The sequence below is a fragment of the Cynocephalus volans genome, chromosome 1 (genome assembly GCF_027409185.1).
Source record: "Cynocephalus volans isolate mCynVol1 chromosome 1, mCynVol1.pri, whole genome shotgun sequence".
NCBI lineage: Eukaryota > Metazoa > Chordata > Mammalia > Dermoptera > Cynocephalidae > Cynocephalus > Cynocephalus volans.
This window is the reverse complement of record NC_084460.1, coordinates 266,287,405-266,405,894: the sequence shown is the minus strand read 5'-3', so window position 1 is coordinate 266,405,894 and position 118,490 is coordinate 266,287,405. Positions and strand designations below refer to the sequence as shown.

Below are 118,490 nucleotides of genomic sequence, written 5' to 3'. Positions count from 1 at the left end.
TCAAAAGAATAGGAAAACTTCAAATAAACAACCTAATGCTACAAGTCAAAGAACTAGAAAAACAAGAATAATTCAATCCCAAAAATAGCAGTCAGAAAGAAACAACTAAGATTTGAGCATAACTAAATGAAATAGAGACCCAAAAAACAATACAAAAGATCAATGAAACCAAAATTTGGTGTTTTTTTTTTTTTTAAATACATACATGTGGAGTACAACATTGATTTTCAATAATTGTGTAGAATGTGTGGTGGTTAGGTAAGTATAGTTAGCTTATTCATTATTACAATATGCAATCATTCTTTGTGTCTGCTGACCAATTCCTCGTTAGACCCCCTCTCTCTCCTCTCCCTTCCCCTTTTCCACCTCCAGTTTTCTAAAAGTTCAATGTATTATTGTGATTGTTGTTTCTTTCTTTCTTTCTCTGTCTCTTTTTATTGTTCATTTGTTTATTTATGGATCCAGCTCCCAGTTATGAGTGAGAATATGAGGTGTTTCTTTCTGTACCTGGGTTGTTTCACTTAGAATAATTTTCTCCAGGCTCATCCACGTTGCTGCACATGGTAGAATTTCATTCTTTTTTATAACTGAGTAGTATTATGTTGCTTTGCCCCCCATGGATTTGTAACCCCACTTCCCCTGGGTGATGGAGCCGCAAAGGATTACTCAAAGCCCATCTCTTCTGAGTAGTGAGAATCCCCAAAGTGGTTAACTTCCCTGGAACCCTCAAGCGAGAGGCATCCCTTCCTTGGGAAATTAACCACAAATTGGGGTTCTCTTCCTGCATTTATTTTCCAGACCAGGAAGTTACAGGAAGAGACATAGGTGGGGTTTTTGCTAAGTACCATTTAACAAGTTTAACAATAGAAGCTGGTAACACTCAGTAAAAACAAGTCAGATGGCATTCCCTTAGACAATTAAGTGATCCACCAACAAAGGCTTGATCTAGCAAACATTCCTTCTCCCTCCAGCAATTTTCCAGTATCTTCACATATCAATCAGTAACCGGTCTGTCCTTGAGCCAGCAACCTTGCTGTGTTAGAATTCTTTATCTTACACCAGAGACTCTATAGCCTGAAGAAAATTTTCTGTCCTTTGCAAGGTCAATATTTGAAACTGCAAGGCTTTGGAAAACCAGGCCCTGTGAAGTACATATGCTTTATAGTATACTCCACAGTATTATATTGTGTATATATACCACAATTTCCTTATCCAGTCATCCATCAATGGATATTTAGGTTGGTTCTATCACCTAGCTATTGTAAATAGAAATGCAATAAAAATGGGAGTGCAGGTATCCCTCCAACCTGATGTTTTCCAGTCCTCTGGATATATCCCCACGAGGGGGATTACTGGATCATATGGAAATTCTATCTTTAGTTGTTTAAGGAACCTCCATACTGTTCTCCATAGTGGCTATACTAATTTACAGTCCTGCCAACAGTGCAGCAGGGTTCCTCTCTCTCCACATCCTCACCAGCATTTGTTATTCTCTGCCATTTTTTACAATAGCCAGTCTGATTGGGATGAGGTGATATCTCAAAGTGCTTTTGATTTACATTTCCCTGATGATTAGTGATGTTGAGAATTTTTTCATATACCTGTTGGCCATTTGTATGTCTTCCTTTGAGAAATGCCTGTTCAGCTCCTTTGCCTATTTTTTAATTGGATTATTTGTGTTTTTGCTGTAAAGTTGTCTGAGCTCTTTGTATATTCTGGATATTAATCCCTTGCCAGATGCCTATTTTGCAAATATTTTCTCCCATTCTTAGGATGTCTTTTCACTCTATTGATTGTTTCCCTTGCTGTGCAGAAGCTTTTTAGTTTGATATAATCCCATTTGTTTATTTTTTCTTTTGTTGCCTGTGCTTTTGCTGCATTATTCATAAAGTCATTGCCCAGTCCTAAATCCTGGAGTGTTTCCCGTATGTTTTCTTCTAGGAGTTTTAAAGTTTCAGGCCTTGCGTTTAGGTCTGTAATCCATTTGGAGTTGATTTTGGTATATGGTGAGAGGTACAGATCAAGTTTCATTCTTCAACAAATGGATATCCAGTTTTCCTAGCACCACTTATTGAAGAGACAGTCTTTTCCCCAAAGAATGCTCTTGGTGCCTTTGTCAAAGATCAGTTGGCTGTAAATATGTGGGTTGATTTCTGAGTTCTCCATTCTGTTCCATTGGTTCAAATGTCTGTTTTTATGCCAGCACCATACTATTTTTTGTTACTGCTGATTTGTAATATAGTTTTAAGTCAGGAAGTGTGATGCTTCTGGCTTTACTTTTTTTGCTCAGGATGGCTTTGGCTATTTGGGGTATTCTGTTGTTCTCTATGAATGCTAGGATTATTTTTTCTATTTCTGTGAAGAATGTCATTGGTATTTTGATGGGAATCACATTGAATCTACAGATGGCTTTGGATAGTATGGACATTTTTACTACATTGATTCTTCCAATCCATGAACAAGGAATGTCTTTCCATCTCTTAATGTCTTTTTCCCCCCCTATATAAAGATGACTGGTAAGGAGAGCTCAACCCTTGACTTGGTGTTGTCAGCACCATGCTCAGCCAGTGAGCTAACTGGAAATCCCTATATAGGGATCTGAACCCATGGCCTTGGTGTTATCAGCACCACACTCTCCTGAGTGAGCCACAGGCCAGCCCCTATTAATGTCTTTCTTTTTTTTTTTTTTTTAGCTTCTTTCAGAAGTGATTTGTAGTTCTCATCATAGAGATCTTTCACCTCTTTGGTTAGATTTATTCCCAGGTATTTTATTTTTTTCGTGACTATCATAAATGGGCTTACTTTCTTAATCTCTTTTTCTTCTAGTTTGCTATTGGAGTATAAAAATGCTACTGATTTTTGTATGTTGATTTTGTATCCTGCAACCTTATTGAATTCATTTATCAGCTCTAAGAGTTTTTTTGTAGAGTCTCCTGGGTTTTCCATATGTAGAATCATGTCATCTGTGAACAGGGACAATTTGATTTCCTTTTACCTATTTGGATGCCCTTTATTTCTTTCTCTTGTCTAATTGCTCTGGCAAGTACTTCCAATACTATGTTAAATAGGAATGGAGAGAGCAGACATCCTTGTCTTGTTCCTGATGTTAAGGAGAAAGCATTCAGCTTTTCCCCGTTCAGGATGATATTGGCAGTTGGTTTATCATATATGGCTTTAATTATGTTGAGATACCTTCCCTCTAAATCTAATTTGTTGAGAGTCTTTATCATAAAGAATGGTTGAATTTTGTCAAATGCTTTTTCTGCATCTGTTGAGATGATCATGATTTTTGTTCTTGACTTTGTTGATGTGGTGTATCACATTTCCTGACTTGCATATGTTGAACCATCCTTGCATTCCTGGGATGAATCACACTTGATCATGATGTATGATCTTTTTGATATTTTGCTAATATTTTGTTGAGGATTTTAGCATCTAAATTCATCAAGGATATTGGCCTGTAGTTTTCTTTCTTTTTTTTTTTTTTAAGATGACCAGTAAGGGGATCTTAACCCTTGGCTTGGTGTTGGCAGCACCACGCTCAGCCAGTGAGTGAACTGGCCATCCCTATATGGGATCTGAACCCATGGCCTTGGTGTTATCAACACCACACTCTCCTGAGTGAGCCACAGGCTGGCCCTGGCCTGTAGTTTTCTTTTTGTTGTTTTATCTTTGTCTGGTTTTGGTATCGGGCTTATGCTGGCTTCATAGAATGAGTTTGGGAGAATGGTTTCTGTTTCAATTTTTTGGAGCAGTTTGGAAAGAACTGGTATTAATTTCTCTTTAAAAGTTTGGTAGAATTCAGCAGTGAAACCATCTCGTCCTGGGCTTTGCATTTTTGGAAGAGTTCTGATTACTGCTTCAATCTTATTGCGTGTTATTGGTCTGTTCAGTTTTTCTATGTCTTCTTGGTTCAATCTTGGTAGTTTGTATGTGTGTAGAAATTTATCCATTTCCTCCAGATTTCCAAATTTGTTGGCGTATAGTTGTTCATAGTAATCTCTAATGATTCTTTGTATTTCTGCAGTATCAGTTGTGATTTCCCTTTTTCATTTCTGATTTTTATTATTTGGGTCTTCTTTCTTCTTTTTTTAGTAAGTCTGGCTAGTGGTTTGTCTATTTTGATTATCTGCTCAAAAAGCCAACTTTTTGTTACATTGATCTTTTGTATTGTATTTTTGGTCTCTATTTCTTTTAGTTCTGCTCTGATTTTAATTATTTCTTTCTACCTACTAATTTTGGATTGGATTGTTCTTGTTTTTCTAGTTCCTTGAGGTGTAAAGTTAGGTTGTTTATTTGAAATCTTTCTATCCTCTTGATGTAAGCATTTACTGCAATAAACTTTCCTCTTAGTACTGCTTTTGCAGTATCCCATACTTTTTGGTATGATGAGTTGGTGTTATCATTAGATTTGAGAAATTTTTTGATTTCCTGTTTGATTTCTTCTTTTACCCATGTTGTTTAATTTCCAAGTATTTGTGTGATGTCCAAAGTTCTGTTTGCTATTAATTTCTAGTTTTGATCCATTGTGGTCTGAGAAGATGCATGAAATGATTTCAACTTTTTAAAATTTGTTGGTACTTGATTTGTGACCTAATATGTGATCTACCTTGGAGAACATTCCATGTGCTGATGAGAGGAATGTATATTCTCTGGTTGTTGGGTGAAATGTTCTATATATATCCACCAAGTCCAATTGGTCTAGAGTGCAATTTAAATCCTGTGTTTCCCTATTGATTTGCTGCCTAGATGGTCTGTCCAGTGTTGAGAAGGTGATGTTCAGGTCCCCAACTACTACAGCATTGAGGTCTATCTCTCTCTTTAGGTGTAGTAATGTTTGCTTTATAAATCTGGGTGCACAAATTGGGAGCATATATATTTATGATTGTTATGTCTTCTTGGTGGACAGACCCCTTTATCATTATATAATGGCCTTGTCTCTTTTTATAGTTTTTGGTTTAAGGTCTATTTTATAAGAATAGCTACTCCTACTTGATTTTGGTTTTTATTTGCATGGTATATTGCCACCTCTCCCCCAGGATACTCAAAGCCCATTTCTTCTGAGCAGTGAGAAGCCCCGAAGGGGTCAATTTCCAGGAACCCTCAAGAGAGAGGCATTCCTCTTTGGAAAATTAACCCCAAACTCCAGTCTTCTCTCTGTATTTATTCTTTTGGCAGGCAAGTTACAGAAAAGGAACATAGGTGGTTACAAAAGAACAGTAAGATAATTGTCATGGCAACAGTCATTAGGTTTAGCTGCACCAAGGAAACCTGCCCTTGGAGCCAGCAATTTTGCTGTGTTACAATTCTTTATCTACAACAGAGACTTTAGCCTGGGGAAAGTTCCTGTCTTTTGCAAGCTTAACATTTTATGTGTAATTTTTAAAAGTTAGGTTATACCTGAAACTACAGGGCCTTGGAAGCTAGGCCCTGTGAAATACATTTGCTTTATAAATGTTAGTATTCTCCACAGTATCTTTTCCATCCTTTCACTTTTAGTCTGTGAGAGTCTTTACAGGGGAGGTGGGTTTCTTGTAGGCCGCATATAGTTGGGTCTAGTTTTTTAGTCCATCCAGCCAGTTGATGTCTTTTGAGTGGGGAGTTCAATCCATTAACATTTAGCATAGCTATTGAAAGATATTGTCTGATTCCTGTCATTTAATTGCTTTTGCGTGGTTGTTTTAAGTGTCCTTTTGTTCTGTTCTTTCCCTGCTGTTCTATGACTTCACAGTTTGTTGGGTTTTTGAAGTGGAATGGTACAGTTTTGTTTTGTTTTTTCCTTCTTTCTTACTTGCCTATGTCTTTTATTAGTGGGATTTACTTTTCCTAGTGTGTTCATGGTGGGGATTATTTTGGGGGAGGTTCAAGGTGTAGGACTCCCTTGAGGGTGTCTTGTAGTGCTGGTCATGTGGTGAAGAATTCCCATAGTTTTTGTTTATCTGGGAAATACACTATATCTCTTTCGTATCTGAAGGATAGCCTTGCTGGGTACAGTACTCTTGGTTGGCAATTTTTTCTTTTAGTTCCTTAAATACACCATCCCATGCTCTTCTGGTCTGCAGGGTTTCTGCTGAGAAGTCTGCTGTTAGTCTGATGGGGACTCCCCTTTAGGTGACTTGATGTTTTTCTCTTGCACTTTTAGGATTCCCTTTGTCTGTAACTTTTGCCAGTTTAACTACAACGTGTCTCAGAGAGGACCTTTTTGGATTGAACTTGTTTGGGGGTCTTTGTGCTTCTTGTATCTGGAAATCCATTTTTCTACCAATACCGGGGGAGTTTTCTGCTATTATCTCATTGAATAGGTTCTCAATGCCTTTTTCTTTTTCTTCCCCTTCTGGAACACCCATAATTCAGATGTTTGTATTCTTGAGGCTGTCTGATAGTTTTCAGAGATTTCCTTCATTTTTTATAATTCTCTTTTCTTTTCTTTTTGTCTGCTTGGGTTATTTCAAAAACAGTGTCTTCAGGGTCAGAAATTCTTTCTTCTGCTTGCTCTAGTCTGCTGCTAAAACTCTCAAATGTTGTTTTTATTTCATTGAACAAGTCTTTCAGTTCCAAGAGTTCTGCTACATCCTTTTTTATGGTATCAATCTCTTTGTAGATTTCCTTCTTCATATCTTGGATTATTTTTCTCATTTCATTGTATTGCCCATGTGTCTCTTCTTGTATCTCACTGAGTTTCCTTATGATTATTGCTCAGAATTCTTTTTCAGACAATTTAAGGGCTTCTTGTAGATTGGGATCTTGTGTTTGAGTGTTATTACATTCCTTTGGGGCTGTCCTAGTTTCTTGTTTTTTTCATATTTGTTGTATCTCTACATTTATGTTTGGTCATCTGATGGAGCAGTTGCTTCTTCAGTTACCTGAGTGCCTTTTGAAGAGAAAGAATCTCTCCTGAAGCTTTGTTCTATGTTTTCTGTTGGGTAGGATGTTTCAGTTTTGATTCTACATAGACTGCAGTTGGGAGGAGACTTCTGGGTCTGCTGCCCAGTGATTCACGCCTCCAGGAGTGACAGTTCCAAGAGGTGAGGCACTCAGGGCTGGTGCTAAGCCTCTGAGTCCTCTCACTGGAAAAGCTGTGAGGGGAGGGCTTCCAAAAGCCGGTGTAGGACCGTTCAGGCCTCTCCTAGTGAATGCTGTGAGGAGTGAAGCTCTCAGGGCTGGTGACGGGCTGCTGAGACCTCTTCCAGCTCAAGCCACAGGAGGCAGGACTCCCAGGGCTCGTGTACAGGTGCTCAGGTCACTCCCGGTGAAAGCCACGAGGGCAGGGCTCCTGGGGCCGGAGCCAGACTGCTGGGGGCCCTCCCGGCAAAAGTTTTGCAGAGTGGGACTCCAGGTGCTATTGCCGGGATGCTGAGGCCTCTCCCTGCAAGAGCTGTGGGGAGTGGGGGTGACAGGGGTGGCCTAGAGTTGCTCAAGACTTTACTGGCAAGAGCTGCGGAGGGAGGGCCTTCTTGGTTGCTGTAGAATCTCTCGTCTCTCCCAGTGAGAGCAGTGGGCGGTGGTGCTGTTGGCTCAGTGCAGAACCCCTGGGGCCTCTCCCAGAGAAAACCGTGAGGGGCGGAGCTCCCAGTGCTATTGCCTGGGTGCTGAGTCCTCTGCTTGCCAGAGTCGTGGGATGTGGGGCTTCTGGGGCCCGCGTGAAAGAGCTCGTCACTCCCGCAGAAACGAGAAGGGCGGGGCTCACAGAGCCGGCATGAAGGAGCTCAGGTCACTCCCGGCGGGAGACGTGATCAGGGGGCTTTTAGGTCGGCTGCAAAGCTGCTGCAGCCCTTCCCTGTGGGAGCCGCAGGAGCAGGGCACTCACAACTGATGCCAAACTGCTCTGATCTCTTCTCTGTAAAAGCCTGAAGGGAAGGGGCTCCAACCAGGGTAGGGGTTGTGCAGTGGCTGTGGCTGGATTTGCCTGGCCCACAGTTCCAGTGGTTGGGGCTGTGGCTTTTAGATGGCGTGAGCCACGCAGTGGTGATCGCAGGTGGCTGCTGCAGGGAGCGAGAGGGACTCCCATAGAGGAAGATGGATGCCTGTGGGGGGCCAATGGCGCTGGCAACCTCCGCGGTGGTAATAGTGAGCTCAGGCGGGAGTCACCAGGGGTTACTACTAAGAAGCGCTCCAGATGAGCGGACTCTTAGCATCTCAAGGGAGAATTTCTCCTGCTCCAATTTCTGACGTCCACCCTCTGTTCTGGAACTCTTCTGCGGGAAAACTGCACGTGGGGCACCTCTAGTCCACCATCTTGCCCCCCAGACCAAAAAGTTGTTTTTTTGAGAAGGTAAACAAAACAGACAAGCCATGAGCTAGGTTAACAAGAGGAAGTGGGGGGGGGGGAGAACCTCAAAAATAACAAAAATTTGAATGAAAAAGCAGGCATTACAACTGATACCACAGAAATATGAAGAATCATTAAAGACTATTATAAACAACTATACACAGACTAATTTGAAAATCTGGAGAAAACTGATACATTTCTGGCCACATAAAGACTACCAAGACTGAACCAAAAAGAAATAGAAAACCTAAACAGACCAATAACAAGAAATAAGATTGAAGCAATAATCATCAGTCTCCCAACTGGAAAAGCCCAGGACTGGATGGCTTCATTGCTGAATTCTACCAAACCTATAAAGAAAAATTAATACCAGTTCTCTTTAAACTATTCCAAAAAATTGAAACAGAGGCCATTCTCCCAAACTCATTATATGAGGCCATCATCACCCTGATACCAAAATCAGACAAAGATACAACAAAAATAGAAAACTATATAGGCCAATATCTCTGATGAATATAGACACAAAAATCCTCAACAAAATATTAGCAATCAGAATACAGCAATACATCAAAAAAATTATACACCATAGTCAAGTGGAATTCCTCCCAGGGATGCATGGATAGTTCAACGTATGCAAGTTGGTGTATGTGATATACCACATCAACAAAATCAGGGAGAAAAACGATATGATTATCTCAATAGATGCAGAAAAAATATTTGACCAAATTCAGCATCTCTTCTTGATAAAGACTCTCAACAAATTAGGTATAGGAGAAAAGTATCTCAACAGAATAAAAGCTATATATATGACAAACCCACCACCAATATCATCCTGAAGCTTTTTTCAGAACAGGAACAAAACAAAGATGCCCACTCTCACCACTCTTATTTAACTCGGTATTGGAAGTACTAGTACTAGACAGTACTGAGCAATCAGGCAAGAGAAAGAAATAAGGGGCATCCAGATTGGAAAAGATGAAGCCAAACTGGCCCTGTTTGCAGATGACATGATCTTATATCCAGAAAAAGCTAAACACTCTACCAAAAAGCTCTTAGAGCTAATAAATGATTTCAGTAAAGCTGCAGTGATACAAAATCAACACTCAAAAATCAGTAGCTTTTTTATACTACAGCAACAAACTAGCAGAAAAAGAAATCAAGAAAGCAAACCCATTTACAATAGCCACCAAAAAAAAAAAAAAAAAAAAAAAAAAACCCTAGGAATCAATTTAACCAAGGACATGAAAGATCTCTGCAATGAGAATTACAAATTACTGAGAACTACAAATCACTGCTGAAAGAAATAAAAGAGGACACAAAAAGATGGAAAAAATAATAATAAAGTTGATTTTAAAGCAAACAGGCAAATAAAAGATAGGAAGCTGTGAGCCTCTAAGTGGTTCTGATTTCCTCTGAGAATCTCAGTGGATGATATGGCTAAGCTCTTTTTAGGGGGAATCTCTAGTATTGATATTTTCAGTTTTCCTTTTAAAATGATCAGATTAAGCAGAGATGACTCTTCCAATCTCCTGCCTGCAGAGGAAAGGCCTGGCTGTCAAGGCTCCCAATGTGGAGTGGGAAAAGATTGATTGGTTTTCATAATCCAGTAGGCATACCTTATCTTAGTCAAACAGTCTTGACTTCTCCTTTCCTTATTGATACCCTCTCTTCCTTTGCTTCTAGGACCCCATTCTCTCTAGATTTACTTCTTGCCTCTGTGATCATTTCTTCTCAGTCTCTTTGTAGACCTAAATTCCTTTGTCTGCCCTTTAAATATTGGTTGTGTCCTTGATTGTCTGTCCTCTTTTTGTCAATCAGATTTTAATTATGTTTTGCTTTACTGACCATACATCCCTCGGCTGTGTTTCTCTAGTTTCTGTGTCCATTCATTCTCTGCCATCACCTGTTAGAGTTCTGCCTAGAGTTCTGTTGTCTTCCTTTATGAAGCACTAAAGAAATGTGTTGAGTGCAGAGTCAGACAGAGAGAAGTAGTCAAGGTTAAAGGAGTGAAAAATCATCAGAGCCTGAAGGCCATCAGCTGGTTCAGCAGTGTCCTGGACTTGGCGGGAGATGCTGACATAGATATAGGCCATGCCTAAGTACAGATGTGGCATCTTTGTATCGTACTGCTACAGCTCCTTACTTGTGATGATCTGCTTCCATTCTGTTGTTCCACAATAGAGGAGGCCTTTCCCAACTCAAAGTAAATGCCTGGACACTATAGTTTTCCTTCTCTTATTATTGAACATTTTTATAACAAAATGTTTGGGGAGAAAATATTGTGCTAAATGAAAAAATGTCGGCACTATATACTGCTTCAGTGCCTAACACTGAAGTTAAAGATAAGGCTATTTCCCCATGGCTCAGGGCACAGGCTCCATGAGAGAGTTTGTTATGCACACATCCCCTTTTGGGGCCTATAGAGCTAATATTACTAGGAAAGGTACCATTTGAAAGTACATATGCAGTAAAAGGTAGCTATTATTCTATCTAGGACATATTCACATGTACTTTATACACAGTCATCTCATGCAATTTTCTGGTAGGGACCATTATCCCCATTTGCTAATGGGAAAACTGAGGCTCAGAAAGGCTAAACAATTAAATAACCCAGAATTTAAAGTCATACAGGCAATAACTGGCAGAGTTTGGATTTAAAACCAGCATGTCCACCAGCACTTCGGGGCCCACCTGGGTCCTGAGGTATGAATCTGGGGACTGGACCCCCCCCAACAACCAGGCACACCGCTAGTGCCAAGGAGCATGCCAAAAACATCACCTCCATGTGGGTGGCCCACCACAGCTACCACAATAACCATGGCTGCCATAAATGTGGCTAGATGCCACAACCACCTCACAGATGGTCCACAAGCCACTGGAGTGCATTGACACAAGAAGAATCACCAGCAGAGACAAAGAAAAGAAGAGGATATCTCTCTCCACAAAGCCCATTCCAGAGTGACAGAAGAAGCATCTGCTCTACAATAATATTGGGGGACCGGAACACAACTCTCAGCATTGGACAGATCATCTAGGCAACAAATCAACAGAGTAACCATTACTCTTTCAGAAGGAGAGAAGATACCTAGGGTTATAAAAGGTGGGAGGGGGGAAAGAAGGGGAGTAGGGAAAGATAGGACAAGGGGCGTAAAGAATAAGTATGATTTGTAACAATATATATGTTAGTAATATTGATTTGATCAACATAAGTCAATGCTAAACCCCCAAAATATGTATAATCAATTATGATTCAATAAAAATTAAATAAAAAAAGAAAACAGGGTGTCTAACTCTAGAGCCCATGCTCTAGGAGAAGCTTGTTGTCTGTTGTTAACCAAAGTGGTGGTCATATAAGAAATATAGATATCACCAACTCTCACCTCATGCAGATATACTGTACACTGGCTGCATCTGGATAATCAGGCCCAACAACCTCCAGTCTGAATTCCTCTGTTTCCTGTAGCAGAGATTCCTAAACTTATGGATTTTTTGGAACAGGAGCCCATGGTTGCCAAGTTTTGGGCAAAGCAAGAATGTAAAAAATAAACAACTCCAAAATGAACATATGAGGAGTCTTCACAAAGTTCATGGAAAATGCGTATTATAAAAAACCGTGTGGAGGCCTGGCTGGTTACCTCACTCAGAGCATGGTGCTGATAACACCAAGGTCAAGGGCTAGCTGCCAAAACAGAAAATAAAACAAATTGTGCATGGATTGCAAATTTTTTTTTACATCAAAATAATCTCATACTGCTCTCTGCTCCTGCCATATCTGCCATGTGACACCCTGCATTGCTGTGTAGAGTCACCCCCAAGAACAAGGCTCTCACCAGATGTGTTCCTTGGACTTTGGACTTCCCAGCCTCCAAAATTACCCAGCATTGCTGTAAAGCGACCACCAAAGAAGACCCTCACCAGATGTGTTCCATGGACTTTGGACTTCCCAGCCTCTGAAACTAGCAGGTTTCTTCGACTTCTGGTCGAGATGGCGGAATAGACGGTTGCCAGCCTCACTCTCTCCCACAAATCAACCAATTTACAACTATAAAAACATAACATCAAGTATGTACGGAATGGGGAGACGTCCAGCAGGGGGAGGCAGAAGCTCCACAGAGACCACATGACCTGCGGCGCCGCTGTCACACAATCCAGCAGATAGGCTTCACCGCCACCACCCAGCTCCACTCCCAGCCCAGCCCAGTGCGCACAGAGTAGGGTGACGTCTGGCAGGGGAGGTGGGAGCTCCGCAGAGACCTCACTGCCACCATGCAATCCAGCAGCCCGGCCCAGTGCATACGGAGCAGGGAGACGTCCAGCAGGGGAAGGGGAAGCTCCGCAGAGACCACACAATCTGCAGTGCCTCCGTGTATCCCAGCAGCCCAGCCCAGTGCACGCAGACAGGAAGACGTCCAGCAGGGGAGGTGGAAGCTCAGCAGAGACCACACACCCTGCGGTGCCACCCCATGACCCAGCAGCCCGGCTGAGTCCAAGCTGACCAGAGAGGTGGCTCCCCGGAGAGGCCCAAGACCCGAGGCAACCACACACGCAAGGCACTAATGGCCAACTGAGCAGTCACTGAGGTAGCCATACCAAATTGGCAACCCTAGCAACATCTTAGTCAGACAATAGTGTCAAACCTGTGGACTGTGAAACCCCCTGCCACAATGAATAAACATCAAAGAAAAGATACCCGAAATACAAAAGATCAAGAAAGTACACCTCCAAAGAGTAATAACTCTCAAGCTATAGATCCTATAGAACAAGAGGCCATTGAAATGTTTGACAAGGAATTTTGAGTGATAATTCTAAGGAAACTGAATGAGATACAAGAAAACTCAGCTAGACAACATGATGAAATGAGGAAAAGTATACAGGACCTGAAAGAAGAAATGTACAAGGAAATCACTGCCCTGAAAAAAAATGTAGCAGAGCCTGCTGAACTGAAGAATTCATTCAGTGAAATAAAAAATGCAATGGAGAGCTTAACTAGCAGGCTTGCGGAACTTGAAGAGAGAACCTCTGAACTTGAAGATGGGCTGTTTGAAATAACACAGACAGACAAAAAAAAAGAAAAAGAAAAAAGAATCAAAGGCATTGAAGACAATCTGAGAGAGATATCAGACAACCTTAAGTGCTCAAATATCCAACTCATGGGTTTTCCAGAAGGGGAGGAAAAAGGAGATTGCATTGAAAACATATTCAACAAAATAGTGGCAGAAAACTTCCCAGGTATAGGAAAAATCACAGATCTTCAGATCCAGGAAGCTCAAAGATCCTCAAACGTATTCAACCCAAAAAGGTCTTCTCCAAGACAAGTTATAGTCAAATTGGCAAAACTCAAAGACAAAGAGAGAATCTTAAAAGCTGCAAAAGAGAAGCGTCAAGTCATCTATAAGGGAGCCCCAATCAGGCTAACATCAGACTTTTCATCACAAACCCTAAAAGCCAGAAACGAATGGGATGATATGTTCAAAATATTAAAAGACAGAGATTGCCAGCCAAAAATACTCTACCCAGCAAGGCTATCCTTCTGAAATGAAGGGCAAATAGCATATTTCTCAGACAAACAAAAATGGTGGGAATTCACCACCACATGAACACCCTTACAAGAAATCCTCAAAGGAGTACTGGGTTTGGTTCCTGAAAAATAACTACCACTGCCATAAAAACCCAAGAAAAATCAAAACCCACTAGTATAATAAAAATGGCATTCATGAAGAGAAAACAAACAAACAAAAAGGCTATCTACAACCTAAGGAGCCAACAAACACAGAAAACAAACAGTAAATCAGAAAGCAAGGAACAAAAGACACCTAAGACAACCAAACAATAATCAATAAAATGCTAGGAATAAATCAACACTATTCAATAATAACTCTTAATGTAAAAGGCTTAAATTCCCCAATCAAAAGACACAGACTGGCTGACTGGATTAAAAAGGAGGACCCAACTATATGCTGACTTCAAGAGACCCACCTCACCCATAAAGACTCACATAGACTAAGAATGAAAGGATGGAAAAAGATTTACCATGCAAACAGAAAAGAAAAACGAGCTGGAGTAGCTATTCTTATATCTGACAAAATAGACTTTAAACTAAAAACCATAAAAAGAGACAATGAGGGACACTACGTAATGATAAAAGGATTGATCCATCAAGAAGACATAACAATCATAAATATATACGTACCCAATGTTGGAGCAGCCAGATTTATAAAACAAACTCTATTAGACATAAACAAGGAAATAGACAGTAATACCATAATAGCAAGGGACCTGAACACCCCACTGTCAATATTGGACAGATCATCTAGGCAGAGAAACACAAGATCTAAACAAGACTCTAGACCAATTGGACTTGGCAGATATCTACAGAACATTCCATCCAACAACCTCAGAATATTCATTCTTCTCATCAGCACATGGATCATTCTCCAGGATAAATCACATATTAGGTCACAAATCAAGTCTCAACAAATTCAAAAAAATTGGAATTATCCCATGTATTTTCTCAGACCACAATGGATTAAAACTAGAAATCTATAACGAACGAAATTCTGGAAACTATACAAACACATGGAAATTAAGCAGCATTCTACTTAATGACATATGGGTCCAAGAAGAAATCAAGCAGGAAATCAAAAAATTTATTGAAACTAATGAAAATAATGATACATCATACCAAAACCTGTGGGATACTGCAAAAGCAGTATTAAGGGGGAAATTTATTGCATTAAATGCTCACTTCAGAAGACTGGAAAGATGGCAAGTGAACAACCTAACACTTCACCTTAAAGAACTAGAAAAACAAGAACAATCCAAACCTAAAGTTAGCAGACGGAAAGAAATCATTAAGATCAGAGCAGAACTGAATGAAATTGAAACCCAAAAAACAATACAAAAGATCGATGAATCAAAAAGTTGGTTTTTTGAAAAGATAAATAAAATTGACAAACCATTAGTATGGCTAACAAAAAAAGGAAGAGAGAAGATTCAAATAACAAAAATTAGAAATGAAAAAGGTGATATTACAACTGATTCATCTGAAATACAATGAATCATTTGAGACTACTATAAACAACTATACGCCAACAAATTTGAAAATCTGGAGGAAATGGATAAATTTCTGGACACACACAAGCTCCCAAAACTGAGCCATGAAGATGTAGAAAATCTGAACAGACCAATAACAATAAAGGAGATTGAAGCTGTTATCAGAAGGCTCTCAAGAAAGAAAAGCCCAGGACCAGATGGATTCACAGCAGAATTTTACCAAACATTCAAAGAGGAATTGACACCGATTCTTTACAAAGTATTCCAAAAGATTGAAACAGACGCATATCTCCCAAACTCATTCTATGAAGCAAACATCATCCTGATACCAAAACCAGGTAAATATATAACCAAAAAAGAAAACTACAGGCTGATATCTTTGATGAATATAGATGCAAAAATCCTCACTAAAATACTAGCAAACAGAATACAGCAACAGATACTTAAAATTATTCACCATGATCAAGTGGGATTCATCCCAGGGATGCAAGGTTGGTTCAATATATGCAAATCAATAAATGTGATACACCATATTAATAAAATCAAACACAAGGACCATATGGTCATCTCTATAGATGCTGAAAAAGCATTTGATAAAATTCAACATTCATTCATGAAAAAGACCCTCTATAAGTTAGGTATAGATGGAAAGTATCTCAACATAATTAAAGCCATATATGCCAAACCCACAGCCAATATCATCCTGAATGGGGAAAAGCTGAAAGCTTTTCCTTTAAGAACAGGAACTAGACAAGGATGTCCACTGTCACCACTCCTATTCAATATAGTGCTGGAAGTACTAGCCAGAGCAATCAGAGAAGAGAAGGAAATAAAGGGCATCCAGATTGGAAAAGATGAAGTCAAACTGTCCCTGTTTGCAGATGACATGATCCTATATATCGAACAGCCTAAAACCTCTACAAAAAAACTCTTGGAATTGATAAATGATTTCAGCAAAGTAGCAGGATACAAAATCAACACACAAAAATCAGTAGCATATCTATTCTGCAATACTGAACATGCAGAAACAGATATCAAGAAAGCTTGTCCATTTACAATAGCCACCAAAAAAATAAAATAATTAGGAATTGAGTTAACCAAGGATGTGAAAAATCTCTATAATGAGAACTACAAACCACTGCTGAGAGAAATTAAAGAGGACACAAGAAGATGGAAAGATATCCCATGCTCTTGGACTGGAAAAATCAACATAGTGAAAATGTTCATACTACCCAAAGTGATATACAAATTCAATGCATGTTGTTTCAAGAGGAAGAAAAATATTTAATGCATTTTAGAAGTATTTTTGTGCAAGATGATTCAAATATTTTAAAAGGTATAATTTTTATAGAGTTGGGTTACCCAAAAGATTCACTTAAGGCCAGCCGGTTAGGTCAACTGGTTAGAGCACAGCCTTCTTACACCAAGGTCAAGGGTTCGGTTCCCCATACCAACTAGCCACCAAAAAATAAAATAAAATAAATAAAATAAATAAAACATTCACTTAAACGATGATACCAAAGTATTAGGAAAATATTACCTTTGATTATATTTTACGCATAATAATGCTAAATTCTGCAGTAAGAACAGCTAAACAATAATATATAATAAAAATGCTGTTTATAGGTTACAGACAAGAACAAAAGGAAAACTTTGAGCTGGAGTCACTGGGTAAAGAAGATTGGAGACTAATGCTGGGTCTAAAAACTGCTTGTGCAAAGGCCTGGTTGCAAGATTGAGTAAAAAGAGATGATGGTCTGAATGAAGAAATTATTATTGTTGAAGATGTTAAAAATGCAGCAGAGTAAATCCCTGTTTGATCAGCTTCTTACTATGAAATTTTATAGCCCTTGCTGAATTAGGAAATCAGTTTGGAAAATATGCTTTGTATATTTATTTAGAGTCTTTGGGTATTTAGTCTAATTAATCTATCCACCAGACATTCATTGAGCAATTACTGTGTGTCAGGGCAGGCACTATTCTAGGTGCTGAGGGTATCTTCAAGAACAAGACCAGCTCTGCCTTCAAAGAGGTCCTAGAAGATAAGAGAAAACACTAAAATGTGTATGCTTATTAACCATCGTGTAAGTAATAAACGTATGTTTCATTTAGACAAAACAAAAGCCTTAATACCCTGTTCCTAGGAGTAATGTAACCTTGATACAGTAGACAGTGTAGTGTAGCAGAAAGAACTTAGAGATCTGAGTTCAAATTTTGACTCTGAAACTTAATAAATATCTGTGTCATCTTAGCCAAGTTAATGAATCTCTCTCAGTCTAATTTTTCTTTTATGAAAATAGAGAAAATATATATCTTCTTGTGTAAGGAGTAAATGGAATGCTAGTGACGGTGGATCAAGGTTATGGAGAACTGGGCATTCTCTGCTTTCGGAAGGGCATTGGTTTAGCTTTGGGGAGGACCCATAACTATGTGGGGGCAGGGGGTAGGAGGAAGAGTTATTTTGGAGATAAGTGAATAATAAGTAAGCTAATAAAAGTCAGTTATAGGCAAATGGAAATGTTAGTATAAACCGTATATTAAATAATATGGTGTTTCTATGTTAAAATTTGTGAATGTTGTCTTAATATATTTGGGCTGATATAACAGAATACCATAGATTAGGTGGTTTATAAACAACAAAACTTTATTTTTCACAGTTCTGGAGCTGGGAAGTCCAAGATCAGGGCACTGGCAGGTTCAGGGTCTGGTGAAGGCCTGCTTCCTAGTTCATAGATGGTTGTCTTCTCCTTGTGTCCTCACATGGCAGAAGGGGAGTGGTAGCTCTCTGGGGTCTATTTTCTAATGGCATTAATCCCTTCATGAGAGCTTCACCCTCATGACCTAATCAGCTCCCAAAGGCCCCACCTCCAAATACCATCACACTGTGGATTGTCAACATATGAATTTGGGGGGAGGGGCATAAACATTGTTTGTTACAGGTGAGAGAGTGGTATTGTGATCATGTAGGAAAATGTCCTTGTTCATAGAAGATCCACACTGAAGAATTTATGGGTAAAGTATCATGGTGCCTGCATGTTACTTACAATGATTCAGCAAAGTGTGTGTGTGTGTGTGTGTGTGTGTGTGTGTGTGTGTGTGTGTGTGTGTGTGTGTGTGTCTAGAAAAAGAGATAAAACAAATGTGGCTAAATGTTAACAATGGGTGTCTGAAGCATATACGTGTATTCTTTAAACTTTCCTGGTTTTCAGGTTTGAAGTTTCCAAATAAAAAGTTGAAAATAAATTTACATGTGATTCTGTATTCTACTAATTGTATTTGGAATGCAAGATTTTTCAAAAACATCATTTTATTTAAAAATCTTATCTTGAGGGGTTTTTTGGGGAGGTAGAAATATAAACATTTCCTGTGCAAATATTAGTAAAGGAATACCATATCAAGAGAAAACTATATTGTCTTAAGTTTGATGTTAAAAACCAAGATGCATGCTACTGGGAAGACATTAACCAAGGAGGTGTTTTGCAGTGTATGACTATATGTTTCTTTATGTCTTTCTTGACTAATCATTAAGATCCACAATGGCAGGGACCCAGACTCTTTTGTCTCTCATTGTGCATTCACCACTTAGCACAGTGAGTGGCACACAATAGTTTCCAGTATTCATTGGGTAACACTCATGGCTTTAACAAAGTAACCTCCAAATCATAGTAGGTTAACACCATAGTCTATTTTGTCATCACCTAGATGTTCAATGCAAGCGCTTGTGTCAGGCAGCTTCCCTCTGGGCAGTGATTTTAGGGATTGAGACTCCTCATACTTTGGCTTTGCCATTTCCAGAGTATTTGTTATTCTCAGTATTTGTTCAGCAGAAGGGGAAAGAGTGTGAAAAAGGCATACTTGATTCTTGAAAGCTTTGTCCCAGAACAAACGCATCTTACTTCTACTTATATACTCCATTAGTGAAAACTAGACACTTGGCCACACTGTGATGCAAGGTGTAGTGGGGCTGGAAAAATATTGTCTCTGGCTTGGCAGCCAGTTCTCAAGAACAATTCCATAATATGGAAAGGGGACAGATTTTAGTGGACAACTAGCCATCTCTGTCATAGTTCTTAAATACTTGTAGAATGAGTGGATGAATAAAGTTTCTGGGACTGCCTTATTCTTTGCAAATGTAATACCAAAGAAAAGATGGGACGTACTACATTTGTGGTTGCAATTCAGTTCCAGTAAGTAAGACAGGGAATGAAAAAAATATGGGAAAATATCCTGGAGCTTCCACCAGTTGCTAAATGTTGAGCTTTGGAACTCTCTGATGCTGCAACTAAGTCCATGTGTATCCTGGCTTAGCAAGCACATGCCTCAGTATCTCCTATAGACTAATGATATCATAGGATCCTGAGCACACAAGAGAATGTTTCCTGTTAACCTACATGGCTGGGGCAACTCCAGTCCATTGTTAACATACTCAGGTCCCCTCTTACATAGCCCAGTCTGCCATACAAACCCACTACATTTCTCAGCAAAGTCTGCATATGCAAGCCACTTTGTTGTTTTAGATTTTGTCACTTTTCAGAATTATACGTTTTGTTATACCCTTTACTACCCATAGCAAAAATAATTGACTGACCATAAGGAACAGTGGAAGGGGGAAAAGAATGATGTAATATATGAAGCAAGTATGGTAAATGCTTGTAGGTAGATAAAAAGAAAGGAGACCAATGCACAAATTGGGTGAGATTATCTAGTTTAAGATGAAGATTTTTTATTCAAAAGCAAAGAATGGTGTGCATGGAATAGAAAAGTGATATATTATAAAACTCTTTCAAAACCTGCTGGTTATGCTTTTATTTCCTCAATTACTCATTACTCCTTTCTTTATTTCTCTCTCTTTGTCTCTCTCTCTCTCTCTTTCTTTCTGTTCTTTTGTGGCTGGCCAGTACAGGGATCCAAACTGATGACCTTGGTGTTATAAGGCTGTGCTCTAACCAACTTAGCTAACTGGCCCCCCTTATTTCTTTTTTAAAGGGTTGATTATAGATGGTCAAGTAAAAGGGGAATTTGTAGCACCCATAAATATAAAGAAAAAAAAGTAACTATAATTACTTTAAACATTTTCAATTCAATTCAGCAATTATCTATTGAGGATTTCCTCTTCACAAAGCACTGTGAAAGAAAAATAGGGTAACTGTGTGTATTAGTCCACTTCTGCTGCTTATAACAAGATACCTGAAACTGAGTGATTTATAAGAAAATAAAATTTATTGCTTACAGTTTCGGAGGCTAAGTCCAAAGTCTAGGGAACACAGCTGGAGACAGCCTTCATGGTGGCGACTGTGACAGTGGGGTATCACATTGAAAAATGGCTGAACAGAGAGAGCAGAGAGCAGAGAGAGAAAGAGACAGACTCTCCCCTCCTTTTAAAGCCCTCAGAGCCATGCCCCTGACCACTATTTTTAGTCCATTCACTACTGCATGGTCCTGCAATCCAATCACCTCTTCAAGGCTTCACCTTTCAATTACCATAATAAGATTTCCCACCTTCTTAATAACAGTGGGGCTAAGTTTCTAATACATAAAACTTGGGGAACACAATTCAAGTTTCAATGAGTTTGGGGGGGACATAATTTAATCCACTATACTGTATGTAAGCAGTTTAAATGGGAATTTATACTCATTATAAGAATTATGATAAAATCTTTATTTAAAAATGGTATTAAGTCCAAATTAAGCATTTGTTAAACACTTACCATGTGCAAGGCACTGTGTGGGAGACAGAAGGATAAATAAATAAGACAAGGCAAGTATAAAAATATCTTGAGTTACAAGATAAGGCAAGACATGTTTATTAGGATGGTACAAAGTTCTGTGCAATTTATTTTATTTTATTTTTGCTGCTGGCTGGTACAGTTCTATGCGATTTATAGGAGGAAAAGATCATTAACAAGTATCAAACCTCACTGATTCAAACTACAATTTCAGATTAATATTCTAGGGGGTAAAAAGTGTTTGGTTGGTAAAATATACTGCTTGTGGACAAAATGTCTCTGGTGCCTTCCGGGTAGTGAGAAGCTCTACTATTCTTTAGCATCAGAAAAAAAGTAATAATCTTGCACTGAAATTTAAATACCAAAAGAAGAGAAATTTTGTTTTGCTCACTGATATATCCTAAGTCCCGTGAATATCACTGATACATAAGAGGTGCTCAATAAATATTTGTTAAACAAACAAATAGCATTCAAAGAGAAGGAGCCAAGAGGTCTGCCTCTGTTCTAGTTGCAATTCCATGGAGCTTCCTTGACTTGGACATGGGAGAAAAGTTGGGCAAGCGTGTCCCATTATTTGCATGCAAGTGTTCTATTCCTGGTAATTTTGACAAAACAAAATGAACAAAATGACCAATATGTTAAAGAAGAAATGTTTATTGCATACAATGGCCATGGAGTAATTGTTGCATTTAGCATAAATTGGTCCTGACCTTTGCTGGTTAGTATTTTTATCACTGACTCATCAACACGTGGGGAAAGGTTATACAGCATGTGCCAGAATGCTTAGGCCTAGCTCTGTTCTAATATCCTTGACATGAGATTGAGAAAGTGCCTTCTAATACGGGAATCTGTGCCCAAGTTGCCACTACAGGCCTTTTGTTAATGATCTCAGTTTTCTGACAGGCAATTGGAATCCATAAAGCCTCTTGGACACTGGAAAATATGAGTTTCCACAATTCTTCCTTCCCACTCGAACTTAACAGTCATAAAATGAGGTGTTAATCTGTGGCAAATCATTTCTATCACCTCACCTGTATTTTTATATCTCTAATTATGAATTCATTCATTCAACAGACTCTTCCTACACACCTATTACACAGGATCAATCTCTGTCTTCCAGGAAGCTTGGTTTAATGAGGAAGTCAAAGTAAATATATAATTAAGATACTTTGTGATAAGTACTATAGCAGAAATATGAATTGGGTTTAAGACTGCAAAATTTTTTTCTCTTTTCTTATGATTGTTTATAAATGTAGGAATTGATGTATTAGAATTATAGTTGCTGACAAATGCAGACCAAATATAAGGAAGCATTTATAGGTCATGACTTAACAAATTAATACCATGTGTTAAGCCCCTATATTGTTACATATTTGTATTGTGATATGTTTCCTTGTTGAAAATTATTTAGCATCTAAAGATATAGTTTTAGTTTCTAAATATGTTTCACTAGAAAGTCTTGTCTAAATATAAGATCTTATTTGAAGCCTTTATCTGTATTAAACCTTCATGCTATTGTAAAAGGTTATTATCACGTGGGATTCCCAGGCCCAGGTGACACCACTGCCTGCGAACCTGATTCTTCCTCAGTAAGATGATTCCATCTGTGCTGACAAAGGCACTCGTTATTTTTAGGACAGTTATTGCTATGGTTACTGTGAACCACAGAATTGGCCTTCAGTATTATGTCCCTGAACAGTTAGTATTTCCCATGGAAATTTTGAAGCAAGAGAATAAATAAAATAAATCATATATATAGCACAAGAGCTGTAATCACAAAACATTTATTTAAATGTTGAATTCATTTAAATGTATAATACAAAGATATTTTAAAATCTCTGTTATTCTATGATAAGGTAAAATTCCTGACCAATATATTAAAATATGAAAGTAATTTAAGAAAGATGTTTGATTAATTACCAAATCAGCAGGAAAATGTATGTAAAATGCGGTTATTATTTCCAAATTCAGCTTGGGAATTGAGTAAGTGAGAGTATATAGAACATCTGCAGAAAGTACTAAGTGCCTAAGGCACATTTTAACAATTATTTTGTCAGTTTTAAAACACAAAATGAAAATATGACTTTCCCAAGGGCACAAAACCTTCTGATTTACATGTTAAGTGTACCTACTGTTCCTATTTTGTAATGCGTTCCCAGAAACTTAAGTCTTCAGCAAAAACCAAAATTCTTTTCAGTTAGTTTTGTAATTTGCAGCCACATTTCAAAAAAGTTACATCATTTCGTTGCATGTGAGATTAAACAGAAAAATATACAGAACTCAAGACGATGGGATTTTGTTTTTGTTTTTTTGATTTTTTTTTTAACTGCTAAAGCCATGTTTTAAATTTTTTATATGTATCAAAGACAATTTAGTCTAATAAAGTATATGGCATTAATAATTTAATCTTTAAATGAGTTAGCTTTTGGATAGTTTATTACATGTATATTTATAATATATAAAATGTAATACTATATAATAATAAAATAGGTAATATATATTTTCATATATAACATAATATACGAAATTAAAATTTCCTCTTTGCAGTGGATCCTTTCTGATAGAATCATAGGCAAGTAAATAAAAGCAATTTCCATTGTGTGTTCTAGTCTCTGAGTTTCTGAAGCTGATTTTCAGGCCCCAAACAAAATAAACAGAAGCAAAAGCAAAAAGAAACCTCTTTTTCTCCCCAAACTGATATTGAGTAAATCAAGACTCACCTGAGGGATTCCACTCTCATTAGCCTAGCTATTTGAATTTGAGTCCTTTGCAACTCTGGAGATTCTGAGGGCCAATGACAATTACATCAAATTTTGAAACTCATGTTGCCAATTGAGTGAGAGGCCATCATGAAATAATATTTAATTTTTGTTGTTTAAACACAATAAACTACATATTTAAAGAATACTTTAAAAAATCTGATGAGTTCATTTTTTTTAATAGAGCTGATGAATCACTAATGTTTTTATCAAAATAATGTTTATAATTAGAGTTCTAAAATCAGGCTTGTGTTTTCTTTTAATTTTAAAAAATTTGTTGTGGTAAAAAATATACAACATAAGAATTGCCATTTTAAACATTTTTAAACATACAATCGCATGGAATTGATTATATTCACAATGTTGTGCAACCACTACCTCTATCTATTTCCAAAACTTCTTCGTCATCCTAACCATAAACTCTGTACCCATTAAGCAATAACTTCTCATTATTCCTTACCCAAGTTTCTGGTAATCTTTAATTTACTTCTCTCTCTGAAAAAAGGTTTTTTTAAATTTATTTTTTCTTAATTGACCCATGGTACTCGTACATATTTATGGAGTACAGTATGATATTTGGGTACATTTATACTGTTTGCAATGATCATATTAGGGTATTTAACATATCCATCACCTTGAACACGTCACTTCTTCGTACTGGGAACATTCAACATCTTCTCAGTAGGCTACTTGAAGATATACAGCAATTTGTTGTTGACTGTAGTCTCCTTATATTGCCACAGAACACTAGATCTTATTCTTCCTATCTCTTTACAACTTTGTATCCATTAACCACCCTCTCCCCATCCTTCTCTCCCCACTCTTCTTACTAGTCTGATATCTCTATTTTACTCTCTACTTCTATGAGATCAACCTGTTTAGCTTCCACATATGAGTGAGAACAGGGGGTATTTCTCTTCTGTGCTTTCAAGTTCTTTGAATGCTATTTATTCATTTATTTATTTATTTTTATTTTATTTTATTTTTTAAACTTTTTTGTGGCTGGCCACAGGGATATAACCTTGGACCTTGCTGTTATCAGCACTACACTCTAATCAACTGACCTAACCGGACTGCCCTGAATGCTTTTTTTAAAAAAAAAATACAATCAAAAATTTTTTCACTGAAACATGTTATGTATTTGTGTGACACAGTTGAATTAAAAATATGAAATGCTTCACGAATCTGTGTGTCATCCTTGCACAGGGGCCATGCTAATGTTCTCCGTTGTTCTAATTTTAGTATATATGCTGCCAAAGTAGCATTGAATGCTATTTTTTAATGACAACTGAATTATTGTGAGTAAAAATTACAGAAATTCCCAACCTATGTCTTAACATTTGATGTTATATGTAAATATTATCATTTTTGTACATTAAAAATACACGAATATAGAAACTAGAGAAAGATTAAACATTTTAAAATGTCTTGCTAATCATGATGACTACATGCTATCATTAGTTAATATATCAGATCAATTTAGGGCAAGGTTCATTGTACTGATAGTGGGTCCAAGTCCATATTTTAGTCATTTTTTTTTGGGGGGGGGTGTCTTTTCCCTTGATTAGATCATATTTACCTGACAGTGTTGCTGACAAGAGTTCATAGCTCTGCTATCTTCTACTTGTTTACTTGTTCTTGCATTATCAGTATTAGCTTCAATCAGCAGTTTCTTTGTAAAAATCTTTTAAAGCCACTTACCTACTTTATGAAAGCTGGTTTAGTTAAAACCAGTAGATAATAAATTCCACAAACTGAGCACAAACAGCCTGTAGCAATTTGCTACAAAGTCCTTTTGTTCTCTCCTTTGAAGAGTAGAACTCTCACTTTCTCCTCAGGCCTTGCTTACCATGAATTCTATGTGACCACCTTGTATTCACCATGCAAGAGAAAACCCCACTGTGAATCTGCATACTAAACACTAGTAAAATTCTATTCGTTTTCATTAAACATGAAAATAAATATGAGTTTAAATACTTTTTCCTCTCACCCCAGTGGATGGTCTTGCACATTCCCTAGTTATGTACATCCCGTTTGGGGACTACCATATTAGAAAATGAGTCCATTCTCTGATAACCAAATTTTTAAAAAGAAAAATGACAAATATAATTAGTGATAGGGAAGATAAAGACAAGAATAAAGTGTAAGACTCAGATTATTTCTCCTGAAATACTTATATCTAGCCCCCAATGAAGCCGTTCTTGCTAATCAATGTTCTCCTTCTCCAAAGTTAAGCAAGTTTACATTAATACAGATTCACTTCGTGCATTTTAAAACCCAATATCCTTTCCCCACTATCATTAAGGTGTACATTTGATTGAAGCAGCAAGTGGCTGACTATAAACACAGCCTATTGTATACTAAATTCTGCTTGTCTCTGCTACTTCCATCACACTGATGTCCTGTAACCCCTTTTCTTTTCCATTTTCTTCTAATTTGTATCTTCTACCTAATTAACCCTCTGTAAGGATAAATTCTTCTTTCTATATTTTTGTCTTTGTACCCATTTTCTATGCCACTTTGTCTCCCGATGTCCTCCAATCATGCTATTTTCAAGGACATGTGTCTGAACCTTTGTTTCTTCTTTTATTTGGTGGCTGGCTAGTGTGGGGATCCAAACCTTTGACCTTGGTGTTATCAGTACAACTCTCTAACCAAGCGAGCTAACTGGCCAGCCCCTTGAATCTTTGTTTCATTAGGTGTATCAAAACAGAGTTTCTTTCAAAGTACAGGTATACAGTAAAAATTACTGTATTATTTCCTGTTTTTCATGAAATATTACATGACATAGTTTAGATTCTTAGAATTCCAACTGTTTACTTCAAGTATAATTACAAAGTACCTCCAATATCTGAAAGGATAATTTTATGGCATATTATAGCTTTTATCACACACGACACGACAGGTAATGTAATATAGTGGTTACTATGAGCTGTGGAGTCAGACCTGGATTCAAAATCTAACTGTGGAACTTACTAGCTGTGTCATCTTAGGTTTTGTTATTTTAATTTTATGGACTTGCCTTACATACAAGATGGGGTAATAATACAGTACTTTTACATACTATCATCCACAGTGCTTTTTTATGAGGCAAGACACACATATCATTAGCATTATCTCCAATTGTACTTTGGTCAGATGTTTTAAGAATGAATATCATATTGAATTGGTTCTAGTCCAAGTAATGGCAACAACTAAGATGACAGGAGTCTGTATGCTTTGCAGCTATTAATGAATTCAGGTAGTAATTTTCAATTAACAAAATAGAAGGAAAACTTGACTTCTTGCTTCTAGCAAAAATTATGAAGGATAAAAAAAATCAATTTAAGGTAGTAGAGCAAAACTGTTATTCTGTACTCAAATATACCAGGCACTGTACTTTCCATCTTGTTTTTCTCTACCTAACCCAGCAAATAAGTTTGTGATTAACCAGAAATTCAATTTCTTTAATATATATACAGCTATTCAGATTATCTGCTTCTTGAGTGAGTTTTGGTAGTCTGTCTTTTTAAGGACATTATCAATTTCATCAAAACTGTGTTAGATTTGCAACAAAAAAACCTGCCAAGTTGATTGGCATAAAGTTGTCTGAAAAATGCCTTATTATTGTTTTAATATATCTAGGACCTGTAATGATGTCTCCTCTTCCATTACTAATATGGCTAATTTGCCTTCCCTTTTTCCTCATCAGTCTACCTATAGGTCAGTCAGCTGCATTCCACAAATTTTGATATTTGCTTTCATTTTTCTTCAGTTAAAAATATTTTCTACTTCTCCAAGACTTCTTTTTTGAGCATGGGGTATTTAGAAATGTGCTATCCAATTTCTAAATATTTGTGGATTTTCCAGATGTTAATTGTTAATCGATCCTTGTGGTCTGAGAGTATATTTTGTGTGATTTCAATCTTCTTAAATTTATTGATCCTTGCTTTATGGCTCATACTCATCCAGCCTGTTGTGATAAATGTTCCATATGCACTTAAAAAGAATGTGTAGTCTGCTTTTGTTGGGTAGAGTATTCTATAAATATTACACCAAGTTGCTTGACAGTGTTGTTCAGGTCTTCTGTAGCTTTACTAATTTTGTCTACTTGTTCTATCAATTACTGAGAAAAGAGAACTATAATTGTGTTTTGTCTATTTCTTCTTTTAGTTCTGTTTGGTTTTGCTTCAAAAATGAAAGCATTATATTCTGAAGCTCGGTGCATATACATTTAAGATTTTTAAGTCCTCTTACTGAACTAATTTACTCCTCTATTATTATGAAATGTCTTTTTTTTTTTTAAAGCAAATGTTCACAGCAACTTTATTCACAATAACCGAAACCTAGAAACATCCCAGGTAACCATCAGCAGAAAAATGAGAGATAAAAATTGTAACATATTCATACAATGGAATTCAACTTAGAAATATAAAAAGAACAGACACAGCAATATACATGATCTCAATGTAATGTCTTTCTTTATCACAAGTAATATTCTTTATTCTAAATACTTTGTCTGACATTACTAATCACTTCAACATTCTTTTCATTAGTGTTTGCATGCATATTTTTCCATTTTTTTACTCTTTATAACCTGTCTTTTAATTGGAATGTTTTAGAATTTAAACTTTAGACCATTTACATTTAGCATAATTATCAATATGATTACATTTAAATCGATCATCTTGCTGTTTCTATGTGTCTCATTGCTCTTTGTTCCTTTTTAATAAAACTCTTTCCTTGTCTTCTTTGCATTGAATATTTTTTATGACTCCATTTTACCACATTCTCTTTACCACTATCAGCTTATTAGGAATTCCACTCTCATTTAACTTATTTAGTGATTGCTCGTTTATATTTATAGACAAGAAATTTATGAAAAAAAAATCACCCTGGAATTTTAATTAGCTTCATTATTCAAGCAAAAATATTACCCCTCCTCAACAAGCTGAATTTTAAATCTTAGATTTAATTAATTAAAAATTTTAAGCTCACTGATGTGGGGAGATGTCTAGTTTTTTGTTAGAAATACAGAAAAAAATTTCAAGCCTTTCACAATATGAGAACAATAAGGACTAAGACAAGAGTAGAAAATATTACAATAATGAAAAATGAACATGATACATGAATAAGTCAACCATAACTGGGTAGCAAATATTTTATAGTATAATCTAGGTCCCTCTAAATCATGTACAAGGGCTGGCCCATGGCTCACTTGGGAGAGTGTGGTGCTGATAACATCAAGGACACAGGTTCGGATCCCTATACAGGGATGGTCGATTTGCTCACTTGGAGAGCGTGGTGCTGACAACACCAAGTAAAGGGCTAAGATCCCCTTACCGGTCATCCTTTAAAATAAATAAATAAATAAGTAAGTAAATCATATACAGATGACAGTAAAAACAGCAAGGCCAACTCCCATTTAAAAACCTGTTAGAATATAACCATTTGGTCAGTCAAATATATGTGAGCTGCCTGCTATATAGAGAATGCACTGCCACTGGTACCCAAACCCCCATCTATTCCAAACCAAATCTGATAGGGCTTGAAACACTTTTTTTTTTTCCCCAAAGAATGACAAAAACTAACTGGCATATGTTTTTCTTAATTTATTAAATCTTACTGGTACTCTTTAGGGGACAAACACAAGGAGGCTATGGTGAAGAAATCTTATTTTTCTGAGATATGTCCAGGTGCTATCTTCAGTGATGCTTCTTATCTTTATTCCGGGACTCCAAGTAATATTCAGCCCCTACAGCTACCACAAATGCAGCAAATCCCCATTTGAATCCTTTTAATAACAGACCAGGAAAGGAAACATTGTGTGCAAAGTCACCCATGTATCGCCATGCTTCATTGCTAGAGGAAAAAAAGGAAAAAATTATAATCACACACAACTTGTATATGTTCACTGAGTAAAATAAATATATTTTTCATCTTTCTAACAGACTTAAATGTAACCTTATATAAGATAATCTAAAGTGGATCACAATAGGAATCTTTCTGTGGCATAGCATAATTAAGTATAATTAAGGATATATACCTACATTTCACATATAAAATAGAAGAAAAAACACTTCATTTTATATTTCATGATATATTTTACAGAATTCTCAAATGCAAGGCTCACTTTGACTTATCTGTCACAGGTTAGCTGGGTGGCTCTGCCCACAGTAGTCATTACAACATTGTGGAAAGATGAAGTTAAAGAACAAGGTATTAATCTTTGCTCTGCTGCTTATACTAGATTCATAATCTTTTAGGCTGGGCAAGATGCTTAACCTGTTAGGGTGTGCTGGTGCTTCTATTAAATGATGATTACTATCTACCTTACAGTGTTGTAATAAAGATTAAACATGCTAATGTATGATACATTTTGGCACAAGAGCGTATAACATTTGATATTATTATTATGATTCTGGAGGATCACAACTTTTCCCTGTCATAGCAGCCTGAACTTTGTAAGACCGATTTCCTGCTCTGGCAATCATTCTTCTGAGTATCCTGAACTGAGAAGTGAACAGAAGTCAGAGAGGTCTAGGGAAAAAAATGTCTTCTCCCACAGATAATGACAGGTCAGTGAAAAAAAAAAAATTCATGTTATGAAGAACAAAAATCATTGAATTCTAAAGATCTCACTTACTGGAAAATATGAGAGCTAATCAAATCTAATTTGTATACCAAAACCAGACAAAGATGTTAGAAGAAAACTACCGAATAACATCCTTCATGAAGACAGATGTAAATATTCTTAACAAAATTTTAGAAAACTGAACTGATAAGAGTTTTAATATGTTGTCCCCCTAAAACTCATGTGGAAATCTGATCCCCAATGTGGCAGTGTTTGATAGATTAATGCTCTCCCTGGGAGATGGGGGTAGTAAGTGAGTTCCTGCTTTATTAGTTCCCGCGAGAGGTGGTTGTTTAAAAAGACCCTGGCATCTCCCCAACCCCTCTCTCTTGCTTCCTCTCACCATGTGATCTGCTTGTACCCACCGGCTGCCTGTGGCTCTCCACAGTGAATAGAAGCAGCCTGAGTCCTGCACCAGATGCAGCTGTCCCAGAATCCTAAGCCAAATAAACCTCTTTTGTTTATAAATTGCCCAGTTTCAGGTATTCTGTTATAAGCAACACAAAAAAATACATCATGATGAAGTAGGGTTCACTACTGGAATAATTGGTTTAACATATGAAAATCAATAAAAATAATTCACCATACTAACAGAATTAAAAAAAACCCAACTATGTGAGCATCTAAAAAGATAGAGAAAAAGCATTTGACAAAATTCAATATCCATTAATAATAATAGTTAAAAATGACAAAACTCAGTAACCTAGGAAGAGAAAGAAAATTCCTCATTTTGGTAAAGAGAATCTATGAGAACCCTAAAACTAACATCATACTTAGTAGTGACAGACTGAATGCTTTCCCCAGTTAGGAACAAGACAAGGATATCTGCTTATACCACTTTAATTCAACATATACTAGTGCTGTTAGCCAGAATAATAACACAAGGAAAAAAGTTTACAGATTGAAAAAAAACTTTCTTTGTAGACAAAATGATTGTCTATAAAGAAAATCCTAAGGAATTTGTAAAAAAAAATCTATTAGAACCAAAAAGTGAATTTAGCAAGGTAATAAGATATAAAGTCAATATATAAAAATCAGTTGTATTTTTATATTAGCAACGAACAATTATATGTTGAGACTTAAAAATAACATTTTCAATAGCATCAAAAATATGGAATAACTCAGGATACATTTAACAAAATATGTGCAAGACCTGTATATAAAGCAACAAAATATTGCTGATAAAATTAAAGACCACCTAAACTGCCTATGGACTGGAAGACTCAATATTGTTATGGTATCACCGCAAATTGATGTGAATTTGATTCAATGTAAATGTGGAACAGATTCAATGTGATTCCAATGAAAATCCAAGCAGACTCTGTAGAAATTGACAAGCTCACTCTAAAATTTGTATGTAAATGCAAAGGACCTAGAATAGCTAAAACACTTTTCTAAAAATTGGAGATCTTATATTACCTTTTTGAAGACAGTGTGGTATTGGCATAAGTGTAGATACATTGATCTGAGTAACAGAATAGAGTTCAGAAATAGACCAGATAGATGTGGTCAACTAAATTTGTGTATGTGCTTGGCAGTACAGGGACTGAACCCTGGACCATGGTGTTATCAGCACCACGCTCTAACTAACTGAGCTAATTGGCAATGGTCAATTAATTTTTGACAAAGATGACAAAGTAATTTAATTGGGGAAAGGTAATCTTTTAATAAATGGTGCTGGAACAACTGAATGTCCATAAGCAAAAACATTAACCTCCACTCTTAACTCATATCACACAAAAATTAATTCAAAATGGATCATATGTCTAAACATAAGAAAACTAAAAATTTCTAGAATAAGGTATAGGAGACAATCATGAATAGGATGCAAAAAGCACAAACCATAAAAGAAAAAAAATGGCTAAATTGGAAATTCATCAAAATTTAAAACTCTTTGAAAGACATTGTTAAGAAAATGAAAAGCCATGCCACATTGTGGGAAAAACATTTGCAAAACTTGTATCTGAACTTATATTCAAAATATATAAAGAACTTTTATAGCAAGAAGACAAATACCCTGCTAAATAAAACAAGCAAAATATTTGAATAGACATTTCACCAAAGAAAATATATGAGTGGCAAATAAGCACACAAAAAGATTCTCATGATCATCAGTCTTTACGGAAATGCAAATTAAAGCCACAAGAAGGTATTACTACCACATTCTAGTGGTATCACTAGAATAGCTAAAATTAAAAGACTGCTAATATCTAGTGTTGCAAGGACATTGAGCAACTGAAATTCTCATATATTGTTAGTGGGAATGGATGGTGCCACTCTGGAAAATATTTTGGCAGATTTTCATAAAAAATAACCATACACTTACCATATGATCCAGAAATCCTACTCTTAAGTATTTACCAAGAGAAATAAAAACATAAGTTCATACAGACTTGTACTTGAATAGTTATAGCAACTTTATTCATAATAGCCAAAAGATGGAAACCACCTGAATAGCCATCAAATGGTAAATGTAAACAAAATGAGGTATATCCATACAATGGTTATAAAATAAAAAGGCAATAAAAAGGAAGAAATACGGATGCAAGCAACAACATGCGTGTCAAAAGAATTATGTTAAGTGAAAGAGAACAGAACAAAAGACTGCATACTGTATGATTCCAATTACATAAAATTCTAGAAAAGGCAAAACTATAGAGACAAAAGCAGATCATTGGTTGCCAGCAGGTGGGGGTTGGATAGCATTGACTGCAAAAGGCCATAAAGGCATGAGGGAACTTTTTGGGATAATAGAAATATTCTGCATTATGATTGTGATGGTGGTTATGTCATTGCATATTTGTCACAACTAATGGAATTATACACTTAAAATGAGTAAATTTTACAGTATATAAATGGTATTTCAATAAAGCTGATTTTAAAATTTTAACATGAAAAGCAATTTTTCATAATTCTTTAAGGAGAATACATTGAAAAGGAACATAGATACTGATTTTCTAGAATAAATTCTATCTAAACTACTTAATTTATCTTACCGGCCCCACGGATCCCTTAACCCTCGTGCAGCCAGCCTCTCCTGGACAGTTTCTAATGGTGTCCCTTCTATCTTCCACTGTTTATAATCTGGAAGTTCCATTTTACTATGACCATGTTCATGTCCATGTCCATGGGCCATATCTATAGAAAAAGATTAACGTAAGGGAGAAATATACAAATTGTAGATATCAAAAAGCCAAATTTACTGTTTATGTTCTAAGGGGAAACATTTAATTTTTTTTTAAAAAGATAAAAAAGACTGAAAATTCATTAGTTAGATTTTATAAGACAGTTTCTCATTATATAACTAGTATATGTTCACAGTTAGGAAGTACGCATAAACAAAATATAAAAAAGAATAATAACCAGGTATTCCACCACTCAGAGATAACCATTTACTGTTTGGTTCCTTTCTTCATTATAATAATAGTAAACATTTCTTGAGTTCTATGTGACTCCTATTTTACAGATGAAGATAATGAGACTACAAAATGTTAAGTAACTTTCTGAAGGTAGCAAAAACAGTAAATGGTATAACTGGGGTTTAAACCTTTCAGTTTGGTTTCAGAACCCCTGCTCCTAACTTCTAAGCAATACTGTTTCCCTCCTTTCAGTCCTTTTATAATGCATAGATATGCATAACAAAAATGTTGTATGTACTGTACATTACCTGCTTTCTTTAGACAATTCTTTTAAAATGCAGTGTTATTGCGTTTAAATACAAATGATCATATGAACTTTTTCTGTAAGGAGTCAAATAATAAATTATTTAGGCTTTGTGGGCAAAAAAGGTAAAATTGAGTATATCATGTATGTACACATATAACGAGAGAAAACAAATTTCCACAATATTTTATTGATAAAATTCAAAATATAACAAATAATAACAGTACAATTTTTTGTAATACAGGTATACTTATGAAAAAAATGGAATTCCTTTTTGGGGGATAACATTATATTAACTAGGGCTCAAAGTTAGTGTTCCTTAGTATCAAAGTAATTACAAATTATCATCTGTAAAAACCATTCTGGATTTGGCCCACAGACTGAAGTTTGCTGATCCTTGAACTAGACCAACAGAGACCTTAAAAGCCCTTTTTAATCAATAAGTTTGCTTCCTCAAATAAAATGTCTTCAATAGTTATATAAAGACTTTAGTTTTACTAGTGTTATTTTTATAGACAGTGTAAACATAAACTTCAGTCAGCTCCAACTCCATTTAAATTACTATGAATTTCAAATGAAGAGGTATGAATTAATAATGCTATACTATAATTTGTATAAGGTTAGCAGCAGCAATTCTATAATCACTGCTGTCCAGGAATACAACCAAACCAAATAATTATTACCATTAAGTCTGCATTCATAACTATGAACAAGCTCAATAATATGGCAAAATTTCTTATACTGCATTTTAGAAGACAGAGGTAATTACTGGATAGTGCATACTAAAGTAACATTATGTGAAATGCTCATTTCATTAAACAATAGTTCCAACATACGAGAATAAATTATACATAGTAATTCTGACAAATTACCAACACTTAATATCTATAAACATGTTAAGATATCACAAAACATTATGTTGATGACTTCCACATCTAAAAGAGAATGAAAACCTATCCCACCAAACACAAGTTAGAAATATACCACTCACAATTTTGAATGAAACATTCAATCCATTATTTTATTATTATTTGGTGGATTCAATAATACACAGGAAAAAAATTATGGTTTCAGATTTTGGACAGACTTTTGAAATTCAATATATTATTACAAAAGAAAGGCCCTTAGAAGCATTTATTTAGAATGCCTTGGCTCCCTCATAACATGTTTTCAAAAACATCTTTTTAAAATAATGTTTTGTTCCAAAAATATTTAAAGAGATTACAAGAAGAACCCTTATTTTGGCAAGAGTTAATTCTAGAATATCAACCATAATTTAGTATCAATGTATTTGGAACAGAGTTTAAAACAAAGGGTCAAAAAAGAATGATAAAAATAATTTGTTTTTGAAAATAAAAATTGAAATAGTACCATGGTATGAAGGCTATTTTTGGGTGGGGGGGGCTGGACACAGGGATCAAATTCTGGACCTTGTTGTTATCAGCTGAGCTAACCAGCCAGACAGTCAAGGCTATTTTAAAGTTATAGTACCACTATGCTCAAAATATTAAGTAATTTGGAAGACAAATCTTTTTTTGAAAGAAAACATGAAAGCGTACATACCCTTATTTCTCCTACAAAGATTTCTTTTAATAAATTCAATGTGTTTCCCGTTTTATCTAATTAAAATATTTCAGAAACTGTCCTTTTATAGGTATATACTAAATGTATTATTTAAATGACTTTTCAATGGGAGAGGGAAAGGGAGGAATTGGTAAAGGGCCACAAAAATCAAATACATTGTATAATGATTTTTTTAAAAAGACTTTTCAAAAAGTTGATCGATGCTATTTCTAGGAAATGTTTCATTTTCTTTTAAAAATTATTTCTATTTCAGAACAGCCATAAATAAAACAATGATATCCTGATCACTTGAAGGAAGAGAGTAATTCTCCTACTTTGCACCATTAAAAACTGTGAAATCCCAGGCAAATCACTTAATCTCTCTGAACTTCAGTTTCCTCACACAGCATGAGAATAAAACCTATCTTGCAAGATTGTGAGAACTGAGGAAAACACATTGTAATGTGCCTTCCACCTTCACATCCAGGTGGTGATAATGTTATTTAGCACAACCATTCTGAAAAACTGGCATGATCTAGAAAAGTTGAAAATTCAAATACCTTATGGCCAGCAATTCCTCTCCTATGTATACGAGTATATGCTCTAGATCTGCACTGTCCAATATGGTAGCCATTAGCACTTGAAATGTGGTTGGTGCCACCCAGAAACTAGAAATTTTAATTTAATTTTAATTAATTAAAATTTCAAAACATTCTCAAGTCAGTTATTGGAAAATATTATACTGTATTTGGAACAATTTAGGTATATAAATCTCTTTTTGAACTGTAAATTTTACAAAATATAAACACAGATCAAGTGTTTATGAAAACTTAGAATACAAATTTAGATAAATGTAAGTGTAAAATAAATGTCAATTATGAAAATGTAAAATATTTCATTAATAAATTTTAATATTGATTACATCTTGAAATAATATTTTGAATATATTGAGTTAGAGAAAATATATTATTAAATTAATTTTATCTGTTTCTTTTTACTTTTTAACATGGCTACTAGAAAAATTTAAATTACATATGTGGCTTGCATTATATTTTTATTGGACAGTGTTTTTCAACCAACTTTTAATTATTGTCCTTCTAAGAAGCCATTTTAGACATTTTTTTCCTAATCATGCTCCCTCGTCTCCCCCAATGAAATTTTAAACTGATAAGAACAGACACTACACTTGACCTTAGCCAAAAGGCCGAGAAGCGATCCCCCAATGAAATTTTAAAACCACAGATATATTGTATATCTTTGGCCTTTGGAGGGACACAAACCATTGTAGTAACTAAGACGTTTCCCCACCCCAAGATCTAATTTTCACCCCCTTGAAGGGCAATCACTCCTGTTGAGAAGGGATGTTTCAAGTTACCAGTAATGCGTTATTTCCTAACTGGGGGTGGTTACACGGGTGTTTGCTTAATTAGTAAAAGGAACGTATGTTTTATACACCCTTCTGCTATGTAAATTTGACAACAACAAAAAAGTTATAAAAAGTTACTTAAATTGTCCCGAAGACTCAACATGGTGATTATTTCGCTCAAGTAAGAACAGCAAGGATATTAGGTCAACAAAGAAAGAACATGCGATTGTGAAAAATTTTAAATGTACCTATGTCTGAAGTGAACCTATAAGTTTGGTGGCGATCAACTTCCACTAAAGGGAGCTAGCTCTGTTACAGGAGGGATACTTTCCCTAAAAAGGAAAAAGAGGATAATACCACTTCCACTACATGTAACTTTAAAGTTTACCGAAGACCTCCAAATATATATCCTAACTTGCCCTCATTTAAAAAATTGCGAATACTATAAGGATATTAGAAAATAAAAAACAAATTTACTACCACTTTTAGTGTCTCTTCCAATCCCTGCTCCTACGTATATGCAACTTAAAAAATTTGCACTGTAAAAACGGATGCTATTTTGTATCTAGCTTTTTTCACTTCACCACTGTGTTATAAACATTTATACCAGAAAAATCTTAAAGCTATACAAGCTTATGAGGCAGATATTACAATTATTTCTATTTCACCTATTTTCGGTTTGGGGGGCTGTTCTTCAGCCTTTATCTGATCCAAAGATAGATCAGACAAACAAGCACGGGGCGTGGGGTGGGTGTTGCATGAGGCGGAGGCAGGGAAAGCTCCTGGACTTAACCACACTGATTCTCACTGTACCCTCTTTAAACCACCCATCCCTACCCTAACTCTAAACTGGGACTTCAAAAGTTCTCTCCCGCTAGGTCTTGGAACTCCGTCCCTCTTGAGGGGCTCCCTCTCATCATCCTTCTCCATTTAGTCTCTCCCTTTCTGCATCTTCCAGAACAGAGTCTAGCTTTTATTCCCAATCAAGAGGTCTCCCACCAACTCCCTAATTTACCTGACGGCAATCTGACCTCTCAGGACACTCAACACTCACCCTTCCAGCCGGAGCCAACCGGAAACGGAAGTTGTTACCTCGAGTTCCATTCGGTAGGAAAGCGGAGAAGCCATTTAACGTTCCCGTCCTGGGTCACAGATTCCTGGACCGGGTGGAGATGCTATGAGGGAGGCTGGAAGTCGATATTTTTCTTCACATATGTGAACCCGCAGTCTGACTGAGGTAAGAGACATTGTAGAGGAGAGAAGGGCGGGGAAGAGGAAACGTCTTCCTTGCTTGGAGACCGGAATTCTTGGAAATGCACAGAGGGGAGGGCCGCGTACACGCTGCAGCCAATGACTGGGGCTGTTGTTGATAGCGTGGACTCATCCAATGAGAAGGCTGGTTGTAGGGCTGCAGTTGGCCGGCTGCTGCGGGAGGCGGTGGCGGTAGGAAGCCGAAGACAGCAGGGTGACAGGTAGGCGGCAGTGCTGTCTTTGGGGGACGCAAAGTGCTAGATGGAGGAGGGTTTTTCTTCTCCGGCTGCGGAAACTGTAGAGGGCAGTGGACGAGGGTGGGTTGGAAAGGCGATAGCCGGAATGTTGGTGGTTCCGGAGCCTTTCGTAAACCAGGTAGCCGCTTGGGAGGGTCGTACGGAGAAGAGAAGGCAGCTGAGGCGGGTGGAAGCTGAGCCCTGTGGGGAGACATGGGGGCCTGTCTAGGGCGTGGGGGCTGCGGTAGCGCCAGCAGAGAGAGAGGAGAGAGGCGGGAGCAGGACGATGTAGTGAGGGCTGAAGGAATTCCTTGCACGAAACAAGGCGAGAGAAGGATGCGTGTTGCAGACACCTGAGAGAAATCCTAGGGATGGCTTTTTAGGGCCATTTCCTGCGGTAGTGGGGGGGGGGTGCGTAGAAGAAACGTATTTACTGGGGGTCAGATCCCGGAAACTGTTTAGAGCTGTGCATTATGTAATCCTTGGCTGTTATTTACCCAAATAACTAGGTTGTCCCTCCTGGAAGAGGAGGTCTTGAACCCTATTGATATGTCAGAACACTTTTTTGTTGTTGGCTTGAGTGCTTTCTACCCAGTCAAGCTTTGTGGGCGAAGGGTGATAGCATGAAGGATAGTGTAGTCACGAAGAGCTTATCCCAAATATGGACTTGGGTTGAGAGATACGATGTTAGTTTGAGATGAATGTGGCCAGGCTCATGTTTTGTAGTTCATGGATTTGTTTTGAGTGTCAAGGCTGATAACAAATACATTTTTTAAAAAAATCTTCAGCAAACAACTGGAGAGCCTCAAAAATCAATAACAAGAGGTAAGTGCAAGTTAGAAAATGATTAGGATATTAGTTGGTAGATTCCTTCTCCCAGACACTGTGGATCTTTGGACTGTGAAAATAAGGTGATGGTTTGAATGGTGGGCGGGGGGACTTTTAAGTAGTTTGCTCTGTAAGTCTGGGAAGCTAGTTATGTATTGTTTATTTATTAGGTTTATAAAGTATGTTTCTTGAGCCTTTTGGACTGAGGTAAAATGTATTTATAGATATAATTAACTGTAAATTATCTTGTTTTAAAAAAGTTTTAATAATTGATTGTTTGCACAATGAAAAGTAGACTTAAAAGTAGGAATTCCAGTCAGTATGTGTTATGGAAGGACAAACTACATAAAAACTTCATTCACTGAAAAACTGTTTTAAAAGAAGCACTGGAAAACTATTTTAAAAGAAGCTTTATAAATTGCTAAAATGTAAGCTGTTTGAAATGTTGCCTTAGAAGAAAAGGACTACTGTAATATTAGCAAGCATATCATTTTCTTGAGTATATTTTAGTACTGCATGTGAGAAAAACTTTCTAAGATGTGATTTTTTTCCTATTGATGATAATTTATATTAGTATATATGAACATATATCAAAATTTCATTTTTTTCCCAAAATACTATTTCATTTTTTCCCAAAATATTATTTGGGAAAGAGAGGTGGATCGTGAGAGTTTGCTTGTTCTGAAATGTTCAGAGTACTGAGATATTTATCAATGCTTTAGATAAAAATTTTAATTAATACTGGTTTAATTCCTTGTCTTTTGTCTTCTTACAAGAATAATTCCATCTCAGTCACAAGAAAACTTCTGGTTCTATTTTAGGTGCAATTCTGTAGTGTTTTGTGTACCTGTGAACAAATTTCTGCCTTTATGTAGGGTGGTGTACGTACGTGTGTGTGTATGTTTCTTCTTATTATGTAACCAGCCTACTCTGAGCTGTCTTAGGGAACTAATGACTGATTTTGAATGGCCAGTAGGTGTCATTGCAGAATGCAATAAGTTGAACATTGAGTAGACAATTACTAAGTAGTTTAAGAAACACTAGTCCAAAGCAGCATGTAATAGTAATTGGATGATTATTTGTACATCACAGAAGTCCCCTCTTCTGGAATATTTCAATATTGGAGCTATTTATAATGAATTTGAAACAATGGCTATAAAGAAGTATAATCGTTTGCTCTAACATTGACCATGGAAGTTTGTTTTTTAATCCAACCCTTAAGCTATCTTGATATACAATGCAGATTTAAGTTTGTCTGATTGTTTTTAATATACAGTTTTGGCATGTTATAGTAGTTTATTAAGTTCTAGAATGATTAAGTTTTTCAGCTTGACTGAGCTTTATCATAGAAAAACCAATGCTACATAACGAAAAACTAAAATGATAAAATATGTTATTCTTTTAATGCCAGAACAGAGGAATTTTTGTCTTTCATTGTGGCTTCTTTGTTTTTTTTTTGAAGTCCAGAATCACTTCTTTTTACATTATTATCTGGCTAGTAGACTATGTGCTTTTCTCGGGATGATAAACTGAACAGTTGTCATTGTCTAAAATATAATGTAGATTCTGGAGGGAACTGGCACAGAAAGCTCTGAGGTAGTTCTGCTGTAAGTACAGCTCCTTACCTGCATAGCCTTCTGCTGAGCTATTGTCACTTTGTAGCTCTGCTCCTTATGCCTGCTGTTGATACAGTGTTTAAAAGAAAAAGGAAAAAAAGATTGGACCTAATTCAAGAATTCTCCATTAAGGTGGAGAGAGATAGATAATCTCAAAATAATCTAGGAATTTTTTTTAAAAGGCACACACATATTTATCATATCATCTTCATTTCCCTTCAGAATCTTAGTGATACAGGAAATATTAAGGGAGTAGTTGTATTTTTCGGGGGGGGGGGAATTCCCTTGATGATTTGTTTCACCACTGGCTTCCACTTTAGAATCATTGATATAATTTGAGGCTCTGGCACTTGTGGTATGAACCAGTAACAATAGTTTTAGCATGATAGAAAGGACTGCCAAATCTACCAATATTTTTATAGCTTAATAAATTTTCACCATTTAATGTCATAGCTAGGACAGCTTTTCTGGCCAGGAGCTCAAGTTGCCAGAAATAAAAAGTTTGCTGAATGTTTTGGTTTGGATTAGTTTTTACTTGGCACTTAGCTGCTTTCTAAAAAACCAAGCTAATTTCTTTCAGGATTCAGACCTGTGCTAATTTGCACAGATATTTACTCATATCCTGTTCTGTTAATGTCTCTGAAAGCTACCTAGTTCCAGAATTAACTAAAATTTGAAAATAAGAATTGGAAGTTCTCTTGATTAAAGGTCTTTTTCATGCTGGTGAGGATGTGGAGAAGAGGGAACCCTTCTATACTGTTGGTGGGACTGTAAACTAGTGCAGCTGTTATAGAAAACAGTATGGAGGTTCCTCAGACAACTACAGATAGAACTGCCATATGATCCAGCAATCCAACGGCTGGGTATTTACCCAAAGGAATGGAAATCATCATGTTGAAGAAGTACCTGTACTCCCAGTTTATCACAGTTCTATATACAATAGCTAAGAGTTGGAACCATCCTAAATGTCCATTAATGGACGACTGGATAAGGAAAAAAAATATACTCAATGGAATACTACTATGCCATAAAAAGGAATGAAATTCTGCCATTCACAGCAACATGGACGAACTTAGAGAAAATTATGTTAAGTGAAATAAGCCAGACACAGAAAGAGAAATACTGCATGTCCTCACTCATAAGTGGGAGCTGAAAAAAAAGAAAAGAAGAAAGAAAGATACAGCAATTACAATAATTCTTTGAACTCTCCAAAGGAGAGAAGGGAACTGAGGACACCAGAGGTTGGGGAGGGAGAAGGGGGATTAGAGAGAAATTGGTAAAGGGCCATAAAAAATGTTTACATTGTGTAGTGATATTTTTTTTTTTTAAAAGTCCTTTTTCAATATGCTATGATACAGTGAATATATACATTAATCTTGGCATAATCATTAACTCAATAATACATTCTAAAACGTGTAATTGCAAATATATTGACCTTGACGTGGGTAAAGTTTAGAAATTCATGGTTCATTTTTATGGATTCTAGGCTTTCTGCTGGGGTATCTGGCTGCCATGGAGACAAGAACTAGAAAAAGTAAATGAGTAGAATTTAATTTGGGGGAAAGGAGTAAAAACTCAATTATGTAATATATTAAGAGGTGTGGCTTTCATTTTTTTAAATAGAATTATAGTTTCTAGGTTCAAAATATAACTGCCAAAAAAGTAGTCATATAATAGGGTAAGTGGCACCAATTAATTCAGTGGCAAAGCATTGGTTACAGAATAGTTATTTTGTTCTACTGTGACACAGTAAATTCAAAAAAAGTTAGAATTAAATTTACCCTTCACCTCTGTCATTATGGATACTCGATTTTTGATAGTGCTTGATTCTTAATTAACAGACTTTTGTTAGCTACTAAGATTTGTCAGTTAACCTCCTTAAATTCCATTTCCCATATATTTCTTAAAAAAATGGGTGAGGGTAGAGTTGGATACTGAGCAGGGAGTGAAACTTAGACTTTTTACCCATTCTTTTGTATTGAGGCTTTATAATTAGTGTTTATTCCTTTTGTAGTTTATTCTTTTTAAATGAAAAAGAGAGTGGGAACAGGATGTTCTACTGTGCTACTTTATAAGGTGATTGTAAAACTCAGATAGAAAACATGAAGTGCTTTTAAAATCTAAAGTTAATAAGAATTTGCAATATTTCACAGTAACTACTGTTTTATTGTTTATGTTAAAAACTAGGAAAATGGGGCCGGCCTGTGGCTCACTTGGGAGAGTGTGGTGCTGATAACACCAAGGCCACAGGTTTAGATCCCATATAATGTTGGCCGGTTAGCTCAATGGGTGAGCATGGTACTGACAGCACCAAGTCAAGGGTTAAGATCCTCTTACTGGTCATCTTTTTAAACAAACAAACAAAAAACTAGGGGAAATGAATGCAAAATTTAAGACATACTTCTGTTCTTCAGGGTTCTGTTGTCAAATCTCTTCTCTCTGCACCCTGTCACTTTGTGATCTTATTTATTCAATTAGCACCTAAATCTGATGATTCTTAAATCTATATCTCTAATCCGGAGCTTTATCTTGATCTTTAGTTCCCATTCTGTAAATCTAATTGCTTGTTAGATTAGAATGACATGCAGATCCTATTGTACAATATGTCTAAAAGTGAATTCGTATTTTCCCTTTTATCATCTATTTAATGTGCTGAAGCTGGGACCCTGATGTTAACTTTAACATTTTATTTATATACTCCTCATCTGAGCAATGCTAGTTTTGATTGACTTTACCTTCTTATTCTTTCTTTGATTCCATTTACTTCTCTCAGTTTCTACAGCCACTGGAAATATTATGAAGAGTTAGAGCCTAGAGGCAGACTGTCTGGATTAGAATCCCAGCTCCACCATTTATATCTGTTTCATTATCTTTAATGATAGAGTTGTACTACCCAGCAGTTGCACTCTTGGGCATTTATTCCAGAGAATTCGAAACTCATGTTCACACAAAATCTTGTACATGAGTACTCATAGCAGCTTTATTCTTAATAGCCCCAAACTGGAAACAACCCAAATGTTCTTTAACAGGTGAATGGTTAAACAAACTGATGCATCTGTGTCATGGACTGCTATGCAGCAATAAAAAAGAATTAACTGTTAGTAATGAAACAACTTGGATGGATCTTAAGTAAAAAAAGGCTGATCTCAAAAGGTTACATACTGTATGATTCTGTTTATATAACATTCTTGAAATAACAAAATCAAAGGGATGGAGAGCAGATTTATAGTTTCCAAGGTTAGGGATCAGGGAGACAGGAGGGGTATGACTTCAAGGGATCCTTTTGGTGATAGAAAAGTGCTATATCTTGATTTGGGGGATAGTTACACGAATCTACATATGTATTAAAATTGCATAGAACTATACATGTACACATGAATGAGTGCTTGTAAAACTTGTGAGGTCTGAATAAGCTCTGTGGACTATACCATGTCAATTTCCTGGTCTTGATACTTTTTCTGCAGTTATGTAAGATGTTCCTATTGGGAGAGACTGGGCAAAGGTATATGGGAACTCCCAACAAATTTTTTGCAACTTTCTGTGAGCCTATAATTATTTCAAAATTAAAAGTTTTTTTCAAAGGGTTGTTATGAAGATTAAGTAGATACACAGAAGGTTCTTATTATAGTACTTGGTTTATCATAAACACATAATAAATGTTAGCTGTTATTATTATTAATAGTACTAGTACTAGTAGCAGCAGCAGTAGGCCTTTCACTAGGACCGTTACTATAGCTGTCTTGTTGGTCACCTGCCCTTAGCATTTCTTCCCTCCAGTCCATTCTAGGATGCAACTACAGTGATATTTCTAAAATGTCTATCACGTATTACTTCACACATAATCCTTTAATGGTTCCCCATTGTACTTTCATACATTTTAATTTATTTTTAGTCATAGTAGAATGAAACAGTAGAGTCAGCATGACCTGAGGGTACTATAATAGGTGAATTACAGAATGGAACAGGATGCTATAATAGGTGAATTAAAGACAAAAACAGAAAAATCTCAAGTGATTTTTCTCACCTTCAAGAAACTTTTAAGTATGTTTTTTAAAGTTTATTTGTTTGGTATTGCTGTCCAGCCCCACCAAACCTTATGACTTAATACAAAAAGATTTATTATTTTTTGTGATTCCATGGGGTTGGGTGGGCAGTTCCTCTGTTGGTTTTAGTTGTTGCTCATGCAGCTGAATTCATTTGGAGAATTGACTGAGCTGGAAGGTTCTAGATATCCTTACTCACATGTTTGCAGGTGGTGTTTGCTGTCCATTGAAGTGCCTCAGTTCTCAGTGTGTCCTCATCCTCTCATTAGCTAGCATGGTGTCCTTCCTTGGCATTTTCAGGGTAGGTGAAGGTGGAAGCTGCAAGGCTGCAAGGTCTCTTTGAGGCTTAGGCTTTGGAACTTGTATAATGGCCTTTCCACTATATTCTGTTAGTCAAAACAAGTCACGAGCCTAGCCCAAATTCAAGGGGACAGAGAAATTCCATTACTGGATGAAAGGAGTAGCAAAGTCACATTGCAAAGGGGTATGTATCGAAGGATGGGAGGAATTCATGGCGATTAAACTATCTACCACAGTTGCTGTCATGGTCATTTAACTTATAATGTTCAAAAAATGATCCATTGCTTTTTTTTTTTTTTTTTTTTTAACATGGCAGAACACATATTTCTTTGAAAGCTTATATTTCCTCTTCTATTTCCCTTTTTCCCATCAAAATGCATGAGACTAAGGCAGAAGAATTTAATGATAAAGATCTTTTACCTTTTTAGTTAGCTTTGGGCCCGAGCTAGAGAATTTCATAATAATAGGTATCTCTGGTTTAGCCAACTAGGTCATGTGATACTGTTCCACATCTTTAACAGTTTACCTCCAAAGAAGGTAAACCTTTGCAGTCGGTAAATATTTTCAGATACACTTACTTTTGTCTGCTAGGATTATTATAACTTTTTAGGCTTTAAAAAGTTAGCTTTTCATTAAAAGAAACAATACATGTCATGGGAGAGTTTTTCTTATATACCTAGCCTATTCTGCAGCTTATGTATATACTTTTATACACTTTTAAGTTTTGGGGTTTTTTTGCACTTGTAAGATTTCTAACATAGTAATTCCCTTTCACTAGTTTTGCCAAGTGATCTTTTATTAAAGATAGTGCAACTTTGTATTTGTATTCTATGATATCAGAATATGTAATCTTTTATGCAGATCAATAGGGTGGGCCACAGAGAGATCAGTTTTTTTTTTTTTTTTTTCCATTTTCTTTAAGGATGATAAACAGTCCAAAATATGACATAATCACTGCAAGAATTTGTGAAAAGTTTTGCCGAGGGCCTGCCCCGTGGCTCACTCGGGATAGTGCGGCGCTGGTAGCGCCGAGGCCGCGGGTTCGGATCCTTTATAGGGATGGCCAGTGCGCTCACTGGCTGAGCGTGGTGCAGACCACACCGTGCCAAAGGTTGCGATCCCGTCCCAGTCAAAATAAAAAAAAAAAAAGTTTTGCTGAGACTTATCTAATAAAAATTTAAGCAGCACAAGTATAAAAGCTAGGAAGGACTGGCTTAAAATATTTATGAAGTAGAAAAGTCTGCATAATATGTGGGAGAATTAGCCTTAAGTGATTGTTGTGCTACAGCAGTGTTTTTGAAAACTTGAAGGAGGTTAATCTATAAGAGTCACTGTTTTGTTTTTTAATTTGAACAGGTTTTAAACAGCTGGTTTAACATCTCTCATTAAAATGTGTATTTTTCTAACCATTTATTTTCCTGTAATTTGGTCTTCCCAGTCACAGTTTTGCAAGCCACATTACTTTTCTAGAACATAACTCCCAAATGTTGGCAAGAAATTACTGTATTATGAAATTTGTTGGTATAAGGGCCAGCCCGTGGCTCATCTGGGAGAGCGTGGTGCTGATAACACCAAGGACACGGGTTCGGATCCCTATATAGGGATGGCCAGTTAGCTCACTTGGAGAGTGTGGTGCTGACAACACCAAGCCAAGGGTTAAGTCCCCTTACTGGTCATCTTAAAAAAAAAAAGAAAAGAAAAGAAATTTGTTGGTATACTAAAGTACTCTAAACGTTCATCCAGTTGAACTGTGATGGTGGTGTGCTTTCAAAGAGTAGAAGCTCTTTGTTCAGTCTAGCTTTTTACTCTATCCCTGGCTCCCATTTCAGTAGAAATATCTTACACTTTATCAACATTAAACTGAGGCATAGCTGAGATGGCTCTTTGTATCTAAGACTGTAGATTTGTCACTTGAATCTCCTTACCTTATGAGTTAGGAATTGTGTTTGGCTGCTAGAAACAGATATGGAAAATAGGAAATAACCATTGCTTAAACATGGTAGTAGTTCATTTCTTTGTCTTGTAAAAAAACAAAATAAAAGTTCAGAGGTAGAAAATTTAGGGCTGAAATGGCAACTCCATTGAGTTGCCAAGGATCCAGCCTCCTTCTGTCTCTTTCCTTTGCCATCCTTAGCATGTGGCTTCCATTCTCAAGATCACCTAATGATTGCTGGATCTCCAGCCATCACATCCATGTTCTAGACAGAGGGAAGGAAGAAGAAAGGCACAGACAAAAGGGGCATACTCTCATCTTTTAAGAAGCCTTTCTAGAATTCCCTACATAGTACTTCCTTTGATCTCATTTACTAGAACTTGGTCATTTAGCTATACACTTGTCCCTCAGTATCAGTGATGGGTTGGTTCCAGGACCTCCTGTGGATACCAAAATCTGCGAATGCACAAGTTCCTGGTATAAAATCACTTAGTATTTGCAAATAGCCTATGCACATCCTTGGAGATAAGTTCTGAAAAATGCGTCAGGTGATTTCATCATTGTGTAAAGATCATAGAGTGCACTTACACAAACCTAACCTAGGCTTTATGGTATAGCTATTATAATCTATGGGACCACTGTCACATATGTGGTTCATCATTGACCAAAATGTCATTATGTGGTACATGACTATACTTTAAATCACCTCTAGATTACTTACCTAATACAATGTAAATGCTATGTAAATAGCTATTGTATTGTTCAGGGAATAATGGGAATGGTGGTGTTGGTTGCACGTCATATGAATGTATTTAATACCACTGCACTGTACACTTAAAAATGGTTAAGATGGCAAAATTTATGGTATGTGTATTTTACCACAAAAAAAGTTGAAAAAAAAAACACAAAAAAGTTATACCATTCCTTAACTCCAACATTTTTGCTTTCAGTAAGATCTTGTTCTGAACTTTGTTAGTTAACTTGGTAAGGAAGGGAATTATTTTAGAGATTAAAGAATGCCACCAAATGCAGACATTGCCTTCCTTGAGTCAACTCTTTGAATACCAACTGCTTTAAACATTTCTTCAGTATTTGAAAGGTTTATTCTAAGATTCAGCTTATTTTCTTGTAATTTATTTTAACACTTTGATTAATTCTGTGCCTACATTACCTAAACATGCTGTATACCCAACATATTTATAGGGTCTAATGAATTGGATACTACTCTTTGTGGAGCAAAAATGTTTTTATTTTGTTTACTTGGAATACAAGAATCTGAAATGAATTCCTTCCTCCCCCTGGTTGGTTGGACTACTGTTTGCCCCGACTATTATCAACTGCCTCAGGTAGCCATACGTTAAACAGCTACCTCTCGCTGGGGAGAGGTAGCTGTTTAACGTATGGCTACCTGAGGCAGTTGATAATAGTCGGGGCAAACAGTAGTGTGGGATGGTCCTGCTGGCATGATCCCTACCTGCCCCTGCTCCTACAGTCTTCCAGCACGTGTAAGTCACCCTCAGTTCCTCCAGAGAGCAGTCGCTCTTGCCGAATCCGAAATGTCCTGACACACTATACCCAGCATCTGGCTGGCCAATTATTTCCAGCAAGTGGGAAAAATCCTGATGGCTCAAGTTGAAATTTGATTTTAATAAAAATAAGGCTAAAAAAAAAAAAAAAAAAAAAAAAAAAAAAAAAAAAACAGCTACCTCTCTTTTTGACAAATGCCCCTAAGGAAAAGGTTATTTGCACTGGTTGATTTGCAAGTCAAGTCAAATAAAAACAGCCTTCCAGTTGGGGTTTTCTAGGGAACCTCCAGACAAGTCAGATAATCATAGTTTTCTGGGAATGAGGTTTTGAAGGCACTCTAACCCTATTTGGTGACTGCCAGCCCCTGGCTTTCTCTGTGATTATGGGCTGTTTGTTTTCAAGGCTATGGGGGAGCTGGGGAGGTGGAGTGGGAATAGGACAGGTTAAAACTGCATAGAGCTATTGTTCTTATCACAATTCAGCTACTTTTCTTGATAAACACTTCCGAGATTACCTTAAGCCTTTGGTTAATTTCCAGAATTCTGAAAAATGTATTCTGATGGTTTTTACTAGTGTCTCATTGCTCTTATGGAGGAGAGGATTTTCTAAAGTCATTACTCCACCATTTTCACTAACGTCACCGCTGATACCAGTTAAATGAATAGGAATCTTTCCTTCTGTCCTTATACATCTAATGACTACCTACTTTGTCCAGACACTGAAATAGGGACTGTGGATGTAGTGGTGAATAAAAAGAGCCCCTCCTACATGGATCTTCTAGTTCTAGTAGGGGAAAAAAGGCAATAAACAAGTCATAGAATGAGGGGACTTTGAGAAGTTCATGGAAAATGGAATTGAAAGATTAAAATATGAATTTTATTTCCCATCATAAGCTCTGTCAAGTTCAAGACACTTTTGTAAGCAATGATACCAGCCATTTAGTCCATCCCCAAAGAACTGAGGGTCCTGGGAATTTTACCATGTCAATGCAGTCTTTTTTACATTATTAACTGAGGGAAAATAGGTGCCCTTTAAAGATTTTTTTTAAGATTAGGAGACAAAGAGAAGTCAAAAGGAGCCAAATCAGAACTTGTGAGATGAATGCCTAATGATTACCCATTGAAACTCCTGCAAAATTGCCCTTGTTTGATGAGAGGAATGAGTAGGAGCATTGTCTTGGTGGAGAAGTACTCTGGTGAAGCTTTCCTGGGCATTTTTCTGCTAAAGCTTTGGCTGCCTTTCTCAAAACACTCTCATGACAAGCAGATGTCATTTGTTGGCCCTCAAGAAAAAGGCTTTGTGCTTTGTCTTCAGGATCATACTAGTAAAGTCATGTTTCATCTCCTGTTACAGTTCTTTGAAGAAATGCTTCAGGATCTTGATCCCACTTGTTTAAAATTTTCATTGAAAATTCTGCTCTTCTTCTGCAGTTGATCTGGGCACAACAGTTTTGGCACCCATCAAGTATTTTCTTATCTATAATTTGTCAGTCAGAATTGTGTGAGCTGAACCAGCTGAGATGTTTGTGGTGTTGGCTATTGTTTCTGCTGTTAATCAGTCCTCTTCAGTTAGGGCACAAACAAGATTAACTTTTTCCTCATAAGTTTATGTGGATGATCTGCCACTAGGCTTCATTTTCAGCATTGTCTTGTCCCTTCTTAAAATGATGAGGGCATTGTCCCCATAAGCTTTTAGGAAAGCATGGATGATTTCATCATTCTTGCATCCAAGCTTCACTATCCATTTGATGTTTGTTCTGCAATTTTAGCAGAATTCATGTTGCTCTGATAGGGTTCTTTTCAAACTGATGTCTTATCCTTAGTGCTCAAACTAGATTCTTTTCAAGCATGTTATAACAAGTTAGTATGAGATTGTTTTGGTGCAAAAAAACTTTGCAATCCATACATAGTTTTTTCATAATAGGCATTTTCTGTGAACTTTTTGAAAACCCTTGTAAATGTCATAGAGAACAGTAAAGTATGGTGTAGAGCTACTAATCCTGTTTGTGATGCCAATTGTAAAGCTACACAACCACGCTAGTTGTCAGGCTCTTTTACCTGCTTGTAATCCTGCCTCAACTGGGCTAATTGTCGAGTTAGGGCTGGGTCTGGAGCTCACAGACCCCTCAAGCCCATTCCAGACTGGGTCACAAACCATTCATACACCAGGCTGGCTCACCAGACCCTTTATATGCAGGTCTGTGAGCTAGGTAACCAGCAAACAGGTCCTTGGAAGCTGCAGGTTGGAAAGGCATTGCTGCTTGTGTGGCGGTGGCTGCCCAAGGCAGTAGAACTCTGGCCAAGGTGGTGGTGCTGCGCAGGTGCAGTAACTCCACCCACACACAACCTATTCACAGCAAATGCTTGGCAAGATTCTGAACATCTGAGGGGCCCTGTCCATTCTCCTATATTTTCCCAACACATGGTCATGGGTTAAAGAGTGATTGAGATGGGTAGTATTCTTTTAGATTGATCCTTTCTCTTACTACCCTCTGAGGAGCAAAGACCTGAATGAAGAAAACGATCAATGTGAGCAGCTGGACAGCAAAGGGAGTAGCCTCACAAAGCCTCTTAGGCAAGAATGAGTTTGGCATGTTCAAGGAAAAGTAAGAAAGCAAATGTGTATAGAGTAGGCAGATATCCAAAAAGGGGAAAAGAAATTGGCATCAGTAAAATTATATTGAGGATTTAAAAGTATTGATATCCAGGGCCTTTAACTGAATAACCATGATTTTTGTTAATCATTGTTTTCACTACTTTGTTCTTCAGTAGGCTAACTACCCCCCAGCATGGGACTAGCAAGGAACGGATGCTGGGTTGGGTTCTAATGCTGATACAGTCCTGCGTCATTTTGAACTAAGCACTGGTTTCTAGTTCCTGGCATGTAGTGTCTCACTTGGTGTCTTGGTAGGGACTCAGTTAATTAATTCTGTTTGGAAAGTTATCTAGTGATGGGCAGTTTTTAATGTCCCTTATAGTAGGTTCATGAATGATTTTTGACTCGCCCACATTTTTTTAAACATACGCATTAGTTAATCTTTTCTGCATAACCCCCAAATTTAGGGGCCTACATTTCTTCATCAGACTAACTCTGGCTTTTTCACATTAAAAGCAGCAAGAAAAAGGGCTCCAGTATGCAAACACTTTTCAAACCTTTGTATTATTCGTGCTAATGTCCCATTGAATAAAATAAGTCATGTAGCCTATCACAGAGCCAATATGGAAGGGACTACAAGGGCATGGATACATTGGGGGCTCTCACTGTAAACAATCTATCACAACCTAGAAAGGAAAAAACATTAAAATTTATTTTAGAGTGGTAAGAAAATTAATATTTTGTATTTAAATCTTTAGTAATATAATTTTAATTCATAAGTACATGATATTGACTAACACTGTTTGAAGAGTGGCCTTTAATAATAAAGACCTGTGAAAAGAATAAATGAGTACAAACAAAACATTAATTACGCAAGAGAAATCTCTCAAAGGTTTTTTGTTTATACGTGAGAATTAGTTATAATCAGCATGGCATTATGGACTTAATTCCAAAAGACTTATAACTCTTTTACAGTTTGTGTTCCATTAAAAAACTTGTGACTCTATTCTAAGTTTGGTAAAACAAAGAGAAGCACTGTTAAATGATCTACATTAATAAGAGGTAGAACAAATGCTTAATGCAAAACAAAAATAAAACTGAAAGTGATTTAAATTTTAATATGGTTTTGTCACTTCAGTGAAAATATTGTCACTTATTTTATTGGCCGACTGCTTTTATGTCCATGATTACAGTCAGTCATGTTGCCATTACCGATTAAGCTCTTCAAATGTGTAATAAAGGGGATTTCTCTGTTAGTTTAACTTTATCTGTACCTTGTAATTTAGGGCATTTATTTTTTGCAAAACACTTGTAGCTTCTAAATTTAGAAAATTAAGACATATAGTGAATGAAATACAACCTCTCACAAACACTTATGTATAGTCCATATACAATTATGATCATGCAAACAAATTCCATTTTTAAATTGCAAAAAAAATTATAGTATTTTTCCTATTTTATAAGAATCATAAGCCCTCTTGTGAACGAATTACCTCTTATGATTTTTTGTTTGTTTCTTGGGTTCTCTAGCAATCTGTCATCTGATTTTCCTGGAGCAATATTTCTTAATCTTTTATAAGCCCACTGAGATGAGATAAAAGTGATGGCTGTAGAAAAATTGGCTGAGTGCCGGTCACGAAAAAAAAAGACAAAAAAAAAAAAAGATAAAAAAGAAAAATGCATATTTATATGAATACATCACATGCAATTTCAGGTATGTTATCATGCCTCCCATTGCCCAGGTTTAATGAACCTTTTTCACTTCTTAAACTCTGTTTCTGATTCCCTCCCTTACCTTCCTATTACTTCATTTGGCTCAATGACTTGGTTGATGGAAAAGTCAGCCAACATAAATTTATTAAATCATTTCAGATAATGATTTTAAATTAAACATAAGTGCAGTATATCGCAGAATTTACTTTCCTCTTGGTCTTATTTTAAGGTGATTGGAGGTAAAAACTTCTGGTTTTTGAGTTTGTTCTGAGACTTTTTTTAGAAAATTTTATGAAGAAGTGAAAGGCCAGATTTTTGGCTTATACATGTGTTGTTGTTTTTTGTACTTGAACATATCTTCTTGACAATTAATTGGAAAAGAACTGATAGCTACGAGACAGGCAGTTTACCAGTCACTCTCATTTAATCATCACAGTAATCCAGAGAGATTCTATCTTACCTTGCTAAGGTTTGGATAATATTTTCTCTCTAATTAATCTTGTGCTTTTAGTTGATTAAGTAAGAGGAAGTGGTGTCTTATATTATTAGTTCCTTATCTTAGATGTTTTTTAGGTTAAAACTATGTAGTCCTTCCTCATTTGTAGTCTAAAACGAAAGGAATTAGAAGTGCTGTGCTAGACATAAAATGCAATCAGTTATTGATAGCAGTGAAATGTTTTTGAAGTTTAGTTAGTCCTTTGTGTTAATGTCTGGTTGTACAGTGTTAGTATTGTTTGTAGATAAAAGAAGAAAAGTTATATGTACATGTTAATGGGACCCACAGCCATATTTCTTTCATTTCTCTGAGAGGTGGAGAAAATTCCAGGGTGAAAACCAGTGGACTGAAAGGTAGTTTACCTTTCCGTAATTCTGTAGGTGAAACTAACTGATTTTGATTGTTAGCGTTTGGGGACAGATCTTCTTGCTGTAAATCTTTTCCCCCCACTGGGCTAGGTGGCATTATTAAAGAAAGCTAGGATTACAAAGGATTTAAGAGTTGGCATTGAAGCCTTTCTTGCAAAAGGTGGACATGACATTGACAAAGCGCTGGTTGTTTGAATTCTCCTCTGTGTTTCATTTTGACTAATATTTGTTGCCATGTTTTCAGATTCACCAATCTTTTTTCTGCAATGTCTAATGTTATTCCCATCCAGTGTATTTTTCATCTCAAACATAGTTTTCATCTCTAAAAGTTCAATTTAGGTGGTTTTTTTTTAACATCTTCTATGACTTAATGTTTGAACATTGTAATTACTGTTTTAATATTTTTGTCTGCTAATTCTAACATCCGTGCCAATTTTGGATCAGTTTTGATTGATTTTTCTCTTCATTATGGGTCTTGTTTTCTTGATTCTTTCCATTCCTGGTAATTTTTTTTTTTGGATGGCTGATACTATGAATTTTGCCTTTTGGTGTTCTGGATATTTTCGTATTCCTATAAATATTTTTGAGCTCTGCTCTGGGATGCAGTTAAATTATCTGAAAACAGTTTGATCCTTTTAGGTTTTGATTTTAGGATTTATTAGGCAGTACTGGATCTGTGCTCAATGTTGGGCTGTTTATTCTCCATTACTTAGGAAGGACCCTTCTATGTACTTTACTTAATCCTCAGTCTGATTGGTAAGAAGAGGCACTATTTCTGGCCCTGTGTAAGTTCTGGACACTGCTACCTCTAATCCTTTTGGTGTTTCTTTCCTTGGCTTCTGGTGGTTTCCTCACACATACAGTATGCTGATCAGTCTTCGTCTGACTACTAAAGGGGGATGCTCTGCAGATCAGAGTTCTTTCTTTTGCTGCTTTCTTCTTTCCATTAGCCTATCCTCTAACACCTTGGTTTACCTGGACTCTCAGCTCTGCCTCCTTAACTCAGGGAGTCTGCCAGGTCTGCCTGTATTCCCTTCCTATACCGCAGGAAACTCTTACAGAAGGAAGTTGGGGCAACTTTATTGTTCTTCATTTTCTGTGTCCAGTGTCTTGAAAACCTGTGTTTCATATATGTTTTCCATTTTTTAAAATTATTTCAGGCAAGAAGATAAATTCAATTCCTGTCACTCTATCTTGGCCAGAAGTGGAAGACCTTTCTCTCCTCACACTTTTCCTCCTTCTCCAGTACTAGGATCATGATTGAGAATAGGATTGTTCTCTGTGGTTCTGGTCCAACCTCAGTTTTAGGCTGGTCTTCGTGCCAGGACCTCACAGCGTTCCTGCTTCCAGCCCAAGCAATCACAGATCTCTTCTCCCTTGGTATAAGGCGTCTGCATGTATTGGTGATATCTTTAGTCTTTGGCTTGCCTTTTTACTCTTCTAATCTGTCTTTTGATGACAGATTTAATATAGTACAATTTATTTTTTTGTTATGGTTAGTGCTTTTGTGTTTGCTTAAGAAATGTTTGCCTACTTCAACTACATGAAGGTGTTTTGCTATGTTTTTTTTCCTGACTTTTCACATTTAGATCTGCACTCCGTTTGGAATTTACTTTTGTGAATTGGGTAAGGTTAGGGATCATGATGCATTGTTTTCTGCAAGGATATCCAGTTGACCCAGCATCTTTTGTTTAAAAGACTGTCTTTCCCCCGTTGTACTGCAATGTTGCCTTTGTCATAAATGTTGCCTATTTGTGTGTGACTGTTTCTAAACTCTATTTTTCATTGGTGAGTTTCAATTACTATAGCTGTACAGTTTTAATTACTATAGTTTTATAACAGCTCTTAATGTTTTAAGCTTTATAACTTCTCCAATTTTTGTTGTTTTTCAAGATTGCATTGGTCTCTGCATTTCCATAGAGATTTTAGAACCAGTTTGTCAATTTCTCTTTAAAAGGGCAGGGGGGGAGTGGGATTTTGATTAATATTGCTTTGAAACTAGAAATTAATTGGGGGAGAATTGATGTCTTTCCTATATGTCTTCCAAACCCATGAAAATGGTATATCCTTCCATTTATGTAGACTTTCTTTAATTCCTCTCAAAATGTTTTCTACTTTTCATTGTAGAGGTCTTGCACATGTATTGTTAGATTTATTCCTCATTTTGTTTGTTTGTTTGTTTTGTTTTTTAATGCTGTTGTAAGTTGTAATTTTAAAAATTTGTGGCTGGTTTATAGAAATACAATTGATTTTTATATGAGTATATTAACCTTATACTATATCCAGAAACCTAGATAAATTAACTTATTAATTCTAATAATTAGTCTGTAGAATTTTTGATTTTCTAATTGCATAATCATATCATCTGTGAATAATGACAGTTTTTTCTTTTCAGTCCTTGTTCTTTTTGTTTTTCTTGCCTTACCATACTAGCTAGGCCCTCCAGTACAATGTTGAATAAAAGTGGTGATAGTGGTCATCTCTGTCTTGTTTTCAGTCTCAGAGGACAAATTTTCAATATTTTACTTTTGACTGTGATGCTTGTTATATAGGTAGGTTTTTTATGGATATTCTTTACGAATTTTCCTATATGTTTTTTATCATGAAGGGGTATTAAATTTTGTCACAAGATTTTTCTATAACTATTTGGATGATCATATGATTTTTCTCCTAAACTACTGCTAAATGCCTGGAATACTTTTCTTAATATATTATAAGTTCTTTTTATATACAGTGCCAGATTTTATTTGTTGATACATTGATATTTCTGCATCTGCGTTCATGAGAGAGATTAGTCTATGATTTTCCTTCCTTGTAATATTCATGTATTCATGTCAGTTTGGGGCATCATGGTTGCCCTTGTTCTTTTTTTTTTTTTTTTTTTTGCAGCCGACCAGTACATGGATCCAAACCCATGACCTTGGTGTTATAAGGCTATACTCTAACCAACTGAGCTAAGCAGCCAGCCCTTGGTTCTTTAAAAAGTTAGGAAGTCTTCTGTTTTCTATTCTCTGGAAACTTTGTATAAACCTGATGTTATTTCTTCTTCCTTAATTGGAAATATTCACTTATAAAAGTGCAGGTGTTGAGATTTTTTTTATGGAAATATTTTTAATAATGGATTCCATTTTTTAAATAGTTTTGGGGCTATTTAATATTCTGTTTCTTTAAGCATTGATAATTTGTATTTTTCAAGAAGTGTGTCCATTTTATACTGTCACATTTATTGACATAAAATTTATCATGTTCCCTTTTTGATGTCTAAAATTCTGTAGTAATTTGTGTTTTCTCTTTTTCCTTAATCAGTATTGCTAGGGGGTTATTAATTTTATTAATCTTTTCCGAGAACCAACTTTTGGCTTTCTTTATTTTTCTCTATTATGTGCTTGTTTTCTCTTTCATTCATTTGCTATCCTGTATAGTTTCTTGAGATAGAAGCTTGAACCATTGATTTCTTTTCAGCCTTTCTTCTTTGCTAATAAGGCAGTCTTAGCTTTTGCAAGGTACTGGTTAACTGAAACTCATGCATATAGGAACTATGTCTTTGCTTTGCACATGCAAAGGAAGGACTGTTGTCATATATCCAAGTAAGGCTGTAGTTGCATCCCATAAGTTTTGATATGTTATATCTTCATTAGTATTCAGTTCAACATATGTTCAAATTTCTGTTTGATTTCTCCTTTGACCCATAGGTTATTTAGAAATGTAATTTTAAATTTCCAGGCAGTTGGTGTTTTTCTAGATTTTTATTTATTATTGTTGTTTTTGTTAATGATTTCTAGTGTACTTTTGTTGTGGTTAGAAAACATACTCTAAATGGTATCATCTTTTTTTTTCAGTGTATTGAGGTTTATGGCCCAGTTTGTGATCAGTTTTGATAAGTGTTCTATGCACCCTTGAAAAGAATGTGAATTTTGTTGTTGACACAATGTTCTGTATTGGTCATTTAAGTCAAGTTGTTTAATCACACTGTTCAGATCTTACCGAGTTTTTATTGCTTTTTCTATCAGCTGCTGAGAGAGGTTTGTTAAGGTCTCTATGATTATGACTTTGTTTTGCCTTTTAATTCTGCAAATTTTTGCTTCATATATTTTGATGTTATTGGGTACATACAGGTTCATGATTGTGATATCTTCCTGTTGAATTGATCCCTTCATCATTATGTTATGTTCCGTTTTTCTATAATAATGATTCTTGCCTTAAATTCTAAATCTTTCCGATTCTAAACCTGAAATTAGCAGAGTCCATCAGTTTTCTTTGGGTTAGTGTTGCATGGTATGTATATTTTTCCCATACTCTACTTTTAATCTTTCTGTGTACATATTTAAAATGTGTCTCTTTTAAGTACTATGTTTCTTTATTTGTTTAATACGATCTGATAAACTTAGCCTTTTACTTGAAATATTTCGTTCATACACTGTAATGTAATTACTGGTATAGTTGGATTTATATGTATAATCTTACTGTTGTTTGCTATTTGGTCCATCTGGGTTTTTTTTTTTTTTTTTGCTTTTTATTCTTTCTTGCCTGCTTTTAGATTAGTTCAATATTACATTTTTCTCTTCTAACTTGTTTTATATACACACACGTGTATGTATATAAAATATATGTAAAATTTTGTTTTAATGGTTATCTTAAAAATTACAACGTTCCTTATTATAATAGAATATAAATCATTACTGTTACCACCATCACGTAACTGCTAAAGTCTTAGTTCATTTAAACTTTACAAGGCATTTCAGTTATTTTTTAAACAATTACTGTTAACTTATTTCCTTATATATTTATTTACCCTTTTGATATTGTTTATTCCTTCTGTGTTCTCATGTTTATGATGTAGGATAATTTCCTTCTGCCTGAATAACTCCCTTTAATTTTTTTTTAGTACACACTTACTGGTTAGAAATTTCTTCAGTTTTTTTGTTTGTTTGCAAACATTTTTATTTCTCCATAATTTTTGAAGGATATTTTTGCTGAATATAGTATTCTAGATTGGCAGTTATTTTCTTTTTGGCCTTTTAACAATGCCATTCTGTTATGTTCTGGCTTCTATTGTTTCTGTTGAGAAATCTGTCAGTCTCATTTTTTTTTGAAGGCCAACTTTTCCCCCCATCCCATGGCTGCTTTTATGATTTGTATGATTTTTCCCTCCCTCCCTCTCTTCCTTCTGTAGTTTGTTTATGATGTCCTAGGTATAGTTTTCTTTTAATACATCCTGCTTGGAGTTGGCAGAGCATCTTGAATCTCTGGATTGATTTCTTTTGTCAATTTTGGAAAGCTCTCAGTTATTCTTTCTTTGAATGTTGCTTTTATCTCTTTCTCCTCTTGTCTGGGACTTCTGTTATATGTATATTAGATATTTTGAGCATATCCTACCTACATTTCTCTTAAACCTCTCCTCCTCCTTTCGCCTTCCCCCTGCCTTTCCTTTCTCCTATCTTCTACTCTTTTTTCTCTGTATGCTTCAGTTTAGGGTTTTTTTTAATGACTTGTCTTCTAGTTCACTAATTCAGTTTGCTATAAGACCAATATATTGAGTTCTTAATTTCATGTGTTGTTTTTTTTGGTTCTAGAATGCCCATTTAATTATTTTTATATATCCTAATTCATTAGTGAAATACTCCGTCTTTTTTTCAGTTTTGTCCATTTTCCCCTCTGTTTTCTTTAATATGTTAGAAATATTATAAATAATTGTCTTTAAGTAATTGTTCTTTTGTAAACTCCATTATTTGGATCATTTGTATATTACTAGATTCTCTTGTATAGTTTTCTCTTAATTATTAATCATATTTTGGGGTCCATTTGCATATTTAGTAATTTTTTGTTGTGTGGCAGACTTTGTATATGTATAAAAGAACCACAGAGACTTTAGACAGTGTTATGTTTTCAATAGGGTTCTCATTTTTCTGTTGTGGAAATGGATAAGTGGCTAATTACCTCCAACCAGTCAGGGATTGAGCTGTTTTAGGGTTGTGAAAAAGTTTAATAAAACTCAGTTTTCCTGTCATATGCCATGTGTTTTTGTTTGTTTTTTGTTTTTTTAAATTGAGAGCCTAGTGAATGTCTCTTTCCTTAGCCCTGCTTTTAGATTAGTTAAATATTACATTTTTTCCTGTAACTTGTTTTATATACACACACACATATGCACACATATATATAAAATTTTGAGTTTACTCTCATAGCTCTCAGTCTGCCCGTCTACAGGCTTCAAAATCTGGCAATTGTCTTGGTGGTTCAGAATTCCCAAGTACAAAAAGATGGTCTGAGTCTCATTCCTACACTGTCTCCTTGACATCAAGTGTCCCCTCCCAAAGCATTACCAGTCTCTTGTGCATCTTTCCAGAGATATTCTGTTAGTCCTTTTCAAGTTTTTCTCCCACTGCAAAACCTTCATATAAAATAACAATCTTATGTGAAAGGCCAGTATGTAAGAGTCAGCTGCTATGGCTGGAGTAGGGGGTCCTGACACATCCTCAGGATGCATTGCAATGCTAAAGTAATTTAAGTCCAAGAGAATTTATTGCAGTAATCTTTGTGTTTAAAAAGTACATTTTGTTAATGAACATATTTTGAAATGTTAATTTCTTTTAGTGGTTTAGATTTTAAAATTGTGATGTAGTTTTGAATCAAAGAGGTAGAGCATAATGTGGTTAGCAAATACATGAAAATAGTTATTACTTTCTAAGAAAAATGTCTATTTTCAGCAAATTGGAAATGATTATCTCTGGCCAAAGAACCTTTGAAATGTTTTTGTACCAAAAATTCAAGTAATAGTATTTTCTGTGTTCTTTTTTAAAAAATGACAAATTTTTCAGTTATGTAAAACTCATCCAAAGTGATTTTGCCTTTGATACTTATTCTTTAAGCTTGATTTTGAACTGCATACTAAAATTTTAATGAGGATTTTTTAAAAAAAATGATTGTGTCTGTGTGTGTGAGAGAAAGAAATCAGTGTAACATGTTTCAAAAGTTAGAGTCTTGGGGTTTTTGTCTGAAAGGACTTAATTTTATAGATTATTCAAGTGAGGCTTCAGATAATTTAAGTAACCTACTTAAGGTTTTACAGATAATTAGTGGCAAATTTGAAATTACAATTCTGACTTTCTGTCTCCAAAGTAATATCTTTTATTTGGTTTGATAAAGATACACAAGTGTGTACTTATTACAGAAATGTTTTGGATCCATAATTATTTTTAAAAATTAGATAAGCTATGTTATAAATGTCTTATCAAAACAGTTCTTTCTTCTTTGTAACATATTCTTTAGAGTATTACCTCAATATTTCAGCTTTTCATTTTTATTTTTTATAGTTGGAAAACATTTAACTCTCAACAGATGAATTCCATACTTGAACTCTGTTGCATTCCCGTGCCACCTCCTCCCTTAGAAAACTGATCTTAAAACAGGTAAAATCAAGACTTTAACATTTTAAAGAATAAAGAATAAATTTCCTGTATAGCTAGATATGTTAGTGGTTTTGGTGTTCTTTGGTGGATAGCTTCTATTTATTAAGGAATTTTGTCTGAAATAATCGCATCTTAATTATTGCCTTGGAGTTCTATTTTTGAAAGTGTTTACCTTTTAATAGTTGTGTTTTTAAAAACTTTCTGATACCTAAACTTTACATTTATTGCATTATTGAATTTACTCGGCATAATTGCATTATCTGGCCACATTTAGATCAGTGCTGTCCAATAGGCCTTCTGAGATAATGGTTATGTTCTATATCTGTGCTGTCCAACATGGGAGAATCTAGCCACATATAGCTGCTGGACACCTGAAATGTGGCTAGAGCAACTAAGGAATTTAATCTTTAAATTTTATTTTATTTTAATTAGTTTCAATTTAAATAGCCATATATGGCTAGTAGCTACTGTATTAGGCAGTGCAGCTTTAGGTTTTTCCTTAGAGAATTTGATATTTTAATAATAACAGCATGTCTGAAATTCTTAAATTTCAGATTTATACCTTGCAATGTCTTCAAAGTTGTTGACCAAGTTTGAAAATTTGCAGTTGCAAAACCATTACTGGGTATCTCATATATTGCCCTGATAATTGTTTAGCTTTGTCTATCCAGTAATTTTGATCCACTAGAAACCCTTGAGAGTACTTATCATATTTTTGTTCAGTATTGTATCCTTAGCATCTTACTAAGTACCTACCATGTAATTGATGTTCAATAAATATTAGATGAAAAAAATGGATGAATAATCTTTGTACTTTACATCCAGAGTAAGAATGCCTCCTAAATTGTCCAAAAAATTAAATAATTCAGGGCTGGCCAGTTAGCTCAGTTGTGGTGCTGGTAACACCAAGATCCAGGGTTCAGTCCCTGTACTGGGCAACCCCCACCCCCACCCCCCAAAATAACCCCCACAAAAAATTAAATAATTTTATGGATATTATTCTTATAATAAAAGTAGTAGCCAGCATCCCTTGAGGACTTACATTGTGCCAGTCACTGTTCTAAGACCTTATATGTGTTAATTTATTAAATGTTCTAAAATAAATGTTTGTCATATGTTCTTATACGATCCCCATTTTATAGATGAGGAATTAGAGGCCACAGCTTAGTTAAGTAACTTTCCCAAGGACACATACCTTGTAGTCATGGAGCTGGAATTCAAAGTTAGACAGGCTAGAGCCTGAACCCATACACTTTAACCGTTGAGCAGTACTGCCTCATATATTCCGATTCTGTGTAAATGGACAATTCTTGAAAAAGATGTATGCTGACTGTCAGCTAAGGCACAACTTCTAACCATGTAGGTAATGGAGAGCTTATTGTACTTCGACAAATACTGTGAGTTTGCTTTCTGGTGAGTAGTTCTTGACCTTCTGCAGGTCGTGTTCCAGCAGTTTATTATTTTGTTAATTATGTTATAGTTATGGCTTGCTAATAAAAGTTGCATTACTATAGTCATCGAAAAGATAATTTTCTGTTGTATCCTCTTTGCTTTGTTATATACTCTGGAATTGAGGCAGTATGGGCCTGAATTGAGCTGTGCTGGAATATCAGCTTGAGTTATTGCTTTGAAATATAGTTTTTCTGGTTTTTGTTTTGTTTTTTGGTGGGGGGCAGCTGGCTGGTATGGGGATCTGAACCCTTGACCTTGGTGTTATAACACCATGCACTAACCAGCCGAGCTAAATGGCCAGCTTGAGATAAGGTTTTTATATACCAGGCACTAAAATACAGTGGAAGAAGTGATCTCCAGAATTCTATATTGTCTGGTTAGATAGAAAGCTTATAATATATTTATAGCTATGTTCTATAACTCCGTCTAGATAACTAAAAGATACTGAGTCTAGTCAGGAAATATATGTTTACAAAATTTCTTTGTAACCAGTACTAAGTGTACAAATGAAGACACTAAGATATATTTTTAGGATTTTAGAATTAGAATGTAATTTATCGTTGTAGGAAACTGAAACCCAAAGGGTTTAAGTGATTTGCCCAAGGACATATAAGCAGTGTGGTTTATTGATTCAACAGATATACATTTGCCTGTCTTATGTCCAGACACCTAGAATCCTTGGTAGTTTTGAATGCATAGTGGTGAGTAATACAGAAATGGACCTTGTTCTCATGGAACTTCTATAAGGACTATTCCTATAAGGGAGATAGACAATTGATAAGTAATGAGTTCTAATAAACAAGTGACAAAATCCAAAGTTTTAGGAAGGAAGTAAACCTTGTATTAGGATGGAAGATACTGGAGAATGGAGAAAGGACTGCTGTTGAGATAAAGATGTCGGGAAAGGGCTGCTGAGACTTACAGGATCGGAAGGAGCCAGCTATTTAAATAGCAGAAACAAAACAGCATTCTAGGCTGAAACAGACTGCACAGATGTCCTGGGATTAAGGTGTATGTGAAGCCATAGAGAAACTGAAAGGAGGGTATGGCCAGAACATAGAAAGCTGTAGCAAGAGTAGTATGAGCCATAAGATAGGGGCCAGATTACATAGTGCCTTTTTCATCCATAGGTTTTAAATTCAAATCTGAGTTCTGCCACTTAAAATCTATTACCTTGAATAGGTCACTCAACCTCTTTACACTTTAATTTTATTATCTATTAGATGAGAATAACAGAAGCTACTTCATAGTATATAATATAATGAAGATTGATTATTTACAGAAAACACTTAAGTAATGTTTACGTTGTGATAAAAACTCTTCACCGTATATAAAAACTACATGAAGTAGGTACCGTTATTATCTCCAGTTTCGAAATGAGAGAAGTGAGGCACAGGGTTTGAATATAACTAGTAAGGGAGTGAGAGGGTTTAAACATAGCTTAACCTTAGGCAATCTGGCTTCAGAATCCATGATCAAAGTGTGATCCAGAGATCCTTTAAGGGGATCTGTGGGTCCAAACTATTTTTCATGTTAATATTAAGACAGAATTTGCCTTTTTCACTGTCATTCTCTCATGAATATACAGTGAAGTTTTTCAGCAACAGATTGAATACAGAACAATTATAAGATTTGTGAAAAAAAAAAACTGTAAAACAATGGTATTCTTACTAAATTTGTTTTTATTTAGGAAGAGTATCATTTGCATTTAAAAATGCAATTTATGTTAACATGTAATGGGCTTATTTTTGAATGAATTAATAAACTTTTTTAATGAAAGGGTTCTGAGACAAAAAAAAAAGAGTTGAGAACTACTCTTAACCATTAGATTCTACGGCCTCTCATTAAATCAGATAAAATGTAGAAAACATCTGGGACAGTGTACTTGATAGGTTTTGTCACTGCTAATTTATTTAGGGCCTTGTTCATGAGCACAAGTCGTTAAATCAACAGATGTTTAAGTGCCTGCTGTGTGCTCAGCACTTGGGATACAGAAAAGATAGATAATAAACAAATAAGCAAGATACTCACAGATTGTGTTAAATGATATAAAGGAAATAGGCCGAGTGATGGAGGGGTTGGAGGGAGCAGGAAGTAAGGAGAACGAATTCAAGTACAGCAGACAGGAAAGGCTTCTCTGAGGAGGTGACATTTGAATTGAGTCTAATTTAGCTATATACAGAGAGCTGGGAGGGCATGCCAAGTGACAGGTACAAAGACCAAAGGTGGCCAGAAACACAAAAGCTAATTTTTAAGAAGTGGTATGTGATTATATGCACAAGCTTATACGCTTGTCCTTTAGTTAAACGTTTTTTCTTTTTAATAAAGGATCGTTTCATATTTTCTCCTTTAAGTAGTTAATAAAGTACTGTTTTAAAATTAGTAGTATAGAATTGAGGAAATATAATGATATTATGATTATAATTAACAGCACTATATTTCTCTATTTAAAGATATTTTTAACTTTTAGTCATTTTTACAATGGTATTGGTAGAAATTGTAAACATTTGATGGCCAAATTCGTGGTTATAGGAGAGATCAAATAGCAAATTAAATTAATAAATTTAGCCTGGATGTGATACTTTTTTTTTTTTTTAACTGGAGGATAGTCATCAAAATTACTCAGGGACCTTTTTCAAAATATATATTCTGGACCCTATATCAGATAGGGATTCTGATACAGTATGTATCAGATTTAAAAGATATGTGTTTCTTTTTTAAAATAATGTTTGGGTTCCTTTTAGATTTTAAAGGAAGTTTATGTTCTTTGTAGAAAAAAATTTTTTTTAATTATTGATAATTGTAGTTGACACACTCTCAGAAAATATTGTCTTTTTAATTAAGGAACTTTCACTTAAGTTGTTTTGACGATAGTTCCTCCATCCTGCTAAGTTCTTTATTTTTTCTTGTTCTTACCTTTTGAGCCTTAAAGTAGGGAGAAAATAAAACCCATACTTTAATTGTCTTTTTCACTTCAAAAATAATACATGCTTTTTTCTTTAATAATTCAAAATTTTATAATTAGAATATCCTCCATAATCCTTTCCTCAAAGGTAAATGCTTAATGGTTTAGTATATATTTGCTTCCAGGCTTTTTTCACATTTTATATCATTTTTAAGTGGAATTATAGTTTACATGCTATTGTACAGCTCACTTTTTCTACTCGGACATTTTTCCAATTTAGAAAGTTTATGAATCTAGCTTCTTCAAAGGCTTTATTTTGTATACAGCTGTATTAGTCCATTTTTTTGTTGCTTATAACAAAATACCTGAACCTGGGTAATGTTTAAAGAAAAGAGGTTTATTTTTACAGGTTTGGAGGGTGGGAAGTTCAAGGTCCAGGAGGGACATCAGGTGAGGGTCTTCTTTTTTTTTTGATCGGTAAGGGGATCGCAACTCTCGGCACCATGCTCAGCCAGTGAGCGCACCGGCCATCCCTATATGGGATCCGAACCCGCGGCCTCGGCGCTACCAGCACCGCACTCTCCCGAGTGAGCCACGGGGCCGGCCCAGGTGAGGGTCTTCTTGATGGAAACTCTCTACAGAGCCCTGTACTGACATAGGGTGTCACATGACAAGGAGGAGAAAAACATTTTCACATACTCACTTGCTGTCCTTATAAAGCCACCAGTCCACACTAATGATAACCCGTTAAACTGTTAACGCATTACTCCATGATTAGTCCATTTCATGAGAGTATAGTTCTCACGATCTAATCACCTTTTAAAGGCTCCACCTTTCAACACTGCTACATTGCAGATCAAGCTCCCACATGAGCTTTGAAGAGGGCAGACATTCAGGCCATAGCAAGTGCATATATGTTTATGGTCAGTTTGCTGAATATATGACTCTTGCTTTCTAGCTTATCTAGCTTTATCATTAATAATGTCACATTTTTCTTTTCTATGATGTATAACTTATTCTGGTTGTATATTTGGTAAGAGCTCCAGGCATAGACTGTGCAGTGTTGTGGATAATGTGCAGTTTGATTTGGCTCAGGACACTTGTGTTTGCTACTTTGAAGTATGGTTGCTGGGGAAAATAGGAAAGCATTAGGATAACAGGTTTCAAATGTATTATTAAAAAAGAACTTATTTCTGATAAACTTTATTTTAATTGTGCTACAAACTAAAAGCAGGTCTCCTTATCTAAAATATATACTAGGTGAGTTTTTCCTTTAGTAAAGGCAAACATTTACCTTTGGTAGTTTCTGTAAGTAACACTATTCTCAGGTTCAGTGGTTTATTTATTTATTTTTTCTTTTAAAGATAAAAGAGGAATAGAAGGTAAAAAAAAAAAAAAGATGCTGGGATCTGAACGTGGTGTTGTGGAAGAATGGTTATCAGAATTCAAGGTAAACTGGATTGGGGATAAGAATGTATTATATGATTCTATATGTCAGCAATTCAAAGAGCAAATATATGTTCTATGGAGAAATCTTTATAAACATAATATGAGATAAAAATGGCAAAACACAAAATAACATGTTTCTATGATTTCAGTTTTTAAAAAAGGCCCTAATGTGAATAAAGGCTGGAAGGTACTATGTAAAAATGAAAATAGTTGTTAGAATTGATGAGGGGATATTTAAATTTTAAAATATATTCAGTGAAAGAGAAAAGCCTCTGAGCTTTAATAAGGCACAAAAATAGGATTTGTGTCATGTGTTTTGTAATTAAAAATCAAATAGTTTTGACTGAAAACTATATAATCTGTGAATACTATGGAAATTTTGTTAAAACATAAGTGCAAGAATTGATATATATCTTACAATTTTTTTAGATTAGTTTAAGGTGGTCCATTTTAGCAAATCTTGGTATAATTTGTGATTTTTTAATATTTTTTATGGTTGAGTAGTTAGTAGAATTATATCATATAACATCCCCACTTAATTTGTGTTATTTACTCTCCTGGTTATTTCTTCTATTAATTATTTTTACTTTTCTTACTTGACTATGATAAATCTTTTCAAGATACACTAATGTGTAATACAGTTTCTGACTTTCCAGATATCAAGTTCACTTCTCTTCTCCTTTGGTGCTTTCTTTTAGGCATTACCTGACACTCAGATCACCAGTTATGCAGCAACTTTACATCGGAAAAAAACACTAGTGCCAGCCCTCTATAAAGTTATCCAAGATTTGAATAATGAGGTAGGAGAGTTCATAAGAAAAATAATTTTCACATAGTAAAATGAAATATGTGTACTAAAACATAAATGTAAGGGTTGTAGTTTTCTATCCTTATTTGTGGATCTAGAAAATTATCTTCTTCTGTTTTTCATTCTGATAGTTGCTTTGGCTTTCCCCATTCCTTCCCTTTTCAAATTTTAAAATGTTTTGGTCAAATTTTTTCCTGTTGAGGGCAGTATGTTTTGATTCTTGATTTGAGTGACCATAATCTCAATGGATTATTTATTCAATTTGAAACTTTTCTGTTTTCTGTTCTGGAACATTTCCTGCTCTGGAAGTCAAATTTTAACTGTATATTGACCCACCTTTATTTATTTTTGTTATTGTTTACAGTTATTTTATTGATAATGTAGAGCTATGTATAATCACTCTAATCAGTGAAATCAAACTTATAACACAAAATAATGCTGCTAGTAAATCTATCCTGAAAATGATCAGAAGAAGCACATTTTAGTTTAGTCAATCAAGATCAGTAAACTTTTTAAGAGTTTCTTATTATTCAGCCTTGTAATAGAAGGGAAAAAAGGCAGTTATTAAATCTAAATGTTAACTTGAGCAAAATACACACATTTTCTTTCTATTAACACGATAGTATGACATACAATTTTAGTACCACTTGATTCATATTGTGCTTTTAAATGAAAATGAAAGGAACACACAGGAAAGTAGCTTCTTATCTTCCTAGATACAGCCTCCAAGAGTGCCTCTGCTGTGTTCTGGAGTGAGTTTGAAGAAGTTCAGGTAATCATCTCCTAAACAGCAGCTTAACTTAAAGTGCATCTTCATTTTCATCCTACCACTAAAAGCTTGCTTATTGACCTCTTTCTTTCCTGTCTTCTAAATTTGGATTGGCTGTCAGTTAGACTTGCATCTGTTGCTCAATTGCAGGATTCATTTGCTTCTTTTTCTCTTGCGGTGTATTTCTGAATGTTTTATAACTTTAGGTATGGGTAATGTACATATATGCATATCCTTCTTGGTTAGGAGTTTTCAGAATTCTCTATTTAAATAACGAATGTATGTATTCCCTATTTCTTGTTTTGCGCTGACTTAACATTTAAGCTTTGCTTATTAAAATTTGTTTTATGCTTTCTCTTTAGAATGTAAGCTCTTCATGGGCAGTGGTCATGTATTTGTAACTTCCCTAGAATCTAGTATTTTATTATGTACATAATGAACATGTAATAAATATTGATTAGATGAGATTCTAAAATACTGTCATTTTCATTAAGACTAACAAGTATATAAAAAGTATCTTTTAAAAAAACTTTGGAAGGTATGATATTAAAAAAAGTTGTTCTCATTAGTTCATATTGTCATGCTTCGTAACATCAATGTATGAGACCTTGGGGTCATGACTAGAAGTGGAAAATTACAACTTGAGAGTGCCAAGATCAAGACCCATCATTCATTATAATCAGCCAGTTGCTGGAGCAGGCCTGGGTTTCCATCCTTTTCTTGTCAGGTTTTAAGGTTCTAACCATATGTTCAGACTTCACAAAAACAGAATGATAAGTTCTATAGAATCTCAAAACAATTCTGGACTTTAGTCATAGAAGAAAGGACCTTTTAGTTCTGCTTTTGTTGTACTCTGAAACATAATCCAATGTGTTATTTATTTAAGAAATTATTTCATAAATTTGTCATATGTCATATTTAATATGAATTGAAACTTATGGCGATCTTATAATTTTTCTTTTAAGATCATAAAATTTCTTAAGAACTTCTATTTCCTAGAACTTTAATATTATATGTCATAGCTAACCTGTGTTACAGCTTCAGTTTTATTCTCTAGACCAACATATTGCTTTATTTTTCTCCTTTTCTTTCTTCCAGATTCCTTAGTCACTCTAGCAGTTCTTCCACTTCAAGGAGACCTCCAATCCATTAACCCTATCACTTTTGCTTGATTTGAATGCCTTTCCTCTTCTCCTCAATGTCTCCCTTCTCTTTTTTTCCTAGCTAAATTCTCTCTTATCCTAGCTAAATTTTCATGGTTTATCATTACTGTCATTCACTTGCAAACATTCATGGCTCCTTTGCCTATCATTCCCTTAGTTCACATTCTTTGGGCAAAATCTGAACACTAGATAAAACCCATCCATCCGTTTACTTCATGCATGTACATGAAGCAGCTGAACATGTCTGGAGAAAACACAGTGTTGTTGACTTTCTTTGCTTTAAATGCAGTACTGAAAATCTCAAATGTGTTGCGTAATATGTAGCCTTGCAGTCTTACTTCACCTCCTTGGTATACCCCACTGTTCATGCTACACCTTCTCTTCATACTCTTACCCTCATTCCTCTTCATTTTCAGCCTGCTTTCTAAGTAATTAAAAAAGAAGAAAACAATTGGAGCTCTTTTATTTTCCCATTCAAATCTACCACTCTACCAGCAAGCCACATTCTCTTGCCTTTTCTGCTATTCAGTGGGCGAACTGTTTCAGGTTGTATCAAAGGCCTCTTCTACTTAGGCTTGAATCTTATCTTCTATAGCCACCCTCAAGGATTCTGCTCCTGCAATTATGCCCTTTGCTCCATCACTGATTTTTTTTTCTTTCCCTGCTGAATAGAATATGGTAAACAACCATATTCCACTTTTTAGAAACCTTCTTTGACCTTGCCTCCTATTTTTTCTACCCCATTTCTCTGTCCCTATTCACAGTGAACTTCATAAAGTCTTGCTTATTTATAGCCTCTGTCTACTTGTCTCAATTTCTTCACCTCACATTTTTTCTTCAGCCCATTCAAGTTAGGCTTCAGTCTGCATTATTTCACCCAAAATTCTTTCAGTGTGTTCATCTGATAGCACGTCTCTTAGTAATGATCATGTCAAAACAGTGTTTCCTAAATTTGGGAAAGGTGTCAGTCATTCTTAAGCTTTTTTTATCCTGAGAATAATGATTTTTAATTCTTTTGATGTGGGGGATAGTTCCATTTAGGGTAGGTCAGAGTCATTCATTATACTGAGAATTTGAGAACGTGGTGGCATGATACATTTGCTTTGAATAAAAGGATTTAACAGATAGCATTGGCAAGTTTTTAACAGTCTGATTTTGGAGTGGTATCTGATTAAAAGTTGCCGGATGACCAGCATCTACCCCCCCCCTAAAAAAAAAAGTGATAATTTTGGTAACTTTGTATTTATACACTGTTTTAGTCCGTTTTGTGTTGCTATAACAGAATACCTGAGACTGGGTAACTTATAAGGAAAAGAGGTTTATTTGGCTTACGATTCCGGGACAGTTGCATCTGGCGTGGGCCTCAGGCTGCTGCTACTCATGGCGGAACGTGGGGGTGGCTACAAGCAGATCACATGGCGAGACGAAGCAAGAGAGAGAGAGAGAGGAGGTGCCAGGGCCCTATAAACAACAAGCTCTCGCAGGAACTAATAGAGCAAGAACTCACTCATTACTCCCCCATCTCCCAGGGAGAACATTAATCCATTCATGAGGGATCCACCCCAGTGACTCAATCAGTTTCCAACACTGCCACATTGGGGATCAAATTTCCACATGAGTTTTGCAGGGTACAACACATCCAAACTCCATCATACACTGTGTATAATTAAAATATAGTGTCCTACATGCCGGTGTACCTCTTGCTACTAAAGAAGGAGAGTGAGTAAGGGTCTTTAAAACAGAAACTCATTGTAGTTGCACCATGGCCCATAAAATTTAGAGAAGGCAATCTTTGGAGAATATTTTACTAAAGGGGAGAATGAATTTGAAACATAAGTATATATTTTTAATAAATTTATGAGAGCAACAATCTTTAATTCCAAAAAAAACCTGAATCTTGCTGTCAGTATTTAAGAAAGATGCCAGCAATTTACTATTTCAGAAACTTATTACTTGTTCATTATTGGTACTACATGGAATATACTATTTGTATATCTCTCTTCTACTATAAGAAATGTGGTGGAGAAGAAACATCAACTTGATGTCAGAAGACCTGAATTTAGTGTTGTCCTCCACCACTAACATATTGTCTGACTGTTCTAGACTTCATTGTAAGGGGAGAGTTGCAATATTTTTAACTGTGCTCTCACAGTGATTTCACATAAAAAGCTTAGAATTTACTAGGTTAGGTTATGTGTTTGTGTAAATTTTTTAAGCTTTGGAGTTGTCTTCAAGAGCTAAGCTTCACTTATCTAAATATATTAACTATACTTCAACATAGATTTGACTTTTAATTTTACAATTGTAAAAGCAGTGACTTCATTCTAGTGTGTTAGATGATGATAGATGTATATAGAATAGTGACTGTTCTAGAGTGTTAGATTATTACAGACATAAATAACTACATTCAAACAGATTTCTAAATGTACGTGCATTGTTTTATTCATTCAGAATAGAGGTATGCATATGATATTACTGAAATCATTTTTTTAAAGAGCTAATGTTAAATTTTAATTTAAAATTTATTTTATGGTTTCTTGTCAGTGTTTTATACGCACTTTAAACTCATAGCCAGTTTTGTTTAGTGTGCAATTTTCCAGCAAAAACACATTTAGGGAAAAGTGGAGAAGTTTATTTTAACTGCTTATTTTCTTCAGTTTTCAAGGTCATGAAGTTCCTCATAAGTCATGTTATGTGATATCATATGAAAAATTAGCCTATTAAACATTGAAAAAGCTATTTCTATATACTTTCTTCTTTTTCATAATCTTTCAAATAAGTATAATTAATGGAATTTGAGTCAGTTTTAAGACATAGAAGTACTTTGTTTGTTTCACTTATATGTATTTAAAACATTAGCTCGAATTTTAGATGCCCAAATATTATGTATTACAAAATCCTTCACTCTGTAATTTGTTTAAAATCATAATTTGTTTAAATCATAGTCTCAGTTGAGATTTAAAGTTTATTTCCAACAAGACTATTTGAAATCATTGTATTTTATTCCAATGGAAACTTTTTAAAATGGAGGGTGGTAAGAGCTGGTAAGAACAGAAAGGGAAATTCACCAAATACAAATGTAGTAACTTGGCTAAAAGACTAATTAATTATCTAATAAATTTAGCAGTGCAGTATATCGAGAGGTATGTTGATATTATATGGGCACAAAGCACTTCTGATAGTAGATTCATCAGTTTAATATGTGATCTCTCTTTGCATGCACGAATAGAGATTAAAAATTTTGGTTGCATTAATTTAAAATATGGAGAAATTAATATTGAGATTTTTTTTTTTTGGCATCTGGCCAGTGCAGGAATCGAACCCTGGACCTTGGTGTTATCAACACCACACTCTAACCAACTGAGCTAACCAGCTAGCCCTAAGAATTTATTTTAAAAATATTACTCAGTTATATATGCCTTTTAAAAAATACAGGTACAGCCAAAAGAATGGAAATAACTAGTGCACTTTATTTTCCTTTTAGCTTCTGGAGCCTGTCTGCCACCAGCTGTTTGAGCTCTATCGTAGCTCTGAAGTTCGACTTAAGAGGTTCACACTGCAGTTCTTGCCAGAGTTGATGTGGGTTTATTTACGGCTTACAGTTAGTCGGGACAGACAGAGTAATGGTTGCATTGAAGCACTTCTGTTAGGAATTTACAATTTGGTAAGTTGAAAATGATAGTTTGGGAAACTTTAAGTATTATTTAAAGTCCTCTGAAATGATACTTAAGGAATGTTTAGAGAAAAATAAATTGAAATGTCTACTGAATAATTTGAGCTAATTAAGTTGAGTACTGAGGTAAGTATTGATGTATTTTTTATAAAGTAGGTAAAACTTTATAATTGATAGCATTATTAATATTTTGTGATTTATTTCTTCAAATTATTTTATTTGACCAATATTTATGGATCCTTTCTGTGTAAGGCTTTGAGTTGGACACCGAAAATACAAAGAATTAGATGTGGAACCTACTTTTAAGGAACTTCTGCTCTGTTAGAGAAGACATGTTTACAGATGACTAAATAAAATTTCAGACAAACTCAGATGCTGAGTTACCATGGCAAGCTTTATTAAGAAGATGACATCTAAGCTGTCCCTTATGAAGAGGTATAGTTTTGATAGGTTGAGATTAGGAGTAGGAGAGATTTCAGGAAGAAATAATCAAATGAGCATAAGCAAAGAGGCAGGAAAGTCAGTCTTGTTCTGGAAATAGAAAGTAATTTTGTTTGAAGCACAGAATACTCACATATATACAAACTGGAAAAGACTAAGTGTCAGTTTTAGAGAGTTTTTAAAGTGAAGATTTTAGGTTTTCTTTAATAGGCATTTGGAAAGCAATTAGAGGGTTTTGAACAGAAGAATTACATTATGTAGTGGGAAGATAAATCTGGTGGTGATATGCAAAGAGACCGTGGTATTGTAAGTTTGATTTAGTCACCATTCCTTATATTTTGAAAGCTACATATATAATTGAGAAGAGTAGGGGAAGTGGACGTGGGATTTCTGTTTCTCTCAGGGGAGGATATCTGTTAAGGGGAAAAGGTCCAAATACACTGTTATGGCATATTAGGATTTTTAAAATCTGAGTAAGAACACAGTGGAAACTAAAGGGAGAAAAGAAACCACTAATGCTTCTGAGATGACAGAGATGAAGATGGAGACTTGATTAATTTTGCAAGATGGAAAGAGCATACTCTAGAAAGGAAAGAACTTAAATGTTATGAGGACTATAGGAAGCAAGATGAAAAGGTGGAGGAGAGTTTGGGAACATAGGAACATTTATATAGGACCCTTCTGAAGATTTGGGCAGTAAGGTCCCTTTTCTTGTGCAAAGCAAGGGAACAAAGTAGCACAGCATCATAGTTCCACCCTCAAGTGTCTCTGTACAGAATTGGATGGTTACTTGAACTCATCAATAAAGAATCATGAATTTTATGAATATATCTTGGAGTCACTGAGAGGGTATTGATTGTGAAACCACCAGCATAAAACTTCTGCTTTTATTTAGCTTTAGGATTTGGAGCTTGCTTATATAAATTCCCAATGCAAAGTGTAGTTTGATCATAAAAATGTGATATAGCAATTTGTACATTTATTAATAATTATTTGATAATATATATTTGATGCTACACTGTTCATGAAGCTCTTCATTCTAAATTTTGTGGATCTTAAACATTATTACTCTGTTTTTTTCCTCATGATGCCTAGTTTAGGACATTGAAATTTCTGCCCTTTGAAGTCTTGTATTCTATGCATTTAGTATGCATTGTAAACAAATACTTTATATAATAAAGTTCTGTTTTATCATTGAGAGGTAATAAAGTACAGGAAAATTGAGTCACACAATAAATAACTATTCTTTTCTACCAGTGCGCACTCTAAGTATTATCACTTAAAAAATCATTAGAAAACCTTTCCATCACTAGAAGTCTCAAGGAAAGAGCATGGGCTTTAGAATCTCTTGTATTCAGTTCAAAACCATGTTTTGCCACTTACTGGCTATTTTAAATTTGGGCAAGTTACTTAATATTTTGACTTCAGTTGCCTCATCTGTAAAACAGAAAAAACATTGCTAGTAGGATTAAAAATAATTTGCATAATTCAGCATGTTTCCTAAGATGTTTAATAAATGTTTATCTTTATTATTATCATAATTAAAAGTGGGGTTTTTAAAAATGAAAAGCTGTTCTAGGAATGAAATTCTGTACTTGGCCAACTTGCCTGATTGTTTTTTCTTTTAAAGCAGGAAATTGTTTTATTTATCACTCTGTTTTCCCACAGTGCTTATCACAAGCACTTAGTATATGTTTGATTTAATAGAGTTTAATGTTCTAGATTTTGCAAAGCAGAATGTTTGACAAGTTATTGGCAGTACTTGTTAGTGCTATGGTTTAATTATCTTTTGACATCTCAAAAATAGTGTACTATAAAAAATGGACCAGTTATATTTCAGAAATGCAATCTCAGGCTCTGACTTCTTTTAATTCCCTTGATATTTTTGGTTTCTCTTCTCTGTGGTTCTCAGTTTTTCTTACACACTGGGTTTCCTCTATATACTCATTTCTCATTTTCCTCTTTCCCTCTCCAGCACTTCTTTGCCTTAAACAGCCCCAGGGGGAGTTTTATATTGCCCTCAGCTTAAACAAATTTCAGCCCACTGTTCTTCACAAATACAAAGATAAATTTAAAATATTTGGCTTAATCTGAAATTTAGGAATGAAAATTAAGATGTTTTTGTCTAATTTAAATCAGAGTCATTCATCTTAGCATAGACTTTCTTGAAGCACAGTGGCCCAGATGTGGTGGTAACTAGTTTGACTACAAAGAAGTTAAATGACTTCTCAAGGGACTTTTAAAACCTACTTTCCTGCCAAACTTAGAGGTATAGCCATTGTTCACATATAATTGGTACTCTCCTATGACATAATCAGAGATGAGCCCTATAGGGAAGTTCTTTTGGTTTTTTTTTTTTTTTTGGTTGTTTTGTTGTATCTTCCTTTTATGGCATGCACCTACTCAACCTCTGACCTAGGTCTTCTAAGGACAATCTTCTGTCTATGGATTTTATGCCACTGTTGTATACTAATATGAGTTGTAAGAGAAACAGACAAAAATAAGGCAGTGGGGAAAAGGAATGGTACAGCAGCATTTCACTCCTCTGATTACTGCTGTTTGTGGGCAGATATTTGTTGATACCTGAGGACGATTGGCAGTGCCAGAAACTAGAGAAAGAAAGGACACCTTTGTCCTTTTTTGTGAAGAGATAAAATGCTTTTAAAATCACTGTAAGAATTTTCTTACAGCTTAGTATAAATTACCTAAATATGAATTTGGTTTTAATTACCTCGACTAATATTAATTATATTAAAATATGGCTTATTTCAGGCCATTAGTTTATTGCTGAATGATTGTGAGAGTTTCTTTTAGTCAAGATTCATTCTTAAATGTTCTCATCATTAAAAAAAAAAAGATTAACTATGTGAGGAGTTGGATATGTTAATTAGCTTGATTTTGGTAATCATTTCACAATATATACATATATCAAAACTTCACATTTTGTACCATAAATATATATAATTTTTATTTGTCAATTATACCTCAGTAAAGCTGGAAAAAAAGCATTCTATGTTAGAACAATGTGTTTTTCTTGTTTGAGTAAGTGTAGATCTCTTGGCTATGACCTTTAATTGTAATCTGTTTAGCTCAGCCATGTTTCTACTAAAAGGTTTTATCACTTATAATCTCCCTGTCCTGTGTATAAATTTAACATGAAAATTGATTGTGTGCCTGCTTCTTATCTTTGCTGCCATGTTGTATTTGATTTGGTATGTTATTTCGCTCAATATCTCTCTATAGTTTATAACTGTACTACCAAAGTGTACAAATATGCTAATAAGTTAGAAAAGATATTCTAGTACTGTGTAATCTTTATATGTTACTTTTTCTAAAAATCTTCCTCAATTGCCAATGATATATTCTTTAAATTAAGAAAGTTATTTCTTACTATATAGACCTGTGATTATTCATTTTTGTATGTTTTTTTGACTATAGGAGATTGCTGATAAAGATGGAAACAATAAAGTTCTGTCTTTCACTATCCCTTCCTTATCCAAGCCTTCAATATACCACGAAGTAAGTAACATTGGAAAGATGGAATTGATTAAAATTATATTGAGTAAGAGATAAAAAGTCAATTTCTTACCAGAGATAAATATTTCTGAAACATCTTTACTGATTTGCTTCTTAAAAGTAGATGTTTGAGGGCCGGCCTGTAGCTCACTTGGGAGAGTGTTGTGCTGATAACACCAAGGCCACAGGTTCAGATCCCCCTAGGTAGGGATGGCTGGTTGGCTTTCTTGGGAGAGCATGGTGCTGACAACACCAAATCAAGGGTTAAGATCTCCTTACCGGTCATCTTTTTTTAAAAAAAAATGTAGATGTTTGTTATTAATGATGTAAGACTGAAGTGTGTCAAGAGAGACAGAAATAAATTAATGGAAAATTTTCCTCAAAATTTCCACAAAAACTAGTGTACTTTTTTATTCTTCCCCCAGTACATTTTTTACTTTTTGTGAGAAATGCCCTCACCCGTCCAATGCCAAAGGATGGACACAGAGACACAAGGTACAGCAAAGCGAGACTTTAATTACAGCTTTATAAGGTTCGGGTGTCTGAAGGTCAGGCACATGGAAAAGGACTGTAGCAAGCAATTTATTTCCTAGTATGCAAGTCCTTCCCCTAGTCTCCTCATTGGCTGAGTACTACAGGGCGCACAATCTTCCCAAAGGATGACTAAAATTTATTACCCCCTTGCAAGGAATTCCTTTGTCTGGGGGCTCAGGAGAAGCCCCCAAAAAAGGCCTGCCTAAACCCTGTGAAGGGAGAAACACTAGGGAATGAAGAAAACAAAAGGGGCTAGGAACTAATTACCATCTCAATAAAACACCCTCAGATAAGTCATTTCTACAAATGAACCACTTAGATTATTTTCTTACACTTTTTTTATTAGTCTTTTATGAATTTTCAAAAATATTCTTTAATTTTTAAGCTCTTCCGTGTCACTTAGACACCTATGTTGGATGGATTTGTTTTTATTATTCTTTAGGAAAATGACTTCTTAGAAGAATGTTAACACTGTAATTGCCATTTTCAGTTTAAAGGAGTCTAATTGATGTATTCTAGCTGTTTAGTAACATATTTTTCTTATATTTATTTGGTTGAAGAATGTGAGAACACTGATAATCATATAGGTAGATGATACCTGTTAAGCTGAACTCTTTGTACCTGCTCTCTCTAAGTAAAATCCAATAAGGAAATGTGTTATGAATCAAATTTCTGGTCTGTAGTGGCCTTTAGTGCATAAAGTTGTAAGGAAAGCATTTAAAGAAACTTTACCATTATTCTCAAAATTGCATTCCATATTCCTACCAACACGCAGTATCCTGCCTGTCTCATAACTCTATGCAGCTATTAATTTTCTTAGTTAATTCCCCTGGGACTTTGTTTTTTGTTGGAAATAGGATGTCTCCTATTTAGCTAGGACTCATTTTAGCATAAATATTTTTGAGTAAGAGGTTATAATTAAGTTCTGTGTATCATGCTATGAAATAAAATGGAGGGTAATGAAGCATTAATGAATAGATGGTTCTCCTGCCTTTAGAAACATGAAATAAATTGTCAGTATCAATGAGACATTTGATCATAGTTTTCAATATTGTTTGTGTTATATGAGATAATTATAAACAATTGTACTTTGTTTTTGGAATACAAACAAATTTAAACTACTGTATTTTTAAACTTTGTCCTTTTCAGCAACTTTTCTTACTCTCTTTCCTAAAGATAGATTCATTCCATAATCTTCAAAAAACGAAACAATATATTTTTAGTTTTCTGTATTTTACATATATGATTTCCAAAAGGAGAATTCTACAATTTATATAGAATTTATGTAACTGAGATATGGAAAAGATTTTGAAAGAGAAGCATAAAGGATCTGAAACTGCCTTTAGTTAAAACAAAATTAAATACCATTGCATGATACAGATTTTTACTTCATTTTACAGACATTGTCTCATATTGTACTTTATTTTTGTAGCCCTCAACAATTGGATCCATGGCTTTGACAGAAGGGGCCTTGTGTCAACATGATCTCATCAGAGTTGTTTATAGTGATCTTCATCCTCAGAGGGAAACATTCACTGCACAAAACCGGTAACAGTCAAAACTGTAGATAGTAACAATTGTTAATTTATGCTTAATAGTTAACTATATAACTACAGTCACGCACTGCATAATGATGTTTTGGTCGATTACACTGATGTTCACACAATGATGAAATGGCCTAAAAATGCATTTCCCAGAATGTATTTCTGTAGTTAGGTGACACATGACACTGTACTTCATTCAGTTCAAGTTTGTCATGAGGAGAGTCTAATAGTTAAATACATCATATTAGTGAAATACATCATTTGTCCAATGCTTGGTATTATGTTATGGTCATTTCATATAAAGCAGTGTAAAACTAAAAGCTTGTGCCTGAAGTCAACCAAATCAGGATTCACACTCTGCAGTTTAGAAGCTTGCCCCCTCATGCTGTTTATCTACTCTCTACAGCTTGGTTCCTCCCTTGTAGAATGGGATTAGTACCTGAAGTTAGACAAACTGCTAAGTTTGAAGATACAGCCTCCAAGACTACCCTCAGTTCTGATACCAACTGAAAGTTTGGGGGGTTCCCAAAACTACTCTCTTGTTTGATAATTTGCTAGAAGGACTCACAGAACTTACTGAAAGCCACTACTTTCACCATTATGGTTTATTACGGGGAAAGGATACAGATTAAAATCAGCCAAAGAAAGAGATGCATAGGGTAGAGGATGGGGGGATTCCAAACACAAAGCTTCTGTTGTTTTTTCCCTTGGAGTTAGGATACATTACCCTTCCAGCATCAATTTGTGACAGTACACGGAGTATTGCCAAGTAGGGAAGCTCACTCAAGCTTTGATTTCCAGAGTTTTTATTAAGGTTTCATTATGTAGGTATAATTGATTAGTTTGATTGCTCAAATGGTTGATCTCAGTCTCCAGGTAGACTGATACAGTACGACCCAAAGCTTCTACCTTAAATTAAATGGTCGTTCTTTCTGGCATGGCCATGAAACTTCCAAATGTCAAATGTGGCCAGCCCCACCCTGAGTTCTGGTGTCACCAGCCCCTGCCCTAAACAAAGATACTCCTGTCAGATATGACATGATTATTTCTTAGAAGCAAAGGCCAGACCTCTTATTGGGCAAAGACAAATTCTAGGCAGTCCTGAAATATTATGGTTCGTCTTACAATATTTTGACTTCACAATTGTGCTAAAGCAGTTTGTATTCAGTAGAAACCGTACTTTAAGTGCCCATACAACCATTCTGTTTTTTACTTTCAGTATGGTATTCAATAAATTATGAGATATTTAACACATTATTATAAAATAGGCTTTGTGTTAGATGATTGATTTTGCCCAACTGTAGGCTAATGTAAAGTGCTCTGAGCACATTTAAGGTAGGCTAGGCTAAGCTATGATGTTTGGTAGGCTAGGCATATTAAATGCACTTTTGATTTTTGGTATTTTCCACTTACGATGGACTTACCAACACATAATCCCATCGTAAGTTGAGGAGCATTTGTGTTTACTACGCAGGCCATCCCTTGGCCTTTGGCCAAAGCTCTTCTAAGCAGAAACAATCATTTTATCTGGGCATCTACATTTACTATAGCATTTAGGTGATAGACATAGCAGTACTATCATTATGAATATGCTATTTGGAGGAACCAGTGTAGATGAGGGATAGATTTAAAGAAATAAATGATTTATTGTATAAAGCCACTGCATTCATTTTAATATTTTTGTACTAATTTGATTACTTCCACCCTCCCCATCTACCTTGTGATATACTTCTACAGAACTACTTGTCATAGAAATTAGGTGATGGTTACCTAAATGTAGTTCTTCATCAGGCCAGTCATTTTCCATTAGTATTAATCCTGAGGAGGCTTTAACTAAACTTACCAATACATTTGACCATGAAGATCAATATTGTAACCTTACCAACAGTGCCAGTGTTATGCTTTGTCGTAGGATGGCAGTAGATATAACCTGAAAAATAAAAGCCAAAGATACTGGCACATTATGAGAGTCTCAGTCATTCATTAACAATTATTTCAGTTAATCATCATATCATGTGACCAGAATATCTCCCAGAGCAATGCCACTCAAGTTTACAGGCTTCCATTCCACTTTATCATATTCTGAAAGCAGGAGTGGTCTCACCAACATCTGGCTTTACCCTTTCAGGTATCTCAAAATTATATCTGAGCTAATAGTATCATCTCTTGCTCTGAGCCTCTTTCGAGGTGCTAATGTAATACCGAATTCTCGCACATTGCATGACCCATTTATTCATTCCTTTATCTCAGCCATCATTACTCCCCCTCTTCTTTTATACTCAAACTTTTCTACCTTTGGAAGAGACATTAGGTTTGGCCACTGTATTGGTCCATACTGCTGGCAGTAATGCTAGTCTAGCAAGTGCCTCCCCTTCAGTCCACTCCTAACCATATATAGGGTAGATTTGCATAGGTACAAAACTAGTGTGCTGTCTCGACTACAAGGCAATACTCTACATTCTCTGTCAACCCAATTTTACTACATGGGATGAAAGCACTACCTACCCCATCAGGCCTTTAGGATCTGACATAAAGGTTTAAAGGTATAGTTCTCTGTTCTTGCTTAGGAATCACCATTGCCTCTGGCACCCCACAGTTGCAGCCCTGGTACTGGGGCCACTGCCTTAGGTAGGGGGTGATGTGATGAAAAAAGGGAAAAAGTTTAGTTATACCACCATCTTCTCTCTCTTCCCCTGACCCCATGGGAAGAATTGCATAGTCATACCAGCATCATCCCTCCAACCACCTCTCTTCGAATGCCTCAGAAAAGCAGAGGATTCTATTCAGTGATTATCAGCCCTTTCTTGGCCTCCCTCATGTTAAATATATGTGCCTGAAGGCCTGTAAGCTAGCCCTTCATGCTTTTATCTTTCCACCCACCCTTTTTAGACCACAAATGTTTTAATTGGCCCAGTTCTTTTCTTTTTCAATTGCTTGTTCCATTCCATTCAGTTCAATTGCATGTTCCAAAGAGATACCCTGAGGATATCTCTTTGCACATTGTTGGGCCTTATGGGCTGTAAAGTGTGTTCCTTGCTGAAGAAATGTGACTTCGCAGTTCATATTGATGTGATATCTTCTGTTCTCCTTTTGTTTGTTTGTTTGGTTTGTTGGTTGGTTGTTTTTTGTGACAACTGGCTGGTACAGGGATTGAACCCTGGACCTTTGTGTTATTAGCGCCATGCTCTAAACAACTGAGCTAACCAGCTAGCCCTGTTTTGGTCCTTTTATAGCACTCTGAGCATTTGATCTACAATCTCATAAGCAAAGCCCAATGCAGAGTAAGTGTCTATTTTTGTCAGGACTCATTTATAGCCTCTAGGGGCTACTGGCATCAGTCAAATTTGCCAGCTATATGCAGTGTCTTCGCCCAGGGGAATCTGTCCCATAGCTATCTATAGTCTTTGTCTCTCTTATTGGCATTTTATGCCTCAGAACCTGCAAAAAGAATATGTCTAAATTCAGCCCATCTCTGCATTGCTGTACTACTGCCATGTCCATTCATTTTGTGGACCCAGTTGGCCACCTCAGGTGGAGCACACTGAGATATCTACTCATTAGTCCCAGTCACCTTCTGATTCTAGAAGGGGATTTTCCTGATGTACATTGGCAAATCCTACTTTAATGCACTCTTCATGTTACTGAACCAAGTGGGGTCTGTTTGCCTATGTGCCATGGAAAGCCAATCACCGAAGCACATGTCTTTGCAGTAGAGAAAGGTTTAGGCACAAGGTGGCCATGTGAGAAGGTGGAAGATTTACATCACAGCAGAGCCTTCCCCACAATGGGCAAGGTAGTACATTTATGGGGAAGTGGTTAAGGACAGTGCAAGATGCGGGGGATCATGATTGGCTAAAGGATTTGGAGGAGTCCATCAGTGATCTGCGTGCAGGCCCAAGCTGTCTGCATGTTCAGAAGATGGTGGCATTAGAAGGATCTGGAGGTGGAACCCTCAGCCGTCTGATGTCAAAAGGTCAGACGTTCATGCAGGCTCAGTAGAGAGGTCTGCAGGCTCAGCCAGCCTAGCCTGGTATGTGTTGGGCCACACTAATTCCAATGATCCTGGAAAAGAATCCTTAGGCACACAACTCATGACTTCTTGCCAGAGTCCTTAACTTAAAGGGCAGATAGGGAGAAAAAGAATGAGAGGTTGTTAGGGAAATTTACTGAAGGATCTAACAATTTGAAAAGGGAATAAATTTAAACTAAAAGCCAGTTACACTGAAACTACCATAGTGATTTTCATAGGGCTGTCTTCCATACGGGCACCCCATTAACAGGCTAGTTTTCTAGTACCCTTCTTTCTGCCTGACCACATGGTGTGGACATTGACCACCACTCATGAGCCGGTAAAAACCCAAACATAGCAGCAAACTGCATGCGGTTCAGCCAACCTGTCAAGCTCTTTGTTCTTACCTTCAATCAGAGTGGCAGTCTTCCAAACAGGATACTGTCTATTCACTTTAGAACTGCCATCCATAAACCAAGCAACTCTTTGTTTGTCAATGGAGGAAAATGAAGGAGAGCACCTGTTAAAGATGGAGGCACTCTTGCTCTCCAGGATGTAGACTGTCAGCAGAAATGCAAAAAGACTAGGTCAACAAAAATGTGCAAAGCTTAACTGCAAACCACAGACTTCCTATTGAGTTACCTAGGAGACGGGGAGGTATACGAGGGGTTTACAGCTGGGTAAAACATATATAAGACATGCTTTTACCCAATAAAGTTGCTTAGTGCATGCGCTAAGCCCCTGAACTTTGTGTCTGGTCTCTGGTTGATCACCTCTCCAGGCAGCAGCCCCTAGCTCAAGGTGTGCCTTGAGCAACTCACCTTGCTGCACTCTCTTGGCAGGGCTGCGTGTGGCTCTACTCCCTGAGGGACTCCTAGCAGAGGCTACATGAAACCCCCAGGACCAAGAGAAAGGTGCAGGTCAATAGAGAGCTGTTCATAGGGTATTTTCCAAATGGTAATGGAATCTGGCACCTACTCAGGTGGTACCAAAGTCAGCCAAGGGGAAAAAGAGACTCCCTGTTCCTGAGTGCTCTCAGTTCCTCTTTGCATTTTTCCGGTAACATGTTTCTACACAAAGCATTTCCATTTTATTACGGAACTCTTCTGAGCACTGCCCTCCTCATTAGAGCGTTTCTCTGACATCACCCAAGACATTATGGATACTTCGGGCTTCAGGATTATTTTACGTCCTTCAGTCATAGGGGCAGTCTCAGTTGGTGCCTAGTGACAAGCTAGTTGTCTCTCAAATGGAAATTTTCTGGTCCCAAATCCCAGCAGTTGTCACTGGTTGGCATTTATTGGCTTTTACTATAAGCCTCAGCTTGTACTCCACAAAGGGCTCTTGTATAGCAAATTAATGACCTGTGTTTGCTTGGGCAGTCTTATTGGTTCTCATTTAGCATGTTCAATTAATTTCGGCAGAAGGATGGATTTGTATGCCTTCTGTTTTACAATACTAGGTAGGGGAAGCATTCCCAGACAGAGAAAATATCCATTTCCATAATGCATTCGGGTAAAGGAGATACGATCACATTATGTAAACTCCATTTACCCTTTCATCTTAATCTTATCAACCATTGCCTTCCTATATCCTCCCAATGTAGCTATAGCTTTAGAATTTACCAACAAGATCTGTGTCACCAGCCCCCATCCCAAATAAAGATACTTATAGCAGGTATGACTTGGGTTACCTCCCAGAAGCTGAGGACCAAGCCCAGACCTCTCTTTAGGCATGGCCAAATTCTTTACCTCACAATACCCTTCATGGTCATTGTGAGGAATAAATGAGGTGATACCCAAAAAACGCTTAGCACAGTGCCTGACAGATAATAAAATGTTAGCAGATTCTACTTGTTATATGATATTTTATGTTCCTAGTATAATATTTCTCTTACCTCATTAGTTATTATAATATTAGAGCTATGGAAGGAATATAGGATCAAGCAAATTTCCATAGTCATTGACCTTTGATGAAGCTCTTCAGTCTGGAATTCTGGTTCTTCTTATGGTCTTCCCAATATTATACATATGATAGGAAATGCAACATCATTCCTTGTGTCCTGACTCATTGTTTTGGAATTCAGCTTTAATGAGCGTCCTGTGTTAGCCAGTAGGGTGCTTTATAACACTTGGAAAAGGCCTTATCCCAACTTAAAGTCACAACTTAATTTTTTTTTTTATATAGTAATTAATGTTGGTTTACTGAAATCCTTCAGCAATATAAAATTTATATTAACAGTAGTGGTTCATGAGTACAGTCTGCAGACAGGCTTGCATAAAAATCATCTGATTACCTGTTTTTTGTTTTCTAATTAAAATTTTTTTATTATTTACTTGTGGTAAATTTTAAATAGTACAGAGTGCAAGGGGTCTTCAAAAAGTTCATGGAAAGATTCACATTATCTTTTAATTCTGTTTTTCCACAAACTTTTTGAAGTATCCCTATATAAAGTGAAAATAGACAAGAGTACAAAGAGAAAACTAAATGTGTCTTCTTCCCTCTAATCACCCATTTCCACTCCCAGTAGTTAAACTATTAGCAGTTTATATAGATAGATAGATAGATAGATAGATAGATAGATAGATAGATAGATAGATAGATAGATAGATAGATAGTTAGTTAGTTAGTTAGTTAGTTAGTTAGTTGGGGGGGGCGGGGCTGGCTGGCCAGTATGGGTATCCAAACCCTTGACCTTCGTGTTATAACACGAGAGCTAACTGGCCAACCCATGTTAGCAGTTTTTAAGGTGTCTTCCCAGAATAGTTTAATGCATGCAGAAGCATATATCAAACATTTAGGCCCATAGACACGGGGTTTAGTTGTACATGTTGTTCTACAATTTACTTTTTTCACTTAGCAATAGATCTCGGACTTCTTTATCTAGAAGAACATAGTGATCTCTTTATTCTTTTTTAATGACTACTTATCCCGTTTTATATGTGTACCATCAGTTTTTAGCCAGTCTCATATTGAGTAAATTTAGATTGTTTTTGACTTTTTGCTGCTGTAAACAATATTGCAAGGAACACATTTTTTTAAATATATACAAGGGTACTTCAAAAAGTTCATGGAGCCCTGGCCACTTGGCTCAGTTGGTTAGAACACAGCCTTGTGACAACAAGGTCAAGGATTTGGATCCCTGTACTGGCCAGCCACCAAAAAAGAAAAAAATTCATGGAAAGATTCATATTATCTTTTAATTCTATTTTCCACAGACTTTTTGAAGTACACTTATATTTGCATGAGAGCACAAAAATGTAGGACAGATTCCTAACAGTGAAATGTTATGCTAAAGAATGTCTGCTTTTTCAGTTTGAGTAGATATTGCCAAATTACCCTATCTAAAACAACTGCACCAATTGAATGTTCTACCAGTAGTTTGAGAGTGCCTATTTCCTCCTACTAACCCCCAATGCTGGGTATTTTCAAATTTCCTAATCTTTGCCAATCTGATAGTTAAAAACTGATGTCACATTGTTTACTACACACTCATTTAATTATGACTGGGCTTGAAAGCTTTTAATATGTTAATTCTTTATTTGTTTTCCTTGACCTGTAAACTGTGTCCTGTGTCCATTTTTCTTCTTGAGCTGTGTATTTTGTCCCTAGAGATTTGCAAGAGCTTTTTGAATATTGAGAAAAAGGCACTGTGTTTTACACGTTGCACATTTTCAGTTAATTATTAGCTTTAAATTTATTTTTTAAGTGAGATATAATTCACATACCATAAACTTCACCCTTAAAGTGTGCAATTGAGGGGGTTTTAGTATGTTCACAGGGTTATTCAACCACCACCACATTCTAATTCCAGAATTTCAGCATACCAAAAGAAACTTCATTGCCATTACAGTTACTCTCCCCTTCCCCCCAACCCCTGATAACCACTTATCTACTTTCTTTTCTTCTTTTTTTGTTTTGTTTTTCAGCTGGCTGGCACAGGGATTTGAACCCTTGTCCTTGGTGTTACCAGCACCATGCTCTAACCAGCTGAGCTAACCAGCCAGCCCCACTTATCTACATTCTATGTCTGTGCTTTTGTCTGTTCTAGAAATTTCATGTAACTGGATTCATACAACATGTAGCCTTTTGTGTCTGGCTTCTTTCACTTTAGCATGTTTTCAAGGTTCATTCTTGTGGTAGCATGTATCAGTACTTCCTTTTTATGACCCAATAATATTCCATTTTATAGATATACCGCATTCTGTTTATCCATTCATCAGTTGATGGACATTTGGCTTATTTCTGCTTTTTGGCTATTATGAATAACGTTGCTGTCTTAGTCCATTTGGGCTGCTATAACAAAATTACCTTAGACTTGGTAACTAATAAACAACAGAAACTTATTGCTCACAGTTTTTGAGATTATGAACTTCCAGGCAAAGCACCAGCAGAATCCATGTCTGGCAAGGGCTCATAGTCTCTGCTTCATAGATGGCACCTTCTAGCGGTGTCCTCACATCATAGAAAAGGTGAACAAGTTCCTTTAGGCCGCTTTTATAAAGGCACTAATCCCATTTATGAGGGCAGAGCCTTCATGACCTAATCATCTCTCAAAAGCCCTACCTCTTTATACCACCACATTGGGATATTCAACATATGAATTTTGGGGGAACACAAAAATTTAGACCATAGCAGCTGCTGTGAACATTCGTTTATAAATTTTTCTGTGAATGTGTTTTTAGTTATTTTCAGTATATACCTAGGAGTAGAATTACTGAGTAACATGATAATTCAACATTTAACTTTTTGAGGAACTATCATACTGTTTCCCAGATTGCATTCATCATTTTACATTCCCACCAGCAGTGTTTGAGAGTACCAGTTTCTCTATATCCACACCAACACTTGTTTTCTATCTTTTTGATTGTAGCCATCTTAGTGGGTGTGAACAGTCTTATTTCATTCTTGTATTGTTTTGTTTTTGCTATATGTTTTAGTTTTTTATATAATCGATTATATCAGGAATACATACACTCTTTTTTTCCCCAAAATTAAATATGCATTAACTTTATACAGTTTATTAAGAAAAACTGCTGGGCCGAGCCCGTGGCGCAGCGACGCTCCCGCCGCGGGTTCGGATTCTATATAGGAATGGCCGGTGCACTCACTGACTGAGTGCTGGTCACGGAAAAGACAAAAAAAAAAAAAAAAGAAAGAAAAAGAAAAACTGCAATCTCTAGCTTCCTCTTTGTTCCATTTCCCCTTTCCCAAATGTAAGGACTTTTAACCAGTGGTTCTCAACCAGGGCAGTTCTGTCCCCTCTCCTCCCCACAATCAGGGACCATTTAGTAATATCTGGAGATTTGTTTGTCACAGCTGCGTCGGGGAGGACTGCTGCAGGTGTCTAGTGTGTGTAGAGTCAAGGATGCAGCTCAGTATCCTACAATGCACAGGACAACCCCAGCAATAAACACTTACCTGACCCCTAACTGCCAATAATGCCAAGGTTTAGGAACTCTGCTTTTAACTGATTCTTTTGATATTTACTTTCATATCTTTGAGTAACTTTCTGTTTCTTAATTTTTCAGTTTTGAGTATTGTCTAATAACTTACCTCCATGAAAGATGAAGATTTAGCTCTTTCCTTCATCCTTATGTGCTATCAATGTAGTTATGTTGTAATTGTAGAAAACTGGTTATTCAGATTTCTCATTTTTTCCCATTACCATTTACTACACCAACATAAAAAAATGGCATTTTACACAAAAAGTTTGACGTTTAAAGACAAAATAGAAAAGGGAGGATTTTTACAATGTGATGAACTCATCTTAGAGTACATGATTTATAAATACATAGATATCCATGCATTCTTTTATAGTGATAGCTACTGGTGGAGTGAGAACTTTTAAATAGTTGATCTAGATAGATTCCTTTTCATTCCAGCTGACTCTTTATATTGATAATACCAGGAGGCTCAAGAGCTAGCTGCTGTGGTCACTGTCACATTCATCCCAGCCTCCTTTCTAAGCCTGTAGCTGATGATGAAAATGTAATAAATGTTCTGCCTTAGCCTTGATTTTTTTTTTGTATTAATTCACATCTGATAGTAAACTGTGGCAGGTCTTCCATTTCAATCCCATCAGCCATTGCCACCACCTTGTCTGAAAGGTCTTTATTGTAGCTGCAGCCCTGGAAGATGTGGTTGGCCCAGACCATGGAGAGTGATAGCAGCTGATCCAGGTAGTTGCCATAGTCAGGCAGGTGTCACAGGATAATTCCATGGAGGCTTTCCATTGCTTCTTGCTCTTGGAGTAGGAGTGGAACTGCCTGGCAAAGTCAGCTGCTTGTTGTACCCCGAAACCAGCTTCTCCATTGCAAGGGTACTCACCTGAGGCCACCGAGGACCCCAGATTTCTCATTATTATAAGTGTCCTTTGTTCATGCAGAACTAGTCAGTGCTGAGCTTTTTGTTTTTCTTGGAGCTCCTAATTATCCTTTTATATTTTTCTTCTTTGTTTATTACTTTGTTGAATTATTATTTGTAATTCAACCCCTGCAAATTTTCTGTCAGTTGTCTGAATCTCTTTTCACGATCTTCATTCACAGGGCCAGCCCATGGCTCACTTGGGAGAGTGTGGTGCTGATGGCACCAGGGCCATGGGTTCGGATCCCTGTGTAGGGATGGCTGGTTGGCTCACTTGGGAGAGCATGGTACTGACAACACCAAGTCAAGGGTTGGGATCCCCTTACTGGTCATCTTAAAAGAAAAAAAGATCCTCATTCACATCAGTTATTCTCTCAATTTATTCTTCCTGAAAAAGAGGCTCCTGGAGCCTTTTGACTTACTCTGATCTGAACTGTGTTGCCCTCTTTGCCTGGTGTATGGTTATTATCTCAGATCTCCATTGACCATGATCCTGGAAATTCTCCTCACCTTTTTCCCATGTGGATTTACTGTTTCCTGTACCCCATATCTCATTCTTTGTTCCTAATTTTCTGAAATTTCACTGTAATATTTCTTGGTGTGGGTTGATTTCATCCATTGCACTGAGCACTAGGTGAACCTTTTTGATTTGGGAACTCATGACCTTCAGACTGGGAAATTTTCTTGATTTGGATGTTGTCTCCTAGAGTGGTGAGTGGTCAGCTTTCCTTTCCTTATTTGCCATATCTTTTTCTTTTTGTTTTACTTTCTGGGTAATTTCCTTAACTTCATCCACCAATTATTTTTTTGGATTTTAATTTCTGCAATTTTATTTTGTATATCAAAAGCCTTTTTATTGTTGTTGTTCTCTGAACGGTCTTTTCAAATAGATCCTGTTCTTCCTTTGTTTTAGAAACAGGATCTTCTGTTATATTTTTGAGAATGTTAATGATAATTTGCTTTATTCAAAGTTATTTTTTCTCTTCGCATGCTCTGTTTCCTCAAATTGCCTTGTTTTTCTTTTTCTATTTCTTTATTTTAGTTTCTTTTTTATATTAGTGGAGTTCCTTAGATTCTGGTAATCGTTTTTTCCCCTCATATTTAATAGTAGGAGAATAAAAAATGAGAAGCTCTGACCATGTTAGTAGGGCTAATTGATAATCATAGGGTGATCTCACTGGCCATTCAGTTGGGAAATTTCCCAAGGCCATATCTTTAAGTCTTTCTTCTTAGTGTGTTAAATTCCCTAGACTTAACTCTTACAGTCTCTTAAACTAGAGGTCTGGCTGCTAGCATTCTGGTGGCCTTGTTGAGAAAGAGAGCTTGAGGTCTCAATATCCAGTAGGGCATATTTCAGTTAATCTTCCTGTTTTCAGTATGGTATACCCCTGCACTAGCACACCACCCTCTATCCCCCATCACAGTTGTGCCTGGTGGCTCCCAGGTAGAAACTCTCTTTTATCCTTTCAGAAAATAAATATCTACTCTTTTACCTAGGTATGTGGAGAAAGAGAAAGGATCTGAGGATATGACTCCTTCTGAGTCAGACTTTCAACTTTTCATTTTGAAATAATTTTAGACTTACCAAAAAATGTTGTAAAAATAGTACAAAGAGTTTCCATATACCCTTTACCATCCATCTATGGGAAGCTTTTTAGAATCACAACTTCCTTGGGTCCTGCCCCTAGAGATTCTAATTGGGCCAATCTGGGTAAGACACAGAATATAGGTTTTTAAAAAGGACCTTGGAGCCACTTTCTTAGAGATTATGAAGATTAGGAAACCATTAATTTATTCATTCAATAGTAGTACTCATTCAATAAATATTTATTGAGCAATTATAATGTATCAGACACTGTGCTGGACACTAGTGGTAGAGATTAATAAATCAGGGTCTCTGTCCTAAAGTTGCTTGTCACTAAATGGGTGAAAGAGAGGTAGAGGCAGAGTTACAATTCAGTGTGATTAAATGCTGTATTAGAGCTACACCGATAAGGGACCAGTTTCCTTTAGCTGGTAGAAATAAGAATGGCTTTGTGGCTAAGGTAAAAATTTGAGTCAGGACTTGAGACCAGTAGCAGGAGTTTCCCAAGTGAAAAAGTATATTGTAGTAAGAAGCAGAAGCATGAATAAAAGCAAGGAGTTATAAAACATTATGGCATGTTCATATAGTGGTAAGAAGACTGATGTAGTGTGATATATGTGGTGGGTAGTGGAGGGAAATAAGGCTGGAGAAGTAGATTGAAGGTGGATTTTAAAGGACCTTGTAATAAAGACTTTGTGATTTTTTTAAGGACATTGTGATAAGCTTGGATTTTATCATGCAGTCAGTAGGAAGATGGTGTGTTTCTGTTGGTGCAAGTCATCTGTTCAAGAGTGATGATTTATTTTTTAAAGAAGAAAATAGGGCTGGCTGGTTAGCGGATTTGGTTAGAGCATGGTGCTGATAACACCAAGGTCCATGGTTTAATCCCTGTACAAAAAAGAAAAGAAAATACAGATGTCAGCAAGGTATATGACTTGTAATAAGGAGAATAGATACAGGGAAATTATTGAGGAGGATGCTATGGTAATCTGATTGAGAAATCCTGAAGGTCAATATTAAGGCATTGTTATAACCTTCCAGTGAATAAATCGTTTACTACAGTCTCTAGTAGAAATAATTGTAATCTTTTTCCCTTGTGTTTGTTTCTTCTAGGTTTGAAGTCCTGAGTTTTCTAATGTTGTGTTATAATTCTGCTATTGTGTATATGCCTGCCTCATCTTACCAATCTCTTTGTCGGATGGGCTCCAGGTAAAAAGAGTAATTATTATTAATCTTCATATTCATTCATTTATTTGACAAATATTTATTGAGCACATTCTCTATGCTAGCCACTCTTATAACTTCTGGTGATACAGCAGTAAACAAACCTCATGGAGCTTACATTCCTATGGGAATATTTATCATCCCTCATGATTTCTTGAAAATTATTTCAGCATTAAAGAAATATTTTCTAGTTGAACATGGAGTTAAGCCAAGATACATAAGTTTGGGTTTGCTTAGTGATATACCAAATCACTCCCTGGCTGACAATTTTTATTTGTCACTTTAAGAGCTTGAGTACGTAGACTTATAGATGGAGAAGATCTTAAGGAATGTGAACCTTTTCCTTTATACGTTTCACAAATAAATCCCTGTGTTGGAGAAGATGATTAGCAATAACACCAATTATGTGTGTGTCTCATTTGTATGTGTGTATGGGTGTTCTGTGTGTCTCATAGATTATAATATTTATTAAATCAGAATTTCTAATAATTTGGACAGATCTAGGCTGAAATTTAAATTTCCACTTTAGAAAAAAAATGTAAGTAATATAGCTGTATTAGTTTTCTACTGCTGCATAGCAAATTACCACAATTTTAGCAGCGTTAAAATATCACACATTTAGTATTTCACAGTTTCTGTGGATCAGTAATCCAGGCATGATTTAGCCAGGTCCTCTGCTTAGGGTCTTACAAAGCTGCAGTTAAGATTTTGGCTGGAGTTGCAGTCTCATCTGAGACTCAACACTTTTGTTGGCAGAATTCAGTTCCTATGGTTGTAGGACTGAGGGCTTCAGTTTCTTGTTGGCTGTCTGCTGGAAGCCATCCTCAGCTCCTTGCCACATGGGCCTCCCACATAGGCAGCTTGCTTCTTCAAAGCCAGAGAAGGAATGAGAGAGACTCCAGCAAGACCTATTATCTTATTAACATAATCACATAATCTCATACACATAATCATGGAATCCCATTACTTTTGCTGTATTCTATTGATTAGAAGCAAGTTACAGGTCCCACCCTCACTCAAGGGGGAGGGGATGAATGACACAGGGCATGAATACCAGAAATTAAGGATCATGGCCCTACAGGAATCTGTCCACCACAAATGTTTTACTCAAATTCATATGTTGTTGTGTCACTTGGAAGAGAGTATGATCTCGTTTATAACAAAACATTAATTTTTCTAATCAGGGGAAAGCCAATCTAAATTAGCTATAACTTTGATTTTATATATTATGTTAACATAAATATATTATTTTCTCTTGCCTATAATATGATGATTAATGGCTAACAAAGTTCTTGTCTCTAACGTAGGTGTTGTTTTCAAGAGAATAAACTGTTTAAGCACTGACTGCCTACCCTGCAGATAAATTTGTTTATAAGTGACTATTTTTCATTCATTGAAAGAAATCTGCCAGCTCTCTTATGGCAACATTATTGTGGCCTTTAGTAGAGTTTCTTAACAACAAACATGATGGCATAGTTTAGTAGTCCTTAAGCTTTTGTTCACATGTCTCCTAAAGTATTTAGAAAAACTAAGTACTCCTTGTACGTTTTTAAGTGGACATTTAAAATTTTTCATCCTATCTTAAATAGATGCAAATGATATGATTTCCAGTATGCAAATATTAATATAATTTTTTAAAAATTGTGTTGGGTTACTACTTTAAATGTGTATAATGTAAATAACACAGTGATTTGATACCCGATCATCCATTTGAGGAATAAAAGAACAAGCTCTATTTTAACAGTCTGATGTTATTCTATTCCTTTTGCTTCCTTGAAATTGAGTTTCCGTTTCACTTTCCTCACGTAATTTCATCTTAATATAATGGTATTTTCAACTTGCAATTCTTTTATTGATCAGTTCTCTGTTGATAATTATACTTCTCTGCTACAAAAAATATGTAGATAAATTGAATTTTTAAAAAAAATTTCCTGAGACCATAAGGCACTAAACACCAAAAAACTTCTTCTGGACTCACCATTACAATTATCCTAATAAACTAATTGATTAAAATAATATAAATACATTACAACTTTTGGTAAGTATTACATAACTTTTTTGGAAGCATCTCTTAATGAGATGGAAGGTAGGGAGTTGTTTATGGTACTTTGATTAAAAATGGCCCATGGGGAGCAATAATCAGCCACAATGTATATCGACAAAATAAAACTTAAAAAAAAAAAAAAAAAAAAAAGGCCTCACAGAGAGAGTCCCTACTAAGAAGAAGGCCCTCACCAGTTACACACATTGACCCTGGACTTCCCAGGCTCCAAAACCCTGAAGATTGGATAGCTACAAGCACAGATCTGATCAGGAAGACCAAGTTCGCCATCACAGGTCTGCCTATAGATGAAAAGATCTTTGTGCACGTAAAGGCTATGAATGTGGCCAGTGTCAGCAAGTCCAGGTGCTCAAGACAGCCATGAAGGTAAAAAGACCCCTTCAAGAGAGTTCAAGAAAAAAAGCCTCTGCAAAAATGGCCACACCTTCAATTAAACCTAAGAAAGGGAGAGGGCCAACACCATTCAGCCTTTGTCATCGGCTGAATAAGGATGGAGTCACAATGAGCCAGAGCAGGATCAAAAGAGCATGAAGAATTACGCCACTTCAAGTGTCAACCTGTGTAGCCAGTAACTTTAGGGTGTAGACAAAGACCTCAGACCTGTTGGCGAAGTCTCCAGAGGTCTAGCTGCTAGGAAATGGCCAATCATGTAGACAGAATTTTGCACCAACAAGGTATAGCTATGGTGATGATGAAAATAAAATCAACCTCTTGTGAAACAGGGAAAAGAAAAAAAAAAAAGGCCTCACAGGGCTGGCCAGTTAGCTCACTTAGTTAGAGCACAGCCTTATAACACAACACCAAGGTCACGGGTTTGGATCCTCATATTGGCCAGTTGCCATAAATGAATGAATGAATGAATGGATGAATGAAAGATAGATAGCCTCACGCAGTATTTTGACATGTCCCTTTATTTGTTTTGAGATTTCTATACCTCCTAGTATTTCACCCTGATACAGTTTGGGATGAATGAAAGTTATTCATTTTTTGTGTGTATGTTTAAAGAGGAAGAAGGGTAGTTATAAAAGAGATGGTTAGGTATTTGAGAAGTTGTGCTTTTATGGATATAGTCCACTGGAATGTATGCTTTATAAAGGTACAGATTTTATTTTTTATTTATTTTTTGTCTTTTACCGGTTCATGATTATATGGGCCTAGAACAGTGACTGGCACATGGCAGACGCTCAATAAATATTTGAGGAATGAATAAATTGAATAAATGAACTAATGAAAGTGAAGACAATTTAATGAATCAGGAAATCATACATTCATACTGTATTTTCCTAGGGTTTGTGTGAGTGGGTTTCCACGGCAACATGAAAAACATTGGAAAGAACTCTGTGGTCGAATAGTATTGGATCCTGAATTTATGGTACAACTTCTCACAGGGGTTTATTATGCCATGTAAGTAGGGAGAATATGAAATTGTATGAATTCTTTCTAAGAATGTTTGGAAAATTTTAATATTTATCTTTCTTCCTTATCAGATATAACATTGAATCTTTTATTCCATGATGGGCCTATTATCTTGTTTTTCTACAGTTTCCTTTTAGTACTTTTAAAATAGCCAAAATATCACATAACTAGTCATTAAAATTGGAGTCTGGAAATTGCTAGGTTTTCTGTATGGAAAACTATGTATCTCTATATAGTTCTTAACCCAGGTTTTCATTCATGCGTTAAATACTCAATATCAATATATGATAAAAACCAATTTATGTGAAGAAACATCAGTAAACTATTTTTTTTTTTTTTTGTCTTTTTCGTGACCGGTACTCAGCCAGTGAGTGCACCGGCCATTCCTATATAGGATCCAAACCGGCGCCGGGAGCGTCGCTACGCTCCCAGTGCCGCACTCTCCCGAGTGCACCACGGGCTCGGCCCAGTAAACTATTTTAAACATAGTATTTGAATCTTCATTTTGTTCTTATAACCAAAAGTAGGCTAGTTTAGAAATGAAATGATGTAAAAATTGATATGAAAATCTTGTTTCACAACCACAATAGTAGGAATTGGAACAATAAAAAAAAAATTGTGTTGAAGATTAGATATATTTGTTAAAAACAGTAAATGAGGGTCGGCCCGTGGCTCACTCGGGAGAGTGCGGTGCTGAGAACACCAAGGCCCCGGGTTCGGATCCCATATACGGATGGCCGGTTCGCTCACTGGCTGAGCGTGGTGCTCACAACACCAAGTCGAGGGTTAAGATCCCCTTACTGGTCATCTTTTAAAAAAAACAAAAAACAAAAAAAAAAAACAGTAAATGATATGCTTCTCCATAGGTATAATGGACAGTGGGACCTTGGCCAGGAAGTTCTTGATGACATTATTTATAGAGCTCAGCTAGAACTTTTTTCTCAACCACTATTGGTAAGTTACTATATTTACTCTTTATTAAACATACCTGTGACTGTCAATCTTGCTCAGCCCATTCTTGCCATGTGATACCCTGAGTTACTGTAGAGAGTTACCCCACTATGAAGAAGTCCATTACCAGTGTTCCCTAGACTTTGAACTTCTCAGCCTCCAAAACTGAAGAGTAAGAATTTACAATGTGCCCAGCAGAGTTTGTGTGATAAGTACAAGCTGTGGTAGAATGGAAAGCCTACGTGAGGCCGATGATGAAGAAAAGGACAAAAACTCACCGTAATGGCTCACAGGTGTGAAAAGATGCACAGTGTCACTAATCACCAGAGATCACCTCACTCACACCTATTCAGATGGCTACTGTCTAAAAAACAAAATATAACGTGTTGGCAAGTATGTGAAGAAATTGAAATCCTTGTGCACTGTTTGTGGAATTGTAAAATGGTGCAGCCACTATGGAAAACAGTATGGATATTTCCCCTAAAATTAAAAATATAACTCCCATATAATCCAGCAATTCTACTTCTGGGTATATATCCAAAATAATTGAAAGGAAGGTCTCAATGAGATATTTGTACACCCATGTGCATAGCAGCACTATTTACAATAGCCAAGAGGTGAAAGCAACCCAAGTGTCCACTGATGGATGAATGCATAAACAAAATGTGATACATACGTACAATGAAATATTCAGTTTTTAAAAGGAGGAAATTATGACACATGCTACAACATGGATGAACCTTGAGGACATTGTGTTAAGAGAAATAACCCAATCATGAAAAGAGAAATACTATGAATCCACTTGTATGAGGTATCTAAAATAGTCAAAATCACAGAAACAAAATAGAATTGGGGTTACCAAGGGGCAGAAGAAGAGAGGGAATTGTTTAATGGGTACAGAGTTTAAGATTCGCAGGATGAAAAAGTTCTGGAGATCTTTTGCACAACAATGTGAATCCACTTAATACTACTAAACTATACACTTAAAAATGGTTAAGATGGTAATAAATAAATAAACAGATGGAGCTGGGAGCCTACCTTTCCTGCCACAACCAGTCATGCACCACGGGGCGGTCCAGGGTCCTGAGGCAGGAGCTGAGGGCTGCCACCCCCACCAACAACCAGGCAAGGAGCATGCCAGAAACATCACTTCTATGCAGGTGACCCACCACAGCCACTGCAATAACCACAGCTGCTGCAAAAGCGGCTAGACACCACAACAGTAACCACACTCACCCTGCAGGTGGCCCGCCAGCCACTCAACTGTATTAACACAAAGTCACCAGCGGAGACCAAAAAAAAACAGAGGACATCTCTCTCTCCAGGAAGCCCACTCCAGAGTAATAGAAGCAGCACTACTCTACAATAGTAATTGAGGTCACCTCTCTCAGCATTGGACAGATCATCTAAGCAACAAATCAACAGAGTAATTGTTAATCTTTCAAAGGGAGAGAACAAATCTAGGGTTATTAGAGGTGGGAGGTAGGGAGGGAGGGGAGATGGGGATAGACTAAATAAGGGGCATAAAGAATAAGTACGATTCATAATAATGAATATGCTAATAATATTGATTTGATCAACATACTTTGTACACAGGTGATGGTAGTCAACGTTGAACCCCCAAAATACGTATAATCAATTATGCTTCAACTAAAAAAAAAGGGGGCACATGAACACTCAGAGCCTCAGTTTTCTCTTCTAAAAAGGGAGATCATGGGCTGGCCCGTGGCTCACTCGGTAGAGTGCGGTGCTGATAACACCAAGGCCACGGGTTCGGATCCTATATAGGGATGGCCGGTTTGCTCACTGGCTGAGCGTGGTGCTGACAACACCAAGCTAAGGGTTGAGATCCCCTTACCGGTCATCTTTTTAAAAAATAAATAAATAAATAAATAAATAAAAAGGGAGATCATTTCCCTTGCTCTATATAATCCACTGTCCTGTTCATTTATTTGTTTATTTATTCAACGATTATTTATGGAGCACATACAATGGGCCAGATACTGTGCTAGGTGCTGGAAATACAGTGGTGATACGATATAAAACTGACCCTTGCCCTCAAGGAGCTTGCTGTGAGGATCAATAAAATAACAATTGTGAAATTGCTCTGTCAACTAAAAAATAAATAACCAAACAGATAAACATACCTATGCTAAAAAAAAAGGCACTACTGGGTTAAAAAAATTTAATATGTAATATATGAGGCAATCCAAATTATTAGGGGAAAAATTTATTCCATAATAGCAATTGGTTAACTATTGGAGAAAAAATTAGTTTAGATCTTTCCCACCTACCACTACCAAAATAAAGTTCAGATAAATTAAAGAATTGTATGTTTTGAAATCCTTTAAGAAAACAGAGAAGAAAAGGTTCTAAATATTTATTCAAATTTCTAGAGAAGTGAAGACTTTCTAAGCTTAAGTGATAGGACAAAAGTTACTAGATTGATTTTTTTCTGCATAAATATCTAAATTTTAAATCAACAGTTTTTGAAAGCAAAATTAATATTCAGTACAAAAACTAAGAAAAATATTCTCAGCAGGCATGACAAGAAAAAGCCAATTAATATTTTATTCTACATGAAAAGATTTTCTACTCCCCCACAAAATAAGTACATCTCCAAGAGGTAAATGATCAAGTAAAAAACCAACGTAAACATCCAGTAATGGAGTGAGAGAGCATTCTTCATGTGAAGGTGGTAATATGACACAATTCTGAATATCCTTCTGCAGAAGCAGTTTGGCATTGTGTGTTTATTTTCTTTGACTCTATCCCATGTCTAGCAATGTATCCCAGGAAACTGAATACGAAAAAAATGTATTATAAGTACAATATTACAGTGTTATTTTTAATTGCAAAGTAATAAAAACAATCTAAATATTCCTCAGCAGAGAATGATTTAAATCATATGATATTTACTTGATGAAATTATATATTTGAGAATTTATATTAAAGAAAAATGGTAGCTTGTGTTAAGTGTAAGAGCAGTATACAGCTATTTTTTAAAAATCTGGACTGGACAGAGAAAACATACAAAATGCTAGTGGTTGTCTAGGTGATTCGACTGTGGATAGTTTTTATTTCTTCTCAATTTTCCAAGTTCTTAATAGTATTTTTATAATGGAATTTTTAAAATATTTATGCACTTCCTACTTGCAGTACTTTAAGAGTACAGGTTTTTAAAAAGCCATTAGGTTTATATCTTTTTTTTATAATCTAAGCTGAATATAAATTTATTGAGGTAGGATTTACAATAATTTTTTGATATTTGAATTCCCATTTTTTTTCATCTCAGCATCCCTAATTTTACCCTTATGGCTACATTTAAACTAATGGATAAAAAGATTTTTTAAAATTACATTATTATAATAATCCTTTGTATTTATGAAACTCTTTAAATTCATAGTATATCCTTGCAATAATCTTATTTATAAATTAAGAAGAGGTGGAAATAAAAGTAAATAAGGGCAATAAAAGTAAAGAGATTAGTAATCCCTAGTCCTAGAATATTCCTTTATTGCTGGTGATCTCTGAGGGACCTGATAAATAATACCACCTTTCCCTCTTCAAATCTAAAGCATGACAAACAGACAAAATCATTGGCAGATGGAGAAACAAACATCAACTTTATTACTGAAAAAGGGTAAATTGAAAGACTTACCTCCCCAACCCTCCATCTAGACTTTGGAACAGCCCGCCATCAAGAAGGTTTGAGTGGGCAGATTAGGAACACCTCCTATCTGGGTTGCATTCCACTTGTGCTTATCCAAGTGGAGAGGGGAGGAAAGAGATAATCCTCTAGCTCAAGTTCTTTGCTAGAGTTGTACTACCCAGTTATGAAACATGGACCAGTCAAATGGCCATTACTTGCCAACCAGGTCTCTCCCTCTCCTCCTTGGGGAGTAAAAAGTAGTGGGACAAAATGCCAGAAGTGTGTAGGAAAAATTTCTCCTCATGGGAACAGAGAAGTGAAGAAAAGCCTAACGTTTATTAGAGATTAAATTTTGCATTTTGTTTATCATCTGAAGAATCATAAACTCATTATAAATTGTCTTATATCAGGATTCAAATGTTAAACAATTTTTTTTTTGAATTGGAATGCTTTTTCTCTTTGAAAGTCAGCAACTTCAAGGAATCAGTGGGGTATATGACTTGCATTTTTAAAAATAAATTCTCATTTGAAAAGCCTGCTTAAAAGAATACAAAACAATGGAGATGCAAACATTCCTGACACATTTGTAGTGTTACATGTTGTAGTATAAGGTTTAAATACATATTCAAAAAGTTATGGAGACATGAAGTATAGAATAAGCAGAAACTGTATATTGGTGGTAAATATATATAGATTTACATTATCATTTCAGGTTGCTAATGCCATGAAAAACTCATTACCATTTGATGCTCCTGATTCTTCACAAGAAGGCCAGAAAGTACTTAAAGTGGAAGTCACTCCAACAGTTCCAAGGATTTCTCGGACTGCAATTACAACAGCTTCAATCCGTCGTCATAGATGGAGGAGAGAAGGTGAGTACAAAATCCCTATAGTCCATTTATGGATTTAAGTAAATTTGTCACTGTTTTTACAGACTATATTAGCACATATTATTATAGTACTCTATATAATGAAAGTAAAATTTTTTAGTTTCTAAAAATAGTACTTGAGATGTGATTACATGCCCAAAGTTATTTTAATATAAATATATGTATATTTTTTTATGAAGTAGAAAGGTGTTATTTAGAATGTTCTATGAATGTTAAAACAGAAAATAAGATGAGGCTAGTTTTTGTCTTTTTTTGAACAAATGACAACAATAGGAAAGAAGTTGCTTTACAATACTGTGTGAAAAAAAGATACATGTATGAGCATTGTCGGAGAAACTATGTAACTGGCCAAACTAACAGTATAATACAAGCTATCCGTAAAAGAATTGATTCTTGTTTTTGGATTTTTATCTTTTCTTTTCCTTTTTTGGTAAGTGCTGAATCCAGCAGTATTTTATAGACATATGGTACTTAAATAGTCAAGCTGTCTTGCCTAAAAGATATTAATTGCCATTTTAATGATCCCTATTTTTCTGTCCTATTCATTTGCAAACCTCACATTGTTCATCTGCTGCCTTATGTGTGTGCATGCTGTGCACACACATGTAACTATATAAATAGTGTTTGTGTTTATATCATATCCATTTATACATTCTCTTATCTGCCTGGGTCAAAATGCTCAGAAAAGAATAGAGCAGCTCAAAAGCACTAAAATTTTATATGTTGAATCCCAGATGGCTTTGACTTCTCAAACGAGGCTGATTCGAGTATTCCTGGCTCCCCGATCCAACACGGCTCCACTGACGTAGGGATCAAACGTGTGCAAGAGGGGGAGGTGCTGGTGCGCAGGACCCCTGAGCATGGCTCGCCGGAGCCCAACTCAGCAGCAGCCACAACAGAGGGTAGGACAGAGATGAGGAGGCAGAAGTCAGTGAGGCAGTTGCTGGAGAAGGATCCTAGCTCTCTATCCCCAAGCAGAATATTTTTCCATTGTAGTATGTGTTTCCACTACCCAGGGTGTATTAGCTCCTCTTTGCAAAGCACCCCCCTTCCCATATGCCTAGCACCAGGTCAGGTACAGTCTTTAGCTACCATTTGTGCTGGCCTGAAGTCTGCATCCCTGTGGAATCAAAGAACAGCTTGGCATGGCTACTAACAAGGCAGGGGCCTGTCTCAAAAGGTCTGCAAATGCTTGGAAATTTTTCATTACTGAGCATGTTTATTCTAACATTAGGAAAGAAAAAATGCACCCAATGGACATGAGCCTTATTAGTCAATATGAATGATTTCATTTATATAATAATTCTTTAAAAATCTGTAAAGAGAACATTAAAACATTTGTATATTATCTTTGAGAAATTGAAGTTGGCTGGCCAATTTGTCTGTAATTCTAGGGTGTTCAATTAACAAGAACTTCTTGTGTCTTTGACAGAGTATGTTGGTATTAATTGGCTTTTTTTAAATCTGTAGATTAAGTTGTCTAGGTCTAACTAGTGAACTGACATCTTTCCTCTATAAATGAGCTATCCTGGTGCATACTTTATTTTATAATTTATTATAAATATTGTATTCTATAGCTCCTAAATGGAATTGTAAAGTATTATTTAGAGGTCAGATATACAAGTAGATCCTTTTTTCTACAATGTAAGTATCTCAACATGAGGATTTTTTTTACACCTGCTACCCCCCATCTGTAAAAGAACACTTCTGTCTGATAGGAAAGTATTTACAAGTACTTGCTATTTTGCATGTAATGTTACAGAAGTTAGCTTTGTGAAAGAGGGAACTATAGCCAAATAGTTTTTTCATAATTCAATATATTGCTACTGTGGAACCGTTACACTAATTTATGAAATAAACCAAGCAGTTCTAAAAGATCTTACATATTTCTACTTATTTTAAAGACCAAACATAAAGTAATTAACTTCCCCCATAGGGAAGTTTCTTGCTTTTCGGTGCATAAGAAATTTGAGCATGCTCAGTAAGAATCTAAATCTCCCCTCTGCTATCTTGTCCATTTGACCAGACTGGCCTTACTTTATTTAAGTGTTGCATGTGCATGACCTAAGGACCCAAAGAAGTTGGTGCTGTTTTAGAGATCCTTCTTTAAATGGCTGTGAAAGATGCAGCCCTCTCTTTTTGTTTTTTCTATATCTCTTTATGTTATCCCTAGGAGTCAGTTTTATCCTGTATAAATGCATAAAAGTAAGAATATGAATAGATGTGGAACCCAGAATTGGGCTAAATTGAACAACAGCCTATTTCTCAACATTCTTGCTAACTAAATGAGCCACTTGTTGTGTATCCACTACCATCGTTAGAATGTTGGGAGTATTTGTGCTAAATGTAATACGATGTTAATTAACAGTTGATGAAATTCTAGAAAGTGTGGGATTTCAGGTTGAAGCATTTCTTCCAATTTATCAAAAGTCATACATTTTGAAAAAAGAACCAAAATAGTAGTTCCTTTTTAATATCCTATTAAATCCTATTAAATATCAAAATATCCTATTTTAATATCTTCTAACACTGGTAAAATTTCAGTTTGGGGAGGGGAGGTGTAGCCACAAGGAAAGAGTAAATTTCTTGAGTGTGTTTGAAATTTCTAAAAAATTATTTTAGCTTTTTAATCTAGATTAATTATAGTTTTAAATCAATATCAGTAGAAGCTAAATTTATAAGGGAAAGCAGCCATGAATAGAAAAGTTCATTAAAAATCCTTTTTGGTTGTCTCTTCTTTGGATCATGAATAGTGTTGTTGTCACCTAGGGAGAAAATTACAAAGGAAAAATATTTTGAGACACAATTGCCTATTTATTCCTTGATGTTTTTTAAACAGAAGGAAGGAAATTACTAAAATCTGTGTATTTCTGAAGTCTGCTGGAGCTTTTGGATTAACATATATAATTGACCTAAAAAAAGCAAAAAAACAAAGAAAACATGTTTTCTAATTTTATAATTAAAATTCTGTTTATTATATGTTAAAACTGAAGGGAGAATATAAGCCCATCACCTGATTGTCAAGTAACATTCTATTTGTGACTTTTAAAACTGAAATTAAAAATTATTACTGAACTGAGAACAAAGCCTGTGTTTAAAGTATAGTTAGTGTTCATTGTATTGAAACAGCATTTCTTAGTATATAAATTATCAGTAGATTCTCTTGCATGGTGGCTTTTATGTTATCATCATCTCTTTTATGGCCATATTGCTTGGGCATCAGATCTGCATGTAGCAAGATTCAGAAGCTAGCACCAAGTCTCTCAGTCTCTTTTCCTAGTTAAATAGATATACCCAATGATACGTTTCTGTTCACTCCCAGTTTTAGATATACCCAATGATACATTTCTGTTCACTCCCAGTTTTATATTACTAATACCAATTCTGAACCAATAACTATCTTTTTGGGGGCATTTTGGAGTTCTTTATACTAATTGTAAGTAAATTACTAAAATGATATTGTTATGAATATAATTTAAAGTTTTAATTTTAAGGTATATTATATACAATTAATTTGAAGGAGTTGAGAGAGTGGTGTCAGCTGCTTCTATCCTTAGTAAATGCATTTTCATATGGCTTTGCATGTTGATTAAAGATTATTAAACTGCTGGATATAACAAGGTGCCTTTTGCTTTAAGGATAGCTCATTTGATTATTCTTTAGAAGAAAGGAGATAATCCATATGAAAAAATATAGCTAAGAAAATATTTTATTTTTCCAATTACTATGTTAAATAAAGGATTGTGTTTAAATATTTCATATGTATTTTGCTTAGGTAACCTGTATCTCAAAGTAATATTTGTTTTAGATTTTTTTCCTAACTTTACCTGAAGTATAATATTGATGTCTGTTTTATAGATTCAGTTTAAACTTTCTTGCAGTCTGGGAAATGTATTTAATGAGGTAGCAAATTGATATTAGTTTTTGAAAGAAGCAAATGTATCATTTTCTAAGAGAATGTTGATCATGCTTTCAGTAAGAGAACTGGGCTTTCTAGAAACCACAAGCTCAAAATATTATATATGCTTCTCTTCTTCCCACCAAACCCCAAGATAAGGATTCTTTTTTTTAACTGTGGTTTCTACATGAATTGTGATGGACTATGATAGTATTTTGTGGGTATGACAATAATTCATCTCAATGCTAAGAATCTAAATTACTATAGAAATACATAATTACATAAAATGTTATAGAAATACATAATATGTTATAGAAATATAGTATAGAAGATAAAAATCCTTCTTAAATATACAAGCTGGTTCTCTAACCCTGCTCCCTGATAATCAATATTTTCTTCACAATAATTGATCAAGAAAACATGGAAACCAATGAGTAGATATGTCCATAAGACAAAATATTATTGTGAAGTTACCAGAAGCAATGTAGCTTTTTAGTTTTGAGTTAGAAAAGCTACTGGTTCCATGTTAAAGTCTTGAAAGCCATGTAAAAGCAATTAGCTGAGTAAATATAAAATTTTGTTGTAGTTAAAAAAGGGTTTGCCCTGTAGGCATGAATGAGTTTTTGGTATAATTCTGGGTAACTGAAATTACAAGAGGGTTTCTATCTCTGTTTGCACAGTCTATCTTATGGTGGGTTAAAGAAGATATGAGGAAAAAGTTTTGTTTGTTTTTGTTAATAGGTATATATGGTAACCTCAAATTAATATTAGAGTATATTATAAAAATTTGTTAGCAAAATATTGTATTTCACCCAGTTTTATGTGCCTAAATATTATAGGATACTGCGTGTTTGTGTATAGTTTTACAAAAGCTGGACTAATTAAAGCTAAATGAACAGAATGAATAGTATATTAGAAATCTGTGTAGATTAAGGTTTATTCCCCTAAATCATTTAGGAGAAGTGCTGATAACAGGGCCATTGTCAACCTATAGCAAACATTACCCAAGAGATAAGGTCAGCATTGTTATTCACAGCTGCTTCTTATTTAGTTTAGCTATTGCTGAGTCTGTCTGATTTATTTTTTAGGTGCTGAGGGTGTAAATGGAGGAGAGGAATCTGTAAACCTGAATGATGCAGATGAAGGATTTTCATCAGGGGCTTCCCTCAGCAGTCAGCCAATTGGGACCAAACCATCCTCCTTTTCTCAGAGGGGAAGCTTAAGGAAAGTAGCAACTGGGCGTTCAGCCAAGGATAAAGAAACAGGCTCTGCCATCAAATCCAGTGACAGCCCTCGAGATTCAGTAGTTCGCAAGCAGTATGTACAGCAACCAACTGATATTAGTGTAGATTCAATTGAGCTAACACCGATGAAGAAACACCTGAGTCTGCCCGCAGGCCAGGTGGTGCCAAAAACCAATAGTTTAAGTCTAATCCGGACAGCCAGTGCTTCCTCAAGTAAATCATTTGACTATGTAAATGGCAGTCAAGCGAGTACCAGCATTGGGGTTGGCACTGAGGGAGTTACTAATTTAGCGGCTAACAATGCTAATCGATACTCAACTATCAGTCTACAGGAAGACCGGCTAGGTCAAGCTGGTGAAGGTAAAGAGCTCCTCAGCCCAGGAGCCCCCTTAACCAAGCAGTCTCGATCCCCAAGTTTCAATATGCAGCTAATATCCCAGGTGTAGTTTTGACATCCTCTCTTCTCTTTCTGCTTACCTTTTAAACTGAACATTTCATTGTGCAAGAAGACACTTCATCCCACATTGTGAAAATATTGGTCATCATAATCAGATTTGATTTAGTTTAGAGGTGTCTTCGTACTGTATTTTGTATGGAAACAGCAATAAGGTTTTCTTTTCCCTCCTTCCTATATCTTCTCTTGACCTATTCTTTGTAAATGTGTTTGTGAAGCAGTATAAAATGTTTGCCTTTTCCATGCCTTCCTTTCTTCTTGGGTGATGTGCAATCCATCGTAGGCTGATCGGTCCCATTTCAACACTGTGAGACTGAGGACACGTTAGAGGAAATGGTGTATATGATCCCTATGAAATGGTTCTTTGGATTTTGTTTAAAAACAAAACGGGTTTGTTCTCATAATCTATAGAACTATGAAGATTACTGGATCATATTTTTTTCTCTCTTAACCAGGAGTGCCTCAGAGATTCTGCTACGACTTTGGACTTCTCTGAGTCTGTGCAATCATTTTCTTGAGAAGCATGGGGAAAGGTGGTACACTGCTGCACTTTTTCATTAAAATGAGGGTAGCTCTTTTTTCCCCCATCTCCCTTATTCCGACGACATAAATGTTCAGTGACTGAGGCATTTAAGTTATGACCACCTCCATCGGAGGGTGGGGCTCTTAAATTGTGTAATTGATAATGCACTTTCTCAATGACTCTACAGTCATTATTAAGATGTCTTCCCTCTTCCCCACAAGGGCATAAGGTCATTTCTGTCCTTAAAGTTTGAGCAACTAACAAATCAGAGAATCCAAGGGGCGTGTTCTTTTTTCCAGGAATGATTGACACTTTGGTGCTGGGGTTTTGTGGGGGGAGGGATGGTTTTTGTTTAGCTTGTGTGGGATTGTTTGTGTGAGGGGAGGTTTTGATTGTTTTTCTTCTTTTCCTTTGTGAGCTGATGATGACTGAAGTAGAACAGTACGTCTTCAGGTAAAGAGAGGGATTTCTCAGTCCACTTTGTGATGTCAGACGGAGAAACCCTTTCAGCTGCTTTCTAGATGTACCTAAATTCAGTCAGATATTTTGGATTAAGAAACCTGAAGTCTTGATAGATCATGTACTCCAAGGAAATACATCAGGGACAGAAAATTGGCTGAAAACACTGACACTTCAATGTGACACATTTTTATAGAACATTTCTACCAGGGGGTACTGTCTTGATTTCTCCTACAAGGACCACACTGCCTTTGTGTTTAATGTAATGCAATTTGTGTACCTTCAAATCACATATCTGCAAAGTTTCTCATTTTCTAAAACTTTGGAATCATGCCAGTAAGCTAGATGTTGAATGTATGTAAGTAGCATTTGGTAACCGTTAAGAGACTACAAAAATACATTGTTGGTAAAAAAAAAAAAAAAAATTTTTTTTTTTTTTTTAGTTCTGATTTGGTTGGATGAGATTTTATTATAACCCCTTCTGGGTCTCAGAATGTTTGAAAAAGAAAGGACTATCTTAGGTTTTTGAAAATCAGTGTATTGTGACTTGAACTGTTAATTTATCCTTCCACAAAATACAACAGAGCTATTAGTGCTTTATACATTTAGACATTTTTACTTTATAATTGTGAAAGAAAAATAGACTGAATTTATAGAAAGCAAGTATTCTCCTAATCAACAAAGTTTAGAATTTATCTCTACCAATTAAAATTGCAGTAGATTTTGATAAATAGAACAACCAGAAAAATGCCTAATTTTTTTCACACCTAAAAATCCCCCCACCCCTTTTTGTTTATTGTAAGAACATTTTTTTCTGAAAAGGGATTTTCTGTTAGAGTTTTTATAAAAACAAGATGCTTGTTTGAATTGGTGGTCTGTAACATTTTTCAGCTCATATGAAAATGGAAAACTAGAACCTGAACTAGTATCTATAACATTGCCAAAATCCAGGGTAAAGCTAAAAGTTAAGTAGATGATTTATTGATTTGTGTATATATATGTATGTGTGTGTGTGTGTGTGTGTGTGTGTGTGTATATATATGGTGTGTATATGTATATATCACAAAGACATTTTAGATATCCCTTATATCTTAACTAAGGGATGTCAGATAAATGAAAATAATTTAAAAACAGCCAAAATAAATGAAGTGTAATGGTCTATAACATACTAAGGAAAGCAAAGTATCAGTTATGTAAGGAAAAGAGCATTGCACTTACTTACCAGAGAATAAGATTGTGGCTATAGGGAGGTCAGTCATTTTAGGGGAGAAGTGTGTGGTTTATTTAGAAGGATAAAGAGCTGTTTTTAATTCAACAAATGGTGCATTTATTGGCATCTAAATCTAGCATGAGTTCAGTTAAAGCACAAAAGAAATACTAAATAATAACAAATTATAGCAAAATCTGTAGTAAATATAATAAAGGTTTGCTTTGGTTAGAAATATTTTGTTATACCTGAAAAGTTGGTTTTAAAATTTTTTCATGTTAGAGGAGTATCTGTATGTGTGTAAGTATATATTTTATATTTATACATATCCATTACTGTTTCATGAGCCTGTAACACTTGTTTTCCTTTCTTTTAGGTGATGTGTTTGGCCCAGATATTTTATTTAGTTTAAACTTTGCATTCATGATTTTAGAACAGACTTTCTGTGCACGATATAGTTAAAGAGTTTTTGATATTCATTTGCATTATTTATTGGCATTTAAAATAGTTTTGTTTCAGAAGTACAACAGCTGTTACAAATATATGCTAGCAATATTCATACTTTATCCTTTAACCATCTTTTGTTTTATACTTCCTCACTTCCACAAGAAAAGTCTACCTACCTATGAAAAAGATATTTAGGGAGAAAATACTTGTTTTCTATACTAAAACAGTTTGGTTGATGCCATCTATCCCAGGTTGGATTAGGGAATACAAAAAAAAAAAAATCTGAAGGCTCTGGGAAATTAATTAAAAATCATGTTACTGGAAAGCAATCTAAAATGTAAGGTAAAAAGTTAACACAGAAGCAAGATTTTTCAAAATAAAAATATTTTAAGAAGCTAGGAGGGAAAACGGTAAATCCTGATGCCTACCACCATCCTCACCTTTCCAATTCACTTTTCTGTCCCTATTTATCATAGAATAAGAATTTTTGTGCTAGAAGAGACCCTAGAGATAATCTACCTAGTCTCCCCCTACACCCCCCCCAACATTTATCCTCAGGAAACTGAGGCTCAAAGAGGTTGTGACATGATGAAGGACACATAGCTAAGAAACAGAGCCAGAATCAAACTCTCGTCAAATGCATATTAACACCCCACTGCCTCTCATTATGCATACTATGGTAAATTTGGTACATAACACTCTTCATTTCTGCGGTTCCTTTATGGTTCTGGTCTACTAGTTTGGTGAATGAAGCACATTAAGAAAAGTATTAAATCCAGAAAAAAATGTAGAGTAATAAAAATTGATAGGGAATTGCTGGAAATGTAGGTATCTATACAGATGTAAGGGAGATAGATACATTACTCTTTATTCTTAATTTATGCCGTACTATTTTCTGCCATATAACACTGTATGCTGCCATATTTGTGGGATTTATTTAAACGCAGGATAAACCCAGTGAAATGGCTTTGATCAGTGTTTCTAGCTATTTTAAAGTAATTTTTGAATCAACCAGCTTTCAGTCACCGAGGTGGCAAGTTAACTGTATGGCACAATGGAGTATTTCGAAATAAAGATTAAGTAAATTTGATTCCATTAATTTCTTATGTAGAAAGAGACTGAACTTCACTTGTGCATAGAGCAGATACAAGCAATATTTCCTTATGTAATTGAGAAAGGTTTATAGTGTGAAGCTTATGAGTCCATAATGGAAGATGACCATGATGTCATTTAAAGTGTATATACCATATAAAATGTCTTAAATGTGGTAGTCTCAGCTATAAACTCAATATTTCTAACCTGTATTCTCAAATTCCACTTAGTAGCTTTAAATTATAATTATTTATTTAGACACTGGAATACTGAGAATAACTTCTTTCAGATTGTTTTGTTTGCACTACTTTTGTGAATATTTTAATGAAGTGGGGTGTTTTTTCTATCTCACTTTGTGAGGTTTGTTTGGGTCCATTTTTGAGTACTTAAGTTGTTGACAATCAGTTGTCTCATTTAATTTTCTGCATGTTCATTTGTATATATAAAAAATAGTATCAGTCTTTAAGAGTAGTATACTATACAGACACTGGCAAGGAGGATCTCTCCATTTCTGACCTTGAATTACAAAGTAAATTTTGTTTTACGGTTTTTATTTTTTGGTTACTTATTTGTTTTTCAGTTTTAAAAAGTTTAATAGGCCATGCCAGTGGTCAGAAAACCTATAAGAATTTTAGGGCAACTTTTCTATACTGTGGCTATGTAAAACAATCTGAACATGAAACTTTTTATCTTTCAATTTGAATGATTGTTGTCACAACCAAGCTGGTGGAGACACTTATTTGTAATACTTTACTTTTTTAAAAAGTACATTTTAGAAACTAGTTGTCTGAAAACCAACTAGAAATTGAGCTTAAACTCTTAAAAATTAGAATATTTGCCAGATTATAAAATGGAATGCAGTGTAAAATTGTTAATAGTGCTAATAAAATCATAATGAGTCACCAGGTTGGTATAATTTTCCATGCAAAGGTGGTCATATTCATAATGTAAGACATAAATTTTAATATTATTTGCATTGTGTGCACCTAATGGGTATGTCATACTGGTACTGAGCATGCATAGGAAATACTATTCATAGAGGAGTTGTCACCACCCAACCTCTTGCCATAGGGACACATTCCTTCTAAACCTGACCACACCACAAAATCCTGGTAACTTCAATCTCTTCAGTATTTTTGTAACCTAGCCATTAGTCCCATGAGAAATATGAGACCACACAAGAGCCAACAATTCAGGATAGAAGTTAATAGAAGTCTGGGAATGATATGAAATAACTGGCAGCACAGTACAGAAATGTAGTCCTGTGTTTTGCTTCTGGATTGAGAAAATGTATGTATTCATAATGTTCATAAATTAAGGCACATTTAGATGTCTGCTATTATGTTTAATGTAGATTTTACAAAAAAAATAGAATTAAGTGTAAGGTAAAGTATAAATGAGTCTTTTTAAAAAATTGTGTATCTGGAAGTACGTATAATAAAGAAAACCTTTTATTTTAAAGAAAAATGAATTTAATTGGACAATCCATGCCCAACTACAGAATTGATATCAATCTGGTTTGCTGTACTGTATTTGAGTGTAAACAGCTCAGTGTTCATTATACCAGAGGAAATTCTTTACATCTTCATTGATTACAAAATTTACCAAAGAAAATGTATCAACCAAGTATAATTTTTAAAGTACCTAACTGTGAAGGAATGAAGCCCCTTTAACAAAAGATTGCTTTCTAACCCTGGAGGAAATAAATATTAAAAGATTCTTTGATCTGGAAAATAGGTATACAGTAGTTAAAACATTCAATCTGAGGTTTTGTTATATCAGTAAAATGTCAATATTTTACAATTCCAGCAAAAGTACCAGTTAAAGGTTATGTCCAAATATTCCTTGTGATACATTTTCATGTCTCCTTAACTCAAAATAAGGATTCTACCCATCAGTATTGAATTAAAGGGAAATTCCTAAGTTGGTATAGTGTATAATATTGTGTATTTTTAAAATAAAATTGAGGGGAAAATTATAGAAATGTATCTCTGTCAGTGGGCAATGGCAGTTATTTCTAAGAAGTATAATATTGGTTAAACTGGTATAATTCGTTTACATAATTTATGTACATGATCACTCTGAGTTTTTATTTTTTCTTTGCAGAAAATCATGACCAGGTTAAAAAAAGTTAAAATACTCATTTTTAAATGTATAGATCACTAAGAAGTAAACGGTTTATATAAACTGTTAAATAATTATTTTTTTGAAATCGTGAAATGTAATTTTATGTTAACTGATGTTCCAAACAGGTTCTATGTATTATTTTTTTCATATCAGGTGGTAGTTTATTGTAATGAATGTATTGACTAGCTATCTTGGAAAGAAAAGATTGGCTTTCTAATAATCACTGATATTGGTATGGATTTTTTTTCAAGTTTTATCATCCAAACTGAATTGACAGATATGCTCCATGCTCCATGTGGCATTTAAAAATAATTTGTAATAAGTTCATCTACTTTACATTGAATCTTTTTGATTCTTATTCTAAGAATTGTACTGACTTTACTCAATTTAACTGGATAAGTAAGATGGTTTTTAAAATGCAAAGATTATTTTTCCACTCTTTTTCTCATGATAATCTGGCTCTCCTGAGCTACAATTTCTGAAAGATTTTTAGTACTTTGATATCATTTAGTCTGATCTATCACAATGGACTAGTAAATGGGAAATACTCCACTTTCATATGTTTGTTTCATAAAAGGATATAGAATGTATACGATCAGCTTTTTAACAGCATCAACTAATAGGTGGGTATAAACTTCCCTAGTATTCAGAGAATAGTGCTGGTGAAAATTTAAATAGGATAGGCATGTAGAAATTATCTCTCGAGTGATGTCCTTTCAACCTAGGACTAGTGAAAACCTTCATTTTTTTCAGAACTGAAGGAAAAAACCGCACATTTAAGATCATATTTGTTGGTGCATGTAAGCCATTATTCTGTCTTACTGAACTGATTAATGCTGTTGATTGTTGAAATGTGAAATGTAGTCACTATTGACCTTGTAAATATTGCCAGAGATAAAAAAAATATTTTAAGTTATTGTAAATAAAGATGTATAAAAGTCAGTATCAGTCTGCAATGCAGAAACATATCTAGGATGTTAAGTATTGTGTTTCTTGAGGGATGTGTAATTTTCCCCTAGATGTATCAAGTTATATTAAGAATGTAAATTTTCTTTTGTACAGTAAAAATACAGCTTTATTTGGCTTTTAACTGGATTTGCCTGAGTTGATTTTATCTCACCTAAATTGTATACCTTAAAATGATACTTTAATTGTATATTTTTCAAAGCATGCCATTTTATTTATGTATATCTGAACTTTTAATTATCACACCGTATTAAATTAAGGCAATATATAAAATTATATACAACACCATAGAATAAGAAATAACATGGAAGCAGGAGTGAAATTAACACTTAAAATATATGCCAGACATTTCTGTATGTTAATTATAGGGGCACAAATTTAGCACAGAACTTTAAAAGTGGCCAGATGTAAAGAGAGAAGATAGATTACATGATTTTCTTAGATATCCTTAAGATTAAACAAGTAAGTTTCTCAGGTAAAGCCAAATTGTTTCTAGTACTGAAATGTTAGAAAATTTTATTTCCTAGGTTCTTATAAAGAGGAGCCGACATTATTACAATACCATTTACACTCTTTAGTAATGTATGAAAGTACCTGTTTCCTCACACCCTCACCATCACTTAGTTCCCTCATCATTAAACATTTTGGTCTTTTCCCACATTGTGTTTTCTAACTTTAGCCTTCTCTTGGAACATGAGTTTAATCAAGGTTGAGCACCAAGCCCTCTTTTCCTTTCCCTTTCTTTACATGCGTTTCCTAGAAAGATCTCTCTTGTGCCTTTTTTCCTTATGACTGATATTCATTGCTATGAATCTAAGCTTTGTTCTTTACTTCAGACTCAAGCAATACAAAGTACACTGTCTTTTTGATATCTTGTTTACTATGCCTTAATCCAAAGATTAGCTGTTCCAGAAGAAAATGGTTTAAGGCAACTCACCAAGCCTAGGAGTTTTTTTTCTCTTTGACTTGATATGCATTGTTTAGGAGGGATGAGATTTACCAGTGGACAGTTCCAATTTTTTCCTTTTATTGTAAATGTAATACATACTTGACCTTTTTGAAACCTTAGAAAATACAGAAAAAGGTGCAATGGGAAAAGTCATTTTCCTTTAACTGTTGTAATACAATTGTGATATATTAATAAGAGAGTGGAGGCACTATTTCTTCACACATACAACTCTTGACCAGGTAGGTCAGGATATTTTATGGTCCAGAGATTCTTCCTACATGAATTAAATAATAACTAACATTCATTGGGTGCTTAGGATGTGTCTGGCACCACTCTAAACACTTTTAAAGAAAATGCAGTAATTCACTTAATACAGCAGCATCAGATAAGTCCTATTATTCTCCTTTTATAAGAAAAGGAAAGTATATCTGTCCAAGGTCACAGAACTAGTAAGTGGTAGAGCTGAGACTGAACCCAGACACTCAGGCTCGTGGACTTGTACATTTAAACATCATACTGCTTCACTGCAATATTGATTGTTCTCAACTATTAGTATACTTGCCAAACAAGTGCCTTACCCACGAGACCAAGAACCCCATGGGGGATGAGAAGAAAGGGAGGAGGTTGGATCTCAATACAGAAAGGTTACTAATAGGCAAACTAAATCCATGACAGAATCAAACCCTAATATCCTAAGCATCCATAGTTATAAATTAACTTCTATGCATATAAAATGGTTCTAGTTGCCTACCATCCTCAGAAATAAGAAAATGGTCTTTCTGTGTTCATATGAGGAACCTCAGTTGAGAAAACCTGGTTTAGAGCAAAATAAGGCAGAGGAGACTCCCAAAATATAAAACAATATTTTACACTTTCTCCCTCCCCCCCACCACCACCTCGCCACACAAAAGATGGATGGGAGGACGTCAGTACTTTGTTGGGCAGACTTGCAATTATTTTACGATTTAATGTTATTTTTAAGTACACGAGAGAGGACAGAAATATAGTCTCCTGTGTTTAGCACCTCTAAAGGTCTTAATCTGGCCCTCAGTCATAATCCAGATATAATCTGTGGTAATAGCCCTAGTCTTTTTCAAGATGTTACAGCAGAAAGGGGAGGGACTGGCTTCTCCTAAAACCCACTTGAAGGACTAATCTTTTGGCACTTAATCTTAGGGAACAGTGTTAGACACCCATTTGGAATATCCGGCCAGGGCACGCTGACCAGTTATGAATCATTGTAAAATTTAACTAAAAACACTATTACATTCAATAAGATTTTTATTTCATTCATTCCAAAATTCAGTAGAAGATTCCCCAGATATAGGCTTTCCCCTTTTTCTCAAAGTGAAATAATCACATAATTTTAATAAATCTAGACATTTAATTTATTCACAACTCTGTTATAAAAAATGGCTTTATACATACTGTAAAATTGTATTGAGAATTATTTTCTAAAGCTAGTTACTAATTTTAATTATTCTGCATACATTTTGAAGGCTTACTCCGTCAAATCTTTCACTACCAATTGTGTCATATTGTGTGTGCCTTATGGGGGGCTCCCTGCTTCACCATCCCTGGTACGAGAAAATCTTGAAGAAGGAGCTCTGGCTGCCATATTCTTTTATTCTTAGATACTCAGAAGGAATCACTTTTTCTTTCCTAAGCATGATTGAAATGAAATTGACATCTAAAAAATTTCTGGGTAGAAATTGTTTGCTGAGGCATCTGTTACTGACGTTCTAGACCTTTTGAACCCTTAACAAGTGTGTGTTTAATGCATAGCATCTAGGTCATTTCATATCTGACAATTTTATTGCCAATTTCTCATTCTCCCTAGCTGTCTGGTTCTTAGCCATAATTGCACATTAAAATCATCCAGGAAATTAAAAAATTCTGATGACTAGGCCCTATTCAGACACTCTGGGTGGAATCTGGCATCAGGAGTTTTAAAAACTCCCCCAGGTAATTCTCATGTGCAATCAGGATTGAAAACTTCAATGTTGTAACAATCTTCTGCATAGTTAAGCTTTCCATCTTCTGTCCAGAACCACTGACTCAATAAGCATTTTTTTTTCTAAATAAATATATATAACAGTAACTGACAGTATAAGAAAAAGGTATCATTAACCCATTCCATAAATATACCCCTCATCCACCCAAAAGACTCATCTATATCATTGCTTCTATATGTCCTCTCTATTCCCTTACCCAGGCCACTGGACACTATAGGTATCAACACAACTTCATTGGCCCCAACCTTAGGCTTCCAACACTTAGAGATCCTTGAACATCTTGGCCTGTCCCCTTTCTCATTCCCTTAAGTTTCTGTTCCAAAGCTTCATCACTGTAAGTACCACTTTCTCAGCTGTTTCAACTCTTTATTTCCTCCATAAAATGGAGACTGTCATGCTAGGACATTCTTAATTTCCTGTTCTCCCCTACTACTTCAAAGTTCTGAACTATATCTGCAGCTATCCCCTTGCTGCCTGATTGTCTCAGATGATGAAGTATCTCACTTCATTTCTTACTTTACTCCCACTCCCTGGGCAACTATATCCAACTGGCTGCAGGATAATAGGATATACCTCAGGCACTTCAAAATTAAGATGCCCCATGCTAAACTCATCTCCTCCTACCCTTTTCCTCTATCAGTAATCTCTCTCTCACAGGACATCCATAAACTGATACCCAACCAAGCCAGAAACCTGGGAATTATATGAGGGTACTTCAGAAAGTTCTCTCTTCTCCCTCACTTCTATATCCAGTCCCCCAATCCTGCTGACTTTGCCTATAAAAAAAAATTATTTTTTCAAATCTATCCACCATTCCTACTACAGCACAAACTCATGTCCTCATTTCCATATCCAGACTGCTTCAATAGCTTCCTAACTAGACTCCTTGCCCCTTTCAAATTTATCCTCCTTAATGATGACATGAAACAACTGGTTAAATTATTCAGTTGGTTCCATCATAGAGGATAAATTCTATGTTCCTCAGCCTGGCACACAAATCCCTGAGACCTATTTCTCCTACGCTATCTCCTAACGTTCTTAAGGTTTAAGTCACACCAAGCTGCTTTGTACTACCACACCCAATTTGTAAAATTATACTCTTCCTGAAATCCCTTCTCCACCCCTATTCTTTTTTGCTTTACTAAAGCCTACTTGTCCTTTGAAGTTGGATTGGCCTTTCCTCTGCTCACGTTCCCCCCCCTGCCCCCCAACTAAGTGGTAATTGTCCTTATAGTTGTCTGTACATACTATACCCTGTTGTACGAAATTATCTGATTCTTTCTACCTAACTAGACTCTAAGTTCCTTAATGATAAGGGCCATACCTGGGCATTATGTCCCTGGTATAGCTAGGGACTCAAAAGTTTCATTGAATAA

General features: G+C 35.6%; 2 protein-coding genes, 2 non-coding genes and 1 pseudogene across 10 annotated transcripts; 1 reads left to right on the top strand and 4 right to left on the bottom strand.

Moving 5' to 3' along the window:
• Positions 1-24,968: 24,968 nt before the first annotated feature.
• LOC134365238 (U6 spliceosomal RNA) lies at positions 24,969-25,072 on the bottom strand. The gene has a single exon (XR_010021971.1). It is a non-coding gene; the product is annotated as a U6 spliceosomal RNA (small nuclear RNA).
• A 4,311-nt stretch (positions 25,073-29,383) lies between these two features.
• NDUFB3 (NADH:ubiquinone oxidoreductase subunit B3) lies at positions 29,384-38,164 on the bottom strand. Of its 3 annotated transcripts, XM_063094671.1 has the most exons (4): positions 38,028-38,061; positions 37,261-37,344; positions 33,417-33,558; positions 29,384-29,648 (listed from the first exon to the last, which is right to left on the bottom strand). In XM_063094671.1, the coding sequence occupies exons 3-4, from the start codon at positions 33,554-33,556 to the stop codon at positions 29,492-29,494; spliced, it is 297 nt and encodes a 98-aa protein (XP_062950741.1). In that variant the 5' UTR covers positions 33,557-33,558; positions 37,261-37,344; positions 38,028-38,061; the 3' UTR covers positions 29,384-29,491. The 3 variants fall into 3 exon arrangements, with proteins under 3 accessions (XP_062950741.1, XP_062950749.1, XP_062950746.1); XM_063094679.1 differs by lacking the exons at positions 37,261-37,344; positions 38,028-38,061 and adding an exon at positions 38,067-38,164; XM_063094676.1 differs by lacking the exon at positions 37,261-37,344 and having other exon boundaries at positions 38,028-38,086.
• Positions 36,710-36,862, bottom strand: LOC134364832 (U2 spliceosomal RNA; annotated as a pseudogene).
• HYCC2 (hyccin PI4KA lipid kinase complex subunit 2) lies at positions 38,134-108,822 on the top strand. 5 transcript variants are annotated; one of them, XM_063094643.1, is made up of 14 exons: positions 38,541-38,638; positions 39,288-39,324; positions 61,229-61,324; positions 67,046-67,131; positions 67,829-67,930; positions 73,355-73,534; positions 77,423-77,503; positions 79,467-79,582; positions 92,652-92,747; positions 96,112-96,228; positions 97,107-97,194; positions 101,556-101,715; positions 102,468-102,635; positions 106,720-108,822. In XM_063094643.1, exons 4-14 carry the CDS (start codon positions 67,081-67,083, stop codon positions 107,319-107,321), a joined length of 1,761 nt encoding a protein of 586 aa, XP_062950713.1. In that variant the 5' UTR covers positions 38,541-38,638; positions 39,288-39,324; positions 61,229-61,324; positions 67,046-67,080; the 3' UTR covers positions 107,322-108,822. The 5 variants fall into 5 exon arrangements, with proteins under 5 accessions (XP_062950717.1, XP_062950724.1, XP_062950713.1 ...); XM_063094647.1 differs by lacking the exons at positions 38,541-38,638; positions 39,288-39,324 and adding an exon at positions 38,134-38,249; XM_063094654.1 differs by lacking the exons at positions 38,541-38,638; positions 39,288-39,324 and adding an exon at positions 38,454-38,484.
• Positions 87,518-87,592, bottom strand: TRNAT-GGU (transfer RNA threonine (anticodon GGU)). The gene has a single exon. It is a non-coding gene; the product is annotated as a tRNA-Thr (tRNA).
• Positions 108,823-118,490: the final 9,668 nt, after the last annotated feature.

What these genes read in the sequence shown, in the direction of transcription:
- NDUFB3 (XM_063094679.1), bottom strand. Translation starts at nt 33,556, where the DNA reads ATGGCCCATGGACATGGACATGAACATGGTCATAGTAAAATGGAACTT. An exon ending in TTAAGGGATCCGTGGGGCCG is followed by an intron (nt 29,649 to 33,416) that starts GTAAGATAAATT and finishes TTTTTCCTCTAG; the next exon opens with CAATGAAGCATGGCGATACA.
- HYCC2 (XM_063094647.1), top strand. Translation starts at nt 67,081, where the DNA reads ATGCTGGGATCTGAACGTGGTGTTGTGGAAGAATGGTTATCAGAATTC. An exon ending in TCCAAGATTTGAATAATGAG is followed by an intron (nt 67,931 to 73,354) that starts GTAGGAGAGTTC and finishes TTTTCCTTTTAG; the next exon opens with CTTCTGGAGCCTGTCTGCCA. An exon ending in AGCAGCAGCCACAACAGAGG is followed by an intron (nt 102,636 to 106,719) that starts GTAGGACAGAGA and finishes TTTATTTTTTAG; the next exon opens with GTGCTGAGGGTGTAAATGGA.